A 125,763-nucleotide genomic window follows, 5' to 3' on the forward strand; every position below is an offset into this window, starting at 1 on the left:
GGGGCCAGCGACACAGCTACACAGCCAGACATGGAAAAAAAAGGAAAGAAAAGATATTCAGAAATAGAGAAAGGTAAAAGCCCAGAGACAAAAGGTAGACAGGCTAATTTAAGTTAAGAAAAGCTGGCTAGAAATAAGCAAAGCTAAGGCCAGGCATTTATAAGTATTAATAAGCCTCCATGTGTGATTTATTTGGCAACTGGGTGGTGTACCCCCCCAAAAGAGTAAAGAGTCAAAGAGCAAAAAAATACCAACAAAAATCTATTTCTCATTCCAAGGGAAGTTCATCTCTCCCCCGTAGTCCCTTATTCTCTTTCTAATAACTGCTTTTTTCTTATCTTACTCTCTAATAATTTTTTCTATTTATTAAGAGATTTTCTATTCATTTTACATATGAACCATGGATTCCCCTCTTCTCCCTCCTCCCACTCACCAGCCTTTCTCCCCAACCCACCCTCTATCCCCACCTCCTCCAAGGCAAGGTCTCCCCTGGGGAGTCAGCAGAGCCTGGTACCTTCAGTTGGGGCAGGTCCAATCCCCTCCTCTCTGCACCAAGGCTGAGCAAAGTGTCTCAGCATAGGCACTAGGGTCCAAAAAGCTGGCTCATGCACTAAGGATAGGTCACAGTCTCACTGCCTGGGGACCCCCTAAACAGTTCAAGCTAAACAACTGTCTCACTTATCCAGAAGACCTAGTCCAGTTCCATGGGGGTTCCTGAGCTATTGGTTCACAGTTCATGAGTTTCCACTAGTTTGGCTAGTTGTCTCTATACTTTTTCCAATCATGGTCTTGATATCTCTTGCTCATATGATCCCTCCTCTCTCTTGTCAGTTGGACTCCTGGAGCTCTACCTGGGGCTTGGCCATGGATCTCTGCATCTGCTTCTATCAGTTTCTGGATGAGGGTTCTATCATGACAGCTAGGGTGTTTGGCCATCTGATCACCAGAGTAAGTGAGCTCAGGAACCCTCTTGACCATTGCCGGTAGTCTATAGTGGAGTCATCTTTGTGAATTTCTGGGGACCTCTCTAGCACTCTGATTTTCCTATTCCCATGGTGTTTTCATTTATCAGAGTATCTCTTTCTTTGTTCTACCACTCTGTTCCTGATCCAGCTATGACCTCCTGCATCTCTAAGCTCTTTATCCCCTGACCCTTGCCCTCCATTACCTCCCTCTCACCCCCAGTTTGCTCATGCAGATATCATCCATTTCTCCATCGCTGACCAATCCCTGTGTCTTTCCTAGGGTCCTCTTTACTAGCTAGCCTCCCTGGAGCTGTTAGTTGCAGTCTGGTTATCCTTTGTTTTACATCTTGTATCCACTTATGAGTGAGTACATACCATGTTTGTCTTTCTGAGTCTGGGTTACCTCACTCAGGATGATATTTTCTAGTTCCATCCATTTGCCTGCAAACCTCATGATGGCATTGTTTTTCTCTGCTGAGTAGTATTCCATTGTGTATATGTACCACATTTTATTTATCCATTCTTCAGTTGAATGGCATGTAGGTTGTTTCCAGGTTCTGGCTATTACAAATAATGCTGCTATGAACATAGCTGAGCATGTGCCCTTGGGGTATGATTGAGCATTCCTTGGGTATATGCCCAAGAGTGGTATAGCTGGGTCTTGAGGGAGATTGATTCTCAGTTTTTTGAGAAAGTGCCATACTGATTTCCAAGTGGCTATACCAGTTTGCATTCCCACTAACAGTGGAGGAGTGTTCCCCTTGCTCCATATCCTTTCCAATATAAGATGTCTTCAGTGTTTTTGATCTTAGCCATTCTGACTAAGATGTGAGATGGTATCTCAGAGTCGTTTTAATTTGCATTTCCCTGATGACTAAGGATGTTGAGCAATTAGTTAAATGTCTTTCAGTCAAATGAGCTTCTGTTGAGAATTCTCTGGTTAGCTCTATAACCCATTTTTTAATTGGACTGTTAGGTATTTTGATGTCTAGTTTCTTGAGTTCTTTATATATTCTAGATATCAGCCCTCTGTCAGATATGGGGTTGGTGAAGGTCTTTTCCCATTCTGTAGGCTGTCGTTTTGTCATATTGACCATGTCCTTTGCCCTGCAAAAGCTTCTCAGTTTCAAGAGGTCCCATTTATTAATTGCTGCTCTCAGTGTCTGTGCTACTGGTGTTATATTTAGGAAGTGATCTCCTGTGCCAATGCATTCAAGACTACTTTCTACTTTCTTTTCTATCAGGTTCAGAGTAATTGGATTTATATTGAGATCTTTGATCCACTTAGACTTAAGTTTTGTGCATGGTGACAGATATGGATCTATTTGCAATCTTGCACATGTTGACATCCAGTTATGCCAGCACCATTTGTTGAAGATGCTTTCTTTTTTCCATTGTACAGTTTTGGCTTCTTTGTCAAAAATTATATGTTCATAGGTATGCAAATTAATGTCAGGGTCTTCAGTTCGGTTCCATTGGTCTACATGTTGGTTTTTATGCTAGTATCAAGCTGCTTTTTATTACTGTAGCTCTATAGTAGAGCTTAAAGTCAGGGATTGTGATGCCTCCAGAGGTTGTTTTATTATACAGGATTCTTTTGGCTATCCTGGGTTTTTTGTTTTTCCATATGAAGTTGAGTATTGTTCTTTCCAGGTCTGTGAAGAATTGTGTTGGGATTTTGATGGGGATTGCATTAAATCTGTAGATTGCATTTTATAAGTTTGCCATTTTTACTATGTTAATCCTACCTATCCATGAGAATGGGAGATCTTTCCATTTTCTGATATCTTCTTCAATTTCTTTCTTCGGGGACTTAAAGTTCTTGTCATACAGGTCCTTTGCTTGCTTAGTTAGAGTTACCCCAAGATATTTTATATTATTTGTGACTATTGTAAAGGGTGATGTTTCTCTGATTTCTTTCTCAGTCTGTTTGTCATTTGTATACAGGAGGGCTACTGGTTTTTTGGAGTTAATCTTGTACCCTGCCACATTACTGAAGGTGTTTATCAGCTGTAAGATTTCCTTGGTTGAATTTTTGGGGTCACTTATATATACTATCATGTCATCTGTAAATAGTGAAACTTTGACTTCTTCCTTTCCAATTTCTATCCTCTTGATCTCCTTTTGTTGTCTTATTGCCCTAGCTAGAACTTCAAGTACTATATTGAATAAATATGGGGAAAGTGGACAGCCTTGTCTTGTTCCTGATTTTAGTGGAATCGCTTTGAGTTTCTCTCCATTTAATTTGATGTTGGCTGTTGGCTTGCTGTAAATTGCCTTTATTATGTTTAGGTATGTTCCCTGTATTCCTGATCTCTCCAAGACCTTTATCATAAAGGGGTGTTGGATTTTGTCAAATGCCTTTTCAGCATCTAGTGAGATGATAATGTGGGTTTTTTCTTTGAGTTTGTTTATATGGTGTATTACATTGACAGACTTTTGTATGTTGAACCAACCTTGCATCTCTGGGATGAAGCCTACTTGATCATGGTGGATAATTGTTTTGATGTGTTCTTGGAGTCTGTTTGCCAATATTTTATTGAGTATTTTTTCATCAATGTTCATGAGGGAGAGTGGTCTGTAATTCTCTTTCTTTGTTGCATCTTTGTTTGGCTTGGGAATCAGAGTAACTGTAGCCTCATAGAAGGAGTTTGGTAATGTTCCTTCTGTTTCTATTGTGTGGAGCAATTTAAAGAGTATTGGTAGTAACTCTTCTTTGAAGATCTGGTAGAATTCTGCACTGAAACCATCTGGTCCTGGGCTTTTTTTGGTTGGGAGACTTTTAATGACTGTTTCTATTTCCTTAGGGGTTATTGGTCTATTTAAATAGTTCATCTGGTCTTGATTTAGCTTAGATGTGTGGTACCTATCCAGAAAATTGTCCATTTCTTTTAGATTTTCCAATTTTGTGGAGTAGAGGTTTTTGAAGTATGACCTGATGATTCTCTTGATTTCCTCATTGTTAGTTGTTATGTCTCCCTTTTCATTTCTGATTTTGCTAATTTAGATGCTCTCTCTCTCCCTTTTGGTTAGTCTGGATAAGGGCTTGTCTATCTTATTGATTTTTTCAAAGGACCAAGTCTTTGTTTCATTGATTCTTTGTATTGTTCTCTTTGTTTCTATTTTATTGATTTCAGCTCTCAATTTGATTATTTCCTGGTGTCTATTCCTCCTGGGTGACCTTGCTTCTTCTTGTTCTAGAGCTTTCAGGTGTGCTGTTAAGTCACTAGTGTGAGATTTCTTCAACTTCTTTATGTGGGTATTTAGTGTTATGAATTTTCCTCTTAGCACTGCTTTCATAGTGTCCCATAAGTTTGGGTATGTAGTATATTCATTTTCATTGATCTCTAGGAAGTCTTTCATTTCTTTATTTCTTCCTTGACCCATTGATGATTTAGTTGAGCATTATTATAATAACTGCTTTTATATGGATTGTAGCTCACTTATGATGCTATAATCACTTAATAGCTAACATCAACATATAAATAAGTACATACCATATTTACCTTTCTGGATCTGAGTTACTTTGCTCAGCATGATTTTTTTCTAGTTACATCCATTTAGCTATGAATTTCGTGATTTCATTTTTGTAATGGCAGATAATATTCTATTGTCTAATTGTATGATATTTTCTCTATCCATTCATTTGTTGACAAACATCTAGGTTTCTGACTATTCTCAATAAAGCAGCATTAAACACGGTTGAGCAAAAGTCTCTGGTAGGACAAAGCACTCTTTGGGTATAGGCCCAAAAATGGTATAGCTAGATCCTGAGGTAGATCAATTCCTGTCTCTCGGATGAACTGCTATACTGATTTCCATGGTGGCTATACAAGTTTGTACTTCTACCAGCAATGAATAAGTATTCTCCTTATTTCACATTCTCACCAGCAACAACTATCATTTGTTTACAGATCCTTGCCATTATAAATGGTGTAAGATTGTGGCAGTTTTAATGTAATTGGCCCCTATAATCTCATAGGGAGTGGCATTATTCGTAGGAGTATCTTTGTTGGAGAGAAGTGTGTCACTGTGGGAGTGGGCTTTGAGTATTCCTATGCTCAGCATACTGCCCTGTGTCTCAATCGAATTTCTGATGCCTGTAAGATGTAGGACTTTCAGCTACTCCTCCAGTACCATGTCTGCCTGCATGCCACCATGCTCTCTGCCATGATAATAATGAACTGAACCTCTGAAACTGTAAGATGACACCTCACCTAAATGCTTTTCATTTATATGAGTTGCTGTGGTCATGGTATTTTCACAGCAATAAAAACCCTAACTCAGACAGAAGTTGGTACCAGGAATAGGAGTATTGCTATGGTAGCCCTGATCATGTTTTTGTTTGGAGGAATTTGAACTTTGGTATTTTGTGTTAGAAAAGCAGTGGGATGCTTTAAGCACTGCTTAATGGGCCATACCATTGGAAACATGGAAGACAGTGGTGTTAAATATGATTTGATGAACTGTGGGGATGCAAGAAGTTTCAGAGGAGAAGAATGTTAGTATATAGTTTAGAGATCTTTCCTGTGATATTTTGGTGAACAAATTGGCTGCTTTTTGCCCTTGTCCAAAGAGTCTGCCTGAGGCTAAATTGAAGGGTTTTGATAAATTCTGTTGGCAGAAGAAATTTCAAAACAGTCTAGTATAGAATCTCTCATGTGGATATGAGTGGTAACTCTAATTATGATTTAAGATGAAAAAGAGCAAACTGAGCAAAGTAAATTACAGAATGTAAATTTTGCAGAGAAAAAGTGCAGCAGAAAGTGGAATGGAGCTATTTTCTGTGTTCAAGAAGATGAACAGATTAAGAAATGGAATAAAGAGAGTAGTGACCTCAGGGCAAGATCTCACCCAGCTAAGTTTCCCACTTGTGAAAAGGAATTGAAGAAAAGCTTAGAGACCAGTATGGTGGGGAACACCTTTAATCCTAGCACTGGGAAGGCAGAGGATGATAGATTTCTGAGTTTGAGGCCAGTCTGGTCTACAGAACAAGTTTCAGGACAGCCAACCTTAGGAAGTGAAAGGCAGAAAGCTGGTGAAGATGTAATTGAATATAGGGGTCATGTTTCAGTCCCAGTAAATAGCAGAACTTGGCAGCTTTGGCCACATGGCTCTGGCTTTAGAGTTAAGGATAGAAGAATTGGGATATGAAATTTGCCCCTGTGCCTAAAAATAATGGAGTATTTCCACTGAATTTGTCAAATGCTAATGGACTAACATTGTTAATACAATTATTGACTGCATATATTTGTATATAGTTATTACATTTATTGTATATAGTTTTTCTTTGTTAGTTAAACATTGACTTTTTTATTTAGACAAAAAGAGGGAAATGTGACATTTTATTTGTGTTCTGACAAATAAAGCTTGCTTGGTGTCAGAGAATGAAAGATAGCCACTAGTTAACCATAGAGGTCTGGAGGTCTGTTCACAGAGGAGATAGGAAGTAATAAGGCAGGGCAGAGACAGAATATTGGCCTTTTTGGTTGGAGGAATGGGAGATGAAAGAAGTGACTATGGGTGCTCCCCTGCTTCTCTGATCTTTCAGGTTTTTACTCCGATATTTGACTCCTGATTTTTGTTGATAAGATTAATCAGATTTACACATCAAACAGGGGTGTTAGTGCCCATGCTTACTTACTGGAACAAAGTTACCTGATATGACAGGTGAGAAATCAAACTAGCCTTGGGTTTGAGAGGCAACAGCAAGACTGGGGCTGTGATAATTTTATTGAGAGGAATCAGACTTTTTATTCTCTTATGAGAAACAAAATATAGTGACAATTGCCAGGATCAAAACAGTTGTAGTTGCATGATACAATGATATTTGCAAACATTAGAGGTTACACTAGATTTATATCTAAGACCAGATGTCCTGTAAATCTTCCATGCCTCCTTGACTTCTAAGGGATCACTGAGAAACACAAAATGGCATAAACACTTCCTTGCCTGAGGAGAGCATCAGTTTCTCAGGAACTGAAAGGCACTCAGGGCCCCAGGCACCATGAATTCTAACCTGAAAAATCCTGCATCATAAATTGAAATCATGGATGCATAATTTCAAGGCAGCTAGGCTAGGTACACTCCATGGTTCCCTGCACAGGAGAGTTAGAAGCATATATGAATTTAAATTCCAGGTCTTTATAATTGCCACAATAGCATGAGAACCATGTTTGCAAACAGGAGATAATGCAATTCCCCTCCCAGAGTATTATTCTTGGTACCCATAAGATGAAAGAAAAAAAAATCCCGATAAGCCCCATTTAATATGATGTAAAGTGTACATAATAGATAAATAAAACAGAGTTTTGAAAGGAAATGTCCTCCTGCACAGGAGTAGAGAAATTGATCACACTCCTGTTCCAGTCCAATCTGCCTATTTCCTGGCCCTGCACCTCAGATGGGCTGTGGTTACCCCCACTGCACTGCTGACTTATGACTTTTCAAAGGCCAACCCCTGGGTACCCTGCACTCATAGTGTTTTTCTCATCCCTGCTAGATCCCATCTCTGCTCGGTTTTGGGGTTTGAACATGGCTACTGGAGAGTATTCCTGGCCTATCATGCCCTGGCCCAGGTAACCTGGCTGCTGTAATTAGGCTTTAACCAAGCTCTTCCACTAATGCTGCTGAAATATCCATACTGACATCACTCCTGATTCATTTTCTCCTTAAAAAAAATTGTCTCAAAAAAAGGGAAAAGAAGAAATGGAATGGATAGGTATAAGATACTATGGTAGATTATTGTATATACTAGTAAACAAATTTAGTAAAATAGCAGCCTTAGATAATTTGCACTGTAATATGTACTGTTATAGATTCTTATATTTTTGGTTGTGAGCCTAGCCTTTAACGGCTGAGCCATCTCTCCAGCCCAATTATATGTTGATACAAATGTAAACTATTTTTATATTCCTGTTTAAGATAATTTGTATATTGATACAAATACAGAACTATATTTGTTATAATGTACATATATTTCTACTCTTATTTGAAATATTTGTATATTGATACAAATGTAAATTTATATCTGTCATACTGTATGTTTGTTCTACTTCTGTTTAGGATATTCTGCATATTGATATATATTTAAGATTATTGTCATATTGCGTATCACACTATACATTCCTACCTCTGTTATAAATAGCTTGTGTATTGTCACAATTTTGAAGTCATCATCCTTTACCGTACATTTGCTTATAGACTGTTTACCTTGTTTACATGAAGCCTTAGTCCTTAGGTTATTTAGGTAGATAAGACTTATAGATTTATAGTCACCTATGCTTGTCATCTCTATAGTTACATTAGTTAGGATATCCAGATTTACAGATACATAGGTCGAATGGACAGGTAATCTTCAAACACTTCACAGACCTAGAGAATATGGCATTTAAATAACTTAGAATTCTGAGACAATTGCTCCTGGCAGCACCAATTTGATCCCAAGAGAATGTTGGGCTTCTAAGACATTTCCATTTGAAAGTTTGTCTTCTTGGCACAAAATGGTCTATTGGGCAAAGAACTGCCCTTGCTTCAACTGCTGACAATATGAGTGCTGTCCTTCTGGACAAACGGGACACAAGAAAAAGTGACTTCTGAACTCTGCCAAGACAGGGTAAGATGGTCTTTCAGAATTCTTGCTTCTGAAAATGGTCTGTCAGATACTCTAGGCCTGCAGCCAATTTGAATGCACCAACAATGCTGAAAAACATTAGGTGACTGTCCAGGCTGCCAGCTGTCTCTGTCTACTCTTGCAAGACTCCCGAAAGTTGCTTGCATCCATCTTCCATTTCTCAGGTACCATTATATTCCTTCTCAGGTCTTTGATGGGATTAAAGACTAGCAGTTATAGTTACAACTTAGTATATATATTATCTTAGATAGAACATATTAAGTATTAGATTCAGGTTCTTTAGGATAGGACACCTTTTGGAATGATGTTTTTAAAATGCCATTTACCTACACTCTAGACTTCTCTAGATTTTAGTATGTGTTTCTTGCTTCATATTGTTCACATTGATTGTAGTTCCACCTTATCTAGGTCATTATCCTTCATTACTTCTGGACAATATTTGAAAACCATTCCTTTGTATATAGTCTTGTATTAGGTTAGAACCTTCTTATTTAGACAAAAGGGGGAGATGTAGTGAGTAGCCATTCCAGCCTTGATCTGGAAGTTCCAACCCCCATTGAGGCTTCGGTAACTGTCATGCCTACAAGGCAGGGCAGAGAGAGGACCCTGAAGACCCAAGATCTGGATGCATCAGCTCTCTTGGTTCCTGGAACCTGGACGCTAAAGGTAGACCGAGCAGAGTTCTCCCAAGAACACCGCTGGACTGCACCTTTCCCAGACCCTGTAGCCTATCCCTTCATTTATAAGTTACCCCACAAAATAAACCTCCCTTTTAACTATGTGGAGTGGCCTTAATAATTTCACCAATATAAATGTATGAGTTTGTTCACTGTAACACACTGCCCTGTGTAAGGTCTAAATTTTCTGTCTTGTTTTTAGTACCTGTATCCAATGATAGTGCTTTGGAGTTGGAGTAACTACTTCCATGTCTTTTTTTTTTTAAAGATTTATTTATTACATATACAGTGTTCTGACTTCATGTATCCCTGCAGGCCAGATGAGGGCACCAGATGTCATTACAGATGGTTGTAAGCCACCATGTGGTTGCTGGGAATTGAACTCGGGACCTCTGGAAGAGCAGTCAATGCTCTTAACCCCTGAGCCATCTCTCCAGCCCCTTCCATGTCTTTTTAAGTACTTCAAAATGATCTTCCATGAGACTCTTTGGGATTTCTGAGTTATAAATGAGCATATAAATGTCTTGTTCATAGGTTATGCCTTTAAAATTTCAGTTTCTTGTTATTTGTACAGATTGACTCACACATGAAGTTAACATAAATGAAAGTGTTTATTAAAGCATTTTATTGATTTTATTTCATCATGAATTTCCTGGGGTGTCTACAATATTAGCATTGTGAAAAGGATTTAATAAAAATAATTTAAATTCAATGCATTTCTTGGAGCTTTTAGAGAGGAATTTGTAAGGTACAACAGGACATAAGGACACAAAAATTGTGTGTAGTATTCACTCATGTGTGGCATTTGTTCTGAGGCTGGAGTTTGGTTGAATCATGGCACAGTAGCATTAGTCAGAGTCATAAAGGGACACATCCCAGTTTGCATGATGTCTGTCACTAACACAGTTTTGTAGTGATATTTTCATTTGTCCCCATATAGAAATTTCACTCTCTTCCTTGGATACAAAGAAGAAATCAGCCTTGGTAGTATGAATATTTGGAGTCTGGTTTGATATTTGAATGACAATGTACTCTGTGGGCTCCTGTATTTGAAATCTAAGTCTCCAGATGGTCAAAATGTTTTGGAAAGATTGCTTGTTGGATAATCACTGGAGAAAGTGTGTCACTGGGGCAGATTCTGAGATAAAAAAAGGCCTCAATCCACCTCAGTTCTGACTTTCTACCTAGGAATTGTGGCTGAAAATGTGACTTCTCCTCTTTCCATTACACTAACATGGCTAGAAAATGGGTAAGAATGAACAAAAACCACTTTTGGACCTGACTATGCCACTCTAGTAATCTACCCAATCTCTCATGAGACTGGGACCATCAACATTTCATGACACCTGAGAGGGTCCCCTGTTAAGCCCTTCCTTGAATGTTTACTGGTAGTTTGCGGTAGACAGTGGAGGGGTGTCATATTATGAGAGGTAGAGTCATTTAAGGATTGCTTAAGATCTAGTAAGTAATCTCCACCCCAGTGAAGGTAGGTAACTCTAGTCAAATTCAGAGAGTCTAACTCAAAGAAATGTCATAAAAGGATGCTTTCATTTCTGCAACTTCCTTCTGAATCATCTCTATAGAAACTCTTAACTGAGGATCATGGACACCATCACAGTGTCACATCTCTCTCCTTCCTATAACAGGTTCCCTGAAGATGCTCCATAGAGTTAACACCTCACACATTTACCCTTTCTTTAACAGATGGGGAATTTTCCTACCTGTATAATACATATGTTACTATTTTACTCAATAACTACCCTGATATCCTTTTTTACAAGAAACAGAATGAAACCAGAGATCCTGAGCCAGTATGCCTGACACTCAGAGCTCCTGTTACATCTGGTCAGTGAGCAGCACTCACCACATCTGTATGTATCTTGTGTTTGCTACTGATTAATCCTACAACCAATCCCCTTTATGGAAAATCATTGCTATACTCCATTAGTCATGAGGAAAATTTTCAACAAATGTTCACCAAGATTTCTTCTCTCCCTAGGTACTGACCACACTAACTGTACTCAAATATAACAAATCCTGCAGATAAGGAAACAGAAATAACTAAGGCATATAGTATCAGTGGAAATTGAACTTACTGTAGTCACCATCCAAATCAGTGTCCAGTTTTTTCCAAAACTAAACAATAAAAAGTTCACATAAAATTCAACTATACCACACAGTTGCTTCTGTATGAAATGACTAATAATGGTACATTCTTGTAATAATGTATAATTACTTACTAACATGCATATAAACAAGTACAGAAAACAGAAAAATACATGTATGACATGTGAACATTGAGAAAAGGTTAGCAAGTTCTCATTCAAACGGGAACACAATCAGCAAGCGTTTTCTCTTCTTTTTTTTTTTTTGTTTGTTTTTTGAGACAGGGTTTCTCTGTGTAGCTTTGTGCCTTTCCTGGAACTCATTCTGTAGACCAGGCTGGCCTCAAACTCACAGAGATCCACCTGGCTCTGCCTCCCGAGTGCTGGGATTAAAGGTGTGTGCCACCACTGCCCGGCAAGTTTTCTCTTCTTTAATGATTGTAAACAATTTGCTTCAAGAGGAAAGGAACCATTTATGCAAAATGAACAAAGAAATGCTAAAAAGATATGAAAATTAGAGAAAGCTACAGGACTTCAAGAACTTTTGGAAGATCAAAGCAAGATTCAAAATTTATTACAATTATTGCAAAGAAAACCATTGCGAAATGTTGTGAAGACAGACAAGAGAAGTAATCATTGGCACAACAATATAGACAAAGTTTAGTACTGTGTAGATATAATAAGCAATTTTTATCAAAGTTTTGTTGGGAGTACATTAGGAAATGGGAAAATTGACAACAAAAGAAATAGAATTTAAAGGAATTACAGAAACAAACAAAACTAGGAGCTTAGAAAACAAAGTTAGAAGCAGGAATATTCCTAGTTATACAGTATCCTAAAATAAAAGTAATGAAATTCTTTGAAGTTATATGAATACAAAAGACAAATGCACAGTAAAATATTTTAAATTTATAATTGTATTTTTCCTTAAGCTGCCAGTAACATAAAATAGGAGAATCTTGACATTATTTATAGTAGAATATTCCAGATTCATTTCTAGAGAAACAATGTGGCAAACCCAAATTGCACATCCTATTTGCACATATTTGTTTTTAAATCATTTATTAGACCATGTATTATAGCTTATGTGTTTCAGTGCTTTGCAGCATGTATGTATATGGTCTGTTTGTGGCTGGTGCCTGCTGAGGTCAGAAGGCTTGTGATCTACTATAATTGAAGTTATGAATGGCTGTTAGCCACGTTGCCAGTGGTGGGTACTGCAACTATGTCCTGTTCAAGCACAGCAAGTGCTATTAGCTGCTGTGCCAACTCCTGTCCCCATTCCACTTCCAATGTCATTAGAACTTCTCACCACTCTTACCTGAATTCCTACAAAAAACTTGGTATATTTGTTATTGTCAATTTTCTCTCCACCTTTCAGGCCTCTTTATTTTGTTTCACAGGTTGGTCTTATCAGTGAGCCCAGACTGAGAAAGAGAGCCTTCAAAAAGAGGTGGACTTCTATCACAGTACTGTGCTCTGTAAATAAAGAGAAAACTAAAAGGAGGATGTTATACAAGACTCAACTATCATGCTATGTTATAACACTAATACTCCTTAGGGAGCATTTTCAGAAACATGACATGATTCTCACCACTTCTAATCACAGCTCAATCAAAACTCAAGGGTTGTAATTGAATTGAATGGTTGGGAGAACAATGTTTTTACAGTGCTGAGTTTCTCAATTAATCATGGAATAAAAATAAAAGAAGCCTTGTATCTGCCATAAGGAACACTATGAAGAACAAAAAAGTACTATACAGCCCATCTTGCTCTGGATTTCCCTTTTGGGACACTGGTGAGTGCCCTTCCTTGCCCTGGACCCCATCCCTGGGCACCAGCCACTCCAGGGAAGACCTGCCCAACTTGACCCCAGGTTCTGGCCACCGGGCAGGTTCCCTGCTAGCCACACCGGGAAGGATCCCCTTCTCCAAGACCCCTGGCAGACCCTGCAGTCTCTACACCCTGCCCCCACGCCCATCCGCCTGAGCCCCAAGCCTCTTCCTGAGACTTAGAGGCCAGCCCCCAGCTCCCATCTTGCTCTGGACTTCCCTTTTGGGACACTGGTGAGTGCCCTTCCTTGCCCTGGACCCCATCCCTGGGCACCAGCCACTCCAGGGAAGACCTGCCCAACTTGGCCCCAGGTTCTGGCCACCGGGCAGGTTCCCTGCTAGCCCCACCGGGAAGGATCCCCTTCTCCAAGAACCCTGGCAGACCCTGCAGTCTCCACGCCCTGCCCCCACACTCATCCGCCTGAGTCCCAAGCCTCTTCCTGAGACTTAGAGGCCGGCCCCCAGCTCCCATCTTGCTCCGGACTTCCCTTTTGGAACACTGGTCTGTCTGAACCAAGTGTGCGGATAAGGCCAAGAACGAATCACAAGGAGATGGGCAAACGTCAAGGCAGAAACATATACAACAAAATGAATAGCAATACAGCATCACCAGGCCCTAGCCCTCCTCCAACACCTAGACCTGAACATCAGAAATTGGAAGAAGCAGAAGAAAACAGCCTTATGAATGACATCATGAAGAAGCTAGAGGCTTGTGTAGAGGAAAAGACAAAAAAATGTGAAGAACGCTGTAAACAACTAGAGGAAAGGGCAAACAAATTAGAAGAAATCAATAAAGTTCTGGAAGAAAACAATAAAGTACTGAGAGAAAATCAAGAAAAATCAATGAAACAAATGAAGGAAACAGTCCAAGACCTGAAAAGGGAAATAGAAAAAATGAAGAAGACACAAACAGAGGGAATGCTGGAAATAGAAAATCTGAGAAAACGATTGGGAACTTCAGATGCAAGTATAATCAACAGAATGCAAGAGTTGGAAGAGAGGATCTCTAGTGTTGAAGATACAGTAGAAGAAATACATCCATCAGTCAAAGAAAACACTAAAGCCAACAAAGTCATGAATCAAAATGTCCAAGAAATTTGGGACACCATGAAAAGACCAAGCCTAAGAATAATAGGGGTCGAAGAAGGAGAAGAATACCAACTCAAGGGCACAGATAATATATTCAACAAGATCATAGAAGAAAACTTTCCCAACTTAAAGAAGGAAATGCCTATGAAGATACAAGAAGCTTATAGAACACCAAACAGACTAGACCCCCAAAAAAAGTCCCCTCGCCACATAATAGTTAAACAACTAAATGTACAGAATAAAGAAAGAATATTAAGAGCAGCAAAGGAAAAAGGCCAAGTGACATATAAAGGCAAACCCATCAGAATAACACCCGATTTCTCAATGGAGACTTTGAAAGCCAGAAGAACCTGGACAGATGTAATGCAGACACTAAGAGACCATGGATGTCAGCCTAGACTAATATACCCAGCAAAACTTTCAATCACCATAGATGGAGTGAACAAGACATTCCATGACAAAGCCAGATTTAAACAATACTTATGCACAAACCCAGCCCTACAGAAAGCACTAGAAGGAAAATTCGAACCTAAGGAAGTCAGATACACCCTCGAAAACACAGGTAACATATAAAGCCACAGCAGTAAACCCCAACGTATAGAAGTACACACACATCACCACCAAAAAATAACAGGAATGAACAATCACTGGTCATTAATTTCCCTCAATATCAATGGCCTTAATTCACCTATAAAAAGACATAGGCTTACAGAATGGATACGACAGCAGGACCCATCTTTCTGCTGCATACAAGAAACACATCTCAAATTCAAAGATAGACACTACCTAAAAATAAAAGGCTGGGAAAAGACTTTCCAATCAAACGGTCTTAAGAAACAAGCGGGTGTAGCCATCCTGATATCCAGCAAAATAGACTTCAAACTAAAATCAATCAAAAGAGATCAAGAAGGGCATTACATACTCATCACAGGAAAGATCCACCAAGATTAAGTCTCAATTCTGAATATTTATGCCCCAAACACAAGGGCACCCACATATGTAAAAGAAACATTACTAAAGCATAAATCACATATAAAACCCCACACATTAATAGTGGGAGACCTCAACACCCCACTTTCACCACTGGACAGATCTCCCAAATTGAAACTTAACAGAGAAATAAAGGACTTAACTGATGTCATGACTCAAATGGACTTAATCAATATCTACAGAACATTCCATCCTAACAAAAAAGAATATACCTTCTTCTCAGCACCCCATGGAACCTTCTCTAAAATTGACCACATACTTGGCCACAAAACAAATCTAAACAGATACAAAACAATTGGAATAACCTCCTGTGTTCTATCAGACCACCATGGTCTAAAGTTGAATTTCAACAACAACAAAAACTACAGAAAACCTACAATCTCATGGAAACTGAATAATACCCAACTGAATCACCAATGGGTTAAGGAAGAAATAAAGAAAGAAATTAAAGACTTCCTAGAGATCAACGAAAATGAAGACACCACATATTCAAATTTATGGGACACTATGAAAGCAGTACTAAGAGGGAAATTCATAGCACTAAATGCCCACATAAATAAGTTGGAGAAATCTCACACTAGAGACTTAACAGCATACCTGAAAGCTCTAGAACAAGAAGAAGCACAGTCTCCCAGAAAAAATAGACGCCAGGAAATTATCAAAGTGAGAGCTGAAATCAATAAAATAGAAACAAAGAGAACAATACAAAAAATTAATGAAACAAAGAGTTGGTTCTTTGAGAAAATCAACAAGATAGACAAGCCCTTATCCAAACTAACCAAAAGACAGAGAGAGAGCATCCAAATCAACAAAATCAGAAATGAAAAGGGGGACATAACAACAGACATTGAGGAAATCCAGAGAATCATCAGGTCATACTTCAAAAACCTCTATTCGACAAAACTGGAAAACCTAAAAGAAATGGATAACTTTCTGGATAGGTACCACATACCTAAGTTAAATCAAGACCAGATAAACTATTTACATAGTCCAATAACCCCTAAGGAAATAGAAACAGTCATTAAAAGTCTCCCAACCAAAAAAAGCCCAGGACCAGATGGTTTCAGTGCAGAATTATACCAGATCTTCAAAGAAGAGTTAATACCAATACTCTCTAAATTGTTCCACACAATAGAAACAGAAGGAACATTACCAAACTCCTTCTACGAGGCTACAATTACCCTAATTCCTAAACCAAACAAGGATACAACAAAGAAAGAGAACTACAGACCGATCTCCCTCATGAACATTGATGCAAAAATACTCAATAAAATACTGGCAAACAGACTCCAAGAACACATCAAAACAATTATCCACCATGATCAAGTAGGATTCATTCCAGGGATGCAAGGGTGGTTCAACATACGAAAGTCCGTCAATGTAATACACCATATAAACAAACGCAAAGAAAAAAACCATATGATCATCTCACTGGATGCAGAAAAGGCATTTGACAAAATCCAACACCCCTTCATGATAAAGGTATTAGAGCAATCAGGAATACAGGGAACATACCTAAACATAATAAAGGCAATATACAGCAAGCCAACAGCCAACATCAAATTAAATGGAGAGAAACTCAAAGCAATTCCACTAAAATCAGGAACGAGGCAAGGCTGTCCGCTCTCCCCATACTTATTCAATATAGTACTTGAAGTTCTAGCCAGAGCAATAAGACAACATAAGGAGATTAAGGGGATACAAATTGGAAAGGAAGAAGTCAAGCTTTCCCTATTTGCAGATGACATGATAGTATACTTGAGTGACCCCAAAGATTCCACCAAGGAACTGATACAGCTTATAAACACCTTCAGCAACATAGCAGGATACAAGATCAACTCAAAAAAATCAGTAGCCCTCCTATATACAATGGACAAAGAAGCGGAGAAGGAAATCAGAGATACATCACCCTTCACTATAGCCACAAATGACATAAAATACCTTGGGGTAACACTAACCAAGCAAGTGAAGGACCTATATGACAAGAACTTTAAGTCCCTGAAAAAAGAAATTGAAGAAGATGTCAGAAAATGGAAAGATCTCCCATGCTCATGGATAGGCAGGACTAACATAGTAAAAATGGCAATCTTACCAAAAGCAATCTACAGATTCAATGCAATCCCCATCAAAATACCAACACAATTCTTCACAGACCTGGAAAGAATAATACTCAACTTCATATGGAAAAACAAAAAACCCAGGATAGCCAAAGGAATCCTGTACAATAACACAACTTCTGGAGGCATCACGATCCCTGACTTCAAGCTCTACTATAGAGCTACAGTAATAAAAACAGCTTGGTACTGGCATAAAAACCGACATGTGGACCAATGGAATCGAATTGAAGACCCTGACATTAATCCGCACACCTATGAACATATAATTTTTGACAAAGAAGCCAAAAGTGCACAATGGAAAAAAAAAAGCATCTTCAACAAATGGTGCTGGCAAAACTGGATATCAACATGTAGAAGGCTGCAAATAGATCCATATCTATCACCGTGCACAAAACTTAAGTCCAAGTGGATCAAGGACCTCAACATAAATCCAGCTACTCTGAACCTGCTAGAAGAGAAAGTAGGAAGTAGTCTTGAACGCATTGGCATAGGAGACCACTTCCTAAATAGAACACCAGTAGCACAGACTCTGAGAGAAACAATCAATCAATGGGACCTCTTGAAACTGAGAAGCTTTTGTAGAGCAAAGGATACGGTCAACAAGGCAAAGCGACAGCCTACAGAATAGGAAAAGATCTTCACCAACCCCATTTCTGACAGAGGACTGATATCCAGAATATATAAGGAACTCAAGAAATTAGACATCAAAAGGCCCAACAGTCCAATTAAGAAATGGGCTATAGAACTAAACAGAGAATTCTCAACAGAGGAAACTCAAATGGCCGAAAGACATTTAAGGAATTGCTCAACATCCCTAATCATCAGGGAAATGCAAATCAAAACAACTCTGAGATACCACCTTACACCTGTCAGAATGGCTAAGATCAAAAACACTGAAGACACCTTATGCTGGAGAGGATGTGGAGCTAGGGGAACTCTCCTCCACTGCTGGTGGGAATGCAAGCTTGTACAACCACCTTGGAAATCAATATGGCGCTTTCTTAGAAAATTGGGAATCCATCTCCCCCAAGATCCAGCTATACCACTCTTGGGCATATACCCAAGGAATGCTCAACCACACCATAAGAGCACTTGTTCAGCTATGTTCATATCAGCATTGTTTGTAATAGCCAGAACATGGAAACAACCTAGATGCCCTTCAACTGAAGAATGGATAAACAAAATGTGGTACATATACACAATGGAATACTACTCAGCAGAGAAAAACAATGACATCATGAGGTTTGCAGACAAATGGATGGATCTAGAAAAAATCATCCTGAGTGAGGTAACCCAGACTCAGAAAAACAAACATGGTATGTACTCACTCATAGCAGGATACTAGACATGAAACAAGGATGACTTGTTTGCTACTCACATCACCAGGGAGGCTACCTGGAAAACAGGACCCCAAGAAAGACACAGGGATCTCCCAATGACAGAGAAATGGAATGAGATCTACATGAACAGCCTGGACATGAGTGGGGGTAATGAAAGGCGAGGGTCGAGGGAAAGAGAGCTTGGGGGAGCGGGAGATCCCAGCTGAATCAACAACAGAGAGGGAGAACAAGGAATAGGAGACCATGGTAAATGAAGACCACATGAGAATAGGAAGAAGCAAAGTGCTAGAGAGGCCCACAGAAATCCACAAAGATACCCACACAACAGACTGCCGGCAATGGTCAAGAGACAGCCCGAACTGACCTACTCTGGTGATGGGATGGCCAAACACCCTAATTGTTGTGCTAGAAACCTCATCCAACTACTGAGGGATCTGGATGCAGAGATCCATGACTAGGCCCTGGGTGGATCTCTGGGAGTCCAATTAGCGAGAATGAGGAGGGTTTTTATGAGTGAGAATTGTTGAGACCAAGGTTGGATAAAGCACAGGGACAAATAGCCAAATGAATGGAAACACATGAACTATAAACCAATGCCTGAGGGGTCCCCACTGGATCAGGCCCTCTGAATGGGTGAGACAGTTGATTGGCTTGATCTGTTTGGGAGGCATCCAGGCAGTGGGACCAGATCTTGTGCTCATTGCATGAGTTGGCTGTTTGAAACCTGGGGCCTATGCAGTATTGTTTGGCTCGGCCTGGGAGGAGGGGACTAGACCTACCTGGACTGAGTCTACCAGGTTGACCTCAGTCTGTGGGGAAGGCTTTGCCCTGGAGGAGAGGGGAATGGGGGGTTGGGGGGAAGGTGAGGGGGACGGGAGGGGAGAGAACAAGGGAATCCGTGGTTGATATGTAGAACTGAATTGTATTGCAAAATAAATTAAAATAAAAAAAATAAAACTCATTCCAAGACTCAAAAAAAAAAAAAAAGTACTATACAATATTCTCTTCTCCTCTGAGGTTCTATCTTTACTCCCACGACATGTGAGGCACATTCAGACAGCGCGCACAAACTTGCTCAGTGGTTTTCAATGGAAACCTGAGGAGCAGTACAGACTGCAAAAAAGCTATGTGCAATCACAGAAACCAGAGTGTTGCAATTCTTCAAAGTCCAATATGTGTACAAAGTACAGTGAAGAAAGTCTAGGCATTTCCCTCTTCGCATACAAAGGAATGTCATCAAATCCTGTAATTAAAGAGGGTATTTGAGGCCGGGCGGTGGTGGCGCATGCCTTTAATCCCAGCACTCGGGAGGCAGAGCCAGGCGGATCTCTGTGAGTTCGAGGCCAGCCTGGGCTACCAAGCGAGTCCCAGGAAAGGCGCAAAGCTACACAGAGAAACCCTGTCTTGAAAAACGGGAAAAAAAAAGAGGGTATTTGAGCCAGCAGTGTTCAGTGCTTTAATCTTAACATGTAGAAGGCTGAGGGAGACAGATCCCATGTAAGTTCAGGCAGCGTCAACATGGTGAGTTCTCAGACAGACAAAGCAACAGACTGAAATATTTATTCAATAAAACAAAGCCCAAAACAAACATCAAGGAAATCTAGCCATTTACCCATGGGAAGCATGACCAAGAAGACAAAATACAGTAAGAGTCAAGTTTTTGAATATACTTGAGTGGTCAGAATTACCTAAAAGCAGTCTAATTTTGTCCTAATCTATAGTATATTTTATAACTGTAAATATAGTATAGCCTGATGGCTTTTCTGGTGCCACTTGGCTTAGATGATGCCATTATGATGAGGAAATTGGAGAGGTAGTCTGAATGGTTCATGTGGATAGAACTTGATCTGAAGAGGCAAAGACAATAAAGAATGGGCTTATGTGACATCTGGGCCTTGGCTTCTGCCAAGGGCAATATCTGTGTCTGTATCCATACCACAGCCTGGGCCAATGTTGATGTCTGTTGCTCCTGTTTGCATCGATGGCCATGTAGATGCCTGGAGTCTGGGCTGCTACTTGGGTCTATGTTGGTGTCTGGGGGCCATGCTGTCTCTGGGTGATGCTGATCTGAGTGGCCTGTACTGGCACCCAGGGCCATGGTGACTCATGGGATGAGTCAGGTGCTGAGAATCATATCTGGGTCTGTGGTCCTATTGCAGTCAGGACCTTTGTTGATGGCTATGACCTATGTTGCCACCAACAGCCACACAAATGTCTGGCACCTGGGTTACCACCTGTGACAGCTACCACAGCTACCATGCTGTGTTACCATGCTGTTGTCTGAGGGCCATGGTGCTACTGAGGCCATTCCAATCTGAATGGCCTATACTGCCACCCAGGGCCAGGTCATCCATGCTGCAGCTGCTGTTGAGTGCCATGTGTGGGGCCATGGAACTACTGCAGTCAGGGTCTTTTTTAATGTCATGGCTATTATATTAATGAAAACCATGCAAATGCCTGGGGTCCGGTCCGTTACCTGAGGCCATGTTGGTGTCCAAGAGCTATGCTGTTGCTGGGTCCATTCTGATCTGGGTGGCCTGGACTGCCATGGTGATTCATTGGCCCAAGCTACTGCCATGGCCATGTCCTTATCTGTTGTCTTGCTGCAGCTGAGGTCTGGGTTGATGATCATTGCCTGTGTTACCACAGGGGCCTATGTGAACCACACATGTTGAAATATGAGGGCCATACTGAGCCTGCCACTTTCTGTTCTGGCCCTAGGAGAGCTGATCCTACCCCTTGTCATGGGCATAGGAGAGCTGGCCCAGCACCTCACCTGAGGGGGGTCATCCCAGCAGCCTAGACTGACCAACTCAAGATACCATCTAGTCACACATGCAGGGTTCTGAATTAGCCAACCTCAAATTCTACCCCATCTATTAACTGGTGGATCATGTGAAGGGACTGATTCAGCAGAACCATAGCCACAGGATGTCCATGACTTGGAGTAACAAAAGGATATTTGAGAGGAGTTTCAATGAGGGTCCAGTATTGATGGTGTAGCAGATTCCAGAGGCCTTGAACTAGACCAATACCCAATTAACATTTGCAAGTAAATCTGTTTGGACAAAAGGGTGTACTATGTAACACCACAGCTCACAATGCCACTAAGAAAAATGAAGAGGTGATGAAGACTCAGGAAAGATGGGGGAGTAAAATGATATTTGGTGTTGTTTTTGTTTTGCTTTTTTATTGCTGTTGTGTTATTTTGCAATTACTATTTTATTTATTTATTTATTTTAATTTTGAGGGGGCATTACAGTCATGAAGGGTGGATACAGAGGGGCTAGAAGGTGAGTAGGATTGGGGTGCGTGATGTGAATTTCAAAAGAATCAGTAAAAATTTATGTTAAAAACTTAACATATGAAGACACATTTCTGATTATATTATTTACATCCTAGTATGTATACATCTCAGATGAAAAATTAATGTGGAGTAAAGAATTTGTTAGTTGTTGGAGCCTACCAATGTTTCCTAGTGATTTTACCCAGCAGGACTGCATGAGAGGATGATTGGACCACAGGCTTCAGTACCAGGTGTTTGGAAGGGGCTATACTTAGTTGTATCTAGCAGGGGGAGGTCTTTATGGCTTGCCCCTTGGCATTGTTATACAAAGCCCTTTTGAATAAAGTTCTGGACTGGTGGGTTTTGACCCAGGCCCTCCCAAGGCTATCCTGTGTTTCTCTTTCCTCTCGTCATCTAGGTATTTCTTTCCATCTAGATATCTCCCACTTCTCCCTGCTGAAGATACCCTGGTCATAAAAGTGGGGGCTGGTCCCCTACAGAGGATGCCAGAAACAGGGACAAACCAGGGACTTGACAAAAGCTGGGGAGTTGGCTCTTCGAGAAGTAGTTGGACTGGTCTGGTTTTGTAGAAAAAATGAAGACAGGGATTTTTATTCTTGGGACTGAAGATGAAGGGCTGAAAGATGCCCGATTGAGGCTGTGGCAAGTGTCTCTGTCTCTGTCTCTGCTTATCTGTCTATGTTTTCTCTCTCTTTCTAGTAAAGTAAGTCATAAGTTTAGTTTGAGAAAATTAGGTTTAGGTATATTAGGGTAGAATAAGACTTAGGTATAATAGAAATTTAGAATAGAGCAGTCCACCCCACCTTCAGTACAAGTAGAACCTACACAGAAAGCAGAATCTATAGCAGACTGCAAACTTGGCAGTCTTAGCAGTTTCAGAAGTTCCAGATGCCACCAACAATGGCAGATGCCTGATCCAGGCATCAACAGCTGAGACCCACAGGACATCAGCACAGCACAGGTGGCAGATGCTAGAAACAGCCAAGCAGTGAGGGTCTGTAAGAGAAAGCTGCTGTGAGGAGCAGAGTAGAGATGCTACACTTTGAGATAAGCAATCGGCAGGCAGTGGCTTGGAGAGCCCAGCAGAGATGCTGCACCACTGGAAAGGTGAACAGCAAGCAGCAGTGAGTCATGGAGACTTTGGAGACCAGACTGCCGGCAGGGGCAGAGGAGCAGTGTTAGCACCGGATGAGCAGCTGAGATGCACTAGAGCCCAGGGAGTTGTGGAGGTGAGAGCCGTGCTGAACAGCCAGACTGGAGCTCTGCAGGAACTGCTGAGACTGCCACAGCCTGAACTCCCAGCAGCAGGGTTTGGCTGGAAGGATGGAGTTGCCCTGGGGCTACATTTGTCCAAGCAGGATAGCATACAAAGGTTCCCAGGACCTGGGATGCTGAGCATGGGCCGACAGTGAAGCAGGTAATGGGACCTATGAAAACCGAAGTTCATAGTATCTGGGTTTTCTACTGGAGCCAGGGTTGCTGTAGGAAAGCTTCAACTCAGGTCATAGCAGGTGGAGGAACCTTGAGCCCATATGGTGTGAGACAATTGAGAGCCCTCCAATCTCAGGACACAGGGGTCCTGGGAATGGCTAATTACAGGAGGCACGGACAGACTGGGATTGTGAAAGCTGTGAAAGCCAGGAGCCAAAAGCTTTGCAGTTTCTGTTTGCTAGCTGTATGAAAGTCCCTTTTGAGAGGACTGTGTACCAACCAGCTCTTGTGGAGCTAATGATTTCTTCCCTGAGGCAGGGTTCCTCAGGAAAGACTGACATAAAATGCTGCTGAGAGTTAAGTTTCAGCAATGCTTTTTTCAACTAGAATTGTTAACTGCAAAAAGGTTTTGGTTGTGAGAAACATTGCTTCATATTTGGAAGACTGGTACCAGAATTTATTTTTTTGAACTTTTTTGACTTAAGAAATGGGAAGGATGGGAGTGATTTCATTGCTATAGGACAATTTTGAATTTACTTATGCATGTAGACGCTATCAACAGTGATGACTTATGAACTATTTTGTGGAATTGTTTATGTTAAAAATGGAACTGTTAAATAGAGATTTTTTCTGACTAGGCTCAAGATGCAGTTCTGTGTATGCATATATACTTTATTAACTGTGGTAATTCATGAACCATTTTGTGTTAAAAATGGAACTGTTTTATGGAACTGTTTATGTAAAAATGGAACTGCTTATGGAACTGATTTTGTGTTAAAAATAAAACTGTTTAAATGGAGAAGTTTGACTTTTTCTAACTAGGCTTAAGATTTAGTTTAAAAAGTTACAAAGAAAAGAAAGGAGTAATATTCTTCAGTCTATTTAATTTAGAAACTATTTTTGTGTTGTTTGAGTGGATTAATGTTATGTTTGAATAGTTCTATTAAGAAATTGCTTTTGGATTTTTGGTAAAGTTTTTAGAACAGAGTTTTGCTAAAGTTTTTAAAATGTTAATATTTATATTGAGAGTATTGCATTTGAATGTAGGTTTGTAGAAATTATAATTGTGTCAGAGTCATTATGTTAACCTATTGATATTGATGCAGCATGGTTTGGCGAAGTTAAAGAATTTTTTAACTTTGATATGAATATATCATATGAAGTTATCCTATGTTTTGTTTGTTAGAAATTCAAATTCTAATTCTATTAAGAGATTGCTTTATTTTTGTTTATTTTTACCTCTTTATGTGCATTGGTATTTTTGCCATGGGTGTCAGTTCCCCTGGAACTATAGCTACAGAGAGTAGTGAGCTGCCATGTGGGTGCTGGGAATTGAACTTGGGTCCTCTAGGAAGAGCAGTCAATGCTCTTAAACACTGAGTCATCTCTCCAGCCCCAAGAGATTACTTTAAAGTGTATTTTTGCTAAAGTTTTTAAAATGTTAATGGTTCTAATAAGTTTGTATTTCTAATACATAATGGATGTAAGTTTGAGAGAATTGTAATTATGTATAGCAATATTTATGTTAGAATTATGTTAACCTGTTGATGTTAATGGTGAAGCTAAGGGAGTCTTTAACTTTGGTGTAATTGCATCTGGAGTTTGATTTTTTTTTTTTGTGGTTGCATCAAGAGTTTATTGATTTAAAAAAGGGCTTGGTACAGCTAAGACTTCTATAGACATCTGAGACCCATTCAAAAAGGACATTCCATCTTTATCATCATCTACTCCATTACTGGGAGGCTTGACAGCTACAGAGATTGCTGTGAGCTCTTACTGGGGAGCCCTTTAAAATATTAAGAAGGCAGACCTGTTGGAGCCCACTGAGGTTTCCTAGTGGCTTTACTCAGCAGGACTGTATGAGAGGATGATTGGAACACAGGCTTCAGTACCAAGTGTTTGGAAGGGTCTTCACTTAATTGCATCTAGCAGGGGAGGTCTTTTTGCCTCACCCCTTGGCATTGTTATAAAAAGCCCTTTTGAATAAAGTTCCGGGCTGGCAGGTTTTGGCCCAGGCCCTCTTGAGGTTTTCCTGTGTTTCTGTCTTTCCTCTCATCATCTAGGTATCTCTTTATCTAAATATTTTTCACTTCTCCCAGCTGAAAAGTACCCTGGTCATAAAAGGGGGGCTGCCCCCCCAGGTAGTAAATGCTAATGTTTTTAACCACTAGTGTGGGGCTCTGTAAGTTATACTTTCTGATTCAATCAAATATGCACTGGTTCCTCATGGGACTAATTTCTAAACAGCTCCCAGTGTATGCCTAATCTCCAGCAAAAAGGCTACTTGCTTGAATAGGCAAGTGGTAAAACAATGGGATTAGAAAGCATCAATTACTTTAAATTCCAAGATCTTCATAAATGTCCCAATAGTATGGCAACCAAGTTTGCATACAAAAGATTACACAAATTCTCTTTCCGATTATTCTTCTGTAAATATCTTGGCAACTGTAAGACTTATTAAAAGTACCCTGATAAGTCCCAGGTTTTATTATCTAAAATTCACTTATAGGGGGCATGGTATTCCCAAAACAATGTTGAGAGACTGTGTCATCCTGTTTATCAGAAAATAAGCTGATCACACCTCTGGTACACTCCAATATGCCTGTTTCACAATCCTGTTTTCCTTTCTATTGTGTTTCCAGTCCCCTATAGCACAAATGTACTCATTACTTCCCCACATTGTCCTATAGGGTGTCCTGCAGCTGAAGGAAGTATTCCTGGCCCAGTAAAACCCTGTCTGAGGCCAGTTTTGTTCCTAAAAATATAGCCTCTGGAAGTTCCTCTAGGAATGCCCACCAGGCTCTTGAAATCTGGTTCTTACGATGCTCTTTCACAAATGCTATTGAATTCATAAATCCCACAGAGCCTCTGCTTCATTTGCCATTACCCCTCTGATACAATGATTGTCCCTACCCTACTGATTTGCATATGACCCTCTCTGTCCATGCTCTTTCCCACATAATTCCAGCTTCTAGGCTACCTGGACCCATTTTATACAGGCTCACCACATGCTTGCTATCTCCATAGACAAGAACTAAGTGTATAAATAGCTACAGAATGAAGAAAACAGTAGTGTGAAAGGTACAATGTGAGATTGTCTTTTCATTGTGGACAAGTTTAAAAATGTACCGTGACGTTGGAAATCTGTACTGATTTAGAATAATGATTTCAAGGTCCCCAAGAAGAGGGATCCTATCCCTTGAACACCTGAAATTGGAATCCAAAGTTTGTCAGCTAGCTGCAATCTCCAGATTGTTAAGGGCCAGTCCAGAAACCTAACATTCCATAGTCTCCTGTCTCAGGTCCAACATCCCTGATATAGCAGCAACTGGTAGAAATTATCTATGATCCTTTGAATTCAACAGCCTGAATTTATTCCAGATTGTATCATCAATGAGCTCCTGTTTTAATAAACACCAATACTGAGAACACCAAAATGTTCTCAAACAATATTTTCTAAAGGGTTGAATATGACATTTTTGTGTTGAAATCTGTGAAAAAAATATATAATGATATGGATTTGTTAAGTGTAATACACTGAGTTTTCTAAGGTACAAAATTGGAGTCTTCCTGGTTTTATTATCAATAATCTGTTATAATGCTTTAGCATCAACTAGATACTTTTTCATCCCTTCTCAGTATGTCAAATTGATTTTCTAGCACACTTTTGGGGATTTATAAACTATAAATGAGCATATGTACATGTCTTGTTCAGATTATCTGATTAAAGCTTAAATAGTTACATGATATTTCTATGGATGGACCTACAGATGAAATGAAGCTGAAGATAAATTCTTAGCAAAACCCTTTATTAAGCTTTGTTTCATATGAATATTCTGGGATTACTACAATAGTAGTATTGTGTAAATGCCTTTAAAAAAGGAACTGATAGTCAACTAATTTCTTTGAGCTTATAGTGCAGAGTGGTAAGGTATAGTATTGTGGGGCATACATGAGCTACAAAGATGGTGCTGAGAGGAAGTTAGCCTAAGTTGTTTACACAGACATTAGATACAAATGGTGCTGAGAGGAAGTTAGCTCAAGTTGTTTAAGCTGAGATAAGATACAAAGATCAAGAGATGATGTCAGTGCATAAACAAGTCATAAACAAGGAAATGAGTATAGGGTGACCTTTAAAATGATTGGTTGCTTCCTTCTATCCCCTCCTAGGGTTCTGAGGTTTTTGCTATAAAAGAGGCTTACTGCCTAACAATAAATGTGTTCTTGCTTGACTTGACTCCCTGCTGCGTCTGATTGTCTCCGGGTAAGAGAAAGGCTGGGAAATGGGCCAGTGGCACACTTACCTTTCCTCGGTTCCAGGCCACCTCTTCAGAGGTGACCTAAGTTCCTGGTGGGATAAGACCCCACTTAGTATGGCACAAGGACACCACAAATAGTCTGTCGTATATGCCCACAGATAGCATTGTTCTCAAGGTCATTGGAATTTGGCTGAATCACATAGTATGAGTTCAAACCTGGAACATTTGAGTGGAAAAATTCTTCCCCTTTTTTGTAGCCTCAAATGCATTTTCTCTAATACAGTGGCTCCAAATTTCCTAATGCTGCAAGCTTTTAGTTTAGTCTCCCAAGTAATCCTATGGGGCCCAAATTACTCAAGACCAGAGAATCTGAACTTACTTTACCCAGCAGGGCTGCATAATGGGATGATTTGACCATGGACGTGGCTACCAGGTGTACTGAAGGGTCTACTTTTGCCTGTATGCCATGCTTTGATCTTGATAGGGGGAGGTCTTTTGCCTCACACCTTGGCATTGTATAAAAAGCCCTTTGGAATAAACCTTGTGACTGGGTATTTACCAAGGGCCCTACCGAAGCTATTCTTTCTTATCGTCTTTTTCTATCTTTCTGTCTAATACATCCTCATTCCTCTCCTGTCCCTCCAAGAACCCTTCAAAAGGTGGGAACTGGACTTCCACACATGTGGGATGACCCAGTTAGAGACAATAGAGGCATGGTATCTCAGTTCCTAAAACCATTGAAAATATATTTTCCTGTACCTTAGACAACCCCTATGAAAGGGTCTTTTAATCCCAAAGGAGTCATGGACCACAAAAGTTGACAAATGCTACTCTATTATCAACTTCCTGTTTACAAGTTTGGAGGAACAATTAATGGGTACAGCACATGTTTTATGAGACACCTTTCCTGGTGAGACACAACATACATAAGCATCGACTCACCCCAACTGGAAACTGAAAATAGAATCAAGTCCAACTTTTTTCATCAATGAGTTTTATTGGAATTGCTTACAGGATTATGGGTAAGCAGATGTTTACTGGAGCATAAGGAACTCAAAGAGTTGTTATCACAAAACTCAAAAAACATGTGATAAAGCTCATGAAAAATGTACACAGTACACCTGTAGGAATATTTACAAATTAAAGAGCATCCTATCTTTATGGCTAAAATCCTCTTCTAAGGGGCATGACTTCTGAGTTTCTTCATTTGAGTTATGAACACAGAATGCTGTCAGTTTCAGGGGTTTCTTAAAGCTGAAGCTCGAAGCTCTTGAATGGCATATTTCCTGCTTTACTCAGCTTCCCTTCAAAATGGATCATTCTAGTCTCCAGTAAACTGTTACACAACAGCATACACTTCAGTTTCCTCCATTTTGTATTCATTATGAAGTATTTGAGGGTGAACATGTAAAAAATTTTAATGAAAATTGTCCTATATTTTCACATTTTCCATCTACATAAACTTTTGATGTTTTCTAAGATTTGAACATAACTTAAAGGCTTTCACAAGTTTCTCATATTCATAATAATTCTCTAGTGTGAAGTTTCAAGTATAGCTAAGAACAGAGCTTGGTTAAAGCACATGCCAAATTATATCCCATGAAAAATTGTCTCACCAGTATTAATTTTCAGATGTTTTCTTAGACCTGAGAGGCAGGTAAAGACTTTTCCTCATACATTACATTTGTCAGTTTTCTCTCCTGTATGAATACTTTGATATGATCTCAGGTTGGGGTGAAAACATGCTAGTTAAGAGAGGGTAAGAAGCAACAGCTGACCTTCCTTTTTGGCCAGAGATTCAGCAAGAAAGTGTCTCTCCAACCATTTCAAACCAGAAACACCACAAAACTCCAAGTCAGTCATTCCTTACTCCTTTGCGTGTGTCTATCTGTCTTCCATGATCCTTCATACTCTCTGTGGCCATTTCCTGTCAACTAGTTCCAGGCCCCACTCCCTGTCCATGGTTTATTTTAACTTGTGGGTTTCAGAGTGAGACCAAACATATTCTGACCACAACATATTCTGAGATGAGCAATTATAAAAGGGTTTCTCGAAATCCACAAAGATACCTCCACAATAGACCACTGGCAATGGTCAAGAGAAAGTCCGAAATGACCTACTCTGGTGATCGGATGGCCAAACACCCTGTCGTGGTAGAACTCTCATCTAATGACTGATGGAAGCAGATGCAGAGATCCATGGCCAGGCCCCAGGTGGAGCTCTGGGAGTCCAATTGGTGAGAGAGAGGAGGGATTGTATGAGCGAGAGATGTTGAGACCATGATTGGAAAAAGCACAGGGACAAATAGCCAAACTAGTGGAAACACAAGAACTATGAACCAATAGCTGAGGAAACCCCATGGAATTGGATCAGACCCTCTGGATAAGTGAGACAGTCATTTAGCTTGAACTGTTTGAGAGGCCCCCAGGCAGTGGGACCGGGACCTGTCCTCAGTGCATGAGCTGGCTTTCTGGAGCCTGGGGCCTATGCAGGGACACTTTGCTTACCCTGGGTGAAGGGAGGGGGTACTGGACCTGCCTCGACTGAATCTACCAGGCTGTGCTGAATCCCCAGGGGAGTCCTTGCCCTGGAGGTTATGGGAATGGGGGGGTGGATTGGGGGAGGGTGGGGAGGGAGGATGGGAGGAGGGAAGACAAGGGAATCAATGGCTGATATGTAAAATTAAATTAATTATAAAATTAAAAAGAAAAACTTTCTCACGTTTGTCACATTTCTAAAGTTTCTCAAATGTATGTATTCTGAATTCGAAATTCTCTTTCTTTGTAAAGAATTTCCAGCATTAACTACATTATGTAAGATTTCTCAACTGTATGAGTTTTCAGATGTTTTCTAAGAATTGAGCCAAAGGAAAAAGATTTGTCACATTCACTACATTTGTAAGGCTTCTAACCTGTATAAGTTTTCAAAGAACTGAGCCACACGAAAAGGATTTGTTACGTTTACTACATTTGTAAGGTTTCTCTCCTGTATGAATTCTCTGATGCATTTTAAGACTGCCTTTCTGGGTAAAGGATTTGTCACATTCACTGCATTTGTAAGGTTTCTCTCCTGTATGAATTCTCTGATGTATTTTAAGACTGCCTTTCTGAGTAAAGGATTTGTCACATTCACTACATTTGTAAGGTTTCTCTCCTGTATGAATTCTCTGATGCATTTTAAGATTGCCTTTCTGAGTAAAGGATTTGTCACATTCACTACATTTGTAAGGTTTCTCTCCTGTATGAATTCTCTGATGCATTTTAAGACTGCCTTTCTGGGTAAATGACTTGTCACATTCACTACATTTGTAAGGTTTCTCTCCTGTATGAATTCTCTGATGAATTTTAAGACTGCCTTTCCGGGTAAATGACTTGTTACATTCACTACATTTGTAAGGTTTCTCTCCTGTATGAATTCTCTGATGAATTTTAAGATACGACTTCTGGGTAAAGGATTTCTTGCATTCATTACATTTGTAAGTTTTCTCTCCTGTATGAATTCTCTGAAGCATTTTAAGACTGCCTTTCTGGGTAAAGGATTTGTCACATTCACATTTGTAAGGCATCTCACCTGTATGAGTTTTGAGATGTTTTCTAAGACCAGAGCCACTCAAAAAGGATTTGTCACATTCACCACATTTGTAACGTTTCTCTCCTGTATGAAGTCTCTGATGAGTTCTAAGATTGCCTTCTCTGTTAACCGATTTATGACATTCACTACATTTGTAAGGATTCTCTCCTGTGTAGATCATCTGACGAGTTCTAAGATGGTCTTCTGTGATGAAGGATTTGCCACATTCACTACATTTGTATGTCTCTCCTCTGTAGATTCTCTGATGTATTCTAAGAGAGGAGCCACATGTAAAGGATTTGTCATATTCACTACATTTGTAAGGATCCTCTTCTGTGTTTCTCTGATGAGTTCTAAGATAGCCTTTTGTGGTAAAGCATTTGTCACATTTACTACATTTGTAAGGTTTTTCTCCTGTGTGGGTTCTCTGAAGTAATTCAAGATGGTCTTTTGTAGCAAAGGATTTCTCACTTTCACTATATTTGTAAGGTTTCTCTCCTGTATCAAATCTCTGGTGTATTCTAATATTATCTTTCTGGGGGAAGGATTTTTCATATTCACTACATTTGTAAGGTTTCTGTCCAATGTGGATCTTGTAATGTCTTCTAAAGTGTGATGTGTGACAAAAGCACTTACCACGTTCTGTACATGTATAGGGTTTTTCTCTAACATGGATTATGTAATGTACTTTGAGTTGTGAAAAATACAGAAAGTGTTTACTACATTTTATACATCTATAGGGTTTCTCTCTAGGATGGGCTCTCTGATGTCTAATGAGGCATGAGTGAGTCTTGAGGCATTTTCCACATTTTCTGCATTGGTATGGTTTCTTCCCACTATCAGTTTGTTTCAGTATGATTTCTGTATTAGAGTAAAAAGATGTATCATACTTCATATTTTTGTGTTCTTCCTTTCCTGTGTGATTTCTTTGATTTTGGCTAATGCTGGAACACAAATTTAAACAGTTTACACAGTCTGTATATTTGCAAGGTTCTTCTCTAGCATTCCCACTTTTGTGTCTGTTGAGGTTTAAGGCTTCAACAGAGGCATCTCTGTGGTTACCAACTTTGTACTTGTTATTTTCTGTAGTATCACTTGTGTCCCAAGGTCTACATTGGCTGGATTCATGAATCACTTTGCCAAGCTCATTACATTTATAAGACTTCTCTTTGTAATTTTCATGATTATGGATGAAATGCTTTGTGACTTGATGCAAGAACTTCTCATATTTACCACATATGCTATGGTTCTCTGAAAAAATAGTGTAATTAGGGATAATAGCAATTAATGCATGAGTAACAGATTCAATGCCTGATGTTTTCTTAGGTTTACAATGACATATACACTAGTAACTTTCAGGGACAGAGCTCTTAACAGAGGACTTTTCTGTTTCACAGTCATTAATTGGATGCTCATAAGAATCTCCAATCTGATCTATATAAAAGCACAGGAACAATAATAGCCTTCTCATTCTTTTTTCCTTTCTATTAATTTTTTCATTTATCACATTCAAACTGCAGTTTACCCTCCCTCCTCTTCTCATGTTCCCTCTCCCCAGCTCCCCTCTCTCCCCTTATCAACTCCCCCTCTGTTTCTGGTCTGAAAGGGGCAAGCCTCCCATGGGTGTCAACAAAGCATGGCAATTAAGTTTAGGTAGGACTAAGCTCCTCCCTTTGTCTTCAGGCTGGATGAAGTAACCCACTATAAGGAATGAGTTCCCAGAATGAAGCCAAAGAGTTAGGGAAAGACAAATAGGTGTTTAAGCATTAAAGAACTTTGAGAAAGAAGCTTAGTGAAGGATCATATAAAGAACATTTCCCTATTTCTTATGTTTTTGAGACAGAGTACACAGTACAGCTTTGGTCAGCTAGGAACTCATAATATAACCCAGGTTGGCAGGGCACTCACCATGTCCTACTGCTTCAGCCTCCATATTAAAATCATGCTGTACCAGGATTAGACATGGCAACTACATCTCAAAAATAAAAACAACATTCTCAAAACCAACAGATCTTTCTCTAAAACCTCTTCCATTGTTTATAATCAGATAATAGGTGAAGAGTTTAATATAGTAGCAAAATTAATATGTTCTAAGTATTATGAGTACTGCTATATATTTCCTTCTCTGAATATTCAATATTTTTTTTAACTTGGAAGTTTTGTTTATATATTAGATAAGAGGGCTGAAAGATCATGGAGAATATTGCATTTGTTACTCTTCTAGAGAACAGAGAAAAATGTAAATGAAGCACCATTAAAAAGTTATGTGGTAACAAAAATTCTCCTCATTTCTGGGATTCTCTAGGTACAGGGAGTTTACATATACATGAAGTAGGTAACTAAAAAGGATGAACCAGAAACTCTACAAGAACAGAATTCTTACCCACAAAGAGTAGATTGTTGTAATTCTCCAGCATCACATCCATGTACAAAGTCCTCTGAGCACAGTCTAGACATTCCCATTCTTCCTGGGAGATGACAACAGCCACATCCCTGAATGATAACAGACCCTGCCATAGAAAATTACCTATTTATCATGTGATGCTTGACAAATAATTTCTTAGGTAAAAGAGACCTAAAGAATTAGAAACATGTTTGTGATATACATGTTTAAAGGACATGAGCTTTCTAGAAGTGCTGCATTGCTACTCTTTCAGAAACAATGTATAGAAGAAATTACTACATTGGTTCCATTCATTAGGTCATTCTCTTCCATGAATTTTCTGATGTTTTTCTAAGACCTGAGTAGCAGATCAAAGATTTGCCATAATCACTGTATTTAAAAATTTGTCTCCAATTTACAGTCCATCATGTCTTAAAGTCCATGAAAATGTAGTTAGGTTCCCAGCACACTCATGGCACTACAAAACAGAATTTAATCTCATATCCATGAGATTCAATGCTCACTGATGAACCTTATGGGCAGGAGTCATACATAGTACACACACATACTTTCAGGCAAATATATGGAAATTCATAAAATTGCACCTTAATTTTAACAAAAGATACTCTCTAAAATATTGTCTTTATTGTACTGTCTATCTCTGTGAAAACAGCATGACATAATAGTCTTGCAATCAGCAAACTTTTAGGGAATATAACATACACATTTGTGGTCAAGATGCAGAAATGTACCTATATGAAATATGTATTGACAGCAAACAGAAGCCCAGTGTCAAATCTCAAAGAGTACAGTTATAATACTTCAAAATTATACAACTGTTGACATTGCTTCAAAATGGACACTAGATTAACCCTGTCTGAACCTGGATTCACCTGACTCTATTCTAAAATGCTCAGTTGAGATCCTGAGGGCTAAGTAAAATGCTGCACCCTTTCTAGAACAAAGAGGTAAAATATGGAATGCATAATTCATAGATGAATTAAAAGTCAGTTTTTCCTTGAGAGTAAGGAGTGTAAAAACATTGAAGATATCCAATGTTCCCAAATAACACATAGAATCAAATTCTTTATGAAGATATTTTTGAGAAATATTTACAAACATGAAGTAAAGAGAAAAATCATAATTAGACAACATTAATGTTATTTAAATTTTTGCAAAAGTTGAAACAAACAATACTGATAATAATTTCATGAATTCCATACAGTGTTTCACTATAGAATAATTAAAAATATATGTATAAACAAATGCCATCTGCGACAGTGCATTCAGATGAAGTAGAAACACTTTCTGTTATAAAAACAAATATATTAAATAGAAATATTCTACCTTCACTAATTTTGAATATATTATTACTCATGTGATTGACTCAATTGAATATTGTAATCTCTTAATTTCAACCTTATTTTTTCCTTAGTATTTGAGCTCATTCATCTAACTGGGTTCTAGCATAGATAAGTATCATTTCTGATTATTCCTTCATTTTTCAAAACTAGAATACACATGGTTATATACTATCACAAGTATGTACCAGAAATGTAAACCCAGAGCCTAAACACATGGCTCAGAGGTAAAAGGCATTTGCTGTATCTGCAGAGAAACCTAATCTAATCTCTACACACATGACAACTAACTACAGTTCCTGACTTCAGTACCAAGGGTTTGGTGCTGACATCACAGATCTGCATCATGCAGTATACATAAAAATATGTATATAAATCCTCAAATACTCAAATAAAAAATTATTGTAAAGAAATAGAAACACTGACACAACTCTTCAGAACTTGTCCCTGTGTAATACAAACTTTCAGGGACAGGAAAATCTTAGGCTGGGGAGAGCCTTCTTTCTCCAAAAGAAAAGGAGAAAGTAAAGTAATTAAGAGGGACATTTATTTATGCTTGAAAATTGATAGCTTATGTCCAGCACCAAGTCAATACTCTAGAAAATTCTTACTAATATATTCCCCATGATGCCATACAAAGGTGGAGAGAATACTGCTTATGCCTCTTCTGAAAAATGAAACAAAAGGTAAAGAGAAAGTAAGAATTTTCTGAAGAGAGCTAACCAATGAACTTGGAACAGAATCTCCCCTGAAACAAATACATTTCAGGTGTCAGTGCAACAATCATCAATGTGTGACATAATATAGCAAAAGAGAAACCAGAATACTGCAACATTCATCTTCTCATAGACACATCAATTTTCTGGCCAAAGCACGTCACACATAACTTCCACTATCTATACTCTCTAGGGTGCTAAAATATTTACTATTAGGGTTCAGGACAATGCATCTAATTCTACTTTTCTGTAAGTTGCTCAGTGATGTCATTGAAAAGGTCCATGTATTGTCCTGCTCATGTTCATAAGCCTGTTTCTAGAAAACTGACCACTCCAGAAATGCAAACGATGTAACACATGTAATCTTCCTTCCTCACTAACATAACAGGACACAAGTCCATCCTATGTAAAAAATGGCCATCAATATATTTCTTTGAACATCATTTACAATATATTATGTTTAAGAACTTCAAGTGTTAAGTCCATGGAAATGCATGGCCTCAGAGTATAAAATCAAGTGAAAATATAAGGGGACAAGTCTCTGCTATATAGGTGAAGAATTTAAAGACTTAATCTTGAACATAAGAGAAGAAAAACAGATAAGGCAAAATAAACACTTTAAATATTATTGTCAATGGTAGAGAATTAAATATTTGAAGGGTTTCAATAATAAAAACAATTTTCAGATAAATGTGGACATGACACTTACCTGGGGATCATTAGTCACAGAAGTATTCATTTTTCTTGTTCTTCTCTGAGTTTATCTGTCAGAAACAATGACTGGAAGTCTTGTTGAAATTTCACATCAAGGTATCGAAAACACAAAGCTAAAATTAATACAACTCTGTTAAGGTCAATGCCAAACCACATAAAAAGACTCCAAAACAGAAATGATACCAGAAATCTTGTCAAAGACAGGAGAGCATGGAAGGGTATATTTAGAATGGTGAAAGAAAATGACTATGAATCTTATCATTGCACCCAGAAACATGGGCTCTTAAAATTCATGAAGGGCATATGAAGAACGTTATAAAATGACAAAGAACATCCACTTAAGCTGCACTGCAGATCATAATTAGAGACAAAGTATACATAGAAAAATCAGAGAGAAATTAGTCATGACAACCAAGAAATTAAGTATTTTACAAAAAGAATGAATGAATAGGAGAGCTGGGGTATACCATATTATTTTCAACACACAATCCAGCAAACTACCATTTCTAACTAGAAGGAAGTAAATTACTACCCCTAATTTTACCTATAAAAATATTTAAAAAAAACAAATCATGAATAAAAACCCCACTATATGAAAATACCAGTAGAAACAGATATGTCATAAGACAAACTTTGAGAGATTTTATAATAAACTCCTAAAGGAAACACGAAGAAATGGTACACAGCTGAGCACAGTAAATGACAGCTGTATTACACTGAGGCCAACAGTCCAGTGCAGAGAAAAAAAATGAACAAGATTAGCAGGAAAATTTAAAAGGAGAGTAAGATAACATGTGCTCTCCAGTCTTATTGAATCTAGGGACATACAAGCCAGAAAAAACTGAATAAGAAAGAAGAATAGTGAGAAACAGGAAAGGCACCAAATTCCTTTTTAATGATGATGTGATCACACACAAAAACTTTCCAGAGTTGCCACAGGAAAATCTTATATTTGTCAAGTGCTTCACATATTATAGAAAAGTATAAAATTAACATAAAAAATCACTTTCTCTATTTATTAATAATGACACATTTGAAAAGTAACTTAGAAACTTAAGCCATTCAGGTTGCTTCCAAAAGATTTAGGAAAAACACTAAGTAATGTGGAATTTCTTCTATGAAGAAAATTTTAAGGCACTCGGGAAAAAAATGAAAAGTAATGGTACACATAGAAATGGACTTCTGTGCACACTGACTGATGAATGAAATGGTGTATGTGGTTTGTCTTAGCTAGGGTCTCTATTGCTGCAATGAAACATCATGACCAAAGAGCAAGGCAGGTAGGATAGAGTTTATTTGGTCCACATTTTAATGTTACTGTTTATCACTGAAGGAATTCAGGACAGGAACATAAACAAGCCACACCTGGAGTCAAGTGCTGATGCAGAAGCCATGTAGAAGTACTGCTTCCTAGCTTGCTTCCCAATCCTTGCTCAGCCTGCTTTCTTATACAATCAAGGGCCACCAATCCACCACCCCCAATCAGTTGGGTCCTCCCCCACCAATCCCTAATTAAGAATTATGCCAGATCTTATGAAGGCATTTTCTAAACTGAGGTTCATTCCTCTCTGATAACTTGTGTCAAGTAGACATAAAACTATCCTGCATTGATGCAATCTGATCAGAAATTTTGATATTTTCCATGGTCATATGGACACAAGAAAATCACAAATATCAAAATCAAAATTTTCCTTAAATATAATATTACTGGGGGCATCACACAAGACCTGATCATATATCATGATACAGAGGCACAAGGACAAAGACAGTATGGTCCTACATATTAAAAGAAAAAACATAGAATATTTGTCCATAATAATGTAGCTGGGAGGTTTAAAAGCATAAGAACAAATCCATCTGAAATAGTACATAGAAAGATATTAAAAAGTTGTATAGAAATTAATGAAATAGCCGGTTATGGTGGCACACGCCGGTAGGATTTGCTGAAGGAGGCAGAGGCAGGAGGAGCACAAGTTCGAGGCCAGCCTGGGCTACACATTTTTTTTTTTTTTGGTTTTTCAAAATTAATGAAATAGAGTCTAGAAAACAATACAATGAGTCAAGAAACAGACTTGTTTCTGTGAATTGACAAAAGTATGGATGAAGCATTTTTCACCTAATCCAAACTAAAATAATGAATCTCCAAGTAATAGAACTAGGGTTGAAAAAAAGGATACTGCAGTGTATCCCAATGACATCAGAGTTACCTTATGGAGTAGTGTGGAAAGTCATACACAAAAAAAAATTAGAATTGAAGAAGAAAAGGACAAACTCCTGGAAACAAGTAAAAAACTTAACCTGCTAAGAGATAAAACTAGAAAAGGCATCAAGCAGGGCTGAAATTGATGTAAGAATTTTCCTCTAACAGTGTCTGAGAACTTGACAGATTCAGAATAGAATTCTCCTTTCCTTTAGAAAAACCTTATAATAATACCACAAAGAGAATGTTGCATAAGACACAAAGAAAAGAAATGATAGAAAGTCTTCCTACAAATCTAGCTTTCCGTTACACCCAAGTCTCTGCAGAGTCACTGCAGATCTATCTTCACCATCCAGGGATCTTTGTTCTGGCTTCACAGGTGAGCAGGACTGACTGAACAATGAGACTGGCACAGGAGAAAGAGATTCTTCAGAAATCACCTAAAACTTTTCATGGAACAAAAACAAAAGATGCTAACACCTGCCAAAAGAATAAACATAAAAGAGAGAGAAAATATCAAGAAAAATGTCTGTCGTGAGGATTTCACTTTACTCTCTGATGTGAGACTCATTCACACACATGTAGAGGAGTTTTCTCAGGAACCCTGAGGAGGAGCAAGAGCAATGCCAGAAAACTATTTTCACCCTCAGAATCCAGACTGCTGTACTTCTCCAACAAATCTCTGCAAAAAACCCTGTGAGCAGGGTTGAGACATTCCCATTCTTCCCACAAGAAGTACACAGTCATAGCACTGAATGTCAACAAATCATGAAGTAAAAGGAGGAGAGTTTGGCCACCTGTATATGGGTAGAGTGCATTTCTTCAACCAAGGAGACATTTTCCTGATACAGGTGAATGCTCATAATTATTCAGATTCCTTCTAAAAGTTTGATTCTATCTATAATGAGTGTACTAACTATAAAATATGGTGGCCTGATATACTCTCACAGCATTCACATTGGGCTTGCCTGGGCCAAAGACGTTAACCTAAGAACACAGCACATGAAGACACATTTCTGAATACTGTATTTAAATCCTAGACTGCACATATCTCAGATGGAAAATTAATGGGGAGTAAAAGGTTTGCTAAATGTTTACAACCATATCTGGGGCACTCCGTAAAATATATGGTCTGTTTAGTCATATCTGCACTGGTTCCTCATGTGATTATTGATCCCTGGTTATTGGGCATCATTAGCCACAGATGTAATAAATCAGATCAGGCCAAATTAATTCCAGGTTTAATCTGAGCGGAGCAAAGCAACCCACAGGTAACTCTCAGGAAGGTAGAAGAGGAATCACAAGAGCACATGGAAGGTTTGGCAACCAGGTCTTAAGATGCCTGTAGGCATGGTCTTGAGGGGGCTTTTTTAGGGGAGGAGTCCGGGCAGAGAGAGAGGTGGGGTTTCCATCTAATCAATCATTATCTACAAAGCTCTCTGAGGATGCTTTGTCTCAGGGGAAAAGACCCCACAAGGGTAAAACAGGGGACTTAGAAAGCATGGATGAATTTAAATTCTAGGAGCCCTGGAATTGCCATAATAGCAAAGAGAACCCTGTTTGCAAACAACACATTATGTAAATGCTCTACTAGATTATTTTAAGAATTATTTTATGACAGAATAGTCTGGCAATTGTAAAGTAAGTGGGAAAAAAATCACCTTAAGACCCACTTGATGGGATCTCAAAGTTCCCAACAATGTAGAGATATCAACAACAGAATATTGAAGGCTGTGTCTGTAAGGATAAAGCGGTGGAAAATGCGGTGCCTCTGGAGGCTGTCCAGGGTGGGCCGCTAAGAGAATATGCCACGTGCAACAGGTTTATTGGGGAAGGAGGATGAGGAAAGGAGCGAGAGGCCATCTCTGCATGGGGACATGAAAGAGGCAGACAGATGTTGAACAGGTAAGAGAGCAAGCGAGGAGCGAGAGAGAGATATTGTGATGGACGAACACTTTTAAGGGGTGCGCCTGGAGCATATAGGGAAGCACCCAGCTTGTAGTGATGGAAATGGCCGCGCCTGGCCGCAGGTGATGATGTAAGCTGCCACCGCCTCCTCCACCACCTTGGGTGGACCAGCTGGAGCTTACAGTGTCCTGAGCAGCCTCGGCGGGCACACCCCGGTCCCTCCCCTCCCGTGTCCCAGCCCCGCAGCTCCTCTGACCTGGGAGGTTCCAGGGCCGCCGGGCTGCGGTTCCCGCCACTGCGCTGCTGATTGGTGACTTTCCCAGGCCGCCCCGCGCGGCGAGGTTTCAGGTCCCCGAAAACACGCCAGGTAATCCTTACCTAGTTCTGGAACACGAGGCTCCTGGAGTCCAACAGGGAATGGTGGAATTTCCTGTCTCTTCAGCCTGGTTCCTTGGAGCAGCTCCTCCTGACCCCGCCCATACACCCCTTCTTCCGGTTATGTGATCCTCTAAACCCACCTATCGCGGGATCTTTTTCATGATTACCCATACACATCAAATCAAGTTAAATCAAATCAAAACCCAAAAACCTAGTGGAGCTTGGTCAGCTGACACCACTTTATCTCACCACTCAGTGTGCAGAGGAACATTTAACTCTGTTATTTGCTTCTAACCTGGTCTGCCTAGTGAGTTTCTAATGAGCAACAGCTATATAATAAGCCTGCCACTCCTGAGTTGAATTCCCAGCAACCACATGGTGGCTCACATGAGATCTGGTGCCCTCTTCTGGCGTGCAGGCATGCATGCAGACAGAACACTGTATACATAATAAATAGATAAATCTTTAAATAATAATAAACAAACAAACAAATGAAACAGCCACAAATACTTTTGAGAAAATGGCACAATGAAGCTTTATTCTAACTCCTGGAGGGAATGTGAACTAGTGCAAATAAGAGAAATCTAATTGGAGGGTGTAGAAACCATAATAAATGACCATGTATATTTACGTCCAAAGGTGAGGTATAAAAGATTGTCTCAACACATATAGATATATCCATATTAAATTTTAGGTTCTGAGAGAAGAAATATGATTATGTTAATATGTTCATAAAAGCCATGTGGAAATTTTTCATATTTGCTCATTATCAAAGATTTGAAGATTCAGGGAATAGGAAGAACATAGCTTAGCATAATGGATTATAGAAGCCGCAATCCTAAATCTCATACTTTACTAAAACGTGAAAAAATGGAAGGAGTCCAGACACCTCAGAACAGACATATGGGTATCCACTCTTTTCAAAAATAACTCAACATAGTGTCAACTGTTACTCAGAAAAGAGAAAAATCTCCATTTAAAGGCATTAATGGAGGTAAGACAGGAACTTATTCCAAATTGTAAGTAACATAAAACTGAGCATCAGTAATTATAAATATTCTATGAGAAAGCACAGATCTGATTATCTTTTAAATAAGCCATAAAACCCATGCTCTATTCTTTCATGTATCCATGTAAACATCTTAATGAGACTTACATTGAATTAATGAAATGTAAAGTTTTGGGTCAATTTTTGTGAGCTTTATCATTATGATCGATCTCTGAAGAAAAGCAGATGTGTTCATATGTTTGCCTTAAACTTGTGAACTAAACCAATATTGTAAACCGCCCAGCGATACCAGTGGCATTTGGACTCCATGCTCCTTGTATCACTCTGGAATTTGGGGGTAGCGATAATAAATCTACTCCAGTATTATGCAAAAAAAAAAAACATGCTCTACATCAGGTGGTGAATTACCTATCAAACAGATAATGGTGAGAAGACAGCAGACCACTAGGACTGCATAGTGTCTAAGAAATATCTTAGATGCCCTGATGAGAGCATTCAAAGTACCAAAAGGTACTGTGTATATTTGTGGGGGAGAAGAGTTATCAATGACCTCACCCAAATGTGGACCCTCTCTGCCACACTACCAACCTGACAGGCACAGTATGTCCTGACACTGATAGACCACAGGACCTTGAAAGCTGCCAGGAAAGACCAGCAACAGGGTGGTCAGCAGCCTTGTGGTGTCCAACTATGTCTTCTCTTTATCCAGTATCCTCTCATTGACCCTCAGAAGTATAAATGACTTCTGTTTTCTGTTGTTCTTTACAGAAAAGTTTCTGCATATGAGAAAATTCACAAACTCTATTGAACAAACGTAAAAGAGCCAGTCAGAACCTGTGTCTCTCTGTGTTGTTGGCATGTGGAAGGTTTGTAGGCACACAGAGAAAAAGATGGATATAGAACACTCTGTTTAACTGAACTCAGAGCTGAGAATATAGATGTCCATCAGATGACTCTGTGAGGGTCCCCACTAGACACTAAAGCTGTTTAATGAGTCACAGCTTGGTAGTTGCTTACCTTGGTTGCCTAAAGCAGTGTCATAGTGGGAAGACAGGTTTCTGTATAATGAAATTCTTCCTGTTTGAATTTTTGGCCAGGTGCAGAGAAAGACATATTTCCAATATATTGGAAACCTGGCCAAGAGGCTATGACTGCAGGGTGACAGGACATAGGAGAGAATACAATTATGATATTATGCTGCCTGTATAAATGCTCAAACTGTCTTTACCTGGCTATTTTCACACCATAACTGGGAGCTGGTTTCAGCTCTCGTCCAAGAAACTTTGCATGCAATATGCAGCAATTATTTCAGGGATTCATAACTGGTCACATACATAGATTGATAGATGACCACACAGCTTTGAAGAAGAAATCCATAGACCTGGTTCAAATCCCAGGGAATATAACAGAAGAGGGAACAAAGTATGCAAGCAACACAATAAGGAGGTTAGCTATGTAAAACACTATACTGAGTAGGATTGACAAGAATCATCAGGAGAAAACTAAGGCAACACAAAGAACCTGAGAGCACAGAACAATTCCATGGAATATCTTGAGTTATCTCCACTGTGATTCCAGATGAAAGTGCAGAGCCTCAGGAGACACAGAACATGAAAATATCAGAAGAACAGAGCACAGACCAATGCAGTGGAGCAGCATATCCAGGACCAGAACAATAGCAATGACCATGTGATGTCACCAAAATAACTCACAGAAAGACACACACATATGTGTTGCATAGTAAACAGTCTTATCAACCAATAGTAATGGGAAAAGTACCCACCCAGACAGAAATTATGATACTGGATCTGATTCTCTCCCACTGTATAATGAATCACAAACTCTCATATGTGAATTTGAACAATGAAACTGACAAAAAGGGCACATGAATAAAAAAATGCATGGAAAATGTAAAAATCAAAGTTTGAAGAAACAGCCTATAGCACAGTTAAGTTTATTAGCAAGCTTTTCATATTATGGGATGTTAATCCCAGAATATATTATAAAATAAGGAAAAATCAAAGCAAACAAATTAAAATCATTTAAATGAAGAAGCAAATAACTTGATTAGATCATGTTAAAAAGCAATAGATATACATTTAAAATGCTGAATGCTATTAGTAATGATCAAAGGCTCACCTAATATGCACTGAGATCCCCTCTCTGCCTAGTCACTGTCCATACTCAGTATTTCAACAAACAAATCATGCAGAAAATGCAACAGAAAGAAGTTAGAGACAGGCTCAGTGAGAATGCAACTTACTGCAGCTGCCATGTATGTCATCAAGAAGCTTCTTCAACAACCAAATAAGAAAAAATTTCACAGAAGAATCAACTCTATCACACATGCAGTTTTGTATTCTTGCAAAAATGAATTATTCACTGACCACCGTGCACGTGAACAGAAACATCAGATAGAGAACACAAGAATACATTCGTGGTATGTGAACACTGACACATGGCTTTCATGTTCTCATTCAAACCTGGGAACATAACTGACAGGGAGATTTCTCTGATGTATGGATGCAAAGCAATATATTTGAGTAGGAATGGGGAATTTCTATAAAATAGAAACAGAAATCCTAAATTGATATGAAACTTTGAGAAAGCACAAAGATGAAAAACCTGCAGAAGATCGAAACAAGATTTTGAAATCTGTTAAAATTATTGCAATGAAAACAAATGAGTAATGTTGTGAAGACAGACAGCAGGAGATAGCAGCAGGAGGACAATACAGACAGAGTTTATTACTCTGCAAAGAAACAAAGCAATTCCTATCAAAGTCTTGCTCATACTAAATTAAGATAAGGGAAATTTAACCATAAAAGGAATAGAAGCTAGAGGAACTACTGAAACTTTCAAAGTTAAATTAGGTAGCAAACAAATAGGCATTAACTTTCCTTATTTTATCAAAAACTAAAATTATAGTAATGAAAATCATTTATTATTGAAATGAAGACAAAAATGAGGTATGAGTAGCACTGGGAAATCATTGCTGACATGCTTGGCTGTGGGATTCCTTTCTGTACGCTGTGACTATGTGTTGCTCTGATTGGTTGATAAATAAAGCTGTTTGGCAAATGGTAAATCAGAGTAAGGTTAGGTGGTACATTCCAACTGGAGAGAGAGGAGAAGAAAAGGGAGTGGGGCAGACTCTGCAAGCCGCCAGGAGAAGCAAGATGTGAAAGTACCAGTAAGCCATGAAGCCATGTGGCAATGCATAGATAAATAGAAATGGGCTGAGTTAAGTTGTAAAAGCTAGATAGTAAGAAGCCTGAGACATTAGGTCATACAGTTTGTAAGTAATACAAGCCTCTGTTCTTTTACTTGGGACCAAGCGCCTGCAGGACTGGGCAGAACACAGAAAAATTTCCAACTACAATGCACAGTCAAATAAATTTTATTTTCATCTTGTATTATTACATAGAAAATAACATGTAAAACAGGATAATCTTGATATTATTTATAGTAGAATATTACATAATGGTTTCTAGTGAAACTATGTGCCAAAACGAATCTCCTGTCTAATTGGCATCTTCTTTGCTTTTAAATTTTTCACTCACAGTTTGTATTTTAGCTGATAGGTATCAGTATTTTGCAGCATTCATGTATGTGCTCCGTGTCTGTGCTTCATGGCCACTGAAGTCAGAAGAAGGAATCCAGAAGAAGGCATTCAGGTCTCCAGAACTGAAGTTATGGATGGTTGTCAGCCACCATGCAGATGCTAGAAACTGAACCCATGTGCTCTTCAGAGCAGCAAGGGCTATTAACCGCTGAGTTATCTCAACTACAACACCATTCTCCTTTCAATGTCACACAAACCCCTCAACATCCCTACCTCAATCCCTCCAGCAAATCTGACATGTTTGCTATTGTTTCCTTCCTCTCTGTCTGCCAGGGCTCTTAGTTCTTCTCCACAAATGGGAAGATCAGGGCATTCAGTGAGACTTGCACTTGGGAAAGAGATGCTTCAGAAAGCACCAGTACTGTGCTCAGGAGTTAAAAGAAAAACTAAATAGATGATTCTACAAATGATTCCCTGTGTGCCATGCAGTGTCAGAATATTGAAAATACAAACAGAACATTTTCATTTAGCATAGCTTGAGTCCCACCACTTCTAATCTCACCTAAATCAAAACATAAGGGTGAAAATGGAAATGAAAGACTGGGATGAAACTATTATACACATCACTGGTTTTCTGAGTTTATGAACAAAAATAAAAATAGTCTTACACCTCCCAAAGGACCAACATGAAAATCATAGTATCATGCAATGTTCTTTTATTCTCTGAGTATTTCACTACACTTTGTGAGATGTGAGACTCATTCACAAAATGCTTACATACTTGAATCATAGGTTTCCTAGGATCCCTGAGGAGGAGCAAGGAAGACTGCAAGAAAACTATTCTCACCCACAGAAACCAGACTGCTACAATTCTTCAACATTTAATCTGTGTACAAATTCATCTGAGCAAGTTGCAAGTAATGCCCCTCCTCCTGAGAGAAGTCCACAGTCATAGGACTGACTGTCAACAAATCCTGAAATTAGAACACAAAAGAAGTGAGCATTTGAGCCAACTTTGTTTCTGTACTACTTAATCACAGCACTCAGAAGGCAGAGGCAGGCAGAGCCCATATAAAATCAGGCTTAGTCTACATAGTGAGTTCTGAGTCAGACAGGGCAAGAGTGAAATACTTACTTAACAAAACAAAGCCAAAACCAAACACCACCACCAAGCCAATTTGGCCATCTGCCCATGGGAAGAGTGCTATACTTGGAAGAAGGGGGCAAGAGACAAATATTCTAATATAGTTAAGTGATCAGAATTATTTAATAGATGCTTTCTAATTTTGCATTAACTGATGGTGTGTTTTCTATCTATACAAACAATGTGGCCTGATATACTCTCACAGCATGCATACATACTGCACTTTTCCAGAATCTAAAGTGTAATATTAAGGACTAAGCATAAGAAAACACATTTCTGAATGCTGTATTTACATACTAGCATGCATACATCTCAAATGGAAACATGAATGGGGAGTAAAAAATTTACTTAGAAAATGTTAATGTTTACAACCATAAATTTAAAGCTTGCTAAAATATAATTTCTGATTCTATAAAATTTCTGCAGTGGCTCTTTATGTGACTAATATCTGAAAAGCTCTCTGGGAATGCTTAGATGCCATGGAGAAAGTCCAATCTCTTGACTAGACAACTGGTAAAGCAGGGGAATTAGAATGAATTTAAATTCCAAGATCTTTATAATTGCCACAATGGTGAAGAGAACAATGTTTGCAGACATGGTATCATAGATAATGAAAATCCTCTACCAGATCATCCTCCTGTAAATATTCTGGCAATCATAAGATGAATGAAAACATCAGGATAGGCCCAGTTCACATGACCAAAACTTTGCTGATAGGATTAATCTATCCATAGCAGATATCAGACTCCACCCTCTTATGAGCAGCAGTGGAGAATTGATCACACCCTTGGTCCTGTTCCTGCCTGTTTCCCAGCACTGCAGCTCCTCAGACCTGGGAAGTTCCAGGGCTGCCTGGATGCCTGCAGTTCCCACAACTGCACAGCTTCATGGTGTCTTTCCCCAGGCTGCCCCATGGATCCCTGCTGCTGTGATATCAACTGTTTGTTCATGTCACCATGGCACTTGGGGTTGTGATGAAATTACAGCACAGCCATAGATGACCTGGTTTCCATATCTATCACATGAATTTCACTGAACACCTGATTCCATGGTAAATGTGCCTCATGCACAAAACCTGCACCATATTAACCTAGCTTAACTCCCAGCGTCTGCTGTGGAACAAATCATCACACCACTACCTGAGATATGTTAGGCAATTCTTGGCTTCTGGGAGATGCATAGTCAGTTTTCTTCAGAGATGTGGCTACGCACATACAACTATCATTACCTGGACATGGTGATTTTTAAAATATGTGAATATGGCTGGCTGGTGGTAGCACATGGCTTTAATTCCAGCACTCAAGCAAGCAGTAAAGGCAGGTGGATATCTGTGAGTTTGTAGGCCGGCCTGATCTACAGTGTGAGTTACAAGATAGATATGTCTATACAGAGAACACTGTCCTGAAAACACACTCCCCTCACACCCCCAAAAACACAGTGAATATGGAAATGTGAAGGAACATTATGGGAGTGGGTAATTGGAGCAGAGGGATGAATTTAATGAAATGTATGGTAAATACATGAGTGAAATTTCCAAAACTATAAAAACTAATACATATCACTGACTTGACATTTATTTCTTCTGTTTGGCCATTTCAAAAAACATATACAGGCTTCACACTTACACTCACAGTAGCAGTGACACCTCCATGTTCTTTCATGTACTGTTATCTTGGATCCTTATGTATATCTCCAGATTGTTTATAGTTTCTTTTTCTTAAGTTTTATTGATTTTGATTATATGTACATGGGTGTTGGCCTGCAGGTAAGTCTGTACACCTTGTCCATGCATTGCCTGCAGCAGTCAGAAGAGGTCAATGCATCCTCTGTAACAGTGGTTCTCAAACTTTCTAAATGCTGTAACCCTTTTAACACAGTTCCTCATGCTGTGGTAACCCCCCCACACACACTAAAAAATTATTTCCACTTCTATTTCATAACTGTAATTTTACTGCTGTTGTAAATTGTAATATAAATATCTCATATGAAGAATGGTCTTAGGCAACCTCAGGGCCCCAAAGGGGTCAAGACACACTGATTAAGAACTGCCGCTCTGGAACCTGAGTTATAGAAAGTTGTTAAGTTGCCAGGTACATACAGAGAACTGACCCCGGGAACTGCAAGGGCAATAAGTGCTCTTAACTGCTGAGCCATCTGTCTAGCCCCTGGTTAATTGTTCCTTATTTAGCTACTGTGAAGACTTAATTAACAGTGACAAATAATGCATGGTGTACTGAGTGCTGGTTCATGAAAGACAGACACAGAAGTGAGGAGACAAAGATACATTAAAGTTTAGCAGTAATAGGTATTGTTTGTAAAAGACATTTGTCCATAATTATGTGGTTGATGCTTACAAGCATAAGAAGAGTAGATCTGAGATACTATCTTGAAAGATATTAGAAAGGCTGCATCGGAATTAAAGAAATAGAAACTTAAAGATAATACAATGAGTCAAAGCAACAGATTGATTCTGTAAATTGACAAAAGTACTGATGTATTTTTCACCTAATCCAAACCATAAAAGAGTGAAGCCCCAAGTAAGGTGTGGCAAAGGGTTTCCTTGTCTGTCCCTTGTTGATCTGCATTTGTTAGTCCAATGTCTGCCTTTGCCACACCTTCTGTGTAATCCAAATGGGAGGAGCATTCCGTTGGAATTATTTTTTAACAAAAACATTGTTTTTAGAAATGCCCTCTTTACATTCCCTTTTTAGGTGACCTTATTTACCACAATTGAAACACTTAGCATTTTGATTTTTCTTCAAAATTCTGGAAATCACCTCTCCTATCCAAGCATCATCATAGTTATGAGATTCAATATTGATTGTATCTTAGATCCATTCCTCCAAGGATGCTGATCATGCATTTTAATGGTCTAATAACCCTTTTCCTTTGTGCATTAGCATTTTCAAAAGCAAGAGATTCAATTATTACTTATCTAGCTTCTGAATTTGGTATCATTCTATGACATACTGATGAAGTCAATCTTTGTAAAAAAAATCAGTGAAGGTTTCATTTAGACCATGCATAACTTTAGTAAATGACTCAGTTTTCTTTTCTACTTCTTCAATTCTGTCCCAAGAATTCAAGGTTGCTATATGGCCAACTCCAGTGTGACATAAACAATTATGTCAATAATAGCAGATGGGAGATACGTGTCCCATGGGACTAAGCTCCCTGGAGGTCCCTGGCAGAGTGCCCGTGTTATGCCTCCTTCTTGAAGGAGACGTGCTTCACAGATCATGAGCTCTCTGGGCTATGGGTTCTGTATAACTGCTTTTCTGATAATGTTCTAATTAATCTATAAAACACAGCCAAAATTAATGAATGCTTGGGTTGTGAACTATGGAGGAAAGGGGAAGCTGGACATGGACCTTATTTAGTTATAGCAGAATGAGCTATTCTTTTAAGACCCCAAGCCACTAGATAAAGAAAGTATAATAGTTCAGGCACTTCTAGGGAATGAACACTCACCCACTAGGAATCCTTTAGGAATCCCAACTCAAGTGATTTATGACAGAAAAACGTTATCTCATAGGAGGCAGATGGTGGGTCCCTCCATTGAGGAAGTTCAGCATGGGAAACTTAAGGACTACAACAGAACCCCTTCCCCTTATAGGAGTAAAAGTACAAGAGTCCACATTCCAGCACGTAAAAAGGTTTTATATTAAAACAGGTATGTGATAAAAGAACTAAAGAAAGACTTAGGGAGGATCTGCAGCATCCATATTGGCTAAGTGGGTCATGAGAACCAGAACAGTAGAAGTGCATAATAAACTAGTGAGCGGCTGAGATAAAGATGAAGGACACAGCTGCAAGAAGCCTACACAAGTCTAGGGACTGTACTAAGTTTAAAAAACACAGACTGCTCTTTGGGTCATAAAGTTCTTGTGGGTGAAGGGATATGTCTAGTGCCGATTAATAATTGTGTGCTTGCTGTTTTTTTAAAGATGATGTAATTGAATTATTGCCAAGCTCTTGTTGTTCCTTGTATGACTTGATAGTTTTCTTTTCTGTATATAAACTACTGATTTGCAGAAGTAAAATTGCAGCAGATTCAAACCACTTCTGAGTGTGTTGTCTGTCTGTCAGTCGCCGAATCCTTGCCTTCCTGACTACCCAAGCTCTGGTCCCCCTACAGTCGTGGTACCACCGATGGGCCAGTCTGTGGCAGTTTCATTTGGACCATGCATAACTTTAGTAAATGACTCAGTTTTCTTTTCTACTTCTTCAATTCTGTCCCAAGCATTCAAGGTTGCCACATGGCATAAAATCAGGGTGTGGTGGTCATATAGAGATTGTGTTTCTGTTGCTTGAATTCTAATGGCTCCCTTGGGAGAGGGGGTGAGAAGGCACAGCATCAACAACACAGACACTGGGAGTCCATTGAAGGCAAATAATGAACTTTTATTCAATAACGGGGCCTTATATACCCTCCTCCCAGTGCCCAGTCTGTGTGGTCATCCCTCATTGGCTGGGCACAATCAGGACCTCTAATAGTGACTGTTCCTAGGTCCTCACACAGACTCTCCATGATCAGTAACTCTGACAGTTCCTGTTGCTAGGCCCTCAGGCAGACTCCAGGTTGGATCTTAAGGAGTATGTTATGTGCATGCCTTGGCTACTGGTCTAAGCCAATTTCCTCGACCCTATAGGCCTGTCTTACTACATATCCACCCTTTTATTTAATTGCATGGGAACTCAGTGGGAGTCAGAGTTCTTTGTTCCAGCCTTGTTGACCCTGCCTGGGGGAGGGCAGGGGGGTAGGGGGAGGCGGTCAGCAACTGGACTGTGCCTGTCTTAGGTTGGCTTGCCAAACAAGCTCTTACCTGTCTTTGGCTACCAGCCCTCAAAGAGCATCCATCCCTGGGGAGTCACCTTTTGAATTTCAGAAAGCTAGGCATACGTAACCTCCTGTTGAGGACTATGAGTTGGATGTCTAAGAGTCATTAATACCTATAGAGTTGCCTTAGTGGCCACCTGTTGTTGTTGAATGTGCTGTAGGAGACACTTAAAAAGGAGAAAGATCATAAGCACCACCCCACCAATCAAAACATAAGTGAAATCAAGGAGGGATCAACAGCCTCTTTATATCATGCCAAACCTTTTCAAAAAATAGTCAAAGGCCATAACCTGTGCTCTTGTCTAATTTAATTGGAAAATTTTCAGGAAAATTTCATGTTTTAGCTGTAATGGATAATATAGAAACTTAGCTGACCATGTGTCCTTAATATGTTTAGCTAGCTCCCAGCCTGCTAAACTAATGTTTCTCATCTCAAAAGGCATCATACAAAATGAGGAAAAGCAAGGCTTCACATGTCTTCAGCCTTTAGAGGGGCAATGAGTGCAAGAAAGGGGAGTACATACATTACCCATCTTAGGTGATTTTATCCTTGGTGGAAGCAGGCTGACCTATGGCCAAGTGCACATGTCTTGCTGGGACCCATATTGGCATAGTGGCACTCAGAGAAAAAAACATAAGCATACCATCTCCCACAGAACAGAAGGGGGGCTGGTGGCTGCTATTTGAGGGAGATAGGATCTCTCCATCTCACCAGAGACAGGGCGTGTTCCTTGGCAGAGATACCTAGTGCTTGTAGGCTGGGCTGAGCCCCTTGTAGGGCCTTGAGGGCAGATCTGAGAACTGTTGAACATAGGCATTCAAACCAATCTGTGCCTGGTGCACAGGATGGACATATTCCCAATGCCCTGTAATCATATCATAGGTCACCTGGACATTAAGTAAGATGTTTGGGATTCTGCCTGATCATCATAGGCTGATTTCCAGCTAAGAAAGATTGCAGGCTCCAACACAGCTTTAAGCAAATGGCACCAATTGAAATAAGTTTGTAACTGCATGGACCATTGAGCAAGGACTTGCTGAAAGTAGGGAGAATCTGGGCCTGGCTCATTGGCTGCCTTCCTGATGAAGGAGAGATCAACTTGGGGGTGGGAATCCAGGGCTGGTCTTTGGCATTTGGGCCCATATTGACTGGGAAGGCTTCTATGGGCCTGTGGACTGACAGTGGCACAGGCTGTGAGGGTTGTAAGACATCTGGCATTGTGGAAGAGTAGCCACCTCCTGAGGTAGGCTGGCATTGGGGTACATTGGCAGAGGGGTAGCTTCCTGTCATAGTGGTGGAACAGAGGGGGTAGCAGCACATGTCTTAATGATAGCTATCTTCTCTTTGACAGATTTGGCAGGACCCAAACTGACAGCTACATTCTCCTTGACAGATTTTTTTTTTACTATGGCCCATACTAACAACTATGTTCAGGACCCAAACTGACAGATTTCCTGGGGCCCAAACTGACAGATATCTTAGGACTCAAACAGACAAATTTATCACTGCCCGAACTGACAGTTATGTTCTCCTTGACAGATTTCATGGGACTCAAACTGACTTTTACATTCTCCTTGACAGATTTCACAGGGCTCAAACTGACAGTTACTTTCTCCTTGACAGATATCTCGGGGGCCCAAACTGACAGTTATATTCCCCTTGACAGATTTTGCAGGGCCCAAACTGGCAGATATCTTGGTACCCAAACTGACAGATTTCCTGGGGCCCAAACTGACGGTTACATTCTCCTTGACAGATTTCATAGATTTCACAGGGCCTAAACTGACAGCTCAGGAACCCAACTGTGTGTCTCCTCATCATTGGATATCAGAGAGATATCTGACAGGGAACTGGTGATGATGAAAAGATTACCCATCTTTGCAATGGGATGAAAATTTGTATCAGACCCTTATGTCCTGTGATTAGTGGGGGACTTTCATGGTTTTTTAGGCCACAATGATATGCCCACATAGTGTCTGTGGATGAGGGATGGCGATCGGGAGCCGAGCCTTGGTTCCACCTCCTGGAGGGGGGTCAGTCCTTATGTGGAAGTGCCTGGTGAAGTGAAACAGAAAAAAAAATGTGCCTTCCTAATGGGATGGGCAGACAAACATGACAGACAACAAAAAAGAAGGAAAGAAGTGGGGGTCCCAATGCCTGCATGCCAAAGGGACTGAAAGAACACAACATTGAGGGGCATTCTTACAGAAACACACTGTCTTGGGGGCGCTGTTCAGCATCACAAGTGAAGAGAGGAAGACAATCAGAACCTGCGCTGGGAGAAACAAAGTAGCAGAAGCCCCATGTTCAAGTGCCAGATGTTAATTGGATCCTAACAGCTCCTTCAGGGGAGGGTGTGAGAAGGTGTGGCATCAATGACACAGACACCAGGAGTCTGTTGAAAGCAAATAATGAACTCATTTATTCAATAACAGAATAGGCCTTATAGACCCTCCTCCCAGCACCCAGTCTGTGTGGTCATCCCTCATTGGATGGGCATGATCAGGAACTCTGACAACAACTGGGAACTCTGACAGCTCCTGTTACAAGGCCCTTAGGCAGACACCAGGTTGGCTCTTAAGGAGTATGTTATGTGCATGCCTTGGCCATTGGTCTGAGCCAATTTCCTCAACCCTGTGGGCCTGTCCTACTATGTCATTCTATAATGTCCCTCTCCAAGAAGTTGCTCTTGGTAAATTTCTATACCGCTAGCACTAATTCACTGGTCAGTGGTCTTAGCCTCATTTTTCCACCAGGTCCTCCATTGGAATTGAGGACCAGGCTCTGAGACTGCTGTAACAAAATCTCCCCAGTCTTGAGGGATAATTCTATTACAAGGTGACCACGAGTTTAACATCTGTTTCACAAAAGGTGATTGCATACCATATTGCTTCCTTGAATCTGCTTAAACATTTACACAGGAGTCTTACACAGTCTTGGGTAGCTGTCATTTGGCAGTTCCTGTAAGGTTACTGGATAAATTAAGGTTGGCTGTTTGAAAACCTTGGGCTATTCCTGTCTAACCTTATAATGCAATGCTCAGATTGGTTCTTTAAATTCCTCTGTCTGGGTCTAAATATCTGTATGATCTGTTTTAGCAAGTTTTTCTAAAACTTTTACCATAGTACTCATTTTAACCAACTTTTTAGTGATAAAACAAAAATGATCAGATAATACTTATAATTGACACTATATAAATTCCATCTTAATTAATCATTCTCTCACTTAATTACTCCGTTTTCAAACCATCCAGCATATTATCATACAGAGACCTAACTCCCTTGATTGTAATAGTGTTCCCCATTTTTTAATGTGGAAAAACCCTCTCTCTTTTAACTAATTCCTCCCTTTAAGAATTCTCAATTGTTTCACCAAATCTGCCAACAATCATGATTCAGATGATGGTGAAGTGTGGATCTGACTGCTCTGCACAGAACAGTAAAAGCCAAGGAGGGGGTCAAGAGAAAGTCTACAACCCAGTGGGAGAGGAAACCTTCTGTCTGAAAAATGCCAGTGGGGCAGTGATTCCAGCTGTGTGTAGCTCCAGCCTGTGCCCACTGCAAAGCCACAGGCAAGCAGCTTTTTCTTTTTATGAATTCATGACCCACAAGTTAGATACCAGATGTAGCATGAATCCTAATAGGTCTTAATAAAAACCCAGAGCCAAAGCCGGGCGGTGGTGGCGCACGCCTTTAATCCCAGCACTCGGGAGGCAGAGGCAGGCGGATCTCTGTGAGTTTGAGGCCAGCCTGGTCTACAGCGCGAGATCCAGGAAAGGCGCAAAGCTACACAGAGAAACCCTGTCTCGAAAAACCAAAAAAAAAAAAAAAAAAAAAAAAAAACCCAGAGCCAAAAATTGGGATAAATGTTGAAAGATCAGTGAGACAAAGAGGCCAGTCACTAGAGACTCCTTACATCTACTGAATCCTCAGGCCAAAAGGGCTGAGCTCCTGTCTCCTCCTGCCCTACATTCCTCTCTCTTCCCAGCCATATCACTTCCTGTCTCAACCTCCCTAGTGTTGGGATTAAAGGTGTGTGCCACTGGTGCCAGTCCCCTATGTTTAACTAGTGGATGGCTCTGCTCTCTGATCTTCAGGCAAGCTTTATTTGTTAGAGAATACACAAAATATCACCGCAGAACGCTCCGTATTTTCTCAAATTTTTATACATATTCAGTATTATTTTATTCATTAACAAATTGTTTAGAATCTTTAGAAAATGGAAACCTTCTTGCAGATTATGTTTCTATGTTTGAGTGAGAATATGTTGCTGTAATTATCACTGTTCACATGTCATGTTTGTAATTTCTGTTTTGATATGCTGTTGCTGTTATATACATGTTGATTTATGAGTATTTATTCATCAATGCAAGAATGTACTATAATAAGTAATTTCATATAGAACCACATTTATGAGATAGTTGAAACTTACAGGACTTCTTTGCTTGTTTGATTGTTGTTTTTCCTTTTCTCTTTTTTTAATTAAGAAAATTTCTATTCATTTTACATGCCAATCACAGATTCCACTCTCTTCCCTGCTCCCACCACCCCCATCCTTCCCTGCCCAACCCACTCCTTAGTTTCTTTTGCAAAAAGCAAGGCCTCCCATGGGGAGTCAGTAGAGCCTGGTACATACAGTTAAAGGAGGTCCAAGCCCCTCCCTCTGCATCAAGGCTGTGCAAAGTGTCCCACCATAGGTAGTGTGCTCCAAAAAGCCAGCTCATGCACCTGGGATGGATCCTGATCCTACTGCCAGGGGAGCCCCTGAGCAGATAAAGATATACAACTGTCTTGTTTATGCAGAGGGCCTAGTCCAGTCCCATGGAGGCTCCACAGCTGTTGGTCCAAAGTTCATGAGTTCCCACTAGTGTAGTGATATTTTATCTGTGTTCCCCAATAAAGTTTATCTGAGGATCAGAGGAGAAAGCCAGTCAGTGTATTGAACATAGAAGTCAGGCAATGGTAGCACACGCCTTTAATCCTATCACTCAGGAGGCAGGGATCCATCTGGACCTCTGTGAATTCAAGGCCACACTGGGAATAGAGCCAGGCGTGGTGGCACATGTCTTACATTCCAACACTAGTTAACCATAAAGATCTGGAGGTCTGTAGGACAGACAGGAAGTGACAGAGCTGGACAGTAAAAGGAAGAGATGAAGCTAGGCAGAGAGAGCAAATGAGCTAGCAGAACAGAAAGGCATATAGGCATGGGTATACAGGAAGTAGGTCTCTCTTTGGAGACCGAAGGTGAGTGAGATGAGGTGGGCTTGTGGCTTGTCCTATTCCTCTGATCTCTCAGCTTTAATCACAATATCTGGTTCCATTTTTTAATTAATAAGACTGTTTAGCAATTCGTCTACACACTAGCTTGGTTTGGTTGTGTCTGTAGTTTTCCCCACCATGATCATGAGCCCCCCTTGCTCATAGAATTCCTCTTTCATCTCTTCAACTGGACTCCTAGAGTTTGGCCTGGTGCTTGGCTGTGGATCTCTGCATCTTCTACCATCAGTTACTGAATGAAGGCTCTATGATGACAGTGAGGGTATTCACCAATCTGATGCCTGGGGTGAGCCAGCTCAGGCATCCTCTCCACTATTTGTAGTAGTCTAAGCTGGGGTCATCCTTGTGGTTTCCTGGGAACTTCCCTTACACCAGGTTTCTCCCTATCCCCATGATGTCTCCCTCTACCAAGGTATCTCTTTCATTGCTCTCCCACTGCATCCCTGTTCCAGCTTGATCATCCCATTCCCTTATGTTCTCATCCCCATCCCCTACCTTTTAATTCTCCCCTCACCCCTGGTTTATTCATAGAGATCTCATCTATTTCCCCTTCCCAGGGCAATCCATGTATCCCTCTTAGGATCTTCTTTGTTTCCTAGCTTCTCTGAAGCTGTGGGTTGTAGTCTGGTGTAGCTGGAGTTTTCCTGGTCCCACCCGGCTCCTGCAGTCCCAGAGTCCCAAGTAAACACAGAGACTTATATTTCTTATAAACTGTATGGCCATGGCAGGCTTCTTGTTATCTAGTTCTTACATCTTAAATTAACCCATTTCTATTAATCTATAAGTTGCCACATGGTTTATGGCTTACTGGTACTTTACATCTTGCTTCTCAGGGTGTTGGACCCCAAAGTTTAGGGTCTCAAGTGGGCGCCCCAAGAACCCAGACTCCAGTCCAGTTGATGCAACAGCACAAGGATTTATTGGCTTCTGTACAGAAGGGCAAGCTCTGCTCCCAAGAGCAAGAGCCACATCTTACTGCAGCCCCATGGGGGCTTTTAAAGGAAAAACCCACAAAAGCCCTAAGATTACAATTTCATTTCACAAGATCATGGTCTGATCACAGAGTGGGTACAGTCACATCCACATGTACATTCTTCCTGAAACCTCAAGGGGGGTATCAGGGTGGGAGTGGAGTTTACACAAAGATCACAGTGGTCCTTCCTGGAACACTTGCAACTATCCCAGTTACAGTTGAGCACATCTCTTAACAGAAATCTTTTTACATTGTTATATTGTTACAGGGGTGATTGAGTAGTGGCTGGGTCAGGTTGCCCTGGGAACTAGATTTTTAGTTTCTCATTTCCTGGTGCTTGAAGTTTCTCTTTTCCTGAGGCTTGGGGGTATAAGCCTGAAGGGCTAGGGTCTTTCAATGGCAGTGGCTGGCAGTGTCTCCTGACTCAGACTTCCACTTGCCAGAATTCTCTTCTCTCCTTATCTAGCCTATACTACACTTCCTGCATGGCTGCTGGCCAATCAGCATTTTATTTATCAATCAACCAGAGCAACACATTCATAGCATACAGAAAGGCATCCCCAGCTGTCTGGATATCCTTTGCTTTATATCTAGTATCGACTTATGAGTGAGTACATACATGTTTGTCTTTCTGAGTCTGGGTAACCTTGCTCAGGATGATATTTGAGTGGGACCCTCTGAGTGTGACTAAATTTACCTGTCTGAGCATGGGTGGGCAGTTACTTACTGGATTCTGGGTAACTCCTGAATGGCTCCAGCTCAGAAGGAGACATGCCTCTATTGTCTTCTATGAACTACCAATTGACATGCAATTAAGGCCCCAACATCAAGGGCCCCTCTCCTAGTCTCAAAGAAATGTTGATGGACTCAATCTCATGAGGCAATTTACAGATAAACACAGAATCATACTCAGGTCCAAAAGTTTTTTTCATTGCATGTTCTCCATTTTCTGGCTCTGGCTCTTCCTTTTTTACACTATGTCTTCTAGGATGTTCCTTTGACCTGGACAAGCAGGTTGTTCTTCACTGGCAGGCTCCTGAGGAGGAAGATCCAGAGGATCTGAATAAATAAGATAAAAAAGATAGGTTCAAGAGTTCTTGCATAAGCTATGTCTAACACCTTGCATGGTTATTAAAAAGCACAGCATTTATACACAGTTCTAAAATTAGAATGGGGCAGTGTCAGCAAAAATATATAATACAGTGAGACAAAATATATGGAGTCCAGTCAACATTGCAGAAAGGGAACACAGGCTATCACATCAGAGATCAAGCACACATCAGCCTTGGGACAGATAACTCCAGCCCCTTAGGTTGTGAAGAGTTGGTCTCTGTAGGTCAGAAGCCCCAACTCTAAAGTACCTGGACCCATGCCACTATTGGCTCCACCAGGCATATTCTTGGGTTTAGAGGAAGAATGATATTCCTTCTCCATACATCAGGGCCATGGGGAAAACAGCAGATTGATCTAGGCATTATGATTCTGGTGTTCCACTTAGCTTATGCAATATACTTAATATCTCAGTATAGCCGAGTATTGTTTTCTGTACTGACATCTGGGCACTTGAGTAAGAAGACTAGTCAGATGAGGGCTGAGTGCAGAACTTTACTTTCAATATAAGCAACAATTTAAAAGGAAGTTTTAAATCAGGACCTTTTAGGATAAAAACAGTAATGGGCCCCCTTAGTGCTCATGACCTATCATACTACCTGTTCTTGATCAAGATTGAGAATGTGATATGAAATCTCTCTATCTGAAAGGAAACCTTAAATCAGTCAGAAAATACTTTCTTGTAATTGTTTCTTGTCTGTTGCTTTCAGTTACCTTGACCAGGGTAACTTTTAGGTAATGCTTCCAGTGGGATCAGAGTCCATCTTGGCAGGAAGCAAGCAATGACATGGATGAAATAGAAAGCTGTATGATCACATCCTCAACCATAGTCACTAAGGAGGGAGAGGAAGAATTAAGGTGGCCTGAGGTTCTTTTTTTCTCAGAGACAGTCTCGGGTGTCATACTTTATTCAATAATGTTCCAACAAGTAAACTTCCAAACCATTGTGACCACTGGGGACTTAAGTTCAAATACCTAAGTGTATGAAGACATCCTCATCCACACCAATACAATCAGCCTCCTAATATTCATGCTATAATTGTACTGGAAGGCTCATTTTAGAGGATTTTAAATCAGCATAGAAAATATACCTTTAATTTCTTGTTTGTTTCTGGGATAGGGTCTCACTCTGTAGCCCTAACTGGCCTCTAAGCTGATATGGAGAGCAGGCTGACTTCCAACTCACATAGATCGGCCACTTCTGCCTCCTGATTGTTGGGATTAAAGACCTACCATACTGTGCCAGGCTTGAATTTCACTTTCATCTTTTAATATTGTGACTGGAATGCAGAAAGAATTTAGTTCATTTGTTTTACCTATGGTTTTTTTTGATTGAGTGATCCAGCTCCTTAGTCTTGTACTGAAACTGCCATGTTTGTCTTATACTTGCTGTATTCTGGTGGACAGGCTCTCCACTGAGTTGTATTAGGCTTACAGAATACTTTATTTCCTTGTTTCATCTCAGGTTGGTGATTACTTAGATTTTTATCTCTATATTGCAAGTTCATGTCCTCATTATTTTCATTATTTCCTGAGCTATTTGCTGGAGTTCCCTTGTGCTTCAATCAGTTTATTCCTGTCCTCTTTGAGTTCAGGTGTTTGTTTCATCTTTATGTCCCTTGATTTCATTGAAATGATTTTGAATTGTATTTTCAGTTCTGTATCTAGAATTTCATTCAAATTGCATTCTTTATGAAGCATTGGTATTGCATTGGTGAACTACTGGTAAAGGATTTCTCACATTCACTGTGTGCCTAAAGCTTCTTTCCTATACGAGTTGTCTGATGTATACTTAGGTGTTATTTCTGAATAACTTCTTTACAACATTCATTACATTTGTAATTATTCTCTCCTGTATGACTATTCTGATGCTTTCTAATACCTGAGCAGCAAATGAAGGATTTGCCATAATCAGTAAATTTGTAACTTTCTCTCCAGCATGGTTTATGTAATGTCTTTTAAAGTCTGATGAATGATAAAAGCACTTTCCACATTCTGTACATTTGTCAGGATTGTCCACAATGCATCTTGTTATGTACTTTGAGTTGTGACAAATGCAAAAAAGGCTTACTATATTCTGTATATTTATAAGGTTTCTCCTGTGTATGAGTTCCTTTCTGTCTACTGAGATTTGAGTATATATATAAGCATTTTCTACATTTCTGGCATTGCTGTGGTTTCTTTCTTCTGTGGTTTTGTTTCAGGGTGGGTTTATGTTTAGAGTCAAAAGATTTATCATTCTCTGTATTTTTGTGTTCTTGTTTTCTCTTGTGGATTCACAGGATTTGATTAAGGCTAGAATACAAATTTAAACATTTTACACAGTCTTTATATTTGTAAAATTCTTCTAATATTCCTACTTTTACTTTTCTGGCTATTTAGGTTTGTGGTTTCCAAATCTGTATTTGTTGGAGTTTTCTGCAGTATCACTTGTGTTGTAAAGTATACACTGGGAGGATTCATAAATCATTTTGCCAAGTTCATTACAGTTGTAAGACTTCTCTTGGATATTCACATGCTGATTCACAATATACTTTGAGACGTTATCCAGGACCTTCTTCTATTTAACACATATGTGATTGTTGTCTGGAAAATCAGCACAGTTGAGGATAATAGGGATTGATGCATGAGTAACAGATTCAATAACTGATGTTTCCTTAGGAAAAGTAAGCTAGCAATTCTTAGGATTCGAGTTCTCATCAGAAGCCTTTTGTGTTTCACTATCATTAAATGTAAGCTCAGAAGAACCTCCACTCAAACTGCAAGGAATGATAATAAACTTCTTTTTCTTATCCATACTGCACACCTTGCAGAAGGTCAGTTAAGTAACTGATTGAGCAATAATGAACTCTGATAAAGGATCTTCCTGAAGGATCATATGAAAGAAACTTCTCTGTTTTCTTGTTGTGTATGCTTTTGAGACATGGTCATAATATGTAGCATTTGTCAGCAAAGAACTATGTAACTAACCTGGGTTGTCATGGAACTCACCAGACCCTCTTGCTTCAGCCTCCGTAGTGCTATGTTTAAAATGTGCTATACCAGGACTAAATAGGGAGACCGCATCTCAAAAATAAATAAACAAAAACAATATGCTCACAACCTAAAGCTCTTTCTCTAATTAAAAGCTCTCCATCGGGCTGGAGAGATGGCTCAGAGGTTAAGAGCACTGGCTGCTCTTTCAGAGGTCCTGAGTTCAATTCCCAGCAACCACATGATGGCTCACAACCATCTGTAAGGAGATCTGGTGCCCTCTTCTGGCCTGCAAGGACACATGCAGGCAGAACACTGTATACATAATAAGTAAATAAATCTTAAAAAAAAAACTTTAAAAAAAAAAAGCTCTCCATCATAAAAATCATAAATAGAATAGTTTAATCCAATAGGAAAAACAGAATATTTCAATTACTATATATTGCAATGCACTTCCTAATTCTGAATATTCACTTTTCTTGACCTTTTCATTAAAAACTAAGTGTAGAAGTCATAGAATAAATGAAAGTCAAAGAAGTTTTTGTTGTTGTTGTTTTTACCAGTAAGAACTGTAATTTCAGTGCATATAACTAACATTCCAAGCAAGAAAGAGAATAAAATGTTTTGTGAAGTTATTTAACAAGAACATTTTGATAATTGTGAAGTAACTAGAAAAATCATTTGTTAGCATTAATATTATCTAATTTTTTTCTAAGACTAGACACAACCAATATTGATGAGTAATGATTTCAAAAATCCTTATGTGGTTACTGCTGAAAGCTGCTGGTAGTAATGGCTACAGAATGGTGAGGATAATATTTATAAATGAACGTACTATATGTCAATGAGTTTAGATGAAATATAAAGATCTGTGGTGGAATTGAATGTGTTAACTTATAACTATACCAACTCTTTTTAATTTTGAAAAGATTTGCTCAATTGAAAATTTGAATCTTCCCATTTCAACTCTATTATTGTCTTCTTCAGTATTTGAGCTCAATTATCTAATAGGAATTTAGGTTGCATAAACATAAATATCATTTATGATTTTTTCTTCACTAAAAAATAGGTTATTTACTGGCTTCATAACAAATGAGCACCACAAATGTAAATCTGGATGATGGAAAAATAGCTGTTCAGGAAGAGCATTTGCTGTTCCTGCAGAGAAACCCAGCTACATTCTCTATATACAGGGCAGCTCAATACAGTAGCCGAGTCCAGTGCCAAAGGTTTGGAACCAACTTTAGGGCTCCACGGGCATCATGTATTTATGTGTAGCACAGAAAAACATGCAGATAAACACTCAAATACTTAAATAAAACTTTTAAAGAAACGGAAATCTGTCAATTGTAATAATTGTTCAGAATCTCAATATACATAATTCATAGCTTCAAGAAAAGGAAAAGCACAGGGTTGAGGAGCCTTCAAAAGAAAAGGAGAGACCAAAGTCACCAGTTATTTTTTGCTTTGGTATTCTCATTTGAAAGGGACATCATGAAACTTACAGATTTTTGCAAGATAGCTCTCTTCTCTTTTTCATCTTTTATAAAAACAGATTCTTTTCTCATACAATATATCATGATTACAGTTTTCCCTTCTTCTACTCCTCCCAGTTCCTCTGTATCTCTCCTCTCTTCCTGAGCTGCTTTCTGCCTCTCATTAGAAAAGGACAGGCTTTTAGATGCAACAACAAAATAAAATATAATAAGCTAAAATAAAAATCATCACAACAATGTTGGACAAAGCAAATCAACAAAAGAAAAAGATCCCCAAGGAAAGGCACAAGAGTCAGAGAACCACTCATCCACACACTCAGGAATCCCATGAAATCACTAAACTGAAAGCTAGATATATATACAGAGGTCCTGGAGCTGCCCCATATAGATCCTGTGCTTGCTGCTTCAGTCTCTGTAAGTTCATATGCTTTTTGCCTAGTTGTTCTCTTGGTATACTCAATCCCCCTGGCTCTTACACTCTTTCTATATCCTCTTGGTGGTGTTCTCTGAGCTCTGAGGGGTGGTATTTGATGGGGGCATCCAATTTAGAGCTGTGTGTTTCAAGGTCTCTCTTTCACTCTATGTATTGTCTTGCTGTGGGTGGGTCTCTATATTTGCTCCTATATGCTACAGAAGGAAGGTTCTGTGATGGCTGAATAAGGCACAGATCTGAGTCTAGCAGAGCATAATTAGGAGTTGTTTTATTATTGTTAGTTTTCTTTCTTTTTTTATTAATTAGACCAGTAGTATTAGGTTTTATCAAATGTCTCTGTGGTATCTAGTCTCTGGTTCTTGATCACCTGAGCAGTGTAAGGTATGGGTTCCATTTCGTAGAGTGGGTTTAAAGTCAAATTGAACATTGGTTGGTTACTACCAAACTCCAAAAGTTTGTTCCACCATTGCCTTAGAATGTTTTGCAGGCAGGACAGATTGAAGAAGAAAGGTTGTGGGGCTGGGTCAATGCTCATGTTTCCCTTTTTGTAACCTACAAAGTACATTCCTGTACCAAGGATACTAGAATAGAGGGGTGAGTGTTCTATGTAGGCACCAGCTACACCTCTCCATGTTTAATGGGTTGGGTGGATCTTGTCTTCAGCATTGGGACTTCTTTGTCAATTTTTGGAGAGCAACTTATTCTTTTGGCAACAACCCGAATTATTTGAAGATTTCCATGGGACCACTTTATCCAACAACTCAATCAAATGTAACTTAGTCCTGGTACTGGAAACTTTATTTGGTAACAAGAGATGGCTAATTGGGACCCCATTTCCTTCATTATTTAAAGACTTCATTAGGATCGCCTTCATATATTTACAATAGCACTTTGCAATTTTGTTTTTCTTACAAACAGAATTACAACTGTACTGATTGGAGCTGAGCTGATTTTTATTGCCAATTGTCAGATTCATAAGTGTGACAATGTAATATTATGAAAATATCTCCTGCATTCTAAGAAAATGAAACTTTTGCTCGACCTCACAGCTGAAGTTAATAATACATCTTGAAGAAAGTTAAGACTTAACCTGCTATGCTTCTGTGTACTCAGTTTGTTTAATATATTTAAAAAACAATGTAAAAATAAGCCTATTTTCCTGGGAATTCTCATGTGATTGACTTTTATAACTTAAGCTAATGCATAGCTATAATCTTAGGTTATGTTCTTTCCTATGCTATTGACCCAGATAATGTATGTGTATCATTTGCTCCAAGTAGCAAATACAGAAGCTGAAAGCAGCCTTCTAAAATGAATATGTCTTACAGATATTGATTAATAAACAGTGATGCTTGTAAAACTATTTGTTATCTTGATCAGGTGGTGTCATTTGGAACCAGTGAGTTAATCCCTTGTTAAACTCTGTTAAAGATTTCTGTGAAGCATTCCTTTCCTTCCCCCTGTGATTCTATCTATGCTGTTCAATAAAGACAGAGCACCAAGACTTGTTTGGGACAGCGAGACACAGACAGACAGACAGACAGGCACACAAACACAGACAACAGACAGACACACGGACATATCCATGAGACACTCTTTAGGCAGGAAGAGATTCATGCAACAGACAGAGAACGGAAGAGACAGAGAGCATCAAGTAGAAAATTCAGGTTTGGATTCATTCTTAGACTATTCCAAGAGAAAATGCTTTCATTTTTTTTCCTTGACTCAACATGGATGCATCATTAGTGACAAGGAGTTAATCAGTAATGTGTTTAATCTAACCACTTATGCAAAATCTATTAGCTGGCAACATCAATAAATGTTTTGCACATGCAGAGAAACAATAAAAGGTACCACAATGTGAAAAAGTAGACCTGTCATCTAAAGATGTCCATGGGCTCAAAACTCTGTGCTCTAATGACAGAATTCTAGGTCTGGTTTTGTATTTCTGTGTTCTCACCCTCTTGCAGTGCTGGACTGCTTTTTTATTTGTCAAAATAATACCAGCAGAGCTTGAACCTTAGAACATACCAGAGAAACATGTTCCTCATTATAATAATGAAAAATCTATTTCTCAGCCAGAATCTATAAAGAGGTCTGGGAAATTCTGGGGTATCTTTTCTTCAGCCTATGCTAATGGGCATGAATGCACATATAGAACTTAGAGAATGCACATATAGAACTGTAGAGAACAATCAGGAGGCCATCTTGGATAAATGGCTAAACAATGTAGCACATATGGTACTTCAATTTCTAGTTTCTTCAGAAAAATCGAGCCTGTTTTCCAAAGTGACCACTCTAGTTTACATTCCCAAAATTGGTATATAATATTGTTTCTTTCCTTACATTCATGTCGGAACTTGTTATTTATCCTGGTCATGGCCATTCTGCCTGAGGTGAGATGGAATTTTAAAGGAGCTTTATTCTGCATCTCCAGGATAGCTATGTATACAATACTTTTTATCAACATGACTTGAGAAGTACTCAAGCTAACTGCATGGTCTAATCAGTAGATAAGAGTATATGAGCATATTTTGTGACTACTGACTTTAAAGACCTCTAGGCAACTAATAAACACTCTCAAAGAAATAGACATATCCCAATTCATACCAAACACCAATATTACACCAACACGAAAAAAACAGATAATTAAGCAGTAGTGACAGTGAAGCAGCAATTAATGACCCCATTGAAAAAGACCACAAGCAGATTGGATTCATCAAATTTCTGTCAAAACTTCAGAGAATAACTGATACTGAAGCTACTACTTAAAATATTCCTTAATATAAAAATGAAGTAAGGCTTCCAGACTCTTTTTTTTAAATTACACTCATGATATTCATTAATTGCACTCATGATATTAATCACATCTGTGGTATTTATAGATTACATTGCAGTATTCATTCAATTGTATATATATATATATAGATAGATAGATAGATAGATATATATAGATGCATGTATGTATATATGTATATATTAATTTTAAATGCTGAATGTCATTTATTGAAGGAAGGAGGAGGTCTTAAATACAGGCTTACAGCACAATGGGAGAACCCCGGAGGGCAGAAGTTAGCTACTTATGTTTTACAATCTTGCATCTAAGCTGTTAACGCCCATTATTCAGGATACACAGACAAGGAACTTCCCTTAAGCATTCAGGGAGGGTGGAACCTGGCAGTGAATTAGCATAGGGAGGATATCAAGGTCAAGGTCCACAAGCAAGGCAATAGTTACCCAAAACAGGGGCCAGGGACCTACAGGTCCCCCTTTTATTAAAAAATGAGCTTCTGACTTGGGTTGCATGGGATGTCAGCAGGTCACCTTATCCGTCATGGAGACGCCTGCCCAGGTCACACAGGCACTCTGTCTTAGGTTGGTGAGCGCCCCCCAGGAATTACCCATCTCTGAATACTCATTATCATACAGGCTCAATCGTGTGTGAGCTGCAGAGTTAACTGCTGCCAAAGATCTCAAAATGGCACTGGGCTTGCAATCTGTGTATTCGACACAGAAAAGACCAACAGAGGTCCTATCTTACCCATAGCCAGTAGGCTAAAGGCAACTGAGCCATTCCCTTTCTTAACGAGCCATAGTGTACGTTGGAGTCCTTGTAAGATAGCATCCCAAAAGCAACTGGAACTTGAGTTTATAAATTTATAATTTTCAAAGCCAATCAAGATGTATACAACTACTGAATTAAATTTATCATGCCCAATAGAATGGAAGATTAACTAACTGTGGTAGCTACTTTTGTTGGCAGGGTCTCCACTGTGCTAGCTGTAGTAAGCAATTATGAAATGGTAATCCCAGAAACAGTAGCAGCGGTGGCCACCATTGCTATAACAGCAACAGCGGCACCAGCAATGTCAAATTCTCTTCTGGAGTGTGGGGACATCCACTGGCATGGATACAATTCCAGTAACACAAACTGCCAAGGCCCATTTTTCTTGATCCCAGCACGAATTTAGCTGGCAGCTCTTCTGGAGAATCCAATCTCATGGCTACAGTTCCTAGGCCTACATTAATGCTTGCCAAAGCTGGCGATGTTGGGCTCTCAATCTCCATTGGCATCAGAAGGGTAGATTTTTTTCATGAAGACCCATTAGATCTGTCATGTTGTGCTTCAGCAGCAGCCACAGGTCACATTCAGTGCTCAGGAACCTCATTGTCCTGAGGAAAGACATAAACAGAACCCCGGAGCACACCAACACTAGATCGGGTCTCCTCCACATGCTAGTAGAAAGATCCTTCCATCACTCCAGAGGGTGATTTGCAACAGGTGCCCTCCAGTGCTTATCTGCATCGGATACTCCAGCAGAATCCACCAATAAACTCCAGCAGAATCCACCGATAAAAAAATTTAAAATATATAAAACAAGGGAAAGAATAGAACGTGGAGAGGAACGATGAGTCCCTAGCTCTCCCTTTTTACTTTAGTAAAATGCTTGTTTGTTTGTTTGTTTAATATTTCAAATTTTTCTTTTTTTAATTTTTTGTTTAAAATTAATTAATTTATTTATCTATTATCAGCTTGATACAGTATATATTCTTATCTTAATAGTGAGATGTTTCATTGAGGCTTGCTCAGTAATTGAGTAAAACTGAAATTTATTATAAGCCACAGTCGCCTAGGAACCTCCATGTTATATATATATAGCCTCCATGGTTCTGTGGGTTGTAGTCTGATTGTTCTTTATTTTATATCTAGAATCCACTTATGAGTGAGTACATACCATGTTTGTCTTTCTGAGTTTGGGTTACCTCACTCAGGATGATTTTTTCTAGCTCCATCCATTTGCCTGCAAATTTCATGCTTTCATTGTTTTTCTCTGTTGAGTAGTACTCCATTGTGTATATGTACCACATTTTCTTCATCCATTCTTCAGTTGACGGGCATCTAGGTTGTTTCCAGGTTCTCACTATTACAAATAGTGCTGCTATGAACATAGTTGAGCATGTATCTTTATGGTATGAATCAGTATTCCTTGGGTATATGCCCAAGAGTGGTATGGCTGGGTCTTGAGGTAGTTCGATTCCTAATTTCCTGAGAAACTGCCATACTGACTTCCACAGTGGTTGCACAAGCTTGCATTCCCACCAACAGTGGAGGAGTGTTCCCTTTGCTCCACATCCTCTCCAACATTGACTGTCATTGGTATTTTTGATTGTAGCCATTCTGACAGGTATAAGGTGGTATCTCAGAGTTGTTTTGATTTGCATTTCTCTGATGATTAAGGATGTTGAGCATTTCTTTAAATGTCTTTCAGCCATTTGTGATTCTTCTTTTGTGAATTCTGTTTAGCTCTTTAGCCCATTTTTTAATTGGATTGTTTAGTATTTTGATGTCTAGTTTCTTGAGTTCTTTATATATTGTGGAGATCAATCCTCTGTCAGATGTGGAGTTGGTGAAGATCTTTTCCCATTCTGTTGACTGTCTTTTTGTCTTATTGACCGTGTCTTTTACCCTGCAAAAGCTTCTCAATTTCAAGAGATCCCATTTATTAATTGTTGTGCTCAGGGTCTGTGCTGTTGGTGTTATATTTAGGAAATGGTCTCCGGTGCCAATACATTCAAGAGTACTTCCTACTTTCTTTTCTATTAAGTTTAATGTAACTGGATTTATGTTGAGGTCCTTGATCCACTTGGACTTGAGTTTTGTGTATGGTGACAGATATGGATCTATTTGTAATCTTTTACATACTGACATCCAGTTATGCCAGCACCATTTGTTGAAGATACCTTCCATTGTATAGTTTTGGCTTCTTTGTCAAAAACCAGGTGTTCATATGTGCATGGATTAATGTCAGGGTCTTCAATTCGATTCCATTGGTCTATATGTCAGTTTTTATACCAGTACCAAGCTGTTTTTATTACTATAGCTCTATAGTAGAGTTTGAGGTCGGGTATGGTGATGCCTCCAAAGGTTGCTTTATAGTATAGGATTCTTTTAGCTATCCTGGGTCTTTTGTTTTTCCATATGAAGTTGAGTATTTTTCTTTCCAAGTCTGTGAAGAATTATGTTGGGATTTTGATGGGGATTGCGTTGAATTTGTAGATTGCTTTTGGTAAGATTGCCGTTTTTACTATGTTAATCCTACCTATCCATGAGCATGGGAGATCCATCCACTTTCTGATATCTTCTAATTTCTTTCTTTAGAGATTTAAAGTTCTTATCACAAAGGTTCTTCACTTGTTTAGTTAGTGTTATCCCAAGGTATTTTACATTATTTTTGGCTATTGCACAGCCAAGTGCAGCCCCTCCCAAACACCTGGTAACCATGCACATAGTCAATCCATCTCCTTATGCAACCCTGCTGGGTAAAGCAAGCTCAGATCTGATTAGGAAACCTCTGTGGGCTCCAACACAGTAGGAATTGAATGGAGAGGAGTACTGAAGTGATGGCTCAGTAGTTAATAGTACTTGCTTGTCTTGAAGTGGACATGAGTACAGGTCACAGAAACAACATGGTGGCTGAAAACCACCCAACCTTCCTAATGCTTCCTAACCCTTTAATACAGTTCCAGGTGCCTGTATGTGGGCATACCTGCATGTGGGCAGACCCACTTTGACAGGGATAGAGGAGCAGTGTCTCAGGTCCTAAGGCCAGAAGAAATACATATTTTTCAAAGTTCCTGGGTGACTTCTTTTGGGGACAGGACCCACAGGTTGAAAAATACTGATCCATAACCAGTTCCAGGAGATCTGATGCCTTTTTCTAACCTCAGCAGGCACCTGGCAGAAACACAGAGCACATGCATACTTGCTGCAAGCCACTACTACACATAAGCTTAAATAAAAAATCTAATGAAAAAGTTAAAAGCAAATGGTAGAAATGGGACAGGAGATTGGTTTTGCTACATTCTATTTCTATAGAAATGGTTTTGAAATATTCTACTGTAAATAATCTCATGATTATCCTACTGCACAAATGATAGACTTTCTATGTAAAAATACTGAAAAAAATATAATTTATTTGACCATGCATGTGTATGATGAGGTCCCCATTTCATTTGTATCTGTGTTCATATCAATATTACATATATATTTCATGTGTTTCATTAAACATACTGTGAAATTAGTAAAATTCTTTGCTCATAGACCTCCTAACTTTAAAGGTTTCAACAGTTTGTTCATATTCTATTCTTTTTGTGGTCAGTTTATCCATGTCCTGACAAAATGCCAAAAGGACTTTCATATTGACTGCTTAGTATCTCTGCAGAATACGAAACCATCTATATTGTCTTCCCATTGATTTCTTCTATTGTTTCTCAATGATTTCCACTGCAACACTTTTAATTAATTTGAATATCCTGGTTTAATCTTTTGAAGTTTTTTGCATTCTGTTTTTTCAAAATTTCATGTATTTAGGATTTCTTTGTTCAGAAACAAATTGCTTAGAATCCATAGAAAACAGAAACCTGGCCAATTGCATTCCCTTATTGAGAAGAATCTAGTCATGTGTCCTTGTTCACAAGTCATGTATGTATTTTCTGATTCAATTCGATGTTACTGTTCATATGCATGTTGATTATGCATTATTGTAAGAATGTCCTGAAATTAGCCATTTCATACAGAACTTTATTATGTAATATAGTTGAATTTCATGTGAATATTTTTCTTGTTTATTACAGAAAAATCTGCATACTGACTTGCTTCATGACTGCAGTAAATTGGATTCCCACTGACGCCTCTCAGTCCCTTCTGTTGCTTTGTTTGAAAGATTAGTTACTAAACTATATTCAGTGTAGACTCTGAACAGGTAGTGAGAAGATCTTCACAAACATTAATTAAGAATTTTGTTCATGACTAACAGTATTCCACATGGAGATTACAGAAAGATGATTGGTTTCAGAATGAAATAGTGGGAAACACAAGATACATGCCAACTATGGTGAGTGCTGCTCAGTTTCTATGGTGAAAGCATCAGGTCTTCTCCATTCATAACATTTGAGTTGGACTACCGTTGCTTGTTTTTTACTCGTTTTTGGGGGCCTGCCACCCAGATCCCAAATAAATCACACATGGAGGCTTATTCTTAATTATGAATATCCAGCCTTAGCTTGGCTTAGTTTCTTTCCAGCTTTCCTTAACTTTAAATTATTCAGCCTACCTTTTGCCTAAGGGCTTTTCCAGTTCTCTTCTGTAAATTTACTTTTACTCCATGGCTTGCTGTGTAACTGGGTAGCTGGCCCGTGGAGTCGTCCTCCTTCTCTGGCTGCTAGATCTTTCCTTCTATTTCTCTTTCTATTTATACTCTCTGCCTGCCAGTCCTGCCTATTCATTCTCCTGTCTTGCTATTGGCCAGTTCTTTATTAGACCATCAGGTGTTTTATACAGGCACAGTAACACAGCTTCACAGAGTTTAACAAATGCAACATAAATAAAAGTATCATACCTTAAAATAATATACTACATTGGACCCTCTGAAATTAACTAGAGTTACCTATCTGAGCAGCTGTGAGAGGTTACTTACTGCATCCTGGGCAACTCATTAATGGTTTTAACTCTTAAAGAGTAACACCCACCGGGCGGTGGTGGCGCATGCCTTTAATCCCAGCACTCGGGAGGCAGAGCCAGGTGGATCTCTGTGAGTTTGAGGCCAGCCTGGACTACAAAGTGAATTCCAGGAAAGGCAAAAAGCTACACAGAGAAACCCTGTCTCGAAAAAAGAACAACAAAAAAAGAGTAACGACCCTCCAGTATCTGCTATGAAGTGCCAATAGATATTTAGGGAAGGTCCTAACCTCTGAGGATCCCATTTTCAGCCTTGATGAAATGTTGTTAGCCCTAATCTCCTCAGGAGTTGTACAGGTGAACACAAATGCAGTGAGGCCCAAAAGTAGTTTCACTGCAGTCTTTGCCATTCTCTGGCTCTGGTTTTTTCAGCTTTCCACTATGTCATCTAGAATGTTCCTTTGACCTGGACCAGGAAATTGTTCTTCAGTGACAGACAGGCTCCCAAGGACCAGAAAAAAAGGAGACAGAAATGATTGGCTTAGGAGATCTTGCACAAACAATGCCTTAGGCCAAGCATGGTTATTAAAAAGTACAGCATATTTTAGAGCAATTTCCTGAAAATGAGAATAGTACACTGTCAACAAAGGAATATAGTAAGAGTGAAATAGAGTATGGGGCTATCCAACCAGTCAATGTTGCATGAGGGGAACATGGGATATCTTAACAGCAACAGAGAAAAGCACACAGCAGCCTTGGGACAGATATTCTCAGTCCCCACAGTGTTGAGAGGGGTTCTTTAGGTCAGAAGCCACAACTCCCCAAGTCCTTTGACCCTTACCATTTTTGGTTCTGCCAAGCATATTCCTCATTATAGAGGAGGAATGATATTCCTTCTCCATGTATCAGGGCCTCAGGGAAAATCTTTGATTGATCTAGTTATCACCAATCAGAAGGTGAGGCTAAATCAACATATGAGCAGCAATAGTAAATTGTATCAGAAAACCCATACATGACGTGAACAGTGACACACGGCTAGCATCCTCTCATTAAAATAAGAGAAAAAAAATTGACTAGGTTTCTGTTTTCTATAGATTCTAAGTAATTTGTTTCTGAACAAAGTAATCCTAACTGTATATGAAATTTTGAGAAAGCAGAGTTTAAAAACCTTAAAAACAAAAAAAAAGATTAGACCAGGATTTCAAAATCCTGCTTTTAAAGGGGGTAATACATATGCTCCATTTAGCATAGGGGTAATACATACTTATTTGGAGGGGATAATACATATGCTTTGTTTAGCACGTCAGGGGACTCTGGTATCATTCATATCTCAGTTTAACCAATCACTGATTTTTGTACTAACATCTGCACTGCAACAAGAGTCACAGACAGAAGCTTAGCACATCACTTTTCTTGTAATACATCTTGAAGCCGAGCAGTAGCAGCACAAGCCTTTAATCCCAGCACTTGGGAGGCAGAGGCACAAGGATCTCTGTGAGTTGGAGGCTAGCCTAGGCTACAAAGTGAGTTCCAGGAAAGGCTCCAAGATACATAGAGAAACCCTGTCTCAAAAATCCCCCCAAAGAAAGAAAGAAAAAATAATATATATATATATATATATATATATATATATATATATATATATATATATATATCGAATTTCAGTTTTGTTTTTTCTGTTTGTTATGAAACAAGGTTTCACTACATAGCCCATACTGGCCTGTAACCTGTAATGAAGACCATGATGTCTTCCAACTCACATGAAATTCAGCTGAAGTTCTTAGCAAAGGCATTTATGAGTTTTATTTCACTATGAATATTTTAGGATTTGAACAATATTAGTATTGTGTAAAAAATTCGTAAGGACCGGAAATTCATTTTTTTAAGGCCCAGAGAGTAGAGTGTTAAGGACACAATGGACTGTAGTGTTTGTCCACAGGTAGCATTGTTTTGAGGGTCACTGGAGCTTGAATCATGGGGAATTAACATGTGTTTAGAGCCATACAGGGACACAACCCAGGTTGGATGGTATCTGCCACTGGCAGATTTTTAGCTATTTTTTCATTTTCCCTTTTGCAGAACTCACTGTCGCTCCTCATTGAACACAAAGAAGAAAAGAGCCTTCTGAGTCTCCCCAAGACTCTACCTTCTATTCCTGTGGAGCACTTTTAACTTAACTAAGAACTACCATGGAAATAAGCCTGCAACCATTGAGCACAATCTTACCTGCTTTAGTTAACTCAAATTCCTTCTCTCTAATACAGCGCTACCAACTTTCTTAAGGTGACCCTTTAAGACCATTCCAGGTAATTCTATATGGGCATACTGGCATGTGGGTATAGCTGTCTGGAGACAGATAGAAGTGGTGACTCTGTTCCTAAGACCATCAGAAATATGGGTTTTCATATATAATGGGCACCCACCACAATAAAAGGATCATAATCTGAAAGGAATCAAACCCCACAGGTTGAGAACCATGACTCTAATATTAATTTCTTATTTAATTTTTCCTTGAAACTTATTGTAATTAATGGGTTTAACCACGTTTTATGAGACACTTCCTGGGGAGATGCAACATATATCCAACTACTCACCCCACCTGGAAACTGAAAACAGAAGCAAATTCAACTTTGGAAACCAATGAGCTTTATTGGAGTTACAGGAATATGGGGAGGTTGTTTATCAAAGCACATGGGACAGAAAGATAGTTACTATCCTCAAACTTGAAATGAGCATGTGATACAGCTTATGAATACTGGAGTACACTGCACACCTGTAGGCATACGTAGATTAAAGAACAACCTATCTTGGTGGCCCACTTTGACAAATCCTCTTCTAAGGTGCATTATTTTGTGAGTTTATTGCAGTTAAACATCCTGAATCCTTTCATTTTCAGGGATTCCTTGAAGCTTTTTTGAGTGGTGTATTTCCTGCCTTAACCAGCTTCCCTTCAGACTGGATCATTCCGTCTACACAACAGCACAGCCTTTAGACCTCTGTTTTGTTTTAATTATCAAGTATTTGAGGTTGAACAAGTAAAAAGTTTTAATGAAAATTTTTTGTACATTGTTACATCAAAATTTCCTTCAGCATAAACTCTGGCATGTTTTAAGGTTTGAACATTACTTAAACATTTGAACGAGTTTCTCATGTTCATTATTTTCTAGTATGGATTCTTAAGTGCTGCTAAGGAGAGAACTTCAATAAAGCACATGCCACATTATTTCAAATGGTAACTTTTATCCCCAGTATGAGTTTTCAGATATTTTCTTACTCCTGAGATGCAAGTAAACACTTCTCCTCATACATTACATTTGTAAAGTTTCTCTTCTGTATGAATTCTCTGATGGTTTACAAGACTGGAGCCACAGGTAAAGGATTTGTCACATTCACTACATTTATACAGTTTCTCTCTTGTATGGATTCTCTGATGCCTTATAAGATGGCCTTTCCTGGTAAAAGATTTATCACATTCACTACATTTATAGGGTTTTTCTCCTGTATGAATTCTCTGATGAGTTATAAGATGGCCTTTCTGGGAGAAGGATTTGTCACATTCACTACATTTGTAGGGTTTTTCTCCTGTATGAATTCTCTGATGTTTTCTAAGATCTGAGCCACCAGTAAACGATGTTTCACATTCACTATATTTGTAAGGTTTCTCTTCTGTATGAATGCTCTGATGAGTTCTAAGATGGCATTTCTGGATAAAACATTTGTCACATTCACTACATTTATAAGGTTTCTCTCCTGTATGAATTCTCTGATGTATTCTAACATAGGCTTTTTTGGTAAAGGATTTCTCACATTCACTACATTTGTAAGGTTTCTCTCCTGTATGAATTCTCTGATGTATTCTAAGATAGTATTTCTGGGCAAAAGATCTGCCACATTCACTACATTTGTAAGGTTTCTCTCCAGTATGAATTCTCTGATGAGTTCTAAGATGGTTTTTCTTGGTAAAGGATTTGTCACATTCACTGCATTTATGGGGTTTCTTTCCTGTATGAATTCTATGATGATATATAAGACTTGAGCAACATGTAAAGGATTTGTCACATTTACTACATTTGTAAGGTTTCTCTCCTGTATGGACTCCCTGATGTATTCTAAGATAGCATTTGTGGGAAAACGATTTGTCACATTCACTACACTTGTAAGGTTTCTCTCCTGTATGAATTCCCTGATGTATTCTAAGATAGCACTTCTGGGCAAAAGATTTGCCACATTCACTACATTTGTAAGGTTTCTCTCCTGTATGAATTCCCTGGTGTTTTCTAAGATAGGATTTCTGGGGAAAAGATTTGTCACATTCACTACATTTGTAAGGTTTCTCTCCTGTATGAATTCGCTCATGTTTTATAAGAGAGCATTTGTGGAAAAAAGATTTGTCACATTCACTACATTGGTAAGGTTTCAGTCCTGCATGAATTCTCTGATGTGTTATAAGAGCACCTTTCTGGGCAAAAGATTTGTGGCATTCACTACATTTATAAGGTTTCTCTCCTGTGTGAATTCTCTGATGAGTTGTAAGATGCCATTTTGTGGTAAAAGATTTGTCACAATCACTACATTTGTAAAGTTTCTCTCTTGTATGAATTCTCTGATGAGTTCTAAGACTGCCTTTCTGGGTAAAGGATTTGTCACATTCACTACATTTATAAGGTTTCTCTCCTGTATGGATTCTCTGATGTCTGATAAGTTTTGAGACAAAGCTAAAGGATTTTTCACATTCACTACATTGATACGGTTTCTGTCCTGCATGAATTCTCTGATGTGTTAAAAGAGCACCTTTCTGGGCAAAAGATTTGTGGCATTCACTACACTTATAAGGTTTTTCTCCTGTGTGAATTCTCTGATGATTTATAAGATGCCATTTTGTGCTATAAGATTTGTCACAATCACTACATTTGTAAAGTTTCTCTCCTGTATGAATTCTCTGATGAGTTCTAAGACTGCCCTCCTGGGTAAAGGATTTGACACATTCACTACATTTATAAGGTTTCTCCCCTGTATGGATTCTCTGATGTCTTACAAGTTTTGAGACAAAGCTAAAGGATTTGTCACATTCACTGCATTTGTAAGGTTTCTCTCCTATATGAATTATCTGATGAGTTTTAAGAGATTTGTAGGGTTTTTCTCCAGAATGGATCTTGTAATGGACTTTGAGGTGGGACAAATGCAGAAAGCATTTACTACATTTTGTACATTTACAGGGTTTCTCTCTAGTGTGATCTCTCTGAAGTCTACTGAGGCTTGAGTCCAACTTAGAGCATTTCCCAGACTTCCTGCTTTGGTGTGATTCCTTTCCACTATTGGTTTGTTTCAGCATTTTATGTTTAGAGTCAAAAGATCTATCGTAAGCTTTATTTTTGTGTTCTTTCTTTCCTGTGTGGCTTCTTTGATTTTCGGTAAAGATGTCATACAAATTTAAACAGTTTACGCAGCCCTTACATTTGCAAGGTTCTTCTCCAGTGTTCCCACTTTTATGTCTGTTTACATTTACTGTTTCAACAGAGGAATCTCCATAGTGACCAAATCTGTACTTGTTGCAGTTTTCTGCAGTATCATTTGTGTCATAATGTCTACATTGAAAGGATTCATGAATCAGGTTGTCAAGCTTATTACATACATAAGACTTCTCATGGATATTCTCACAATTGTGGAGAATATGCTTTGTGCCTTGATCCACAAACTCATATTGACCACATATGCGATGGGTCCCTGGAAAATAAGTGCAATTAGGGATAATAGAGATTAATGTTCGAGTAAGAAATTCAGTAACTGATATTTTCTTATGTTTTCTAAGACAGGCAAACTACCAATTCTCAGGGACAGAGCTCTCAGCAGAGTCATTTTGTGTTTCACAATCATTAAATAGATGGTCATAAGTGTCTCCAATCTACTTATATGAAGAATGTTTCTTGCCAAGTGGTGGTGGCACAAGCTCATTATCTCAGGAATGAGAAGGTAAATGCACATGGATCTCTGAGTTCAAAGCCAACCTGGTCGATAAAGTGAGTTCCAGGGCAGCCAGGCCTGTTACACAGAGAAACCCTTTCTGGAAAACGAAATAAGAATGTTTCTCTACTTTCTTCTTTGAGTTTTTGACAGACATTCACACCATGCAGTGAGGAATTCATTGCGCAACCCTGGTTGGCCTTTATATCACCATATAGTCTTGCTTGAGCCTCCAAAATGCAAAAATTAAAATTCTGTTCAAATACAAAACATAGAGACCACATGTGAAAAAATAAACTACAAAAAAAAGTGTTCCTATAACCAACATCTCCTCCTCTATTTAAAGCCTTTTGTGTTTTTTAAAATAAGAGATAAGCTAATAGTTTAATACAACAGTGAAATAAAAATATTCTAATTATTAAGTGTACTGCAGGGGGCTGAAGGGATGGCTCAGAGGTTAAGAGCATTGGCTGCTCTTCCAGAGGACCTGGGTTTAATTCCAAGCACCCACATGGCAGCTCATAACTGTAACTCTGGTTCCAGTGGAGCCGGTACTCTCACACCTGACACACACTTAGGCAAGACACCAATGCACATAAAATAAAAATAAATAATTTTTTAAAAGTACACTGAAATGTATTTTCTTGCTTTGAATATTTAACTTCTTTGAATTTTGAAGTTTTCATTAAAAACTAAATAGGAGGACTGGAGAGATCACAGAAAAATGTAAAAAGAGGCACGATGAAAAAGCTTTCTTGGTAACCAGAACTCCCCTAAGTTCTGAAATTCTCTACATAATTCTACAAAAAGAGCATTCTTACCTACAAAAATCAGATTGCTGTAATTTTCCAACATCACACTCATGTACAATTCCCGCTGAACACAGTCTAGACATTCCCATTCCTCCTGTGAGAGGTCCACAGCTATATCCCTGAATGATAACAGACCCTGTAATGGAAAATCATAACTTTACCATGTGATGCTGGACCAAATGCTTACCTAAGTAAAAGAGACCTAAAAAATAAGAGATATTTTTGTGAAACAGATGAGGCATGGACAAAATTTTCTAGAATTTCTGTAGAAATGTGTCAGAATTAAGCATTGCTGCTCTTCCATAAACAATGGATAGGATGACTTACTACGCTGCTTACATTCATAAGGTCTTCCTTCTTCATGAATTTTCTCATGTTTTCTAAGACCTGAGCAGCAGGTAAAGGACTGGCCACAATAACTACATTTGAAACTTTGGTCTCCAGTTTGGATTCTGTAATGTCTAAGTCCTTTAAAATTTAGTTCGGTTTCCAAAAATCCTCATGGCCCTACACAACATATTTTAAGAACCTTACAAGCAGGAAGCATACATAGCGCACACTCAGACATTTAGGTGAATATACTGACATGCACAAAACTAAACTAATTTTAATTAATAATTTTAATTTAACAATAATAATTTAATAACTTATTAATTTTAATAAAAAATACTTTCTAAATTAGTCATAGCGTTTATTGCATAGTTTGCATATGAAAAAAAAGAATGAATAGTCTTGTAATCAGCAAACTTTTAGGGAATATAACATACACATTTGAGGTCTACATTCAGTAATATCAAACAGGATCCCAGTGTCACACCTCAGTTGGTAAAGTTATGATGAGCAAAACTGTGTTTTCAACTTCTACAGCTTACTGCTACCAGTGTTGCTCAAATATGGACACAAGATCATTGCTGGCTAGAGCTCTACCAGACTGTATTCTAAAATGCTCAGTTCAGATCAGGAGGCATAGCTACAATAGAGCACCCTTTCTAGAAAAAAGAGGTAGAAAACAGAATGCAGAATTCACAGATGAATTAAAAGAGAGAACTTTCTTTAAAAGGTAAGAAGTGTAACATCACTGCATGTATCCAATGTTCCAAACAATAACAGAATCAAATACTTTGTGAAGTAATTTTAGGAGAGTATTTCCATAACCATGAAGAAAAGAGAAAAAGCAGAATTACACAGCATTAATCGTATTTGATCCTTTCTAAAAGTTGAAACAAGCAATAATAATAATAATGACAACTGCATGAATTCCATATGGTGTTTTCCTACCAAATAATTAGAAATATGTGTGTAAATAAATGGCATATGTGACGATGCATTCAGATGAAGTAGAAACATTTTCCGTTATCAAAAAAATATATTAAATTGAGTGATACTCATACTAACTCCTATTAATTTTGAATACCTAATTTCTCATGTGATTGACTCAACTGAAAATGTGAAATTTCTTTGTTTTTTAAGCTGTTCAAGACAGAGTTTCTCTGTGTAGCCTTCATTGTCCTGGAACTTGATCTGTAGACTAGGCTGACCTAAAACTCACAAAGATCTCTCTGCCTCTACCTACTGAGTGCTGGGATTAAAGGCGTGCGCCACTACTACTCAGCCAAAAAACGTAAAACTTCTAATTTCAACTTTGTTCTTTTCTTCAGTATTTGAGCTCATTCAACTAACAGGATTTTAGGCTGCATAGATGTGTATAATTTATGGTTATTCCTTCATTTTTCAAAAACTAGAATATACAAGGTTATACACTGACTTTGTCACAAATGTGCACCAGAAATGCAAATCTGAGGCCTGGAGAAATGGCTCAGAAGTAAAAAAGAAACTTGCTGTTCTTGCACAGAAACCTAATTTCATTCTCTCTACACACATGGCAGCTCACTACAGTGCCTGACTTCAGTGCCAAGGGTTTGGTGCTGATCTTGGGGACCCAGGAGCATAGTATCTAATGCAGTGTATATAAAAATAGGCAGAAGAACACTTACATACTTAAATAACATTCTTCAGAAAGAAATACAAACATCGCTCCCACTCCTCTCCCTATGCAATACAAAGAAAGCTTCAGCAAGACGAGAAACATAGGTTAGAGGGAGCCGCCTTCTTCCAACAGAAAAGAAGAGAGTAAATTCATTAAGACAGATATTTGTTTATGCTTGAAAACTGATAGCTTATGTGCAGTATCAAGTCAATACTCTCTAGGAAATTCTTACTAATATATTCCACATGTTGTAATACAAATGTGGAGATAGCAGTGCTTATGCAATTCTGAAAAATAAAGCAATAGAGAAAGAAAATAATCATCTGTCTACTGGGAACTCAGCACTGAGCATTGAACAGAACCTTTCCTGAGACAAATAGATTTCAGATGTCAACACACCCATCATCATTGTGTGACATAAAACAGCAAAAAGAGCCAGATAATGGTGGTGCACACCTTTAATCCCAGCATTCAGGAGGCAGAGCCAGGCAGATCTCTGTGAGTTTGAGGCCAGCCTGGACTACAGAGTGAGTTCCAGGAAAGGCGCAAAGCTACACAGAGAAACCCTGTCTCGAAAAAGAAAAAAAGAGAGAGAGAGAGAGAGAGAGAGAGAGAGAGAGAGAGAACTCAGAACCCTGCAATCCTCATTTTCCAACACACCCATCAATGATGGGGCAAGAGCAAGCCACACATGATGAAATATTTATTATTAGGTTTCAACAGTGAGTCTCTGCTAATTCTACTTTTCCATAAATTGCTCAGTGATGTCAGTGAAAATGACTATATATTTGCATGCCCATGTTCATAAGCCAGTTTCTGAAAAGAAGACCATTCCAGAAATTCAAAGTATGTGGCACATGACACCTTTTTCCTCACTAAAAGGACACAAGTCCGTCATACACAGAAAACAGTCATCAATAGATTTTGTTGAGCATCATTTATAATAAGACTGTGTCTCAGACTTAAGACTGCAAGTCTTAAATCCATGGAAATTCATGTCCTCACAGTATAAAATTGAGTGAAAATGTAATGAGACAAGTCTCTGCTATATAGGTGAAAGATTTAAGGACTTAATCTTGAGAGTCAGAGAAGGAAAAAAAAATAACACAAAATAAGCACTTTCAGTAACATTGCCAGAGGCAGAAAATTAACATCTTGAATGGTTTCAATAATAAAAACAATTTTAAAACAATTGTAGATATGCCACTGACCTGGGGAGAATTTACCAGAGAAGAATTCATTCTTCTTATTGTTCTTCTCAGCGTTTCTGTGACAGGAAAAAAGACCGGAATTCTTGCTGAAATTTCACATCAAGAAGCCAAAAATATAAAGCGAGAATTAATACAATTCTACTATGGACAATGCAAAACCATATAAAAAGATGCAGAAAAGCAATATGATAACAAAAATCTTGTCAACATTCCTACAGACAGGAGAGCATGGAAAAATGTATTTAAAGTGGGGAAAGAAAATGATGATGAACCTTATTATCACACTCAGAAATATGGGCTCTAAAAATGCATGGAGAAAGAAGAGCATATGAAGAAGGTTATAAAATAACAAAGGTCATCCCCTCAAGCAGCACTGCAAATCATAATTAGAGGATAAGTACATATAGAAAAATCAGAGAAATTTATCCATGAGAACACAAGAAATCAAGAATTTTACATAAGGAATAGATGAATCGAGGAAACCAGACTGTCCAACAGCCAAATCTGGCAAACTACCATTTCTAGGTAGAAGGAAGTAAATTAGTACCCCTAATTTTACTCACCAGATTAAGAAAATCATAAATTAAAAGCCCTGTGATATGAAAATCCCAGTAAAAATGGAGATGTCATAAGACAAATGTCAATAGATTATGCGATAAACTGAAGGAAACAGAAAGAAATGGAACACATGTTAGACTAAGGCCAACAGTACAGTGCAGAGAAAAAGTGAACATCATTAGCAGGAAAACTATAAAAAGAAAATGATGCATGTGCTCTCCTGTCTTATTTAATTCAGAGCCATAAGAGGTAACCACAGAAATTTGAATAAGAAAAAAGAATTAAGAGGAAACAGGTAGGAATGGCTTTTTAATGATGATGATTAAATGATTAATTTAATTAATGATAATGAGTAAAAGGCTTTTATGATGATGTAATCACAGAAAAAAGATTGCCAGACACCACAGGAAAATCTTAAATTCGCTAGGTGCTTCATGTATTATTGAAAAGTATAAAAGTATAAAAAATCACTACATTTTCTCTAATAATGATAACAATTTGAAAAATAATTTAGAAATTTAAGAAACTCATGTTGCTTCCAAACTATCTACGAATAATGCTAAGTAATGATGAATTCACTTCTATGAAGAAATTTATAAGGCATCTAGGAAGAAAAATAATATTAAACAAAGAAATGGACTTCCTTGGACACTGACTGATGAATGAAATCATGTATATGGGTTGTGATAGGGTTTTTACTGTGGTGACCAAAAACCAATTTGGAGAGGAGAGAGTTAATTTGGGCCACACTTCCATATCACTGTTCATCACTGAAGGAAGCCAGGATAGGAACTCAAAAGAGACAGTAACCTGGAGGCAAGGGCTGATGCAGAAGCCATGGAGAAGTCCTGCTTACTGCCTTGCTCGCCATAGCTTGCTCAGTCTGCTTTCTTACAAAATCCAGGACCACTAGCCCACTACCCCACAATGGGTTAGGCCCTCACCAATTAATCAATACTCAAAAAAATATCCTACAACCAGGTTTATGGAGGCTTTTCTCTGATAACTTGTGACAAGTTGACATAAAATCAACCTGCACATGGTTATATCACTAACAGCAACCAGCAGAATTGATGCATTCCCATAAATAAATACTGATATTTTCCACAAAAGACATGGAAACAGTCACATCACAAATATCAAAACTGTCCCTAAGAAAGAGTATTACTTTCATCATAAGACCTGATCATATATCATTAGACAGAGGCATAAGAAAAAAGACTGCATGGTCTGTGGGAGCCCATTTACAGGTTCATGGCTTTACCCAGCTGGTCTGCAAAGAGAGGATGATTGGACCATGGGCCTGAGTGCAGGTGTCTGAGATGGTCTGCACTTGGCTGTGCTGGGTGGGGGGGGGGGGGTGTTTCTATAAATATTTTAGGGCAGACACAGTTAACCCTCATTGGAATAGGTTTCAGGCCCTCTCAAGGCTATCCTGTATTTTCTGTTTATCTCCACAATCTAAATCCTTTTATCTAGTATTTCCGCTGCTTGCACTCAAGAAAACTCTGGGGAACTGTGGGGTTGGTGGGTAAATGCCTCACAGAATGGCGCCTGAACAGGGACTTAAAAAAAAGGGGGGGTTACTAATGACAAATGAATAGGGACTAAAGACAAAGGAAAATAATAGTAATATATAGTTTTATTACAGAGTTTTTGGCAAAAGTGCAAGTCAGGTCAGCCAGTGGAAAAGGGACAAGTCCAGTGTTGTAATGGAATATATATAAGGGCATGGGGTTTTATCCTTCAGAGAAAAGGAAAAAATGGAATTGGAAGGATGTCCGATGCTGTGGCACAAAAATCTCCTCTATCAAGGTTTCTATCTTCTATCTCTTTCTTAATTTCTATCTGTAAAAAATAAGTATAAGGTATAGTGTAGTAATATACTATAGGAAAACTTAGACGTGTAAGATCGTGTAGAAAAAATTTATTTAAGATAAGTAAGGCAAGAAGATAGAAAAACTTCAGTTTTCTAACTTTGGGGGCTATGAACGCAAACTGGAAAAAAAAATCTTTCTTTGAGCTTTACGGGTAGTAAAAAAGCTCTTCTTTGAGCTTATGGGGCAGAAAAAAGTTTCCTATGGAAGCTTTTGGCCTAGGGACAGCTGAAATGCTAAGTCCAAGCAGCAGGAGAAAGAGATTTCTCCCTGAGCAAAAATATGGGTGTAAGAAACCAAAAAGTTTAAAGTTCAGAAGTTTTAGGAAAAGTTGGTCTTTCTCTTGGGAAAAAAAAATCTTTTTCTTAAACTAAAAAAGCTTTTCTTAGAAAATTGGGGGGGAGGGGAATCTCTTTAAAAAGCCTTTATCTTTCTTTCTCAAACTAAAAACTCTCTTAAAAAACTTAAAAAGTTAAAGCCTTTAACTTTCTCAAAAGGACAAAATTTAGAACCACCTGAAGATATTAGAATGGGAATCACCTGTGATTAGCTCTAAGGGGAAAACAACAAACCTCTTAAAACAGCAAAACCTCTCTAAGCTCTTTCTTTCAAGCTTTAAAAAATCCTCCCTGCGCCGGGTCGGGTGGTGGCGCACGCCTTTAATCCCAGCACTCGGGAGGCAGAGGCAGGCGGATCTCTGTGAGTTCGAGGCCAGCCTGGGCTACCACGTGAGTCCCAGGAAAGGCGCAAAGCTACACAGAGAAACCCTGTCTCGAAAAAACCAAAAAAAAAAAAAAAAAAAAAAAAAAATCCTCCCTGCAATGCACGAGGCAGGGATGGAGTTCCTAAAAACCTCTTCCTAGCTCTGTCTCTTCAAGCTAGTAAAAGGCAGAGAGAGGTTCAGAATACCCTGAGGGAAACACTTGGTAGAGTATGGGTAAAGAGCCACAGAGAGCCCAATAGGGCAGGAAACTGTTTACTGGGGAAAAAGCAAAAAAAGCCCAGCTTTTCAGTTACAGCTGAGCTGAGGCATCAAGGGTTTTGTTTCTGAGTGAGCTTTTCAGAATGAAAAGGTGCTCGTAATTGTCCTAATGCAAAGATCCCCCTGAAGCAATGCAAACTCTGTGAAGCATTGTATCCTAGCTTCTAACCAACAACTAAGAAGCAACTAGCCAGTACCTCCGAGTTTGAGTGCATGCTGGGGATACTAGGTTCCTGCAGTTGTGAGCAACTTCCTGGAGCGCAGAGCTGAGGCAGGAAGGTGCAGGACCCAGGGGAAAACTGCTAATGAACAAACGAAGCTAAAGCTGGTGGGAACAGCACAGTAACCCACTTTTCTCCAAGTCCTGGGTTGTTAGGTGAGGCCATTGCAGTATCCACAGCTGCAAAAAGAAGTCTGAGAAAAGCTTTCCTATCAGTCAGGAACACTGTCTGGGGAAAGAGCCCAGCCAGGGCAGAACTAAGAACTAACAAGGAGTAAAGCTCTTTTTCTATCAGAGAAAGCATCTTTCTGAGAAAAGCTTTGTTTTCAGCTGACTCCAGGTGAGATAAAAGAGTGTAAGGCCTAAGGGGTGACTGCCTCTGGCATAAGCTCTGTTCTTGAGTGCACAGACAAGCAAATGCAACCCACTGGGGAACTGGGCCAGGTGAAGGCCTGATGAGGGAAGTACACCTGTCCTAATACAAACTTAGAGATGACAAAAACTTCCCTTGTTAGAAAAGCAGAAGCTTGATTTTTCAGTTTGTATGCAAACCACACAGACCCTGAAAATAGAGATGGACTAAAGCCCCCCCACCTTCAGAAGCAGAAAAGCTGTCACTGCGGCATTGGGAACTATTTCTGGGGCAGTTGAGACCAAACTGGAAACTGTCAGGGAGAAAGACTCTCAGAAGAATCAGAGAGGGACAGATTCCTCTCCAGAAAGCTGCTAGAGTTTTGAGGCAGATTCGGGGGGAAAGAAGCCCCTACCTCCAGAGGCAGCTAGCAGAGGAACAAAGCTGCAGCCTGAGATATCTGAAGCTCTGCATCTGGCGGGGAAGGAACAAGCAAAATGAAATAAAGATCTCAGTGGGAGAAAATCTCTCTGAATGAGCTATGGAAAAGCTCTGTTGTAAATGCTTTTCACTGACTGGCTAAGGCAAACACAAGCCCTAAAGAAACGTTGCTATCAGAAATGCCCACCTCAAATGCACACTAACAAGATAGGTGTGATTCTGATTTGGGGCCAGTGTCTGATGAAGGAGAGACACTTGTTAAAGCCATCTGAGGAGACAACAGAAATTTCCCATTGTCCCGTAATTGAAAACATAAAACGATTGGTTCAAATTCCTGGGTGAAAACTTTGAAAGCAAGCCCAGTAAAAGACAGCAGAAATCTCCCAGACTCTTGTAGTTGAAAACATAAAACACTTAGTTCAAATCTGTGCTGAAAGCAGAAACTTGACTTTTCAATAGGAAAGTAAGACCGGTAAATGAGAACTAGAAGTTGACTTTCAGACCCGAAAAGAACTATGGAAAATTAAGTCCATAAGGTAGCTTGCAACAAAGGACTGATATAAGAGAAATGCATTCGGAAAGGTAGTTTTTCCACTAAAGATGGCGAAATTGCCCTGAAAGACTTTCGTCAGCTCAAAAATACATCCATAGTAAACTTAAAGTACAGCTTTTAAAAGAAAAAGGGAAAGCATCTAAGTTTGTGGAATGTCAGTTCCAATGAAGAATTGAAAGGATACGGAACTCAGAGATTTGCCATTTTGAGCACCTTTGTGAAAATACCTTATTTTCCCTAATAGATGTGCAAATTTTTTTGCTAGGAGCTTTACAGTAGCTCAATAGGAATTTCACTCTCATCCTGAAGTGATGAATTTGGGTAAAGGGACAGCCTCTAACTAGAAACCATCTGTCAACAAGCCACTTTAAAATCCTTCATACAAGGGAAAGCAGCAGTCCATAAACTGAACATTGTCTTAGATATGAAGAAACTTACGAGAAAATAAAAAAGTTCTTTGCCTTTTGAACAAACAAACCTGCAATGAATGATTCCTTTGCAAATCTAATAAGGAGACAAGGAATCAGGCATTCAGAAAGAAATGACGGCTTTATAGATGGGAAACAAACTTCAGAAAAATCTGTCTTAAAAAATAGAGGTGCTTCACCTGAAAGTTCCTTATAAGAAAGCAATGCTAAATATCACAGCTGCTAACAACAATAACATCAGGGGTTAAAGCTAAAGAAGTGAAAATACTAAATCATGAAAATTCTTTTCCTCTCAGTAAGCTAATGAAGGATATGTTTCATGAAAGAACACCTATGTTAGTGACTCCTTTGAATAGTAGCAGTTTTGGTGAAAATATTGGGCTAATAAAAATCTATCAGAAACATCAGCATTGTTAAAGAACTCAAGGCAAATAAAGCTTTAAAAAATTAAGAAGGGGGAAAATCATATCAGAGATTAGTGATGAGTGTAAAAAACAACTAAATCAATTTTCCTGATATTGAGGTTCCATCTTGCAGTCTGGACATAGTAAGAGTGTAAAGAGGTTACCAGACTGCTGAGGAGTTTGTGACAATTGTAACTAAGTTTCAGCAATGTTTTCAGACCTGTTGAAAGCTGCAGTTCTGGAACCTCACTCCAATTTAGACAACTATTTTCTCCTGTTGGAAAATTGTCTATTGAAACAGAAGATTCCTTACAAGGTTTTTCTCTTTTCTTTCTTTATGGGTTTGCTGTAAACGGAGATAGCTCTCAAAAGAGTTTTTGTAACAGATCTGAAATGCATAGCAACAGAAGTCACTAAGTCCCAGAGTTAACAGACAGCCATTAAAGAATTACTCTTGTTTCAATCTATCTAGAACTTTTAGAATATCAAAGTTGACAACAAGCTCTGAATGTTAGAAATGATGTATGTACCTCCTGTCTAGTTAAGAGAATCTTTCTAATAGAGACAGTGATGATAATTAAGAGTAAGAAGTAGAAAATTATTCTATCTTTTTAGAAAATGTTAAATCTCTTCTTTAGGTGTTTGCTAAGTTAGATATATGCTAAGAAAATAAAGATCTAAATTAAAATAAGAATATAAGCTTGTAAGAAGGATCTAAGGTAGTCCTAAGACATGTAGTAATAAACTTGTAAGAAGTAAAGATGCTAGTTGTAAATGTAAGTTTAAATAAGAAGAATATAAGATGAATATAAGAAGTAAATTAGTATATTTGCTAAGGTAGTCTTATAGAGTTTCCTTAAGGATATAAGCAAATAAGAAGTATAAGTAACTATATGTTATATGTGAGTTTGTGAAAAAGTTAAATGTTGAGTGTGAGTCTATGTTTAATGTATATGACGAAGGAACATGAGACACAGAAAGTGGTGTCCTAGCAGACTGCAAAGCAGTCTGTCTGCGCGGTTTTCAACAGCTCCAGAAGCTACTAAGAAGCTAAGGATGGTGGAGGCCAGAACCAGCACAAGGCATCTGCAGCTGAGATCCATGAAAAATCAACACAACACAGAAAAACCTGAGCTAACAGCAAAAACGGTGTAGTTTAAACAAAAAAATGTCTCCAGCTTGAGAATGAAAGTTGCAGAGATGCTTGTTTGAACTAAAATTGGTAACTGCAAAAAGTTTTGGTTGTAAAATGTCTCTTCATATTTGAAAGTGAAAGTCTGATACCAGAATTTACTTTTTTTGAACTTTTTGAACTTAAAAAAAAAGAGATAAAACTAAAAAAATGTTTTGGTTATGGATTTCTTCATATTTGGAAGGCTAGTACCAGAATTTATTATTTGAATTTTAGGACTTAAGAAATGAAATGAACAATAGTGATTTCATTGCAATCGGACAATTTTGAATTATAGTGATGACCTAAGAACTGTTTTCTGGAATTATTTGTGTTAAAAATGGAACTATTTAAATGAAGAAATTTATTGTTTCTACCTGGACTCAAGATACAGTTTTGTGTATGCATATATGCTGGTGATTCATTAATTGCTCTGTGTTAAAAATGGAATTGTTTTATGGAACTGTTTATGTAAAAATGGAATTACTTATGGAACTGGTTTTGTGTTACAAATTTCAACTGTTTAAATGGAAAAGTTTGGGTTTTCTAACTAGGCTTGAGATTTTGTTTAAAAAAATTTATACAGAAAAGGGAGAAATACTCCTTAGTCTATTTAATTAAAGAAATATTTTGTTATTTGAGTGAATTAATGTTATGTTTTGTTAATAAGAAATGCAAATGGGTATACTAAGAGATTACTTTAAAGTGTAAAGAGTTTTATTAAGAAACTGCTTGTGAATGTTTTGCTAAAAGTTTTCAAAGTGTTAATGGTTAGATTGAGAATATTGCTTTTAAATATGGGTTTGAAGGAATTGTGTAAGTTTGGGTTTTTCTAACTAGGTTCAATGTTTTGTTTTAAAAAGTTTATAAAGAAAAGGAGGAATTATGAGTGAATTAAGGTTGAATGTATGTTTGCAGAAATTATGTTAACCTACTGATATTAATGCACCCTGGTTTTGTGAAGTTAAGGAAATATTTGTTTGACGTAAAACATCAGAAGCTTTTCCTATGTTCTGTTAGTAAGTTAATTCAAATGGTTCTGTTAAGAGTTAAAGTTGTAAGACTGAGAAAAGTGCAACTATATATAGCACCATTTATGCTAATTTAAATGGTTCTGCTAAGAGTTTGCTTTGAGATGTAAGAGTGAGAGAATTGTAACTATGTATAGCAATACTTATGTTAACCTGTTACTGGTAATGATGAAATAAGGGATTCTTTAAGTTTGCAATTGCATTGAGAGTTTTCGTTTAGAAAGGGCTTGATGCAGCTAAAGACTGCTATAGTCACCTTGGACCCAATACAAAAAAGAAATCCCATCTTTATCATCCTCTACTCCCATAATGGGAGGTATAACAGCTATGGAGATTGCTGTAAGCTATTAATGATGAGGTTTTTTTTTTATATATATTAAGGAAGGGGGACCTGTGGGAGCCCGTTTTCAGGTTCCTCATGGCTTTACCCAGCAAGTTTTCATAGAGAGAATGATTAGGACCAGGGGCCTGAGTGCAGGTGTCTGAGATGGTCTGCACTTGGCTGTGCTGGGGGGGGGGGGGGGTCTTTTGCTCCACGCCTTGGCATTTCTATAAATACCTTAGGGCAGATACAGTCAAGCCTCATTGGAGTAGGTTCCAGGCCCTCTCGAGGCTATCCTATATTTTCTATCTGTTTATCTCCACAATCTAAATGCTTCTAATATTTCCTGCTGCTTGCACTCAAGAAAACTCGGGGGAACTGTGGGGTTGGTGGGTAAACACCCCGCAATGGTCCTACATATAAAGAAACATGCAGAAAATTGAACAGAACATAGAACTCAGAAATAAACAGAAAGTAGAAAGGTAAAGTAAGCCAAACACATCAAAAACAAACCCAGGAAGAGAGAGACAGAGCCCTTTGAACGTTTGGTGCAGGGAAACTGATTACCCATGTGAAGACTAGTGATATTAGAGCCATATAACTCACCCTACACACAAATCAATACAAACTAGATCAAGGAACTTCCCGGAAAAATTGAAATGATAAAAGTGCTAGAGGAAAACATGATTACATACTTATTTAGGAATAAGCAAACACACTCTGAAAAAAACTTCAGAGCACAGAAAATAACCAGGGAAAAAATGACAAGGGGATTGCATCAAGTGGAAAGCTATGCATATTAGAAAAGTACACAAAGATTGAATGGTAAACTAAGAAAATGAAATAAATACTTAGGCATTTTTCACACAAAGGCCTAACATATACATTGGGTGAAGTGATGCTTAATGTGTACATATGAGGTTCAAACTACCTATATAAAGGACCTTGGGATGGGAACAAGAACTTTCAATGGAGGTAGGAACAGGAAAAATATTTACCATGTGAATCATACAGTCTTGGAGAACAGACAAACACATCTTCTAGCTGCCAAACCATGCTTTTTTTCAAAAATTATAAACTTGTCATCTAAGAAGGCTTTAAATTTGTTCATTGAAGTAAATGTATCTTTCCAATTTATTCCTCTTTTCAATATGTTTTCTAAGTTGCATCCACACCTTTGTGTGAGAATACTGTTCTCTGGAAATCCACATGATGCATGCATGGGTAGAAAATTACAATTGAGGACATACACTTCTTTAAATGGAATATCTATGTCCTAAAGTGTTTCTCAAACTTCCTAATGAATAGTTCCTCTCTCTCTGCAACAGGACTCCCAGAGATTGGCCTAGTGCTTGTAGATCTCTCTATCTGCTTCCATCTGTTCCTGGATGAAGGCACTCTCATGACAACAGTGATGAGATAGTTATCAATCTGATTATAGGACAAGGCCAGTTCTGGCACCCCCCTCCACTACTGCTAGGAATCTTAGCTGGGGTCATCCTTCTGGATTCCTTGAAGTTTCCCTGGCACCAGGTTTCTCCCTGATCCCAACTAGGGAGTCTGCATGGGACCTACCTAAGTCCTCTGCATGTCTGTGACATTTGTGTTGTTTGATCTGTTTGTGGAGCTCCTAGCAGTGGGATCAGGACCTGTCCCTGATACTTGAGCTGGCTTTTGCAGACTCATTCCCTATGCTGGGTTGCCTTGACCAGCCTTCATGTGGGGGAATGGGCTTGGTCCTGCCTCATGGTGATGTGCCATGCTTTGTTGACTCCCATGGGAGGCTGGCCCCTTTCTGAATGGAGACAGTGTAGAAGTGGATGAGGAGAGTAGAAGGGAGGTGTGTGTGTGGGGGGGGGGACAGGAGGAGAGGAGGAAAGGGAAACAGATCAGTTTGTAAAATAAATGAAAAAATTTAATTTACCAATTTACACATTAAAAAAAAAACAGTTCTGGGTACATGTATATGAATGTATCTGCATGTGGGCAGACTCCTTTGGAGATAGAGGAACAGTGTCTCAGTTGCTAAGACCATCAGGAATATGTGTTTCCCAATAGTCTTAGGTGACCCCTGTAAATGGGTTCTTTCCCCCATATGAGATCTCAACCCACAAGTTAAGAACCACTGTCCTTGGCCGGGCGGTGGTGGCACACGCTTTTAATCCCAGCACTCGGGAGGCAGAGTCAGGTGGATCTTTGTGAATTTGAGGCCAGCCTGGGCTACCGAGTTAGTTCCAGGAAAGGTGCAAAGCTACATGGCGAGACCCTGTCTCAAAAAACTTAAAAAAAAAAAAAAAAGAACCACTGTCCTAGGAAATGTCAAGGCAGAATCATCAAGGAGGATGCAAAAAAGAAACTACCTGATGGCTGCCAAAGAGAAGAGACTGTTCATAGGGATGAGGTGAACCATTTCAGGGTATTCCCTTGGAATTAATCACTGATTATATCAGGTCCTTTACAATGCTATCATCTTTGAAAACATCTTCCTGAATATGCATATAGCTGTGTCTTGGTATCCTTCCAGGCAGTTCTCAGGTTCCCAATTAGTAATATATATGACTAGAGTGAGACCCCTCAGTTCCTGGCTATTATGGATTTCCTCTCTGGTGATGATCAACTTTGTAGTTCCACATGAAAATAAGAACATTTGACAGGGGTCTCCAAGCACACACACACACACACACACACACACACACACACACACACACACACACGTATATCAAAATTAAGGACTCATTCTGAATGTTGGGATACTATACTTCAGGGACCTTAGAAGTCCAACGGCAACCCACTGCACCTGATCTAACTCTCAATACACTTCACATATGAACCACATGTAAGTGTCTCTTCAGTGTGACTTAAGGGAAAATTATTTTCAGTCCTTAATTCAACTTTTTTCATGACCAGATACTGAGTCTTGATGGGCCACCAGGACCGATTTAGACAGAAAGGTGTCCTTTCTGCATCATATCTGATTGATTGGTGTGGAGGTTTTGGAGAGTCAAGTTTGCAGGGTCAAAATTAATGACAGAAAGACTCAAAGAATATAACAAGCCAATGTATAGACTAATTGCATTAAAAACACAAAAATGGTGACAAATTATTCTTCACCAATCCAAATAGGAGTGAATCTCCAAAGTAATATTGTTAGATCTGAATAGGGGACACTGCAATGTATCTCAAAGTTACCCTATGGAGTACTGTGGAAAGCTGTACAAAATTAACGAGAATTCAAGAAGTGGGTGATTTCCTAGAAACAAGTGAACAATTCAAACTTCTATGTCATAAAACCAGGCCAACCAATAAGCAAGTGCTGAGACTGATATGGTCAGAGTTTCCTCTAACAGTGCCTGAGGACTGGACAGACTCAGCACTGAATTTTCTAACTACTTTAAATAAACCTATACTAAGCCTCCACAGAAAATAGTACCAAAAACTGAAAGAAAAGGAATGCTAAACAGTCATCACAGAAAGCTGGTAAACCTTTGATACAAAAAGCAGATGAGGGTAAAAGACATTTGCAAAGGAAAAATCACAGATCAGTAGCAAAGATGGACATTGATGAAGAGATTCTCTCTAATGGATACAGATACAGAACTCAAGTTGATTTCATGCCAGGGAAGCAAGACTGTTTCAACAACCACAAACTGCTCATTTAAGGAAAAAAAATATGTGCAGTCAGTGAGAGAAGACACACAACCATGTCAATATACCCATTAAAAGTCCTGTGCCAAAGTATTACATTTGCTCACTATAAAAGTTTTGAAGAATGAGACAACAGAAGGAACAAACCTCAGCATAATGAAGGTAACAGCCAAAACCCTAAGCCTAACATCACATAAAATGAAGATACCTGTCATCAGTCTACTCCAATCAGAAGAGAGACAAGGGTGTGCACCCCCTCAATGCATAACTCAACCTAGTGCATCAATGCTTACAAAGAGCAAGAGGGACAGAGGAAATTTTCAATGTGTCAGGAAAATTCAGAAGGCCCATGTAAGGAGTCTTTCTTGTTTAATTTAATTGGATCGCCAGCCCCCAAATAACGACATGAAGACCAATTGTTAATTATGAAAGCTTGGCTCTTGTAACTTAAATGAACCCTTTTCTATTATCTACATTCTCCCACATGGCTTGTTACCTTTTCTCCATACCACATATCCTGCTTCCTCTATGTCTGGCTGGTGTCTCTGCCTTTCTTCATGTAAGGTTCCTCTTTCTCCACAGAAATCCCACCTTGGTGGAGGGCTGTGCTGCTTGAGGTTGTAGTCTACCACATATGGACAGCTCTCTGAGCTTGGCACCAAATAGAAGATTATCTTCCCCCAGTAGGGCTTCTTGCTCTCTGACTGATCTTATTTTGAAGCTGTCCCTGAGCTTGGATGCCTGAATTACCTTTAGTGTGACCTTTGACACAGTTCCCTGCAAATGCTCCACCCTGTTGTCCATGATAATTAGACATTGTGCTCTAGCTGTATGGCAGGACCATGCTGCCAAACACAAATTAGGTGATGCCCCGCCATTGTCCCCATCCTATACATTCCCTTCACCCTGAAATAAAGCTGCTCACTGAAGCTGAGTCCAGGAAGGCTATTTCCATCATATTCACAGCCATGGTGAACCCTGTTCACTGCTTCTGCTACCTTTGTCCTCAAAGTCTGGTGGCTAACGGACCACAAGCAAATGGGCATCCCCACAGCTGGCGCCTGCCCACCAGGATGCACAGAACATGTGAGTACCCCTCTCCCAAGCATCATCAGAGAGTAGCAGCATTATACACCTGGCCATCATGACTAAGGACTGGCAGTCTCTTTTCTCCCTGTCTCTCTCTGCTTTACTTTCTGTTTGCACCTTCATGAGGGTCTGGATACAGATTGTGAACAATTGAAACAACTCTATCAGGGCAACTCTCTGACATTGGCTGAAGATCCTCCTACCCTCTTTGCAGGGTCGGGCAATTACCTTAATATCTGGTAATAGAGTTAAACATCTCTAGGACAGTTGCTAGTTTCTTAAATCTGCAGACAGGTTTGTGATCGTTGGGGCATTTTCAATCCCCTAGTACCAAAATCACATCAGGAATTTTGGGTGCAACTAACAGTACTTCCTCTCTTTTAAGGGGAAACTTGACATCACATTAGTGGGGTTTCCACATTTGCTCCCTTAGAGCCTTGCTTAAATCAAAAGGACTTAAAATCTCCCAATAGGAAGGCCTAGATTTTTGGAATGAGGTGCTCGCTTGCATCTAGGACTTTGGGGAATCCCCTGTGGTGCTGCAAGGCCCCGGGAAAGTTCCCCTCTGGTCTTGGTGCTTCCATACGTTCTCTGTCATGAGAAATTCTACTTCTCACCAGCTACTCCTTCCTATTTCCTTACCTTTTTACGATACATTGTTTAAAGGTGTGATGTTCCCGCCAGAGCAGGTGCAGCCTATGCCTGCCACCATGCTCCTGCAGAGGCGGAGTCTGTGTCACTGCCACCTTGCTGCGGCAGTGACATCATCACTTCCAGATGCCTCTACCTTGGACTATGCAAGCACTCCCCTGCAGCAAATGGTCCCCACATTTCCTGTAACTAAACTTGCTCTGCTACACTTTCAAAGCCTCTTACCTCTAGGTTCTACTTCCCCACTCTTAAAAATGTTATCCCCGTGATTTCTTTACACTTTGCTCTATACCTTAAGATCATGCTGTAAGTTTGTAAGTTGCTCATCAAGATGATTTAAAATCTATATAATTCTTAACGAAGTGTCTTTCTCATGGAAAGTTTTGCTCATCAGTTACTCGAGAATGTTGTGTCTACCTGTGTCATTAGAAAATTTGTTTGTGTATTCCAGTGTGTCCATAAATGTTGTTTAAATATGGCACAGGAACAAAACAGGCTGAGTATTTTCATTGTCTCTGCAGCCCCCAGTCATCACTTGGCTGCCTTTACGGCCAGACCTCAGAATATACCTCTGAGCCCTCTGGTGTTAGCAGGAGTTTAGATATTCTTTTGGTGTCAATAACATTAAAGTTGTTTTATGCTGTTCTATTTTACTGGAAAGCTAGCTCTGGAGTTGGGTTCTGACCCCCTCCCCCCTCTAGAGTCAAGCATGTTAAATACCTGGCACAGAGAGCAAAGCACTTCAGCCAAAACATTAGACTTGGTTTATGTGAACATTCTACACCTCAAGATTTATAAGTTCATTTTATTGGATCTTGTTAAAACTCTGTTACATCTATGAAAAAAGGTTAACCTAAAACTAGTAACATGGTTGATAGTTGAAAATTTATACATAGGTAATCTTAAAAAAACACGTGGCATGATTCCATTTTGGGATATAAGCAACACGTGGCAGGTCACCATTGTTACTAGGGTTGGAGAAGACAGATGCCATGTGACTTTACCACCATCTTAATTCAAGGTGACCATGTGGAGTGGGCCTACCCAGGATGCAAGAATGGACTTCCGAGATATTTTATATTAGGATGATTTTTGTGTCATTTTTCCATTAAATTCATTAGCTTCCCTCTAAGCAACTGCTGTCCTAATCTGCAAGTCCGCAGCTACCAGTAGCTGTTCGGCTACAAGGGCCTCAGCCAGGTGGGAATTCTGTTCCCTCAGGCACTGACTGGCTTTATCATAACCACTGAAGGGAACTTTATCTAAATCTCTATCCCACTGTAGAACTCAGGATTCAAAGGTTGAGGTTGTAGCAGGATCTTAAAAGGTCTTATTAATAAAATCAAACCTGGAGCCAGGTATTGGGGTGAACGTTGGAAGATCAGAGAAGCAGAACAAGCCACAGCCAGCTCACCTTGCCAGTTCCTCAGCTGATCCTGTTTCCTCAGACTGGAAGCTTCTGAGTCCTCATGCAAAATGGATCTCAGCTGAACTGTGCTGCTTAAAAGCCTAAAAGCTTAACCAGGCTCTAGTTCTTTGTCCTCATGCCTTAAATACCTTTCTGCTTTGTGTCATCACTTTCTGGGATTAAAGGCTCTTGTTACCATGCCTAGCTGTTTCCAGTGTGGCCTTGAACTCACAGAGATCCACATGGATCTCTGCCTCTGGAATGCTAGGATTAAAGGCCCGTGCGCCACCATTTTCTGGCCTCTGTATCTAGTGGCTATTCTGTTCTCTGACCCCAGATAAGTTTATTAGGGTGAACAATATTTTGGGGAACATAGTATCACCACATGAGGTGAAATTCTGTTTGCTCAGAGAGGCTGAATAACAAGTAGCTAACCATTTCTCCTAGTTCACATCTCCCCAAAAACTGCATGTCCTTCTACTCAGCCGCCACTTAAGAATCTAGCAACACATGGTTCCTCCCTACTGTCAGCTAGTTGCTGACGCAACCTCCTGACTCCAGGTTAATTTTATTTAATCAAACAGATGGAAACGACCTTTGCATCATTAAACAAATATTCCACAGCATAAAGAAATGTAACACACATCTTAAACTAACATTCCACAACAGTGTGATAATCGTGTCCTAAAAACAAAGTTTACAAATAAAACTCAGATATTAAATAATCTACACCATTAGAGCTTGTTTTTGCCTCATGTGAATTATGTTTGTGCCTTGTTTTTTCCCTCTTGAAGTAGAAATGGGTATGTTATTTTTGAGAAATCTTAAACCTTTTTAAGAGGAAATTTTAAAATTTTATATTTAAATTACAAAAATACTGGATATATATTAAGAAACAGCTTTTTAAAATGTTTAGTATCATGAAGGATATAAAACATCTTAAGTTCATAAAATATTTATTACAATGTCTTCATTAATATGTAATCTTGTTAAATAAGTAGCTTTAACAGCAATAAGCACCCAGTTCCTTTCCCAAAGCTTCAGTTGCTTTCTTAGTTCTCTTCTTGTGTAAAATTCAGGTCACAAGCCTCACATTCCTAAGAGCTAGGACTAGGTCTAGACACACTTTACCTTACTACAAGACTCCAAAGAGGGAGATACTTACACAATAGGTTTCATGGAACTTTTTATAAATGATGAAAATTTAAAAAAAAAAAAGTGTAAAGCTTATGTAGGGTCTGAGGATACGAAAGCTTAAGGTGTGTAAATGTGAGTTAAGGAGGTCTGAGGACATGAAAGTCTAAGAAAGTGTTTTCAGGTATGTAGATACAACTTGTAAATATACAAAAAGATGGCTTAGGTATGTATAAAAAAGGTGTCATAGTTCTTTCCTTCACTATGCTATTGTTATATCTGTCTCTCTGGACAGAGGAAAAATGTTCATGCTTTTTAACACCAAGTTATAGCTTTTATCAGGACTCAAAGGCATGAGTCTACTTCAGTTGTTTGTGGTGATATATTGTGTCCCCCAATATATTGTGCATCCTAATAAACTTATCTGGGGTCAGAGAACAGAACAGCCACTAGATAGACACAGAGGCCAAAAAATGGTGGCACACACACCTTTAATCCTAGCATTCCGGAGGCAGAGATCCATTCAGATCTCTGTGAGTTCAAAGCCACACTGGAAACAGTCAGGCATGGTGACATATGCCTTAATCCCAGGAAGTGATGGCAGGAAGCAGAAAGGTATATAAGGCGTGAGGATGAGGAACTAGAGCCTGGTTAAGCTTTTAGGCTTTTGAGCAGCAGTTCAGCTGAGATCCATTCTGATGAGGACACAGACACTTCCAGTTTGAGGAAACAAGATCAACTGAGAAATTGGTAAGGTGAGGCTAGCTGTGGCTTGTTCTGTTTCTCTGATCTTTAAGCATTCACCCCAATACCTGGCTCCAGGTTTGTTTTTATTAATAAGACCTTTTAAGATTTGTGCTACAGTTGTTTTATAGACACTGATGTCACCAGTTAACCGCCTTTTCTACAATGTGGACTTCAATACAATGGAAATGCTAATATGTCTGAAACTTTTATCTCCTGTGGTAAACCAAAATTCATACAAGCTTCAAAGAAAGTCATAAGGCTTGGTCAAACAAAAAAGTCCCAAATGTAAGGTTCTTCTTGCTTCTCAACTTCAAATTCTCAATTCTCAAGTTCAAAACTTACTCATATTTCATGAGAAAGCTAAGTTCTGAGAATCTTTGAAATATGCCTTAAAGCCCATGTTCTAAATCAGCTGCCGTTCTACATATCAAGATCAGAGTGAGAAGACAACTGACCATGATAACCACTACAGTTTCTAAGAAATGACGTAGATGCCCTGATTGTAGCATTCCTAGAGCAAAAGACTGTGCAAGGTGGTGGGGGAGAAGAGTTATCAAAGACCATACCCAGATGTGGACCTCAAGTGCCACATTATGCTGCATCCATTCATGTAGCACAGGACTTTGACAGCTACTAGGAAAGATCAGCAACACACTGGTCATGTTGTTTTTGTAGTGTCCCACTATGGCTCATCTGCGTCTGATATCCACCCTTTTAAACTTCAGGACTGTAAATGATTTCTGGTGTATTTTGTTCATGAAGAATTTTTTTCTGCATGAGATAATTCAACAAACTGTATTAAAAAAAAAAAAAAACTTAAGATAGCCAGTCAGAATCTATGTTACTCTGGATCGCTGCAATGTGGGCAAGATTCAGAGGCACCCAGTGGGACAGATGGATATAAAACATTCTGTTTAAACTTGGGGCTCAGACTTTATGCATCCATTGACAGATCCTGTATGTCTCAGCCTTGCAAAGAAATTATTAAAAAAAAAAAAATGATGATCCTAGCTGGATCACAGCTAGGTGGTTGCTCCTCTTGATTTCCTCAAACAGTGCCATAATGTGAAGATAGTTTTCTGTGTAATGAAATACTATCTCATTAAATTTTGTGGCAAGTTCTAGAAAAGGGAATATGGAAAATACAGAGGAAACCTGACTAAGAGCCTAAGACTGGAAGGGTGAGAGACCATAGAAGGGAATACACTCATGATATGACCTTTTACTACATGAACAAATACTCAAACTGACTTTACCTGGTTTTGTTCACAATTTAGCCTGTTACTACTTTCAGCCCATGTCAGAGAACCATTGTATACAATGGGCATTGGCTATGTCAGCAATTCCTAACTGGTCACATGCAGAGAATATGTAACTGCTGACTGTACAAGTCATGAAGAAGAAATCCATATGATCTGGTACAAATACCAGAGAGCACAAGAGAAAAGGGGATGAAAATTGTGTTAGTTATCAGAATAGGGAGGTTACCTACGAAACACACAATATACTGAATTCCCTTCATAAAAATAGTCAAGGGAAAACTAATTTGACATGGAAGCAGAAAGAACCTGAGTTCAGACCAGACCAACCCCAGGTATATAGAGCAGAGCTTAAGTTGTCTCAGCAGTGATTCCAGATGACTCTGCAGAGTCACATGACCAACAGAACATGGGAAGGACAGAAGAGTATATATACAGTCCTTTATAATAGAGCAGCAGATCCAGAAACAGAATAATAGCAACAACCATGTCAATGTCACCAAAATAACAATAATAATCTCATCAACCAAAGACATTGGGTAAAGAAGCTATCCAAAGAAAATATGTGAATCTGGGTTGATTCTTCATCACTATACAGTGAATCACAAACCTTCATGTATATTTGAAGAGTAAACTGATAAAATAGTTATGTACTATTGAAAACATACAGAGAAAGTATAAACATCAAAACTAGGAAGGAATAGCCTATAGAGCAGATAAATGTATCTGATAGCTCTTCATGGTATGTTGTTAATACCCAGACTATATCATAAAATAGAAAAAAGAAAAAAACAACAAAGCAAAGACATAATAATTAATTCAATGAAGAAGCAAATGATTTGAATAGACTGTTTTAAAAAGCAGGTGTTATGGCCAACAAGTACACATTAAAAATGCTCCACATTGTTAGGCATGAAAAAAATACTCACCTAATATGCACTGAAATCCTCTCTTTGCAGAGTCAGTGTTCATACTCAAGGACCTCTACAACAACAACACAAAAAGAAAGAACTCAGGGACACAGATCAGTGGGAATCCTACTTACTGCAGTCACCAAGGAAGTCAGTGTATACTTTCTTCCACAACTACATAAGGAAAAATTCACAACATTTTTGCTTTTTTAGATTTATTTGCTTTTGCTGTCAAGTTTGGCCTCAATACTACTTAGATAATCAATCCAAAGGGCCACCTAACAGCACCCTAGAACCTAATATTATCTGGGACTATTACAAATCCATCCTACAAGTGATCAGGGAAATGGAAAAAGATTCCCCATTCTCTTATTTCTCTTTCCTCTGCTCCAGGCCCTGTTTATTTGTCTGCCCCCTCCCCCTATCCACAAGCATGTAAATATCCTGTCTTTTCAGCTATAGCTGATGAAACTATAAGTATGATACAAAGTGGGAGCCAGGAGCCAAACCTAGCAGGAGGGGGAAAAAGCAAAGATTAGGCCAGCTGCAATGTGCACATACTTCATACACTATTCCCTAGCTCGTAGTCTCTCAACTCCCTCCTAAAGTATCTTCTATCTACAATCAGGGCTCACAATTTCTCTAAGCCTTCTTTATTCTCAGACTACTGGATCCAGTTTTACAAGGATTCAGGTGTAATTTAGGTATAAGTGCTATTACGCCGTTGTTTTATGCTGTCCCACTTCAATTAAAAGATTGCTTTGGAATTGGGTTATGTCTGTCTCTCCTCTATCTCCTAGCAAGCATGTTTGTTTAAACGTTTCCTTCAAAATCTCCATCCCATATCAGGCAAGCCATCTAACTGTGAAATGCTGTGGGATGTCGTTCTGCATGCTATGAATATGTGTTGCTCTGATTGGTTGATAAATAAAATGCTGATTGGCCAGTAGCCAGACAGGAAGTATAGGTGGGGTAAGCAGATGAGAATTCTGGGAAGAGGATGGGCTGAGTCAGGAGCCACCAGCCAGACACAGAGGAAGCAAGATGTGAAGGCAGAACTGAAAAAAGGTACCAAGCCACATGGGAAAACATAGATAAAAATTATGGGTTAATTTAAGTGTAAGAGCTAGTCAGTAATAAGCCTAAGCAAATGGCCAAGCAGTTATAATTAATATTAAGCCTCAGTGTGATCATTTTATAAGCAGGCCACAGGACTGTGGGTGCCTGGCGGGACCCGAGAACCTTCTGGCTACAGTGAAAAAGAAAGGAGAACAAAACAAAATAAATGGGCACACCATGCCCTATTGGGGACTAATGATACTTATCTCTCACTCTTTTGTTTTGGTTTGAGTGTCTAAAATATCTGGTAAGGTATAAATCTTATCTCAAGATTTGTAAGCATATTGGGTATGCTTATAAACTTGTAATATCTGTAACAAAAGGGTTAACTCATAACACCAAGATTGACAGGCAAAAATCCATAATTATTACATATGTAATCTTAAAGAAAACATGTGCCTTGTTGCCATCTTACCTGCTGTGCCCCTATTGGATGGAGACAGCCACGTGGCTGGAAGCCATCTATGCTAAGGTTGAAAACAATGGATACTACCATGACTTCACTCCCATATAATTAAAAGTAACCACACATCTGTGAGGTGGAGGTGCACGCCTTTAACCCCAGCACTCGGGAGGCAGAGGAAGACTGGATCTCTGTGAGTTTAAGGCCAGCCTGGTCTACAGAGTGACCAGGATGGCTGGGACTATTACACAGAGAAACCCTGTCTTTAAACAAAGCCAAAAAAAGTTAAACAGTGACCATATAGCATAAGCCAACCAGGGAAAAACAACTCCTCCTAGGTATGAAGCCCAAACCAGATGATTCTTCCACTATTTTTGATCAGGCTAAGAAGCTTCCCTCTTATTGGCCTCAACCCACAGTCCCTTCTTTCTCTCTCTTGCCTCTTTGGTCTCCCTTCTCCCTCCTCAATGATAGGCTGCCCAAATCCACCCTCTCAGGCACCTACTTTCAGCCCACTAGAAGCCATTAGTCATCTGGCTCTGCTATGGGACACCTTTATATCCCCCTACCTGGCCTAAACTGACCAGTTCTACCTTTGTGGGAGGTTGCCTGGGTGATGGCTTGGTGAGAGTACTTATCCACTTCTCATTATGCAAACTCTATTAAATAGAAGACATGGGGGCCCTACACTGCCAATTCTTCCACCCTGATTAAAGAAATACAGTATATTACCCACTCTTACAACCTCATGTTTGTATGATTCTCACCAACAACCTCTTCCTTGAGGACCTAGGCAGGCTTGGGATCAGGATAAGGCACATGCAGACAAAATCCAGCAAACTAATGCCACCCACCCAGGCAGAGCTAAGACAGTCCTTGACCAGGACCCTGAATAGCATTACAATACCCCAGGGTGCATCCTTGCTAAGGATCAGTTTATAACTTGACTCCTGGCCAGTCTCTGCAAAGCTGCTCTTAAAGCAGTAAATTATGAGAAAATCCTAAAATTCAACCAGGAGAAAAAGAGAAACCAGACTCAATTCTTAGACCCCCTTATAAAGTCCCTCTTACAATATACCAATCTGGATTGTGAGACCCCAGATGGAAAATAACTCCCAAAGTTTCCCTGAATAATAAACTGAAATGTCTGGAGAAAAGACTCCTGACTCTAAAGGTAGAAGTCTTAGCCACAGGCTTCACAGGCTTCAAGGTATACCTTGGGAGAAGTGAAAAAGGCCGAATACAAAAATACCCGATGCTTGCTAAGGGCTTTCAGCCAAAGCCAGGGAACCTCCAGGTCCCTGTTTCGGCTGTGGTCAGGAGGGTTATTGGCCCTGGGTCTGTTCAAACCCTCACATACCATTCTGACCATGCCCATAATGCCATCAAGAGGGAGGCTGGGCTGATGACTCTCCTTATGTCCTTTGCAATGTAAGGACAACAAGCCAGATCACCCTCCAGTTGATCTCTTAAGTGTGGCCACGGACGACTAAGGGGGCCCAGACTCCCTTGGCCAACCAGTGCGTTCAGAAACATGGAGCTTCGCGTAGTCACAGTATCAGAGCAATCCATCTCCCTCCTTCAGGGCCACATTTTTGGTCCTGATAGATTTGGGCAACTCATCTCTCCTCTTTTCGCCATTGCTGAAATAGGGGAACAGCCTTACCAGCTATATTTTTAGGGGTATTCCCCTTACCAACTCCATCCTTATGGGACCAACCTGCCCAGTCCCCTTGCTGGGAAAATACCTCCTAGTTAAAGCAGGAACCACTATTTCTTTTGCTCCCGCCATCTGCTTGACCACAGCCTCCCCAGTCATCTTCCTCTTCCTCTTCCTCTTCCAAACCACACAACCGGACACACCCTTTCCCTTACTGGCATCCCAGGTGGATTCCTGAGTATAAGACACCAAAAAACCGCTCTAACGCCAAATATTATTCCTCTCTCAACCAATTACAAAACCCTTTCATTCCCATCCACAGCAAAAGGCAAGATGTAGCCCACCTACTTGATTCTGTTTGCTTGGAAAGTTTTGTCTGTCTGTTTTCTGTATGCATATGGGTCTATCTGTTCTGCTGTATCTGTAAGCTTCCTTGTAAAACTGAAGAGTCAAGATGGAAATCTCTCAGGCACAGTTGAATGTAGGAATGATGCTGGCCACTGCATGTTTTATTTCTGACTGGTCTCCTTGGAGTGTGCAGGCTTCCTATGTTCTGTATTTATTGGTTTTGTTTTGGTTTCTCTACCACTGCCAACAGCCAGCCATCACCGCTAGTGCTGCTTGCTATAGATGCTTTGATGGTCAGAGTGCAGAATTTATCTCAGGGCTTTCTGGCCACATGTTCAGTTTACTGAAGATAGGGCTTAAACAATACTTGTTTAATCGAGTAATAAAGCTACACCTCCAATCATTCATATACAAGAATATATGTATATGCTGGCCGCAACTCAACTTCTTTTACACAAATCAAAGAAGTTAACCTACAGGTCACCTATTATTGTCTTCTTTCCTCATCTACTGTCCCATGTGCTAACATACAAGGGTCTCCAAACACTACTTCCTTTGAGAATGCTGTCTCTTCAAGTAGCATTGGTAGAAGTGGCCATACTTACCTTCAGCCATGCCAAGCCTCAACATTTCAAGCTAACTCAAGTTGCTGATCTGACTCCCTTAAGGTGTATATGGATCACCTGTTTCTACTGGCTTCAGCCACACATCATATTTGGTTCCAAATTCTACAGCCTGCCTCATCAGATGCCTACGTCCTCCACCTGATCTAACCATCCATCTCTCCTCACCTACTCAGTAATGTTCTGTCTCTGGCTCCTGGGGCCTGCTATGCCCTCTGGAGCCCCACCTCAAGGGCAACTCTAGTTATTAAGAAACTTGCTCCTCTCTCTCTTAGAACCAACATCCTTGTTTCCATGCTGCCTCCTCCTCCTCCAAGGAGCTGCCTGCTAAGTTGTACAGCTTTCTTAGGCCATTCCCAGCCTGTGACCTTGTCTTTCCTCAGCTCAGTCCTGGAAGTCTCACAGCTTATCTATGTCCTACTGGGCTTTTCTCTTGACTCTCAGTTCCCACTTGGAACATAGAAAAATTCATTTGGGTGGAGCTGGTTTTGCAACCCTGCCTCTCTTCCTCCATGGATTCAGATTTTATTAAAGCTTTGCTCTGTTACTACAAAAAACTTGGCCTCAGTACATACAGTTCAATGGCCAAAATTGACATGCTGGATTTTCTACTTCTGCCAATGCACAAATGATATGAAAATCTTTTATACCTAAACTTCCTCTCTCCTCCTCTATTTTTTCCTATCTACACGTGCTCTGACACGTAAGCACTTAATGTCCAAGAGACCCCTACCTCTAACCAACAGCCCATTCTAATGGTGTCAGGAAACTGCTCTGTATCAGGCTGTCAAAGGCCAAATGAGTGCCCTACTACTCCGTTATCCAACTCTTTCACTGGGGCTTACCTTCTATGCAGATTTTTCCTCTATGACCAAAAGGAAAATTACTGGAAAAGGGGGCCAGAAACTTAAAAGGTACCATATTGGTCCTGCAAGTACCATGGAACAAATCTGGACCATACTAATTGTATATCAGCTACTGAATAACAATCTACCTGGCCACTTTGGAGAGTGTGGGTTTTGTATCCCTTCTAGGTCAAACTCACGACATCCATTTATTGCCTCACTCTTTGGGCTACTAGATCCTCTCAGCTTGCCTCTCATTAACTGCTCTGAGCCAATTACCACTACCAACCCTTATATCTCCCATATCTCTCTCTTCAGTAATGCAGACTATTTAAATGCCTCAGGAACAAACATTATGGGCACACTAGCTACCCCAGACTGTGGTAATACTTTGACTTTGAGCACTGCGACCCAGCCCTTACATCTGAATGTTCACAATGCCTCCATCCTCAGTGACACTCAGGTTAACCACTGCCTACCTATTAGGTGGTTTGGGACTTGTACCCTGGAGTTCCTTTTTCTAAAATTACGAGTGATACCTGGTGAAGAATCCTTGCCGATTCCCATGACATGGTTTACAACTACACAACAAGACAAATGAGTGGTTCAGGTCCTACCCTTTCTCACCATCCTGGGAGTACCCACTGGCATTGCAACTGGAGTGGCAGGACTAGCTACATCCCTTGCTATTTTACTATTAGTTTGCATCTCAGTTCATCGAAGAACTTCATCGAAGGACTCAGACCATCCTAACCCTCCAAGGCCAAACAGACTCACTGGTCATCATAGTGCCATAAAATTGGCTAGGATTAGATTTACCAACAGCAGAGGTCACCTTTGTCTCTTTCTCAGTGAGCAATGTTGCTTCTATGTCAACCAGTCATGTATAGCAAAAGCTAAGATTCCACAACTCCAGACAGGTCTCCAAAAACGTAAGAAACAGCTTGATGTCTTTGGCTAGTGAATAACTGACAGCCCAAAACGGAATTAAATATTACCTTTCTTAATTTCTTCTCCTCCTTTTCTTAATCCTACTAGTCACACCCTGATTATAAACTTCTTGTCTATATTTCTTTAACAAAAGATCCGAAAGATTTCTAAACAGACTTTTAATAAGTTGCTAATACAGGATTACCAGCCCCTAGCTATGGAGCCAGAGGCTTACATCCTCCTGGTGAAGGTCAAAATTGTCTGAAGGTATTCGATACCCCTATTAAGCAGGAAGTAGTCTAATAATATGTCACAAACCTTTGACAACCCTGATTGATTGTCAGTATTAAACAAACAAAAAAGGGAGTATGCTATTGGCCAGGCCCCACCACTAAGGACCCTCAATCACCAGGGTACAAACACAGAACACTCTAACTGCCCTAATAGCCCCTGCAGATACAGGCAGCCAAGCTCTCTGCCCTACAAGGTAGAAAGAAAGCCCAAGCTCTGGAGCTGAAAACACACCAAATCCCACGTTGGAAAGCTCCAGGCCCAGGAAATGTTAGATAAATACTGCCTTCTGCTCAGTTCTCTGATGCTTCCTGCTAGAGTAGAGGCAGACCCACTCCTGGGTTTTTCCCTCTCAAGAAATCTCATGTGAAGTTTGTTGTACAGTGTAACTTTGTGTTATTACTTGGCTCCCAACTACAAGAATATGTTTGCCTTCAGAACTGTAATGCTTGCATTGGGCAAACCCTCCTGATTGGAGCAGACCTGCATCACTTGCAGTAGAAAAACCTTCTCCCTCAGAGATAAAATGTTTGCATTGGGGAAACTTTTCACTTTAGAGCTGTAATACTTGCACTGGTGAAACCTTTCCCCGAAAGAACTTTAACACCTCCAATAGGAAAACCTTTCCCCTCAGAGCTCTAACACATTTCTCCTTAGTAAACAAAGGTTTGTGACATCTCTGCATCACTTAATTTTTCTCTTCCCTAAGATTTATGTATTTTAATTTCATTTGTATGGGTATTTTCCTGCAGGTAAGTCTGTGAACCTCATGCATGAAGTATTTGCAGTGGCCATAAGAGGGCACTAGATCCGTTGGAAGCTGAGTGAAGACACCATGCAAGTCCATGGAACTGAACCTGGAAACTGCAAGAGCAGCAAGTGCTACTGTGCCACTGCTGTAGCACTTAGTTTATTGTTCCTTAATTAGCTCTTATGAATACTTAAATCAATGAACAGTGAGAAAGAATTCATGGAGTACTGAAGACACTTTCTTAGTGTCAGGGTGAGTAACGACAAAGATACACTGAGAAGACACACCCATCCCACAAGACCCCTTCATGAAAATGGTCTCGGAGAGATCAGGGATACAAGGAACATACCTAAACATAGTAAAGACAATTTACAGCAAGCCGACAGCAAACAGCAAATTAAATGGAGAGGAACTCAAAGCAATTCCAATAAAATCAGGAACAAGACAAGGCTGTCCACCTTTCCCCACATCTATTTCTATATAATACTGGAAGTTCTAGCTACAGCAATAAGACAACAAAAAGCAATCAAGGGGATACAAACTGGAAAGGAAGAAGTCAAACTTTCGCTCTTTACAGAAGATATCAAGAGTATACATAAGTGACCCCAAAACTTCTACCAGGAAACCCTACAACTGATAAACACCTTCAGTAATTTGGCAGGATACAAGATTAATTAAAAAAAAACAGTAGCTCTCCTATATACAAATGATAAATGGTTTGAGAAAGAAATCAGAGAAACATCACCCTTTACAATGGCCACAAATAATATAAAAATACCCTGGGGGTAACTCTAACCAAGCAAGTGAAAGACCTGTATGACAAGAACTTTTAAGTCTTTGAAGAAAGAAATTGAAGAAGATATCAGAAAATGGAAAGATTTCCCATGCTCATGGATAGGTAGGATTAACATAGAAAAAAATGGCAATCTTACCAAAAGTAATCCACAGATTCAATGCAATCCCTATCAAAATCCCAACACAATTCTTCACAGACTTGGGAAGAACAATACTCAACTTCATATAAAAAAAAAAAACAGAATAGCTAAAAGAATCCTGTATAATAAATCATCACCATCCCTGACCTCAAGCTCTATTATACAGCTATAGTAATAAAAAACAGCTTGGTATTGTCATAAAAACTGACATGTGGACCAATGGAATCAAATTGAAGACCTTGACATTAATTCACACACCTTTGAATACCTGATTTTTCACAAAGTAGCCAAAACTGTACAATGGAAAAAAGAAAGTATCTTCAACAAGTGGTGCTGGAATAACTGGCTGTTAACATATCGAAGATTAAAATAGATCCATATCTATCGCCATGCATAAACTCAAGTCCAAGTGGATCAAAGACCTCAACATAAATCCAGCTACACTGAACCTGATAGAAGAGAAAGTAGGAAGTAGCCTTGAACACATTGGCACAGGAGACCACTTCCTAAACAACACCAGTAGCTCAGACACTGAGAGCAGCAATTAATAAATGGGACCTCCTGAAACTGAGAAGCTTCTGTAAAGTAAAAGACACAGTAAATAAGACAAAACGACAGCCTACAGAATGGGAAAAGACCTTCACCAACCCCATATCTGATAGAGGGCTGATCTCCAAAATATATAAAGAAATCAAGAAACTGGACATCAAAATACCAAACAATGCAATTAAAAAATGGACTACAGAGCTAAACAGAGAATTCTCAAAAGAAGGATCTCAAATGGCTGAAAGACATTTAAGGAAATGCTCAATATCCTTAGTCATCAGGGAAATGCAAATCAAAATGACTCTGAGATACCATCTTACACCTGTCAGAATGGCTAAGATCAAAAAACACTGAGGACAGCTTATTTTGGGGAAGTCGTGGAGCAAGGGAAACACCCCTCCACTGTTGATGTCAGTGCAATCTTGTACAGCCACTTTGGAAATCAGTATGGCAATTTCTCAGAAAACTGGGAATCAATCTACCTCAAGACCCATTGATACAACTCTTAGACATAACCAAGGCATGTTCAATCATACCACAAGGGCACTTGCTCAATTATGTTCATAGCAGCATTATTTGTAATAGTCAGAACTTCGAAACAACCTAGATGCCCTTCAACTGAAGAATGGATAAAGAAAATGTGGCACATATACACAATGGAGTATTACACAGCTGAAAAATACAATGACATCATGAAATTTGCAGGGAAATGGATAGAACTAGAAAATATCATCCTGAGTGAGGTAACCTAGACTCAGAAAGACAAACATGGTGGATACTTACTCATAAGTGGATATTAGAGGTAAAGCAAAGAATAACCAGACTCTAACCCACAGCTCCAGAGAAGCTAGAATTTCCATCCAGTAACTGATGGAAGCAGATGCAAAGATACCACAGCCAGGCACCAGGCCGAGCTCTGGGAGTTGAAGAGAGGGAAGAGGGATTATATGAGCAAGGGAGGGTCAAGATAATGACAGGGAAATCTACAGAGACAAGTGAACCAAGCTCACAGGACCTCAAAACTTTAGACTAACAGCTGTGGAACCTGCATGGGACCAGACTAGACCCTCTGCATATGGGAGACAGTTGTGTAGCTTGGTCTGTTTGAGGGGCCCTTGGCATGGGGATCAGGATCTATCCCTGGTGCATGAGCTGGCTTTCTGGAGGCCATTACCTATGGTGGGATGCCTTGCTCAGGTTTAATGTAGGGGGAAGGGGCTTGGTCCTGCCTCAACTTAATGTGCCAGGCTTTGCTGACTTCCCACAGGAGCCCTTACCCTTTTGGAGGAGGGGATGGGGAAATTGGGAGGGGGGGATGGGGAGGAATGGGAGGAGGGATTAGAGAGGGATCTGTGGTTGGAATGTAAAATTAATAAAAAAATTGCTCAAATAAAAAAAGATACACTGAGAATTTTTGGCAGCAATAGGTGCCAATTATAAAAGACATTTGTCCATAATTATATGGCTGTGGGTTTACAAGTTAAAGAACAGTCAATCTGAAATAGTACTGCTGGACCCCAAAGTTTAGGGTCTCAAGTGGGCGCCCCAAGAACCCAGACTCCAGTCCAGTTGATGCAACAGCACGAGGATTTATTAAGCTTCTATACAGAAGGGCTCCTCTGCTCCCAAGAGCAAGAGTCGCATCTTACTGCAGCCCCATGAGGGCTTTTAAAGTAAAAACCCACAAAACCCACAAGATTACAATTCCCATACAATGTCATTTCGATTGATTTATGTCTAGAAGCTAATTTCATAAAATCATTGTCTGGTTACAGAGTGATCACAGAGGGGGACACAGTTACGTCCGTGTGCACATTCTTCCTGAAACCTCAAGGGGGGTATCAGGGCGGGAGTGGAGTTTACACAGGTCACAGTGGTCCTTCCTGGAACACCTGCAACTATCCCAGGCACAGTTGAGCACATCTCTTAACAGAAATCTTTCTACATTGTTACATTGCGGCAGGGGTGATTGAGTAGTGGCTGAGTCAGGTTGCCCTTGGAACTAGATTTTTAGTTTTTCATTTCCTGGTGCATGAAGTTTCTCTTTTCCTGAGGCTTGGAGGTGTAAGCCTGAAGGGCTAGGATCTTTCAGTACATAGAAAGATACTTAGAAAGGTGGTTTGAAATGATTGAGAGACTAGATGACAATACAATGAGTCAAGGCAATAGACTTATTTCTGTGAACTGACTAAAATACAGATGAAGCTTTTTTCACCTAATGCAAACTAAAAAAATGAATCCCCAAGTAATAGAACTGAGTTGAAAAGAGGATATTTGGGTATATGCCAATGACATCAGAGTTACCTTATGGAATACTGTGAGTGGTCACATGCAAAGAAACTGAAACTGAAGAAGAAAAGTTCAAGCTCTTAGAAACAAGTGAACAATTTATCCTTCTAAGTTATAAAACTAGAAAAGGCATTAAACAGTGCTAATACTGATTTCCCCTAACAGTGTCTGAGGACTGGAAAGATTCAGAATAGAATTCTCCTTTCCTTTAGACAAACCTGATACTAATACCACAAGTAGAATAGTAAATAAAACACAAAGAAAAGGAATTCTAGAAAGTCATCATACAAAGCTAGCTTTTCCCCAATACCCAAAGCAGGTGACCCAAACAAATATATGCAAAGGAAAATCACAGACAAGTTTCCAGGATGGACATAAACACAGAGATTGTCTCTAAGTTACATGGAAACAGAATGCAAGCTGATTTAATGCCAAGAATGCAAGACAGTTTCAACCTCTATGAATTAATCAATGTAAGACACCAAATGTGTAGAGTGAGTAAGAAGAGAAACAGGATGAATCAATAGACCCATGAAAGGTCTAATGTTAAATATCACATTTGCAAGAATGTGAGAACAAAAGGAATATACCTCCACATAATAAAGACAATGGGACACAATCCTAAACCTGACAATACTAAGAACAGCTGGAACCATTTCGCTCTAATCAAGATAGATTAGTCAACACATTGCATTGGTGGGCATACAGTTCATGCACACAGAAAAATTTAAAGGTATAATATAAGACAGTAAGAAAATTTATACAAGTAGAACTTAAGATGAGATATCAATGTCTACTTGGAGGTAGAACTTTTGTGGTTTTTTTTTCATGTAACAACTAACAAATTAGAGAAGACTTACACTGTTTTTGCTTCTATTTAATTCAACCTGAACAGTAAACAATAAAAAATACTTTTAAAAAGGAGAAAAACTAACCAAGCACAAGAGAAACAAACTAGAAACTGAATTTACTGAAGGAATGGAGGATGACACTGGAAGGTAGGAAAAAATTGCATGCACATGGAACAGAATGCATCAATTTGAAAATGACAATGTTAAAAGATTTATATGATTAACTCAAAATTCATGACAATCAAGCTAATCATGATTTACTTCACAGGTGTAGTGAAGAGACACCTACAAATTTACATTATTTACAAATTACAAAATTACAAAGACCCTAAGAGTGCAGAGAAAGTCCAGACACACAGAGCAAAGCTTGAGTCATCGCTGCTGTGATTTCAGAAGACACTACAGACCACAGGAACAACAGCACCATGGCAGCGGCAGAAAAGCAGACACCTAAAGCAGTAAGAGCAGAAAATTCAGAACTAATCCAACCTGCTGTGACCAACTGAATTTCTCCAAAAAATAAAAAACTTATGTTGCAGAACAGGCAGCCTCAGGGTTGGGGATTTAGCTCAGTCATAGAGCACTTGCCTAGCAAGCACAAAGCCCAGGGTTCGGTCCTCAGCTCCAGAAAATAAAATAACTGAAAAAGAAAAAAAAAGAATAGGCAGCCTCATCAACCAGTATTGTAGGGGAAAGTAAATATACACATATAAAAGAATGAAACGAGGTCCAAATAAATAAATCGGTGAAATTTGCCTATGTGCAACTGAAAATTAGCATACAAATGGTTAATAACTGAAAGTATGAAGAAACAGCCTACAGAATGGAGAAATTTATTAGCAAACATTTCATAGTATAGTACATAAATACCCAGAGTTCACTAGGAAGCTTAAAAAAAAAAAGCTAAGCAAATCATATCATAATCAAGAAATAAACCAAAAAAAGTGATAATACACAAAAGTTTTGACATAGCTAAAATGAAAACAGCACATGCTCTACATGTTTACTGATGAAGAAAATGTTCCTCTAATGTAGACTGAGATCTCTGCCCAGTCAGTCTCCACACTCAAGGTGTTAAACAATAACAAATGCTGGAGACAATGAAGAAAGAAGAACACAGACGTGGTGTTAGTGGGAATACAAATCACTGAAGTAACCAGGCAAGTCAGTATGCAGCTTCTTGAACAAGCAAAAAATTAAATAGAGAAAACCTAGAGAAGATGCTAATCAAGTTTATAAAGGGATGAAATATACTGCAAACTATCAATGAAATAGAAAGGAACTCAGAAAGAGGAAAAGAAACAAAAAAGAAAAAAATAACAAAATAGTATGTTTATATTTTCCTTCAGGGATTTCTTGAAGTGTATGTCTACTATGCCTCAAAACCAAACATGAAAATAGGATACAGCTTCAAAAGCAAAAGAGAAAACACCTTAAAATCAAAATATACACTTTCTATGAAAGTACTTATTTCAAATGTAAGGATACAAGGTGCCAAGAGTGAAGGAATTTTATTTAAAGATTTTCTGTGAAAAGGATTGGTCATAATTATGTCAGATAACAGGAAAAGATAAATCTATAAATATACAAAAAATATATATTAACAAATGGCCAAATGGTTCATTTCCAGAAAGGTATGTCATCAACATGAATGCATTTTATAAAACAGTTTCCAAATACATGAAGCAATCAATAACAGAATTGTAGGTGGCAAATAGGCAGTGATGCAGGGGAGCTTCAATATACACCATTGAGAAAGATAACCATGAGCAGCACAGAAAACCAATAATGACTAGCAGGGCTGCAGAGAATCATCCACACAAGAGCAGAAGATACACAGTCTTCTCAATCTTCAATCAGCATGCTATACTGTGGCTATGTCTTAAAAATGGAACAAGGCTTTAAACCTAGTAAAGATCAATATTTAAAAAGTGTCTTTCTGCCAGGCGGTGGTGGCGCACGCCTTTAAACCCCCAGCACTCAGGAGGCAGAAGCAGGCAGATATCTGTGAGCTCAAGGCTAGCCCGGTCTACAAAGCGAGTTCCAGGAAAGGCACAAAGCTACACAGAGAAACCCTGTCTGGGGGGGGAGGGGGGGGGGAGTGTCTTTCTAGGACTAGTTCACAGAGAAATCCTGTTTTGAAAAAACAAAACAAAAAACAGCGTCTTCCCTAAGAACGCTGAATGCTGCCATCAACAGGAGATAGAAAAGAATACAAAAAAATTATGAATATTTACTCAATGATAGCAGGATCTCATTCAAACATGTGAAAAAATACAAAAGTATCCTCTGTAAAGACTCTAAGTAATTTGTACCAAGAACTTACACCCATTTTTATATAAATGGAGAAACTCTTCCTAAGATTTATAAAATTGTGAGAAACCACAAAGACTTCAAAAGTATGAGAGAAGGATCAAACCCAGAGGTAATTTCAAAATATATAAAAATTGTAGCGACACAAACCATAGACTGTTGAAGACAAAAAAGATAGAAAAGGAAAGACAATGTAGACGGTATTAAGCAAATCTTATCAAAATCCTGCTGACATTATTTTAGAAAATACAGGAATTAACCCTAAAAAAACACAGAACCTGAAGGAACAATGAGATGCTCCAAAAACTCTGTGTGCAGGACAAACCAAGAGGCTTCAACGGTTCTAACTAAACACCACATTAAAATTATAGTAATAAAGCCACTTCATGTTGGTATGAAAACACAACCAGCAATGTGAAAAGAAGAGGGGCAGCATCACTCCCAGGCAAAGTCAAATAAAATTATATTTGTCTCTGAGAAGTAATACTTACATACAGCCTTCAAACTCCTACAATAGGAGACTCTTGAGATTATTTTCAGTGGACTTCTCTAGAATCATTTAGAATAAAACAGAATGAAGCAAAACAAATTTTATGTCCTGTTTCTACTGTCACGTGAGCCCTTTCCCATGTCTTCACCCCTTCCTCATTCCTTGTAACATACCTGGATCCTTTGCTACTGATCCTCTCTCTTCACCATCCAGGGTTCTTTGTTCTGATTCACAGGTGAGCAGGACTCACTGAGCAATGTGAGACTTGCATAAGGGAAAGAGGTTCTTCAGAAAGCACCTGGAACTTTCCATGGAACAAAAGCGTAAGAAGAAAACACCTGCCAAAGGATAAACATGAAGGAGAGAGAACATATCACGAAAAAATGTCTCTTTCTCTAAGGATTTCACTTTACTCTGAAATGTTGAGACTCATTCACACACAGCTCACATACATGCAGAGTAGTTTTCTCAGGAACCCTGAGCAGGAGCAAGGAAGAGTGCAATAAAACTATTCTCACCCTCAGAATCCAGACTGTTGCAGTTCTCCAACAGATCCCTGCAAAATGCCCTGTGAGCAGTCCCACACCTCCTACACTAAGTCCACAATCATAGCACTGAAAGTCCACAAACCCTGAAATAAAAAACAACAGTTTGGCCACTTGTGTATCGGCAAAGTGCTTTTCTTCAAAAGAAGAGACATTTTTCTGATACAGGTGAGTGATCATAAATATTATAAAATAATACTGTTTAAAGTGCATTTGCTAACTATAAAACAGTGTGGCCTGATATACTCTCACAGCACACACGTTGGGCTTGGCTGGACCTAAGGTGTAACGTAAGGACACAGCATACAAAGACACATTTCTGAATGCTGTATTTACATTCTAGACTGCATATATCTCAGATGGAAAATTAATGGGGAGTAAAAGGTTTGCTTAATGTTTACAACCATATGTATGGCACTCCATAAAACATATTTTCTGTTTAATCGTATTTCACTGGTTCCTCGTGTGATTACTAGCTACAAACTCTCTGGGGATGCCTAGTCTCAGGGACAAGTGCCACTCTCTAAAAGAGGCCTGTGGTAAAACAGGGAAGTTAGAAAGCATGGATGAATTTAAATTCCAGGACTATTGGAACTGTCACATAGCAAAGAGAACCCTGTTTGCAAACATCGGACAATGAAAATGCTCTCCTGGATTATTTTATGATTTATATTATGACAGAATAGTCTGGCAACATAAGATAAGTGTAAAATAATCACGATGAGACCCACTTCATGGGATCTCAAACTTACCGACAATGGAAAAGATATCAGTAACAGAATATTGAAAGCTGTGTCTGTACGGAAAAGGCGGCCGGCCAGGGTGGGCCGCTAAGAGAACATGCCACATGCAACAGGTCTAGGGTGAGGTTTATTGGAGGAGGAGCTTGAGCAAAAGAGGAAAAGGCCGTCTCGGAGTGGGGACATGAGAGGCAGACAGACAGACAGAGAACAGGTAAGAGAGCAAGTGACGAGCAAGAGAGAGAACTGTGATGGACGAACACTTTTAAGGGGTGTTCGAGGCGCGCAGGGTGCGGGGAAACGACCGCACCTGACCGCAGGTGATGACGTAAGCTGCCGCAGGTTCCCGGACGTCCCCGGGCAGGACAGCGGGAGCTGACAGTGTCCTTGAGTGTCCTTCTGGGCAGCCTCGGCGAGCACACCCCGGTCCCTCCCTCCCGTGTCCCAGCCCCGCAGCTCCTCTGACCTGGGAGGTTCCAGGGCCGCCGGGCTGCGGTTCCCGCCACTGCGCTGCTGACTGGTGACTTTCCCAGGCCGCCCCGCGCGGCGACTGCGGCTCCGGGGAGGTTTCGTGTTCCCGAATACACGGCCGGGTCTTCCTCACCCAGTCTCGTAAAGCGCCATTCCCCGAGTCCAACAGGGAATGGTGGAATTTCCTGTCCCTTCAGCCTGGTTTACCTGGAGCGGGCCCTCCTGGCCCCGCCCAATACATCTCTGCTTCCGGTTACTTGCTTCCTCTGAACCCGCCTATCGCGGGCTCCTTTTCTTACTTTCTTTTCCAAGTCTACCCTGTTGGGGTTTTTTCCTCCCCAAAACTCCTCTGATTGGCAGGCATACCCGCCCATCGGGGACCCGTCCCTCCCACTCTGTCTCGGGCTGCCTTCCACACAGCTCCAGCTGTCAGCCTGTCCTGGACCCCCTCTGCACAGCCTCCCCATATGCTTGCAGCCAGCCTGGACCAGAACTGGATCTAGGAGGACACTGCATCCTTGTGTCTGATCCCCACCCTGGGTCCTGAAACCTTCTGCTATGAATTATCCTGTGTCTGGAGCAAGAAGGTAGATGCACGTAGTTAGTATAACAAAAGTAATTTTATTGTGCTGAGGGTCTTCACACGAGGTTTACAATCAAGGCTGCTCACCTGTGCAACGTTATCTAGGTTGAAGGTCAGGTCCAGTGTCTAACAGAAGTCTCTAATTTGAGGGTCACTCTCCTGGGGGAGATTCTCCAGCCTCAGGGCAGATCAAGGTGGCGTCTCACCGGATATGCAGAACAGAGCATTGCTCTTGACTTTGCTTAAATACTGTCCAGTGGGCATCATGGGATCTGGGACTGTCTGTGGTTATCTTGGGTGAGTGATGTCACTAAGTTCTTGTTGTCATGTGCAGCCTTGAGTGTAGTGGGGATCCTGACTAAGCTATTTTTACATTCTAAAAGGCATTTTTTTTTTAAACTATGCTCATTGCATCCTGCCTAACTTCTCATCTTGAGATACCAGCCTCCTGGGTTAAAATCACACAGCAAAAGACAGCAAACACTCTGAATTCTGATGCTCAAGTCTCATTCCCAAAACAAATTAAAACTAAGATAAAACACCCTGGGCTCAAAGCACAAACCATGTCTGTATCTCCTAAGGAGAGAAAGTAAAATGATATCCAATATACAGAACTCAAAAACTAGAGTCATATCCAAAGTGGACAAACTTGTAAAGCATGCAAATCAACTCAAAGAGACTAAGAACAAAATGATTCATGGGAAAGAACACACTAGTAAATGCCTGAGGGAAATGAGGACACTGTAGGATATGAAAATTGAATTTCATAAGCAGTCTGAAACACTAAAAAAAAAAACAGACTGAAGTGAAACTAGAGATGAAAAATGCAGTAAGCCTAATAATAACACAGAGATCAATCAGGTGTGAGACAGAACATCAGGCCTGAAGACAAGGTGGAGGAGCTGCATGGCTCAGTCAAAGAAATGGATCAATCAAAATAAAAATGCTCCGTGTAAGTAACACTAGTTAAAGGTAAAAGTGAAGTTTCAGCTGCACGTTCTATATTTATTTGAAATATTCTAAATTTTAGACACAGTACCTCACTCTGGAGAGCTTTCCTGGGAAGCTGGATAATCATTTCCATCACTGTGCAGATAAAGTGACACTAAAAAGCCATCTTTATCCTTCCCTCACAGACCTCCACTCTTGCCACTCAAACATCTGTAATTACACTATTAGCAATGTTGACTTGGGGGAAAGACATTTCAGGAACTCAGGATTTAGAAAGGAAATAGGAATCTCAGGACATAAGTGGTCAGTCAGAACATTAACAACCCAGGGCTGAATTCATCCTGCACTATACCCCATCAGTTGGTGATGTTGGGGTTGTGCTAACTCAGAAACAAGTTTGTCTTCTGGGAAGCACATTAAAAGTACTTTTATGGCCGGGCGGTGGTGGCGCACGCCTTTAATCCCAGCACTCGGGAGGCAGAGCCAGGCGGATCTCTGTGAGTTCGAGGCCAGCCTGGGCTACCAAGTGAGTCCCAGGAAAGGTGCAAAGCTACACAGAGAAACCCTGTCTCTAAAAACCAAAAAAAAAAAAATCATAAAAAAAAGTACTTTTATGAAAAACAAAGGAAATTCTATTTAAAAACTCAGTGGTGAATGTAGAAGCATATATCTGTCCAAGATGCATAAAGTAAGTGATGTAAATGGGCACAGCCTGAAACAAGTCAGTTATACCATGCCATCTAAGGCTCTGGGAGTATTGAGGAAGAAGCTGTGGGAAAGAAATAAGAAAAGAAAGATGGGGAATGACCATGACCTCCCATTCTCCAGACTGGACACAACTATTGTAATCAATAGCCCAGAGGAACTGTACTTACCTATACTAGTCTCACTTGAGACCAGCTCTATTGACAGTCTAGGAAGGGGAGAGGCTCACAAGGCCCCACCCTTTACCTCTCAACTGTGGCCATGGATAGATTTTAGAAGGGAAATCACTGTCTTTAGTTGTCTCTTCTGAGAAACCCACCAGTCTCCAACGCATAGCTCCAAACCCAGTTTCACAGATGACCTGGTTAATCTTGGTGGGTCAAATACAAAATGAGTAGAGATGAACATGGGAGAGAGGTGCGGAGGGAGCCAGATGGAGAGAAGGATTTGTATGGGCCAGGATTGTAGAGAGAAAGGGATCAGAGTGTACAGTAAATGAGGTATGTCATGTGAAATGGCAAAAAGATAATAACAAAAGTTAAGTTTTTTCATATTGCCTCTTTATCTGGTTTGATATCAAAGTAACATTAACTTCATAAAGAATCTGAAAGCCTTGACTCCATTTTACATCAAGGAATACTTTAAGTAGATTCAGTATCAATTATCCTCTGAAATTCTGACATAATTCTGAGAGGAATCAACCGGCTTCTAGGCTTTTCTTTTTAGTCAGGATGCATTTATTGCTGCTTCATTGTTGTTGCTGCTTATAAACCTCTTCAATTAGTTCATGTTGGTGTAATTTGGGTGTGTGGTACCAATCAGGAGATTTGATCATTTCTTCTACAGTTCCTAATTTAGTTCCATGAGGACTTTAAAGTCAGTAGGCGTCAGATATACTTGTACACTCCTGTCTACTGATTAGGCTGTGCAGTTAGCTTGGGTACTTACTTCTCAAGTCATGTTGACAAAAAGTACTGTATACTTAGCTATCAGGGAGATACAGACTAAATTTCCTTAAAGATTTCATCTCACCCATCATAATGGCCATCACCAGGATAAATAACAAATTCTGACATGAATGTTAGGAAAGGAACACTGTTATAATACACTACTTGGGATTGTAAACTAGAGAAACCGCTTTGGAAAGCATTCTATATTTTTTTAAAAAAACTAGAAATAGAACTATCCTATGTACTATACTGTTTAGCCATTTATCCACAGATGCTCTTCTGATTGTTGCCTACAATTCTCTGCACAGGCTGGGAAAAAAAGACTCCAGAATTGCTCAAGCCCCTTTAGAGATTCTCCCTAAGAAATACATTTGTCATGATTATGATGAGGACCAGATATCTCAGGTGTGTTCTGAGGTTTAGGCTGTGCTATGATGATCATGACAGGTCAATAGGCATCCCAGCTCTGCAGGGAGGTTAGAACACAAAAAAACAAATGCATAGGTAGGGCCCATCCTTAAAGCACAGGGTTCGTTCTGAGCCCATGGGTACCTTTCACATGACAGGACTGAGTGTTTCACATTGTGGTAAGTTCTGTTGCTTCTCTTTATATGGAAAAACAGTGATGTCACTGTGTAATAGATTTTGCAAATGTGCATGGATTAAACACATTAGTGATTAACTCCATGTCACAAATAATTAATCCTAGCTGAGTCAAGAAAAGAAATGAATGCATTTTCCCTTGGAGTCATTTAACTAACAGCAAACCCAGATTTGAATTCACTACTGGAATTTCCCTGTCCCTTCCATTCCCTGGTTCTCTGTTCCATGAGTTTGAATCTGTGCCTTCCTGAAGGCTGTCTTGTGAATCTATCCCTGTGTGTGTTTGCTGTCTTTGAGTGTGTGTGTGTGTGCGTGTGTGTCTGTGTGTGTGTCTGTCTGTCTGTCTGTCTGACTGACTGTGTGCTCTGTATGGATCTGTCTGTCCATAATAGAGTGTTTTTCTCTGTCTTTATTGAATAGCATAAAAAACATCACATGGGGTAGGTATGAGAAAGCCTTAACAGACATTAAACTGTAGTGGGTAGCCATTCCAGCTTTGATCTGGAAGTTCCAACCCCCATTGAGACTTCGGCAACTGTCACGCCTACAAGGCGGGACCAACGGAGGCACCTGGAGACCTGAGATCTGGATGGGCGGCGCACTCACTCGGTTCCGGGACCTTGGACGGTGAAGGTGGGCCAAGCAGAGCTCCAGAGAACACCACTGGACTGCAATACACCTTCCCCAGACCCTGCAACCTACCTATCCCTTAACTTGTAAGTTACGTCATTAAATAAATCTCCTTTTAACTACATGGAATGGCCTTAATAATTTCACCAATTTCTGGCGCTCACGTGGGGCAAATTCCAAAGGCCTGGGTGACTCCCACCCTCAGCCTCCTCCCTGGCTAGCGGGTACCTAAACCCACCTGCAAAGTTCCATATAACCAGGGAACGCCTACACGGTTCCATTCCCAAAAAAGGGAGCAGCTAGTCTGGTCTCAGTTTCCTAGCTTAGCCCCGAGACCAGCGAAAGAGGCACTCCCCGGCTTCCTGAGTGCCGGCGCCAGCTCTGGCTCCCGCCATCTTGACTCCAGCGGGCTGTAGTCAGCCAAGATCACCAACAGGCCCTGCTTTGGAGCTGTACCAATGCCACCTGCTGGCTGAAAAGTGCTACAACACACTCGAAAACCACAAAAGGTAAGCATATTGTTTCAAGTAAGAGTACTTGATAATTTTACACCTTAAAATTGACTAACAAATTTTGAGTAATTCTTGTAATATGGCTGACAACATTACCTCACAAGAATTTGAAAACCTTTTTGCCTGTATGATGAATGACATCTTCCTGGAAATATATGACCTTCCTAAGTCATATCTGGCCTGTACCATTTTGGCATTCATTGTAATAATTCACACAGTGTTTAAACACTGGTTTAATAACAAGAACAAAGATGAGTCATTATTGGGACTGATACAGGATTTAAAAAATAGCAATGATGGCTTACAGAAAAAGATTCTTTCTCTGGAATCTGCTAACCAGGATTTACAGGCTTTCAAAGATAGCAATGAAAGTTTACAGAAAAAGACTCTCTCTCTGAAATTTGCTAGCCAGGATTTACAGGCTTTCAAAGATAGCAATGAAAGCTTACAGAAAAAGATTCTCTCTCTGGAATCTGCTTTAAAAGAGAGAATGAAAGCTCACAGAAAAAGATTCTTTCTCTGGAATCTGCTTTAAGAGATAGCAATGAAAGCGTACAGAAAAAGATTCTCTCTCTGGAATCTGCTTTAAGAGATAGCAATGAAAGCGTACAGAAAAAGATTCTTTCTCTGGAATCTGCTTTAAGAGATAGCAATGAAAGCATACAGAAAAAGAACCTTTCACTGGAATCTGCTGATCAGGATTTACAAAACAGGCTTGTACCAAAAATTGATCTTATTGATAATAAATGTGAATATTTAATGGACAGAACACTAACTCTCCAGACACTATATAAGGAAGAAAGATTATCATTAATTGATAAGATAAGGTCCATGGAATCATGTGTTTCTGAGGAACATAAAAACTTCTATGATTCCATGAGAAATCTGGAGTCCCTTGCCAGAGAAGAGGTTCACTCCCTAGAACAGACCCTAGGTGCTCATTTGCAAGCTTTAGAAGAAACTCTCAGTAAACATGACAAGGGACCTAATAAGCAGAAGGGCAAGACCATAGAGGTTGTAACGTCTCCAAATGGCTCTCACACAATGGCTTATCCTGTTATCATCCATGAGAAGCCAGCAGATGACACACACCCCGAGCCATATAATATATATACATTACAACCAATTTCAACAAGGGACTTTAAAAATATAAAGGAAGCAGTAGTTACCTATGGGATACACTCCACATACGTAAGACAGATGTTAAACTCGTGGTCTACCTCACATAGAATCATCCCAGATGACTGGCATCAGTTAATTTCAGCTGTTCTAGAATATAGCCAGCAGCTACAGTGGAAAAGCTGGTTGAGAGAACAGGCAAAAATTTAGAACAACAAGGTAAAATCAGAGGTTTTGTGATCTCCCAAGATCAAATACTTGGTGAGGGATATTTCACTGACAGGAATGTACAAGCCACTTATGATGAGCATACAATATCCCTATGTCGTACAGTAGCTCTAAATGCTTGGGAAAAAATTCCAGAACCTGGAAAACTAACTGAGGTATACACAAAAATATTTCAGGGACCTCACGAACCCTTCACCGATTTTTTACAAATGCTGAACACAGCTATAACAAAAGCTGTATCAGATAAAGAATTAACAAAAATATTAACTGAGTCCTTGGCATTCGACAATGCTAATGCAGAATGCAGAAGAATACTTACACCATTAAAGATCAGATCAGCTCCTTTGGAAGAATGGATTCAGTATACTACTGGTGTTGAGTCTCGTAACTACAGTAATGAGGCTTGGATAGGAGAGACAAATCCCAGAGGTGAAAGAAGGCCCCGTGTTACCAAATGTTTTAAATGTGGTACATCAGGTCATATAAGTAAAAACTGTACATGGGGTACTCCTAGAAGTAATACTCCTTTTAGGAATAGCCTAAACAGGAGACCCCAACTACCTCCTGGATTATGTAGAAGGTGTGGCAAAGGCCGACATTGGACCAGTGAGTGCAGATCAAAAATAGATATACGAGGCAACACTTTACTGGCAGGAAACGCCTCAGGGGGCCTCTTGCAGGCCCCCAAATCAAATGTAGTACGAACATTCCCAGCCACTGTGGAAGAAATTCCTCTCCAGGACAACTCAATAAACCAATGCCTAATGTAAAAACCGATACTGCAATGGATGATAAAACAGCTCTGATAGGTGGATCACAGTTTACAAAGAACACTATAAAACAAATATTTTGGCAGACTTCCGTAAATGAACAAAGACCAAAGCTTAGGATTCGAATTAATGGCCTGGTTCTGGAGGGCCTGGTAGACACAGGTGCAGATGTGACTATAATTACAACAAAATCATGGCATCCGAATTGGCCTCTTCAAGAGGTAGATGTCCAACTTTTAGGGATTAGCACCCTATCTCAGATAAAATAGAGTTCAAGATGGGTTGAATGCATAGGGCCAGAAGGACAGAGAGGAAGGCTGAAGCCATATGTAGCAAATGTAGCAGTAAATCTTTGGGGCCGAGATCTGTTACAACAGTGGAATACCCAGATTAAAATTCCTACACTTTCAGAAAAGGAATACAGACCAATGCATGTTTCTAGGAACAATATCATGACATGCTATAAAAATCAGTCACCAACCATTCAGGCTGTTCACAAACAGAGCACGACTGCTGTTGAACTCTCAGAAGTACCAACTGCCTTACCTTTAAAATGGCTAGGTTGGACAATGACCTTTGACAAAAGAGAAGCTACAAGCTTTAGAAGAGCTGGTTCAAGAGCAGTTAAATGCTCAACACATTGAAGCTACCAGCCCTTGGAATTCTCCTGTATTTGTTATTAAAAAAAAGTCTGGTAATTGGAGAATGCTGACAGATCTGAGAGCTATTAATAAAGTAATTCATCCAATGGGCTCCCTACAGACTAGGATGCCCTTGCCCTCTCTGCTATCTAAAGAATGGCCTATAATAGTTATTGACTTAAAAGACTGTTTCTTTACCATACCATTACAAGAAAATGATAGAGAAAAATTTGCCTTCACAGTACCTAATTACAATTCTCAGCCAGTCAAGAGATATCAATGGAAGGTCCTCCCACAGGGAATGTTAAACAGCCCTACTTTGTGCCAATACTTTGTGCAGAAACCATTGCAGATAATTCCTGTAAAGTTTCCACAATCCATAATTTATCACTATATGGATGATATCCTATTAGCTGATCCAAAATTAGATACATTAGAAAGCATGTTTGAAGAAGTAAAAAAAGTTTTGCCTCACTGGGGACTGCAAATTGCTCCTGAAAAAATACAAAGA

The 125,763-nt window shown here is 39.4% G+C and overlaps 2 protein-coding genes across 2 annotated transcripts; both read right to left on the minus strand.

The window, feature by feature from the left end:
- Positions 1-29,416: 29,416 nt before the first annotated feature.
- Positions 29,417-36,514, minus strand: LOC128124473 (zinc finger protein OZF-like). Its single transcript, XM_052760787.1, has 6 exons — positions 36,485-36,514; positions 33,699-33,825; positions 32,147-32,566; positions 31,679-31,894; positions 30,686-31,516; positions 29,417-29,490 (listed from the first exon to the last, which is right to left on the minus strand). The coding sequence occupies exons 1-6, from the start codon at positions 36,512-36,514 to the stop codon at positions 29,417-29,419; spliced, it is 1,698 nt and encodes a 565-aa protein (XP_052616747.1).
- Positions 36,515-75,652: 39,138 nt separating this feature from the next.
- LOC128124471 (zinc finger protein 420-like) lies at positions 75,653-117,792 on the minus strand. Its single transcript, XM_052760783.1, is given in 8 exon segments — positions 75,653-76,000; positions 76,002-77,980; positions 79,039-79,165; positions 82,228-82,313; positions 101,429-101,483; positions 115,978-116,142; positions 116,323-116,435; positions 117,556-117,792. Coding segments are annotated over 5 exon segments (2,460 nt in total). The 5' UTR covers positions 101,472-101,483; positions 115,978-116,142; positions 116,323-116,435; positions 117,556-117,792; the 3' UTR covers positions 75,653-75,775.
- Between the last annotated feature and the right edge of the window lie 7,971 nt (positions 117,793-125,763).

This window comes from Peromyscus californicus, unplaced genomic scaffold (assembly GCF_007827085.1).
Source record: "Peromyscus californicus insignis strain IS unplaced genomic scaffold, ASM782708v3 Scaffold_4__1_contigs__length_199733344, whole genome shotgun sequence".
NCBI classification, from domain to species: domain Eukaryota; kingdom Metazoa; phylum Chordata; class Mammalia; order Rodentia; family Cricetidae; genus Peromyscus; species Peromyscus californicus.

What these genes read in the sequence shown, in the direction of transcription:
- LOC128124473 (XM_052760787.1), bottom strand. Translation starts at nt 36,514, where the DNA reads ATGAATACTTCTGTGACTAATGATCCCCAG. An exon ending in CAACAATCTACTCTTTGTGG is followed by an intron (nt 32,567 to 33,698) that starts GTAAGAATTCTG and finishes CTATTTTTTCAG; the next exon opens with AGAACCATAGCATATGTGGT. An exon ending in GAAACAAACTGATAGTGGGA is followed by an intron (nt 31,895 to 32,146) that starts AGAAACCATACC and finishes TCCACATTGGAC; the next exon opens with AGAAACCTTACAAATGTAGT.